We start from the raw sequence: 144,179 nt of genomic DNA, 5'->3' as shown, positions 1-144,179 counted from the left end.
TAAATCGGCCTTAAGGTGTCATGCACCCAAGGGGGCTCTGAATCCGGAGACTTAGTCTGGCCAATCGTGATATCCACAAAGGGCACTCTGAATCCGGAGTCTTAGTCGACTCTAAGGTGTCATGCACCAAAGGGGGCTCCGAATCCGGAGACTTAGTCGGCCCTAAGGTGACATGCACCAAAGGGGGCTCCGAATTCGAAGACTTAGTCGGCCCTAAGGTGTCATGCACCAAAGGGGGCTCCGAATCCGGAGACTTAAACCGGCCCTAAGGTGTCATGCACCCAAGGGGGCTCTGAATCCGGAGACTTAGTTTGGCCAATCGTGATATCCACGAAGGGCGCTCCGAATCTGGAGTCTTAGTCGGCTCTAAGGGGTGTCATGCACCAAAGGGGGCTTCGAATCAGGAGACTTAGTCGGCCCTAAGGTGACATGCACCAAAGGGGGCTCCGAATCCGGAGACTTAAATCGGCCCCAAGGTGTCATGGACCCAAGGGGGCTCTAAATCCGGAGACTTAGTCAGGCTAATCGTGATATCCACGAAGGGCGCTCCGAATCCGGAGTCTTAGTCGGCTCTAAGGTGTCATGCACCAAAGGAGGGCTCCGAATCCGAAGACTTAGTTTGGCCAATCGTGATATGTACGAAGGGCGCTCTGAATCCGGAGTTTTAGTCAGCCCTCAGGTGTCATGCACCAAAGAGGGCTCCAAATCGAGAGACTTAAATCGGCCCTAAGGTCTCATGCACCCAAGGGGGGCTCCAAATCCAGAGACTTAGTTTGGCCGATCGTCATATGCACGAAGGGCGCTCCGAGTCCGAAGTTTTAGTCGGCCATAAGGTGTCATGCACCAAAGGGGGCTCCGAATCCGGAGACTTAAATCGGTCCTAAGGTGTCATGCACCCAAGGGAGCTCTATATCTGGAGACTTAGTTTGGCCAATCATGATATCCACGAAGGGCGCTCCGAATCCGAAGACTTTAATCGGCGCTAAGGTGTCATGCACCAAAGGGGGCTCCGAATCCGGAGACTTTAATCGGCCCTAAGGTGTCATGCACCCAAGAGGGGCTCCGAATCCGGAGACTTAGTTTGGCCAATCGTGATATGCACGAAGGGCGCTCCGAATCCAGAGTTTTAGTCGAACCTGAGGTGTCATGCACCAAAGGGGACTCCGAATCTGGAGACTTTAATCGGCCCTAAGGTGTGATGCACCAAAGGGGGTTCCGAATCCGGAGACTTAGTTTGGCCAATCGTGATATCCGGCGCTCCGAATCCGGAGTCTTAGTCAGCTCTAAGCTGTCATGCACCAAAGGGGGGCTCCGAATCCGGAGACTTAGTTTGGCCAATCGTGATATGCACGAAGGGCGCTCCGAATCCGGAGTCTTTAATCGGCCCTGAGGTGTCATGCACCAAAGGGGGCTCCGAATCCGGAGACTTTAATCGGCCCTCAGGTGTCATGCACCAAAAGGGGGCTCCGAATCTGGAGACTTAGTCGGCCCTAAGGTGTCATGCACCAGAGGTGGCTCCAAATCCGGGACTTAGTTTGGCTAATCATGATATCCACGAAGGGCGCTCCGAATCTGGAGACTTTAATCGGCCCTCAGGTGTCATGCACCAATGGGGGCTCCGAATCCGGAGACTTTAATCGGCCCTCAGGTGTCATGCACCAAAAGGGGGCTCCGAATCTGGAGACTTAGTGGGCCCTAAGGTGTCATGCACCAGAGGTGGCTTCAAATCCGAGACTTAGTTTGGCTAATCATGATATCCACGAAGGGCGCTTCGAATCCGGAGACTTTAATCGGCCCTCAGGTGTCATGCACCAAAGGGGGCTCCGAATCTGGAGACTTTAATCGGCCCTAAGGTGTCATGCACCAAAGGGAGCTCTGAATTCGGAGACTTAGTCGGCCCTAAGGTGTCATGCACCAGAGGGAGCTCCGAATCCGGAGACTTAGTTTGGCCAATCGTGATATCCACGAAGGGCGCTCTGAATCCAGAGACTTTAATCGGCCCTAAGGTGTCATGCACCAAAGGGGGCTCCGAATCCGGAGACTTTAATCGGCCCTAAGGTGTCATCCACCAAAGGGGGCTCCAAATCCGAAGACTTAGTTTGCCCAATCGTGATATCCATGAAGGGCACTCCGAATCCGAAGACTTTAATCGGCCCTAAGGTGCCATGCACCAAAGGGGGCTCTGAATCCGAAGACTTTAATCGGCCCTAAGGTGTCATGCACCAAAGGGGGCTCCGAATCCAGAGACTTAGTCGGCTCTAAGGTGTCATGCACCAGAGGGGGCTCCGAATCCGGAGACTTTAATCGGCCCTAAGGTGTCATGCACCAAAGGGGGCTCCGAATTCGGAGACTTTAATCGGCCCTAAGGTGTCATGCACCAAAGGGGGCTCTGAATCCGGAGACTTAGTCGGCCCTAAGATGTCATGCACCAGAGGGGGCTCCAAATCCGGAGACTTAGTTTGGTCAATCGTGATATCCACGAAGGGCGCTCTGAATCCGGAGGCTTTAGTCGGCCCTAAGGTGTCATGCACCCAAGGGGGCGTTGAGAAATGAATGGAGCCACGAAGAAAAATGGTTTGCATTACAGAAGTAATTATATACAAGTATCAAAGCCCACAGGTCGGATTAGTGATAGGGTTTTCATTAAATCTCTGCTTGTGCCGATTGGGGAGAGCCACGGATCTCTTCAATGCCATGGGCTGTCGGGAAGCGCACAAGCTGATGATAAGTGCTTGGAACGGCCTTCATAATATGTATCCAGGTTCGCCCCATGATGACATTATACGGCAAATGGAGCTTTACGACCAGGAATTCTACTTCGACTGTTCTGGAGCCCGCTCGAACAGGTAGTATGATCTTCCCTAACGGGTATTCAGGATTCATATTAAAGCCGAACAATGGGTGAGGCGCTGGAGACAGATCTGACTCGTTGAGGCTGAGTTTGATGAAAGTTTAGTAATACATAACCTCTGAAGTACTCCCCAGGTCTATGAGAATGCGTTCAATGGTGAACCGATTTATGCGTAATTTAATGACCAACGGATTGATGTGGAAAGCTGTTGTGCCGCTAAGATCAGAGTCATTATAAATAATTGTCAGAGCTTCTTTGGGCTATTCAGTCAGAATACGTTGCTTTTGGGGGATTGGATGCGACTGAATTATGTGCACGGTTAGGGGTGCAGGCAGGTTGTAGATCATATGGATCACGCCAAGTAAAGGTGAGTCTTGCCTCAAGGCCAGTGCCTGGGTTGACTTTCCCTTTCTCACATACTGTTGCAGTCGGCCGTCTTGCACCAGTTCTTCCAGGTGATCTTTTAATGCGTAACAACTTTCCGTTTCGTGGCCATGATCTTTGTGATATTCCCACCGCCTATCCCTCCTTCGCGTGTCGGGCGGTCCCACCATCTTTGACGGCCATTTGAAGAATGGAAGGTGCTGGACTTTGGTCATTATTGCAGCAAATGGTTCTGACAACTCTGTGTACTTCTTGTCGGCACGCCTCGAACGCCTGCTGTCGACTTACACTTGTTCATTCGTCTGGTGGGAGCATTGATCGCTTGATCAGCGAGTATCTCGCCTTTTGTCTCGTTTAGCACGTTGCCGAGGCTCTGGGCTAGGAGGTGGCGCGGAACTTATTGGTTGAGCAATTTCAGGGGGGCTGTTTTGTTGGACATTTGGCCGGATTTTATTCTCAAGGCATCATCTTCCACTTTGCAATACTCTTCAACTTTCTTCATCAACACCCAAACTGTTTTGGAGGGTCTTCTGGTCAAGGAACTGTGAAGAGGACTATCGGGATGTAGTCCCATTTTGAAGACGGTGATGGCCATGGAGTTGTTGCAAGCGTCGTCGATGAGGTTGAAGCACTCCCAATAGCGCGCCGAATACGCTCTGAGCGTTTCTCCTGACTGAATCTGCATAGCCTAGAGAGAGTCGGCCTGTTTCGGTTGCACCTCGTTGGTGATGAACCTGGCCCTGAAGGATTTCTGTAATTGATGGAAGCTTTTGATCGAGGCCGACTCCAACTTGTAATACCACCTGACAGCTAATGGCCCCAGGTTGTTGGGGAATATTCGGCACATGACGGCTTCGTTGTCTGCATGCAATGTCATGGCCTGCTTGTAGTGACGGATATGATCAGTGGGGTCTGATTTTCCATCGTAGAGAGTGAATGAAGGAGCTTTGAACTTCTTGGGCAGGGTCGCCCTTGTAATCCGTCGGACAAAAGGATCGTGCTGGTCCTCTTCGTCTGAACTGCTCCTCCTGCGCTTGTTCCTTGTATGTAGACTCTTTTCGGAGGAGCTGGGAGTTTTGAATCGTCCATTCTTGTTGAGCTCTGTGGTTAATGAGTTGGAGTCGCTATCGGTATCCTTTGGTCGGGCTCAAGGTCGTTGTCCACCGGCCCTCGGGGGTCGTTCGAGATCTTGGCGCATGTGTAGACACCCCATTTTTGACCGTCCTCAAGACTTGGACGTCACCATTTGAATACTCGGTGATCATTCTTGTTTGTGTTCGTCTTGAGTTCCCAGAGGTCTCGGCTACGCGCCTTGCCTCAAGATCTCTCGACTCAACTGTTTTGTGTTTAGCTTTGCACCAAACACTTGTGTTTTTGCTGTGGAGGGCAAGGAATGGCTTGTTGGCCATCCCCACACTCCACTGGCCATGGCTTGAAGCCACCGGCTGTGTTTTGTTTCCATCAGCCAAATGTTTGGCCGACCGGTACTCTAGATGGTCGACTGGCCATCTATTTTGGTCAAATTGCATTTTTGGCTGGCCGACCACTGTTCATCTGCTTTTGCAGATATTTTTATGCCAGCTGTGATAGCTGGCATACACTTTGCTCCCCTCCATACACGTGTATAGAGGGATCTCCCTCTTGACTAGCTTGTATGGAAAGCTTTACAAGAGGGATTGTTTATAAGAGGGAGCCTCTTCTCCCTCCATTAGGGTTGAAAAATGTTTTAGAGCTTTGAGTTTTAAGGTTAGGGTTTGTTCATACTCAATCTCTATATCTCTCCCTCTCTTGAGTGTTTAGTGTGTGTTTGTTCTTACTATTGCACACAAACACCTACCATTACACCTTTCCTTAGTTGCTGAGGCATTACAAGGCTGATCTTGGACTTTTTGAGCTGGTTTTGATCCAAGAAGAGGTCTGGTCTTGTGATCTTGGAAGTGTTCTTCAAGGGTGAGTGTTCTTGCCCTTTATTCTCCATTTTTGCATAGCTTTTTTGACTATCTCGCAACTGTTTTTAGACTTTGCATATAACATATAAAAGTTCTATTTTTACCTGCTTAAAATAGTTGTTTAAGGTTGCTTTGAGCTTTGGGGTTGTTTGACCCCTCTTAGGCCTTGTTTGGCCCTATTTTTGTGCTATTTTGGTGAGCTCTGGGACCACTTTGTTTGGGCCTCCTCACCACTGAAATCCCGTGGTTTAAGGTCCTAAGAAGGAGAGGGCCACCCCCTTTCCTTGTTGTCCTTGAAAAGGGCCATTTTAGCCTCATTAGTGAGCACCTTGTTTAAGTGTATGTTGGCCATGCCTTAATTATTTTTTATGACTATCTTGCCATGATATAGCATTGTCGTGAGTTGGCTTAGGCACACCATGCTTGCTTAGCATACATGTCTTGTAATGTCATGAATTGCCTTAGCATGCCTTGTGCTTTGAGCCTTGTTTCTAGCATGTTTTTGGCTTAGCTTTGTGAAGCTTTTATGCTTGTTTTAGCATGCTAAAGGTCTGTTTTTGGTCATTTGAGTCGTCCATGCTTTGCTTTGTATAGCTACCATGCAAACTCTCTTGTATGTCTTGAGCATTGACCCCTCTAGCATGTCATCCTTGCATCATTTCAGTGGTTTGGCACTACTTATAGCACCATTTCAGTCCTCATGGTATGCTTGTATGCTTGCATTTGATGTCCCTTTAATGCCTTACAAGGTTGTCAACTTATGCTCCATGTGTGGCCACTTTTGTATGCTTGAATGTTCGGACCACTTATATGCCATCTAGGTGTGTCCTTAGCTTTGTTTAGGTCTGCCTCGGACCTGTTTTAAGTTCTTTTAGCTTTGTGGGGCTTGTTTGACTTAGCCATGGTTTAAGCCCCCTTAGGCTTTCCTTGAATCTTGGACCATTATTGCATGTTTAGCTTGTCTTGTTTACCTGGTTTGGCACCTTCATAACATGATTTTCAGAGCTTTATGTGCATGTTATGTGTCCATGTTTATCCTCTTTTAAGTGTGCTTAAAAGTTGTCTCCATATGCTTAAGTGTTTAGGCCTTAACATGTGCATGTTTGTGTGCGTTTTGCCTCTCATTCATTCGTGTGTTGGCCACTGTTTTGGGCCTAGTATAGGGCTGCCCAAATTGGTATAAGTCCATTGTTTGCATGCTCACCTTGTGTGTTGTCATATACTTAGCCTATTGCATGTGTTGTAGGCTTCAATCGCTTTGCATTTGGCATGCATTCTCTTGGCTAAGTTGCCTAACATGTTGTCCATGTTGCACCTTGCATGCTTGTATGGTTAAACTTGCATAGTTATTCCATGTCTTGCATACTTATTTGCTTAGGTTGTGTGCCTATTGCATGCTTACTTGTTTGCATCTCATTTTGCACACTTAGCTCACATGTCTAGGTTGCATATCACTGCATGCATCTTTCACCTCTTGACCAAGTCATGATAGAGGTTGAAAGCCCCTCTATATGTTTCTATGCATTGCATTTCATTTGAAATCAAAATGCACGACTTGGTTCCTTGGGCCATCACGCATTGAAATGCGCGATTGGTGGTTCGAGAATCAAGGAACATACCCCTTTGAGTCACAAACATGATAAGGGATGTGTTGGTGCACACATTTGCTTGAAATGCATTGTCATGCCTTGTTTTTCTCTCTACTGCTGTCAAAACAGTTTTTGCATGAAGCTTTGGCCAGCTGGCCATCCATATTGCCGACCGACCAATTATTGATGGCCGAGAGCTCAGCAAATGATCGATGACCATCCGGACATGGTCGGTGGGGTTTCCACTTGGTCGGTGGTGATCCACAATGTCCATAGAGCATACCTTGGGAGTCGTGCAATTTTCAGAAGAACAGAGCAGGGGAAACAGAGGCAAACTTGTGCATGACAGTGGACTTCCGAGCGAAGCCGAGCACGCATTGCATCGGGTCCTCTCCCTGAGGCTGTTTACTGTTTTATTAGATTAGTTAATTTGCTTAACTAGTTTAATTGGTCTGTAATATTTAATTAGGTTGTAGGTTAGTTAAATCTGTATTATTCTTTCGGTCCCTCCGAGTGATGGAAAATTTGTAATATGTGTGGGTGCGTGTGTGCATGTCATCCAACCCCCACTTCTTTCTCCCTTTTACTTACCTGCTTTGATGGTTAGTACTAGGGCATATTTAATTTAGCATCCTTATGCTATGCATGCATGCATCATTCATCGGTATTGCATGCATCGGGCTCGGCACATCATGCTAATTGCATAATATTTCAAATCTAACTTGAATACGTGCATCAAATGGTTGTATTTCGCATGCCATCCTAGGATCAGCCGAGCCTATCCTGATTGCATTCGATATGCGTTACATTAGGCACTTAACATGGACTTGGATCATACATTGATTGCTAACGAGTTCTTTGTTTTGGCTTTGAGTACACTGTAAGTATTTTGTGTTTTAGCATCTCGCACGAGTGTGAATGTTAACATGACAGCATGCTTACCATGCGGCTAGATGCTTATATGATATGAACTGCCTGAATGCCTGTGGGTGAAGGTTGGATTGCTTGAGTTGGAACAACTCATCAAAATCCGTGTTTTAGCCTACTCACGAGTAGGAAATTTCAAAACATTTTCCAAACAAGCGGATATGCGATGCTTTGTTCCGAATTAGGCGATCTAGTCTATACTTGTTTTGCTGTGCGCATCACATAGTAAATCTAGGCTATTAATCGGAATAAGAACGCATAATGTTTTCAAAACAAGATATCACGATTAGTAGAGGCCGATCTTCGGATCGGGCGAGAGGGGGTGCTCATAGCTGACCTTCTCCAATCGTACCCAAGTTCCTGAGCCGAGGCAACTCTGGTGATGACGGACACGTGGCCTTAGGCAAACGAGTCAGGGTTTCCTAAATTCCCCCATTAAAAAATTATTTAGGTGGCGACTCTGTATCTGGCAAAGTAGTCAATGTTTGGCACTTCTTTCTAAAAATCTATTTTTTAAAACGATTTGCCGAATTTGGACTCTTTGGTTTAGATTAAGAACCGTGACGATTTAAGAGTTCGAACTGTAGTGAGCCCAAAACGAGCAGAACGGGACTCATCCTCCCGGGGCGTTCTAGGACGTCTACAGCATGGCTTCTCTCGATTTTGCGACTTCGAGGGCCAAATCTTGACGGAGACGTTCATTTTCAACGATCATGTTCTCCAGCCTTTGTTCATTCTGCTTTGCTTGTTCGATGATCGCCTGCATTGTCTTGTGCGCTGAGGTCGTTGGTGAGTCGAAGTTCAAGGCGTGTCTTGCAGCGATGGTTTCTTTTCCGAGCATATTTGCTGGAGTGAGGTCATCTCCCTGTGCGGTCTCGTCAATGGCTACCAGAGGATCTTCAGTCACGCCTGCCATGGATGTATTTGAGTATTCCCACAGACGGCGCCAATTGTGGAGAAGTGGTTTGAAAATACTCTTCGGATCCTGGGAGACGCTAGTGATCCTCAGCTAGTCACCTGAAAAGATACAAACACTCCAATCGGGGGTGCCAGAATTAGCACTCCGACGGACAAGTTAGTTCAAACACTCAGGATAGCTTCTTTACTAAGTTTTGTGAAGTGATTCTTACATACCATTCTATAACCGCTGTTCCTGTATTTATACCTGTTCTTTTTTATCCTCGGGGCCAGGGCCTACTTTTTAATCATTGTCCTTTCTTTTATTCGGCCCTAAGGACTTACACTTATTCGGCACATATATTATATTCGGCTCCCCACTCTCGTAGGATATAGCCAATTAATATCAGTCTTCCAATGGTACGCACCATCTGATTTTTCCATGTATTCGGCCCCCACACTAACATCCACACCCAGAAGGATTGATTTCCGACTTTCAAATTGGGTCTCACAGATTGAACCTCGCAATTACGTTGTGCCCACACATCTTCTTGACTGAAACAATTGTTTTTTCACACCATGCCCCTAGTTTAGAAGGTCCTTTCCAAGTGCTTTTGGACAATTCCCCTAGCTGAGACTAAGGTTCATCATTCCAACCACCAGTGTTGGTATTTGTAAAAAGCCCACTGCCTCATCAAGCTTGAACTCACCAAGATCGAGTAAAATTTCCATCTCTTCAAAGATTTTATTCCTTTTGCTCATATCAGAATCAGAAGATTCAAGAATGAACATGATGGGTTTGGGCTCATTGGCGAGTATGATGTGTTGGCTAGGGTAATGGTTTATTGGTGGCAAGCTGTGTATGGGTTTTATGTTATGGAGTGGCAATCTATTATGGTCAGGGAGAGGGTTATTGATAGCTTTAGGATTTTCAGGAGGGGTGATGACCTTATTTTCAATAAAGTCTTGAATTCATGGCGAAGGCAAAAGCAACGGTCAGTATTGTGACCATAATGCTGATGGAATATGCAATATTGGGTAGAGTCATGTTTAGGTGGGAGAGGATTAGAGAGAAGTCGAGGATTGAGCAGTTTGAGATACCCTTTCTCCATCAGTACCTTCAATGCATAGGTTAGGCTCATATGCAGTTGGGCGAAGGTTCGTTTTTGGGAGCAGGGAGCTCTAGTTTTGGAAATACTGGCAAATGGGTTGGTGGGTGTTTACTGGGTATTCATGGGCTTGGGACTAGAATTAGGATAGGTGTTTCTGCTAAAGAATCCATTTTCATTGCTTGCCCCCTGATTTAAAATGCTCTCATCCTAAGTGACAAAAGTGTCATCCACAGTCTTTGCAACAACTTCAAGCACTTACTGCTTGTTCAACCCTTTGACCTTCAAAGTCTTAATAGCCCACCGAAGTTGTGCATAGGGATTAATACTTCTCCCAGCCTTGTTCATGCAACTTTCTTCTGCTTGGCCAAAGGATTGGTTGGCTATATCGAAGCAAGGCCCATTTGTTATTGATCTGTCGCCACCCAAACTTGAGATAGCTTCGAGTTGGCCCTTTTCAACTATAGCTCACCCCAGGATTAGGGAGCTTTCTGACGAGATTGAAACCCTAAATGTTAAATCTACCAGTGTTCCTTGAAGGTATTCAATCATTCCCAACATCTCAGTAATAGTAGGTTCAGCCATTTAGTGCTTTTGGCGTGTCTGAACCAGAGTGGGTGTTTCTATCATGCACAAATCAATGCTTTCTGGAATGAACACCTCAAACTTGGGTAAATGGGTCGGAGTGATATATATACTGGGGTTGAAGGGAGGTGGCAGTTTATAGATGAGGTTAAGGTGATGATAAGTTACTTGGTCATGGATGGGAAGTAGGTTGGTGGTAACATTGGGTTCTTAAGATGGAGCTATCGTCTGGTTGTCAATGAGATTCTGAACCTCATGACGAAGGCGGTAGCAATGATAGGTGCCATGACTACACTGCTGATGAAACACATAATATTTGGTGGGGTTATGTCTAGCACGGAGTGGGTCAGGAAGTGGTTGGGGATCAAGGGGTTTGAGATACCCTCTTTCCATCAGGACTTTTAATGTGCTAGTTAGGCTCATATGAAGAGGGGTGAAAGTTCTACCTTGAGCTCGGGATGCGCTAGCTGTTTGTGGATTAGTATTGCCAAAAGGGTCGGCAGTGGCGACTGTATTGATTTCAGTGGGTTTGCGAATAATGCTCCCGAAAAACACCCTCCTTGTTGGTTTGCTTTCTCTGGGAATAATCCCTTTGTTAAATGCACTCTCACTCTAAACCCCTAATTCATGCAAATTTTTTAAAGTGAATAGTGGAGCGACTATTAACTTTTGTAACACATCAGGCTTAAGGTTCTGCACCACTATCCGTACTTGGTCCCTCCCTCTCAGAAGGCCGATCTTTATTTGTGCTGTCTTTGCTCTTCACCTTGCAACAAATTCCACAAAAGGTTCTTCAAGATTTTGGTGGGTTGCTTCAAGCTCTTGGGTGGTCATTTCAATTTAGGTATTATAAGAATACTCATTGACAAATGCCTCAACCAAATCTTCCTAGTTCTGCTTCACTTTATCCTCCAACTTGGTGTACCAAGTAGCTGCTATACTCGACAGGGTTCTTCCATACAGAGAGAGTTTCTAAGGCTTAATCAGACCCATCAGTTTCAGGACGTCCAAGAAAAGCCAGATATGTACCATAGAATCTCCAAACCCAATGTGTGGCATTTTGAATCTGTTTGGGAGCCTTATGGCAGCCTCCATGTACCTATCCTCAATGTTGGGAATAGAGTTAAGTCCCTGTGTCTTTTAAATTGCTTCTCAAGGTTAGCAATTTTTAACAAGGTTAAGTCGCGATCATTAATATCAGGGGGATAAAGCCCCTCGTTAGGCTGCACTAGGGGTCTGAAAACTCGAGCTTGAGCGAACCCTTCTCAAGGATCTGGGTCATGCAAATCTTCAGTTGGCAGAGATGGATCAAAGTTCGGTTGGGGCCCCAGGACTGGATGTGTAGTAGATGCACAAGATGGGTGTTGCATTTCAGCATTGGTCTCATCCTGTATGGAAATTCCCTAGTTTAGGACCGGTATCATGGCCACAACTTCTTTTGGACTCTATGTCATCATGGGTCTACTGAGTTGGCGATCGGGGAAATGGATGGGTGTAAGCTGAGAGCTGACTAACAAGGATTTTGCCCCAATTATACTTGATGTATCTAAGTTGGATTACTCTAGACGGGTTCGACTGGATTAGGCTTTTTTAGAGTGGGTCTTCTGGCATTGGCTGGATCTTTTCTAAGCTGGCATTTTGGGGATTAGATGGATTAGGCCTTTGCTAAGTGGATTTTTTTCTGGGATTGAATGGAGGATGGGTTATGGCTTTCTGGGTTTTGGATTGGGTTGGGCTGTTGTTGAGTTGGGTACGTCTCCTTTTTTGGCTCAGACAAACCTAGCATTAAAAACAAATGCCCCATTAGATCGGGATACCGGGTATGCTGGTCAAAACAAAACAAGATACAATTTGGCCTCGGTTCTGATCTTGCTAAAAATTCACCCATATCAAACACAAACCCCAGGATTTTGACCCAAATCTAATTCTGATATGATCCTCAAGTTTGAAAGGAATCACCTCAAGCTTAAGACTCTCCCAGGATTACATCACACATTTCCAAAGATTTCACATTTTGCACAAAAGCATTCAAAACACCCTTATGAGAGGTTTACGGTTTCCCTGTCCTAGCTTTGCAGTGATTTATAGCTTTACTATTTTGGAAGAGTATCTTGTTCTATTTTGGAACAGTCACTACGGCTTTACTATATGCAGCTAGGCCGATTGGTCAAAAGGTACCTCGGCAAGATTACCTAATATGCCTCTCACACCTAACACCGAGAAGTGAAAGGAGGATCAAACGGTACAGCAGTAGTCCAGATTCAAGGGTTGTATTCCCAACATAGTAGAGCCCACGTCCGGCCAGCTTTTTGGCAAGCTTTTGGGCAAGCCTCCAGCAAACCGTCCAGGAATAACAGATGGCAAACACAGTGATTTAAGCTCACCAATGCAAATGCAAAGAACAAATAAGTGTAAATAAAATTTCACATCATGAAGTTCGAGTCAAGTTCTATAAGTCCCCAGCGGATTCTCCAGAAACTATAGCTTGACTTTTCGTGGTCCTTTCGGATACGACTAGCCCTATAGTTCGAACTTCCATGGTTCTAAATCTGATTTCACAACTGCAATATATGCAGCTAGGCCGATTGGTCAAAAGGTACCTCAGCAAGATTACCTAATATACCTCTCATACCTAGCATAAAGAAGTGAAAAGAGGATGAAACGGTACAGCAGTAGTCCAGATCCAAGGGTTGTGTTCCCAACATAGCAGAGCCCATGTCCGGTCAGCCTTTTGACAAGCTTTTGGGCAAGCCTCTAGCAAACTGTCCAGGAATAATAGATGGTAAACACAGTGACTTAAGCGCATCAATGCAAATGCAATGCAAAGAACAAATAAGTGTAGAAAAAATTTCACATAGTGAAGTTCGAGTCAAGTTCTCTAAGTCCCCAACAGAGTCTTCAGAATCTGTAGCTCGATTTTTTGTGGTCCTTTCAGATACTACTGTTCGGACTCTCATGGTTTTAAATATGATTTCACAAGTGCAATGTGAAATAGATAAACATAAAAGAGTCCAAATTTGACAAATCTTTTGGGAAATCGATTTTGAATCAAAATGCCAAAAATGGACTGCTTTGCCAGATACAGAGTCGCCACCTAAATATTTTATGAGAAATTTAGAAAACTCGAGACTCGTGCCAATGGCCACTTATCCCTTATCACCAATGTTGCCTCAGGTCGAGAACTTAGGTACGAGAGGGGAAGGTCATGAATTGAGCACCCCACTCGCCCGATCAAAAGGTCGGCCTCTACTACTCATGATGTGATTTTTATTTACATTATATGCTCTTGTTCCGATTATTAGGCTAACTTATTATGTGTTGCACACAAGTATAGACTAATTTTCAAAAATTGGAACATTTGATTTCATGTTTGTTTGAAAAGTGTTTTGAATACATGCCACTTGAAAAAGTGATCTCATACATACATTCATCAAATTATTCCAATTCAAGCAATTAGCCTTCATCCACAGGCATTCAAACAATTTTATCACTTAAGCATTTAGCCTCATGGCAAATATGATAGGCATGGCAACAAGCACACTTATGCGATATGCTAAAGCAATAAATGCTTACCCCAATTCCCGTGGCGAGGCAAAAGAGAGAAAAAAGTTAGAAAAATGCATGGTCCTAACTAATGCAAAATATGCCTAATGCAACACATACAAGATGTAATTAATAGGATTGGCTACTAATATACTATGTGAATCGATTTGATAGCATGCGGTTTAAATACATATTCAACAAAGTAATAAACAACAATACTTGTTAGAATGATGAATCGAGCCTCGATGCATGCAAGACAAGTGGATGCAAACATGGGAAATGCTAAATGAAACATGATGTTCTATTCTATCCATCATAAGTAGATAAATAAAAGGGAGAAAGACGTGGGGTTGGAAGACATACACATTATTACATATTTTGCCCTCACGCAGGAGGATCTGGATAAACGAACTAGCTAATTACTATGAATTAACTAATCTATTACAACCCAAATGAAACAAATTAACTATGCTAGCTAATTATTACAACACCACAAATCAACTAACTACTTTAGCTAATTAATTAAGTACTACACAAAACTAACTAGCTATTCTAACTAATTTAACTAATTAGTTACAAGTCTGCTACTCTAAGTACAACATACTAATATTATAACATCATTTTAATGGATCTCGAGAATCGAGGGGCGGTTCGTGCATGGATGCGGATTTCCACCCGAAAAAGCCCTCGTTTTGCTACCGGAATGACTCTGTTCCACAGTCAAGGGATTGCACTGATTTTTCACCTCAATTTCTGCTCTGTTCTGTAGGAAACAGTGCACTGCCTCGTTCGAAAAAGTGGGCGGCAACCCAGAAGTAGTGGCCAGCCGGCCATTAATAGTGGCCTACCAGCCACTAATGTTGGTTCTTTCCTGTTGGAACAGTGAACAAACAGAGCACAAACAGAGCATTCTCAAGGGATATTTGTCCATCCTACCCTTCATTATCATCAAATAGCTCAAATGAGTGGTAGCCTTGATTCATAAGCCATCAATCGACGCAAATTCATTGAGTGATGACTTATGAACCAAGGGATACAATTTCGATAAATGCATAATAAAATACTCGCAATCCTCTTTCTTATCATGATTTGATAAAGGGAAATGGTTAACCTTGGAAACTTGAACCATTTCATCACTAACAAGTATGAAATGACTCAAGTCTCCATATGTTCAATTAACGTCCGATTGAACACCAAATTATTTTATTATCTTGGTCCATTTTATCCCAATTTTAATTACCTCTTTTAATTACCTTTCCATTCTGTACTTCGTTAGTCCAAAAATGCAGATTAAGTGCTCTAATGGAAAGAAGTGTCAAACAAAGGGTTGTTTTGGGCATGAGAGAGATGTCATGCTGTTGGTAATGAACCTCCGAAGACATTAAACCATTAAGCACAACAATCTCTATCTCAAACTTAAACAAAAAATCGATTTGAAACAACTCTCAAAACAAATAAAATGCCAAGAAAATAGGGAGGTTGCAGAGATGATTAGAGGTGATCAAAAGTATGGAAAGCAAGAAATAAATGCTATCAACTCAAATAGGTTGGTGGCTAAGGCCTAAACCACCAAGCCTATAAGGACCATTACACTACAAGCATACTATACAAAGCTTAAATGAAATAAACAACTCAAAACAGTCCTAAATTAGACAAAAATAATGTTGGAATTGATGTAAAAAAAAAGCTAAAAAAGTGAGCTAAAATAATGGAGCAATTAAGCTAGCATACAAGCATAAGGAGGGATGGCTAACCCCTTCATTTTTGGGACTTCAAAATAACATTTTTAGCCTCTGAAAAATTCTGAAATTCAGTGGTAAAAAGCTTAAAAAAAAGTTGAGGAAATAATGAGAAACACAAGGGCAAAAGCTTAGAGAACAAGGTTCAAGGAAGTGTCGTTAACCTCTCCACCTTTGGTAGCTCTAAACCACAAGTTTCAGCCCCTAAAACAGTGTAAAAACAGTTCAAAATCAGCAAGAAAAGATAGAAAACAAGTAGTGTAAAGATGCTCAAAATTATACCTCTTGAAGCAAGGCAACTGTTTTGTTAACAAACCCACAAGTTCTCACTCTCAAGGACTGAAATTTGGACTCAATAATCTCAGCAAGGAGAGCTCCAATATTGGTTTAGGAAGTGTTTGGGTAAGGTATGTGTGTTCCAAGCTAGAGATAGAGAGAGAATTTCAAGTTTTAGTCCTTTTGAAATTTTTTCTAACCTAAAACCAAGAGGGTTGGCCAAGTATATATAGAAAAACAGCCTCTCAGGTCAGAAATGTCTTTATAGGAACAGCTAGAGCTTTTGGGGGATAGCTGGCAACAAATATCTGCATTTTACACAAGTGGGTAGTAGGCCACTATTAGTGGGCGGCTGGCCACAAAAATCTACTTCTAAGCCCGACTTCAAACGGGGATATCTCCCTCATCCAGACTTGGTTTTAAGTCATTCTTGAGTCTAAATTGAAACCCCAGAAGTCTATTTTCCAATGGGGGAGTCTCATATATAAATTCTAAGTGTATAAAGAGATATGCCTATTTTGTGAAGGTTGCTTATTTCTATCTTAACGAGATTGATGCCTAATTTCAAACGGCCACATCTCCCTCATCCAAACTCGGCTTTAGGAGATTCTTAAGTCTAAATTGAAGCCCCAGAAGTCCACTTTCCCATGGTGGTGGCCTTACAACTAAAGTCTAAGTGTCCAAAAATATATGCCTATTTTAGTGAAGACTGCTTATTTCTATCCTAACGAATTGAAGCCTAACTTCTTTCCCAACTAGTTTTCTTCTATCTCTTCCAATTTCTTTAACTCCAAACCTCTAAATAAATTTTTTTTTAAGATTTTTCAAAGAGTTCACCTCTCTTCCATTTATGTCCACTTTGTCCTTGCTCGGTTTACCGAAGTGCAATATTTTCAATGAAATGCGAGTCTCGAAACATCGTAGAAATATTTGGGAAAATATTTTGGAAAAAAAGGGTTTTAAGGTCTAAAATAGTTTTGGTAAAAAAAAAAAAAAAAAAAAAAAAAAAAAAAAAAAAGAAGGTATAAGGTTGGGATTTAGAAGCTCTTCTTGCTGAAGAAATCGAACGTTTGTACAACATAACTTTCATCATCACGTGATCAACCTGAGGTGCACAAGTCTTAAGCGCGGTTGAGGCCTCCTTCAAATTTAACACGCTGACTCAATTAAACACATCTAGGTTGAGGCCTCCTTCAAATTTCTAGGCTTTCCTGTAATCTCTGTCTACCACGTGAGGAGCAAATCGAGCTAATTCAGTGAACTTAGCCTCATGCTCAGCAACAGACATGTTGCCTTGCTTAAGTTTTTCAAGCTCTGATACTTTTCTGTCTCGAAAGCACTGAGGGAAATATTTCTCATAAAAGATCTCTTTAATGTTGGGATTACCGAAGCCCTCTGAAACAGATCAACAAAATTAAAGGGGTTAGCGAAAGCAGATATGAAAATACAATGTCTATAGAGTTGTGCAGACATATATGAGACGAAAAATTTAAACTTGATATATATATATGTCTGTGTGTGACGTCATAATTACATCAGTCTTACGTCACCCATACACAGATAAGACAAAATGGGACTTAGCCTTATTTATAAAATATATAGAAACTTGTCAAACAAACAAAAGAGAATAGAGTTGGTATTGATTTCGCAAAACTTAAAAGCACTTAGGAACCTCCTCGGAAGGCACAGTGGTTGGCTTGACAAAATAGTACTCCAGGCTAGTAACTTAGGCCTGGTCCCACGCCTGATCACCTACATACATAAATAATATAATGAGCTGGAGCTTAGTGAATAACAACAAAGTAAAGGGGTTTATGAATGATGTCCATCACAAATCCAGAAATCAGAATTCAGATCAGAAACAGATTCATATTCACATACTTATACAGATTTGATAAACAGTTATATGTGGTACATCCATTAGTTAATAGATCAGATTGGTCATAAAGACCCACATGCATAGTCTGTACCAACGACTATAAAGGTCAACATCTTTGTGCACATATAAACATGGTATTGTTACCCCCAGGCGAGAGTCATGTGAACATAGGCCACGGTATTGTTACCCCCGAGAAAGGCCACGTGCATGTTGCCCATGGTATTGTTTCCCCCGGACGAGGGCCACATGAACATAAGCCACGGTATTGTTTCCCCCAAGTGAGGGCCATATAAACTAAGGATTCCACAAATACATTTCATAAATTGGACAATCATTCATCTATACAGAAAATATCATTTCAGAAAATAGAGCTTATCATATCATTTCATTCAGAAAATACTTATAGTCAAACATAGCTTTATAGAGTTGTTACTCATAGATACCTCCAGTAGCAGAATAGATCACGTGGACAGAACAAACAGATTAGGTGGGCGATAACACGTGACCTACACAAACACACGACAGATACATATTAGATACACGTCTCAAAGGTGTTTGAATTATCATTCTTCTTCCTTAGCGTGTGTTTCAAACTCTTATCCTCATTATTGTATGTTAAACATCGCCTAGGAATGTCTTAGATGCAATGAGGATGCAAAAATGCAATTTGAAATACTTAGCGAAATTTTTGAAAACAGGACAGTTCACTCAAGCGCAACTTTTGTTGTTTGAGCGGTCTGTAAAGTATGTAAAGTCTGTAAAAGTACTCGGAGCTCTCATTTTACGCTTGAGCCAACTTTTGGTTGCTTGAGCCAAGGCTGAAAATAAAGAGTGGTCGCTCAAGCACAACTTTTGCCACTCGAGCCAACCCCCAAACTCTGAAAAACTTCTAAGAGCTCCTATTTTACGCTCGAGTGAAGCTTTGGTCGCTCGAGCGGTACGACCTAATTCTGGAATTTTCAGATTTCATCTTCAAGTTCAAAATTCAATTCCAATGTATGAAAACGCATTCTTTTGGGCCAAAACTTGAGAAAAACATTAGTAAACCTGTAAAATCTCATGAATTAAAGATCATTTCGCAAAATCGAAGCCCACAATTAAGTCAATTATGCAAAACCAAACTTGAAACTTGAGATATAACACATGCAAGAATTTACATGCTTGCCTTTCTTCTAAAACATGATCAATGGAGGTAAAATGATGTAAAACATGATGAATGCTCAAAAAAAAGCTAAGATTGGCACATGCATATGTGAATTCTTTAAAACAACTTCAAAATGCCATGACGTGCAGATTTATGCATGGATTGAGCTTAAATTCTTCAATCCTAACTTCATTCTTGTATTAAACCACCAAATTCACTTGAATTCATACTCTTATTGACTCATACTCTTAGCTTATGGGTTGAATTCTTACGTCAATTCTTCAATTAAAGTCTAGAGGGTCAATTCTTTGAATTCCCAAGCTAAATCCTCTAAATTTCCTCCAATTCTCACACTTGATCTCAATTCTCTCTCTCTCTCTCTCTCTCTCTCTCTCCCTTTCCACTTTTCTCTCTTTCCACTTTTTGTTTGTCAAAAAGATGAAGAAAGTGTGTATATAAGAGTGTTTCTAGGCTTGTCTTGGCTTTTATAGGTTGAATTAGTATGATTAATTAAGTATACTTTAAGTTGGTTAACCTAATTCAATTTATTCTAATTATTTGATTCCGAATCAAATTTCAACTAAAGTTACGATAAATTCCTAAAAATTCTAAATCATACGTTGGCCTAACCAATTTCATGTCCGGTGGCCGATAAGGCCTTCAATTCATAGATTCAAATTCAATTACTGATAGATATTCCTACAGCAGAAAGACATAAGCACAATTAACACAAAACACATGCAATTAACTCATAATTTCTTCTTAATTAATTATTAGGCATTCTTAATTAAGAATTATTAGCTAATTATAGATCGGGGTTGTTATAGTGACATACTCCCCGATGTTTCTTTCCACATTCAGTACAGGTTGGTGCCGAATCTCGAGTAGAATTGGAAGTACTTGACGTTCCCAATTTTTGCTTCTTAAATGACGCTAATCCCTTATTTGAATAAGGGCCTTGCCTCTTTCCTCTCCATTAAGATGGTCAGTTATGAACAGCCATATTGGTTCAAGTCATAAAAGCTCGATCTAGCACATCCAAATAACCGGGGCAACTTCAGAACATTTACCCTTTCTTGAATTGCATTTTGGAGCCCTCCTTCAAACTTTCTTTCCTTCTTATAGTCAGTGTTGACCATATGGGTTGCAAATCAGCGAATTGCGCTTCAAATTCGGCTATTGTTTAGTTGCCTTACTTAAGACACTTTTCAATCTCGGATGCATTGCGGCAAATACTTCTCATAGAAGATCTCAAGAAATCGTGTCCAATTAATTCCCTGATTCTCATCTCAAACTAACATCTACCATCCACATTCTTCACCCTTCAAAGTAAAGGCGGCTAACAGGAGTTTTTGTTCTTTAGAGCACGAAAATACCTCAAAAAATTTTTCAATGCCATGTACCCACGCCTCGGCTTTCAAAGGATCTAATCCTCCACAGAACTATGGCGGTTTCATCCTTTTGAATTCCTTTGTTAGAGCAATAGTTCGGTCATCCACTTGATTACCTTGCATTGGAGGTGGTATAGGCATAAGTGGTGGCGGTAGTGGTGGCGGCGGTGGTGGTGGTTGTTGTTGTTGCCTTAAAGTTTTAGCCATATCTTGTATCATTATTTCCATTCTATCAAGTCGAGCTATTGAAGATTTTTCTATTTCATCTACTCTTGTTCTCACCATGATCTATATGAACTCGTATTATAATAAACACAGAACATTTGCATATATATACACATAGGCACAATAATCTCTTATTCACATATTCATAATTTCACATCTTCACATAATCTTAATGCACACAAGCATATACGTATCAAATGAATGCATCCTTAAGTCTTTTCTAGACACCTTAATGTTCAATTGGACAAGTGTGTGAGTTATTAACTCGTATCTGATACTCGCCTCTAGAGGTTCAGATCATAACTAGCCAGTAATCATGAGATTACATACGATCTTAAATAAAGTCTCAAAATATAATTAATTATACGAGGCTTGAAACGAAAGCAAATAAATAAATGATTAATAAATTTGTCAAATGAACTGTGCATAAGTGGCATAAACAAAAACTTATACATTAATAACCCACTTCGTAAAACACATATATAGACATATATGGCTACATACACAAATACTTATGCATGAAGTACCATTCAAATCATACAAAAACCCAAAACTTATATACATATCATGGTCGTACAAGACCAAACGAAAACAAAAGTAAAAGCCTCAAGAAAGAGGCACTCCTCGATTGACTTCACAATAACACGGGAGATCTTCCAGTCAACCTCTAGGGTTGGACATCCTGTTGCTCACCTATATATATATATATATAAGGGAAGGGGGTGAGCTAAAACCCAATGAATAACATCAAAGTAAAGGATTTAATGAATGAGTTTCAATATTAAACATAAAGATTCAGATCGGATTCACATTCACACTTATAACAGATTCAGAGCAGAAACATAGCTTTTAGAGACTCATAGAACCTTTCAAAGGTTTCAGATGTTGGGATACACCTAATTAACAAAAGACATATGTACAGAATAGAACAGAACATAACTTAACAAAACAACCTTGGGTCCAATTCATTATAGTTGTATCAAAACAATATAAAGACCATTTGGTCAATCACATTATAGATTTACAATAAGATGACCCTTTGGTCTAGCACATAATAGATATATCAGACTTAACAAATATACAAAACAACCTTAGGTACATCATACATATTTGTACTTAAACAATTTCATTTACAGACATCGTATTGTTTAGACGGATGAAAAGCTCATTTATATTCACGAAATCATAAGTTTAGAAAAGCTTACCACAATTGAACATTTACAAAATAGATTATATGAAAATATATTTACTAAGATATTACTCATAGTGATTAGATTGGTTGACACTCCTCCGTGGATCAACCTACACATAACACATGAACATACACACATTGAAACATATAACTTAATCGAAGCATTCTATTATATTCAATCTGCTTAAGTCGGTTTCTAGTTTATTAACTCCACCACGAAGCTTATTTCATGCTTAGGAATGCTCGAAAAGGGATGAAGAAGAAAAATATGAACAAAATGCAATTTCCAAAATGTGTTGAAAATAGGGTGTTCACTCGAGTAAACCTTTGGTCAGTCAAGCGGTCTACATGGTCTGCAAAAGTATTGGATGGTCTCAAAGTAGGCTTGAGTGAAGTCTTGATCGCTCAAGAAAAATGCATGAATTAATTGAGTTCGCTCAAGCTAACTATTGGTGGCTTGAGTGGTCTACAAAACTCTGCAAAAGTACTGGATGATATAAATGTGCGCTCGAGTGACAACTTCATTACTTGAGCGATGAGGTTGAATTTTGAATTTTCAAATCTGAATGAAAATGGTCCCAAAGCAAATTCAAAATCAAGGGTCTTGCATGACTTGCTCAAAATCAAGAAAACACTTTAGAAAACTCATATACATGATCATTCATACTTCTATTGCTAAAAATTTCATCAATTTAACAAATTTGAAATCAAAACTCCATGCATGCAAGATTTTCAAACTCTTTCCTTCTTGTTTTTCAAATCGTGAACTTGACTCATAAATTAATAAAGTAAAACCTTCAAAACTTTTAAAATCAATGATGCATGTGCAATTCCACTCCCAAATTCTACAAAGATGATAGAATTCATGGTCAAAATGATGAAACATGACATAATTATGCATACATGTATGTCTAACTCAATTCTCATAATCTTTAAGCAAATTCTTCAAATTACATGCAATTGATCTCAAATATTTCATGAATACATTAGATGGATGGATTATCTATATGAATTAGGCTTCAATTTCACACCTAGAGTCTTTAACTTGATGAATTCTTGCAAAATCTTAAGCTTCTCCTTTCAATACTACAAAATCAAGCCTCTCTCTCTCTCTCTCTCTGCTTCTTCAGCACAAGTGATACAAAAATGAGTTCATTCCCTTCTTATGGCTTATATATATAAATATATGTTGGATTAGTTTAAAGTGTTAATTAAACATTATGTTAATTAATTAAGACTTAAATAAAACTTATTTTTGTGAAACTAAATCAAATTTTAATTAAACTTCACAAAAGGCTCTAAATATCATATCGAACAAATTAAACTCGCCAATTTTCAATTTATGAACTCATCTAGACTTCAATTTCTGATTCAGAACAGAATTCATAACAGATACTTCACAGATCAGACAGATACATACAAATTAAACACAAAGCACATAATTAAAATTCAAATTCCATATAATTAAATAAATGCAATTATGATATGCATGTTGTGGTTATCAAATAAATGTTATATTTTGACGGAATCACTTTTCTTTCCATGTTCACTTTATAGTTGGTGTGGTAGAATTAGCAATATGTCAAATCTTGTACCAAAGTTAACACACGGTATAACAATGTTAAAATTTGGCAGCTTGAATGACACGGCATTGAAATTATGGTTTTTAACCAAACTATTATATTATAGTAATAGTAGCTCAAATGTCAGTTGCATTGGAGATACTCTTAGCATCCCTCTATTTTTCTTCTCATTTTGCTAACCAACCGAAAAAATAAATAAATAAAAAAATTTCACTTTACTTTTTTTGAAAATATTTTCCTTTCTTTGTTTACTTAATATAATTCAAAATCTAAGCAAAGTATTTTTATTTATTTATTTTGGGTGACGGGAAATAAGCAATGGACATCATGTTGATGTGGTCCTAGTAGTGTGGCCAAGGTACAAGGTGGATATAAAAATTTAGTATTACCATCATATTGATAATATGGTATTATTAATCTAATAATAAATTTATATATGAGGAGTGATACCAATGATGTGGTTTAGTAATTAGTCTTCTGAAGGCCTTATGTAGCCCATCATTTTAAACGATTCAACACAACTCTCAAACTCTCAAATTTCAACTTAATTTTTTAGAACTGGCTCTTAAGGTTTTTTAAATCTAAAATTATATACGTGTGTGTATTTTCTTTTATTATTAATGACATGATTAATAATGATGATTTAAAAGAGGCAAAAGTTATTATTACCAAGCTTGAAAAGTTGGTAAAAAACTGGCTTTTAACTTTTTACCAAGTTTTTTAGCTTTTTGGAAAGTGATTTGGGAAGTTGGTAAAAAGTTGACTTTTTGCTTTTTAGTTTAATATTTATTTATGGTGTCAAATCAAATTAAAATGACCAAAATATCCTTATCCAACATAAGAAATTTATTTTTTTATTTTTTTGTCATAGGGCCTAATTTGTAATTTCACACCTGCGTTTTTGGCTCTTCCCAAACCAAATTTGTTGCGTTTTTGGCCACTTGCGTTTTTGGAAAATGATAAAAAAAAAGTGACTTTTTTTTGCCCTTCCCAAAACGGCACTTATTATGAATCATGTTTTAACCTAATTTTAAAACTAAGTTTAGCCGTACACTAGTTTTTTAAAAATGTGATCAAGTCAAAGACACTAGGGTAAATTATACTTATTTTCTCTAAGATTTTTTGACAATTATAAGGATTTCTCTTATAATTTCAATAATTGCATTAAGGGGGATGTACTAATAAATCCCAAATTAATAACTTATACACTGTTTAGTCCTAAAAGTTTTCTTATAGACTGAAAGGTCCCATTACAATGTTTCAAATATTAGATTAATGTTTCAAACATTAGATTTCGAACATCAGATTAATGTTTCGAACATTAGATTGATGTGCAAATGGGACTAAATGGAGCAGAAGAAAACTTTTAGGACTAAATAGTTCAACTTTTCAAAAACTAGGACTTATGAGTAAATTTTCCTTGCATTAATCTTCATTACTTTTGAAGTTATTATCAAGATTTTCTCACTGTTACCTTCTGTTAGGTTATGTAACGGAATTTCCTAATGTCGTGCTAATGTCATACTAATATCATAAGTTATAATATAAAAAGATGACGAAATTATCCATTAGTTACCTTATCTATTCAAATAAAAAATTTCACTCACATCTCCTGAGATTTTACATATATATTATCAAAGGCCCATACATATTTTAGTATTATTTAATAAAAATCTTAAATTGCATGCAATATTAAATAAAACCCTTAAATTAATGGAAAAAAAAAACTTAATTTTCATTAATAAAATACTTAAAAATAAATAGTCTCTAAAATTAATATTAGATAACATCCTAATAATGTAATATAAAACTTATTCCACAATACATAAACAACGTAAAATTTATCGTTTTAAGTAATGCATTTATTATTTGAATTTTTTTAAAGTTGAAACAAATGGATTTATTTTTTTTCTTGTAATTTGCATTACTTATTTAATCATATGTAAAAAATTATTATTTTATCTTTCCTCAATCATATATTATTTTCAAATTTTAATTTTTATCTTTGAGTTATTAAATTTGTAGTCAATACATATTTTAAAAAATGCATGTTAATATTTCTTACATGATTAAAAAAAATTAAAAAAATAAATATAGGAGAAAAAAAACTAATTGCCTCACAATAAATTGAAATTAGTTGATACTGAATGAAAGATTAAGAAATTATTTGAGAATAAAATTCAAAAAATTTGTCATTTCTTACACATAAAATTAAAATTAATCTTTATTTGAATAGAGAAATTATTTGAGAATAATGAAATACTCTTAATTTGGTATTTATGATGCTTAAAATCTATTTATCCATCTTTATTTGTCTCATTTAAACTATTTTTATTAAATTAAATCTTAAAATTAATTTCTCACCTTCATTAATGGTTAAATTTTTATTTGATTTTTTGTTTATAAAAGTTCAAAAACTTCTTGTGGAAAAAAATATAGTCAAGAAATTCCATTTATATTTTGAAAAAATTCTGAAAAATGAATAATAATTTCACATATATTTAATAGGGTAAATTAAATTTAGTGCATTTAAGGTTAAGATTAATGTTGATAATGAATGAGCTTGGTTTAGTTGCCAAAAATCTCAAGGGAGGTAAGATTTTTTTACTTCTATATTTATTTTTTAATTTTTTTAATCATGTAAAAAATATTAACTTGCGTTTTTTTTTTTTTAATATACATTGACTATTAATGACTCAAAGATAAGGATTAAAATTTAAAAATAATATATGATTGAGAGAAGATAAAATAATAATTTTTTTACATATGAATAAATAAGTAATGCAAATTGTCAGGAAAAATATAAATCCATTTATTTCAACTTTACAAAAAAATTCAAATAATAAATGCATTACTTAAAATGATAAATTTTATGTTGTTTATGTAGTATGAAATAAGTCTTATATTAAATTATTAGGATGCTATCTAACATTAATTTTTTTAAGTTTTTTTCCATTAAATTTTTTAATAATGTCTTAACAATTTAAGAATTTTATTTAACATTGAATAAATTTTAAGAATTTTATTAAGTAATGCTAAAATATGTATGAGTCTTTGATAATATATATGCAAAATCTCAGAAGAGATAAATGTAATTTACCCAAGTTGATACTGAATGAGACTTCTTAGTTTATGGGTATTTTCGTTTTTTTCAATTACAAATCAAAGATAATATAGTCATTTTCACACCAAAGTAAAGTCGTTTGTATTAACTTAGTAGATTGGGAAAATATTGATAATAGTTTCAAAAGTAAAGAAAATTAGTGTAATTATTGAAATCACAGAAAAAAAAAATTCCTATAATTATCAGAAACCTCATAGAAGTAAATGTAAATTACCCAAGAAACTATATGTGAAAACCACCTTTATATTTTTGGTTTACTTGTAAATTGCGTTCAATGCACCCAAAAAAATAAATAAATAACTTGTTTATTTTTTATTGTTATTTGCACTCTTTTAATTTCTTCGGTGAAAGATTTCATTTTCAAAGAGCAGCCGATGCATCATTAGAAAGAAGAGAAAGCATCTATTTATATATTTTCCTCTGTTCAAAAAAATAAAAATAAATAAATAAATAAAATAAAAATAAAAAACTTAATATAATGTGATTTGCAATGTCAAGTAATGGTCATTTTCTAACAATTTTAAAACAAGAAGTCATTGAAAAATCAGCTTTTTCCAAAACTTGAAAATTGGTAATACAATAAAACCATATGTGCACGATGTTGGATCAACAATGATAAGGGCAATATTCGCCTGCAGTAGCAAGATTAAAATACCGTTGATATTTGCCTAACTTTTAGATTGGTAAATTACACTAATCTTCATTTGAAAAAAATATAATAAACTTTACAAATTTGACATAATTATATTAGATAAAAGTTAATTCAACTAACACTTATACTGTATTTGGTTAGAAGATTTGGGAAGGAATTTGAAAATAGAAACAAAAATATAGATGAAATGTGAATAAAATATACCTCCATTTCACATAATTTCATACATATTTTCCTTTTCTTTTTTCAAATCCCTTCGTAAATTCTCACACTAAACACGACATTAATCTCATCTTCATCATCCTGAAAAAAAAAAAAAAGAAAAAAAAATATTCTCATCTTCATTAGCAATTCGTTAGTTATATGAATAAAAAAAAATGATGTTATCACATCTTTTATAATGAAATATAAATTTTATTTTTATATTTTTATATTTTTATATTTTCATACTATTTACGTTAGTTTAAGTTAATTTAATCATATTAAAGGAGATGCTAATATAATTATATTAAAATTATAAAATTTATTATATTTTTTGGAACCGTAAAGCGATCAATGTAATTCACCTTTTTAAGATTTAGCGTTGATTTCTGATTTCTCATGACCAGTCACAACATTAACAAGAGAATTAATTTTGTGTTTGTAGTTAGGTTTGAATTTGAAGTTGCTTATTAACGGCAACCAAAGCATTATTAATCATAAAATAAATAAATATTAGAACAGCCTAGTGGTTGCTCACCTGCCCTGACCCCACAGGTAGGGGTTAACTCACAATTAGCTGAGCTTCCCCAACCAAAAAATGAGAAAAACTTGTCAACTTGGCAACAACAAGTACCCAATTAAGACTCAAACTCTTGGAACATGTCTGAATTGGGGGAAAGGCGACTGTCCACATTCCTGCAACAAGAAAAGTTCAACAAATTAATAAATCAAAATTTTATTTATTTATTTATTTACTGATATGATGGTTATCACATTATTAAAGTGGATATTATTTTCAAAATTTTATTTATTTATTTACTGATATGATACTTATCACATTATTAACGTGGGTATTATTTTAGATGTCAATTTTTTTAAGTATGACGTGCCAATAAAGAGGAAAAGTTTATAATATTTGTTAGTTTAAATAGCGTAATTGCTCATTTGTGAACATGCAATCATTCTTGGAACATATTTGAATCGGACTGTAAACCTTGAAGATTATTACTAAGATTTTGTCTTCAAAATTTCTCTCTTCCTATTTTTAATGCACTCTCACTCACATAGTAACTTCTTAAGACTCGTATATTTTGAGATTCATAACATGTCTTGTGGTTGGAAGGCCAATTGGAGGCAGGAGGATAGAGATTTTAGGAATAGAGAATCCTAATCCAACCTATCACCCAAATAATTTTGAGATTTGTTAAAACCCACTTGGTCGTGTTTTCATTATTATTATCTTTTGGAAACTTTCAAGAAAATAACTAATGTTTTAAGAAACATTCAAAAGTTAATTTTTGTTTTCAAAAACACAAAAAACATAAATGAAAAAAAAATGATTTAGTATTTGTACAAGCATGAAATAACCTTCACTCGTATAATCCTATTGATCAAGCTTGTGTTCCTCCAAACGTCGTCGTAACACATGAAGTCACAAACGTGAACTAACCAGCGAGTGTATGCCGGAAACCCCTCCGATGCCTAAATTAGCAAATAGACTAAAGAAGGAAAAGCTCTGTGAATTTGGGAATATGAATTGCCATACCTGGATAAGAGTTTGGCTTTAACTTTTGTAGACTCCACACAGCACAATCCTAGTAGAACTTTAACTCTACTTAGTAAAGTCCTCCTAGGAATCCCATTTCTAAGGATAATGCTTATCCTTTGACACCCTTCCCACTACAAACCAAGTGTGATGGTTCAACTCTTAGCTCGGTCAATGCACCTAACCGAGCTATTGTTACTACGCACGCCACTGACAACACCGAACAACTCTCACTGTTGTCCTAGGCCTACACAACACGTCGCGACTATCCTTCTGCTATAGCTCGGCTAATGCTAGGCTTTCCTTAATCCAAGCAACTGTCTTTGATCGACCCACCGTCTACTCGGCCTACTACCGAGTTAATTCTTCCACTTTGCTCAGCCTAAACCACATGGCCTCTTCTACTTAGCTCGGCCCAATTTGGCTACACAAATTACCATCTTAATTGCCCCTTAATTCCATCTGCCTCGCATGATTAGGATTATCCTATCAAGCCGAGCTACGCTACTCTAGTTCGGTCGTCACTCTTTCAATCCAACGCGGTCTAATCAGCCATACATCACGTTCTCCCACTACACTGACACGATGTCCTCTCTGGGACACGTGGCCAGCTACTATTGTGTCAGTGCGCTGACACAACCGTCATGCACTTGGCCAAAAATTTGAAGCGTCCCACCACTTCGCCTTATGCACATATATATACACTGCAAACGATATTTTAACCTCCACTGTTCATCTTTTACTATTTGCTATTCTAAAAACCAGAGCCCCAATCTCCAAGCTCCCTCCATTTCTGCCGTAATCAGTCGATGACAGAGTACTATCGGTTGGAACCTGACTCGTTCCTCGAATCCGTAAGTTCTCGAGCTCTTCAGTGTTTTTGGTATTTTTCAATCAGTGACACCACTATTCATGTTTATGACTAGCATTTTAGACAAAAATGAATTCTAGAACTAGGATTTCATCTGCCAAGATGAACACCGAACGCCTGGGACTAAAACCAGTCAAGAACTGCAATTTTGATCCAAAACCACATTAGAACCGAGCAAACATCCTATTTGCAATGCCCTTAGTGAAACCTACTGAACTAAGATTTAGCTCGACATCACAGCCAGGCTACAACCATGCCCACTAGCTAGGACCGAGCTAAAACCTTGCTCCTTGCCATGGTCGAGTTAAAACCTTGTACACACCTTGAACCAAGTTAGCTCTTTGCACGCGGGTAAGGCCGACATAACACCTCCAGTTTAGTGACCGAGCTAAAACACTTGCACTCTGTTCCTCCCATGTGACCTACTTAAAAGCTTTAATCATTCCAGTCTACACTGCTATCTTAGCTTGGTCAATCACTTGAGCATAACACAATTCTTTTTTGATTATGCAAACTCAATTAGGCTTTGTCAGGCACACAATCACAATTGCCCCCTGGCGACGTCATTCAGCCAAACACACTCCAGTTTGTCGTCGTGCTGTGAAGCCGAGCAAAACTACTAAGTTCTAAACTTAACACACCACGCCCATAGGCAAATATCGTTTCTTAGTTAGCTCTCCCGGCACCATAGCTGAATTTTGCAGAGAGTACAACATCCCCAATGACGTGCATCTGTCTTTAGCCGAACAAGATACAATCTCTTAGGGTAAAAATTGGGTTTGCCCTTTTACTATGATATCCATTGTTGAAGGAGGGCTGTGCTTCCTGGTCCAGCCACTAATTTGCAAGTTCCTTAGGTAGACTAGGCTTTGGCCAACACAACTTTTTACCAACTCTTACCGAATCATCAACGGTACAATCGAGCTAACCATCGCCTAGGTCTTAATCTAAGACTAGGCGAGCTATTCCACCAATATTCTTTTGGTCAATGCGACGCCGGCTAGCACTACTACCTGAAGCTAAAAAAGGGTCGAAAGAAAATCATCAAGAGAACACTGGATAAAGACTTGCACGACGATGACTTTCTCTGGGTCTCCAGAAATTATGAGGACCAAGAGGCCCTGATACCGAGCTACGACATTAACTGCAATAAAGAGACGATCGGTATAAGTAGAACGGTTTTACTTCTTTAATTTTAGTGAATTTGATGCCCAACGTCGAGCTAACCGTTCTCTTATTTTGCAGATATGAACCTTCTAAAGGACAAGTATGCATATGTGAACCAAGATGCTCTTCACACTACGCTGAGATACCACCAAAGGGATTGGACCGATCTGCTCAATTTTGAACCACCTACCGTTACAACGGCAAACGAAAGAGCAAAGTAATAGACTTTCTCTTAGAGCCATCACCTAAACTAGATCCCAGCCTACCTGAGATCAAGTTAATTCCCTTGATCGAGGAGCAAGACATGGCAAAAAAAAGAGCGGTGCGAGCCCTCTTCACCAAGTAGACCCCACGGTGCATGCCGATGTCCCAACCAAACAGCACCCTGCCAAACAGAAGAGGTCGGTTATGGTTGCCCTGCCCACAACTAGGGCTTTCTCGTCTCAGCCCAGCAAAAGGGCCCTTACCACATCCACCAAGCAACGTTTGGTGGATGAAGAAGACTCCAAGAAACATACCACCGATCTATTTGACCGCGAAATGCCTTTGGGTGGAAAGCGAAATGAGCAAGACACCTCATCTCCCTTCTCAGCGTGGGCACCAGCTTTGACCTACAAGGGCCAAGCTGTGACTACTGCAGACTCGGCCTGTGCTGATAAGGACCACAATTTGGCTTTCAATCTAGGTAAGAGACTCTGCCTTCCTGCCGACATCCCGATGCATGAGCAGATGACCGAGCTGAAGGCAATCCAGTTGGCAACAAAGTCCTTTGTTTTTAGTAAGTGCCCCACTTTTACTTTTTTTCTTTTCCCACAATCCTTTTGTTCGGTCTTTCTAACCTCTAATTTGCTTTGTTGGCCATGCGAAAGAATTAAGTAGCACATTAGCGCATGCTTGACTTGAGGAGGGCTACCAAAGTAGCCATTGTAGACAATGCTACCAAAGATGCCAAGCTAACTGAGCTGAAGGCAAAATTAGTCGAGGTAGGCACCGAGCAGGACCAACTGATCGAGCAAGTGCACACGGTTGAGGAGGATAAACTGAAAGCTTTGGCTGACAAAAATAACAAATATTTACGTAAGCTCAAGAAGCTCAAGGATGCCAAAGAAGCCGAAATCAAATTGTTACAGAAGAAGATGGAGGATGCCGAGGACCGAGGCTATGCCGAAGGCGAGCAAGCTTATGTCCAACAATGTGAGGCCGCCAAAGATATATTCTTCAAGTGCGGTTGGAAGGTTGCAACAGAGAAACTTGGTCAGGCACCTGATTCGGAGGCCTTTTTGAATTCACCTTCTCACTTTATCCCAATCTACATGGCGGTGTATGCCAACGTCGTGTAATAAAAACTACTAGAGGTGGATGAGGAAGACACAACCACCGACGTTCCTATCTTGGATGCTGCTGACCCAACCCGCCAGCCAACTCCTACAATTTAGCTACAAGTGCTAAGCCAGACTCGGCCGAGTGTCATCATAAAAGAAGAAGCCGCCGATCTATCCATTGGAGATAGTGCTGATGCCGCACTAGATCTAGATGGAATCGGCACCTTGACCGAGCTAGATGATCTTGTGATGTGACTGAGATGTATTGTTTCGATTTTGCTTTTGCTTTTCTTTCTTTTTCTTCTTTTGCTATGTAACGGGGCTATGTTCCCCACTTTTGTAATTGACTTTCGCATTATTGAAAATTACAACTTTTGCACGCTTGGTGCATTTTGGTATTTCGATCAAGTTTGAATGTCTACTTTGCCGAGATAACCAGCTCAGTTAACGAATTGAAAAAGTTGGTCAATCCTACCAACCCGCTTTGTTGTGCTAATCAGCTAGTCAAAGATTTCAAAAAAGAGTTGGTCAATCATGCCAATCCACTTTGCCGAGCCAACCAGCCAGTCAAAGATTTCAAAGAAGAGTTGGTCAATCGTGCTAAGCCACTTTGCCGAGCCAACCAGCTAGGAAAAAATTCCAAAAAAGAGTTGACCAATCATGCTAACCCACTTTGCCAAGCTAACCATCTAGGTAAAAATTCCAAAAAAGAGTTAGTCAATCCTGCTAACGCACTTTGCCAAGCTAACCAGCAGGGCAAAGATTCCAAAGGAATTTGTCAATCTTGCCAACCCACTATGCTGAGCTAACTAGCCGGGCAAAGATTTCAAAGGAGTTGGTCAATCCTACCAATCCACTTTGCCAAGCTAAATTAGTCGAGCAAAGACTTCGGATTTTAAACTAAAGCAGTACAAGCATAGTTAAACTACAACAAGATAAAAGTCTGAATAGAAAATTGTATTTATTTCATTAATGCCGACCAAAAAGAAAAAATTACGATAGTTGAAACTAAAAATAGTATAACTTCAAATTGGCCATATTCCATGGCCTTGGGATATCTTTGTCATCCATATCTTCCAAGTGGTAAGTTCCTTTCCCTGCTAACCCCACCACCTTGTATGGTCCCTCTTAGTTAGGTCCCAATTTGCCATCATCAGGTACCAAAGTGTTCCCCATGACTTTGTGCATAACCCAATCTCTGACTTTGAATTGCCTTGAATGTATTGTCTTGTTATATTTCCTAGACAGTTTTTGCTGGTATGAGGTAATGTGAATTAGTGCTCTCTCTCTTCATTCTTTCACGAGGTCAAGTTCCAAGATTATTGCCTCCCCGTTCAAGTCAAGGTCAAAATTCTCACTTTTGATGGTGGGAAGGTTGAGTTGGTTTTTTGTGCTCCTCAGAGGGGTTTAGCCTCCTCGGACGTGATTGCCCTACAGTTCAGACTCCCGTGATTCTGAATCTGGTTTCACAAGTGCAATGTGAAACAAAAAAATGAATGAGAGTCCAAATCCGACAAATCTTAGAAAATCCATTAATCATCAGAGATGCCAAAAATGGACTGTATTGTCAGATTTCAGAGTCGCCATCTAAATAGTCTTGAAAAATTTTAGAAACCTGTGACTCATGCCAAAGGTCACTTGTCTGTCATAACCAAAGTTGTCTCGGCTCAGGAACTTAGGTATGAGAAGGGAAGGTCATGAATTGAGCACCTCACTCACCCGATCAAAGATCGGCCTCCATTAAGTCATGATGTGAATTTTATGGACATTATATGTTCATGTTTTGATCATTAATATATTAACATTACTATGTGAAGCAAACAAGTATAGACCACGTCACTTACCTTGGAATGATTTGATTTCATGCTTTCTTGAAAAGTGTTTTTGAATATATGCAACTCAAAGGAAAAATGAGCTCATATGTACAATAATCAAAGTCATTCCAACTTAAGCGAAATAGCCTTCATCCATAGGCATTCATAGAGATATTTCAATTAAGTGAGTAGCCTCATGGTAGTATGCTTGACATGGAAACACAAACACATATGCAATATGCCAAAGCAAAAATGCTTACCTAGTACTCAAATGAGGCAAGCCTAAGAAAAGAAGATAGTTAGCAAAATGTATGATCCGAACAATGCACATGACTAATGCGACACATACAAAATGCAACTATTAAATTCGGCTACTAATATGACATGTGAAGCAACTCAAAGCATGAGGTAACGTACATAATCATTTAGGAAGTAGTAAAAACACTATATATGATAAGATGAAATTTAATACGTGCTAAAAATGTATGTGAGGCATGGGAATGAAGGAAACAAAAATGTGATGCTTTGTACAACTATGGTAAGCATGTAAATAAAAGAAAGGAAGAAATGGGGGTTGGAAGACATACATCAAATGTTACAAATTTTCCCTTGCACAAGAGGGTCTGAATGTCCTAATTAACTAATTATTACAAACACAAATGAGTTAGCTAATTAACTAATTATTACAAAATGCGAATCTCAAAAGTGACTAATCTAAGGAATTGAATGAGCGGCGGGGAATCGCATGCGTACAAGCAAAACATCCTTCGGAAACCTTTTTGCTTGCTGGCAGCAATTGCCCTATTCGCAGTCAGAAAATAGTTCTGTTTTGATGTCAGGATCTGCTCTGCTTATCTGAAATACTACCACTGCCGTACAAAAATGGTGGCTGGCCGGCCTCATGGACTGGTCGATCGTACAAAATTATGGCTGGCCGGCCACTATTTCTAGGGAAACACCTGCTGCGACAGAACTGAAACAGAGCAAAATAGAAGATTTCCAAAGGATGTTCATCCTTCCTACTCTCTCCTGTCATGAAGATTTTCAAGGAGAGAGTAGGTTTGCTTCATGAATCATCAATTATCGCAAATTTGATGCACGATGATCTTAGAAGCAATAGAAAAAGGCTTTACTAAACATAACGACTTTACTAAACACAACGAAAAACAAGATTATTCTACTTACCTCTTTCCTATCATGAAGTTACTTCAAGGAAGAGATGCACATACTTCAAGGTGTACAACAATAGTATGAAAGCAAGAAATTTATCGCTAGTTAAGCAAACTTGTGGCGGGGTGGCTAAGTCTAAGTTCTAATCCTCCCATGACCACAAGGTTCCAAGATATATAGGGAAAGCTATAACAAAGTAAAACGATCAACTTAAACGGATTGGTCGCTATATCCTAAACACGCCAAATCTGTGAGGACTTCCAACAATACAACTATAGTATTCAAAGCATAAATTAACACATTAAATAGCCCACAAATAACACAAGACAGTGCTGAAAATCAGTTTTATGAGGTGGAAAAAGTGAGTAAAAATGGAAGAAAACCAAGAGGTTTCATCTAGAAAACAAGCCTAATGAAGGATGGTTAACCCCTCCACTTTTTGTAACTCTAAATCACATATTTCAGCCTCAAAATACTCTGAAAAATAGTATGTAAAGACAAGAAAAAGAGACTGAAAAGGTGATGAAAAAGGTTCATTGAAATGTTGCTCTTGTGTTCTTGAGGCCAAAGGGCATGACCTTATAACAATACAACGCTCTTGGTGTTGTAATGGATATGATCTCCCAGTCCGGTTCATACATAACGATCTGATGATATCCACGATACGCATCAAGAAAGCTAAGTCGATTGTGACCTGCAGTTAGGTCTACAAGTTGCTAAATCCTTGGTAGAGAAAAGTTATCCTTTGGGCACGCTTTGTTGACTGTTTTGTAGTCCACATAAATGCGCCATTTGCCATTCTTCTTGGGTACTGCCACTGTGTTCAAAATCTACTTTAGGTAATGGACCTATCCGATTACCCTTGTTTCTAGCAGATTCCCCACCTCTTTAGCTACTATTTCAGTATGGTGTAAAGCCGATCTGTGAGTTCTCTGTATAACCGGTCTGGTGATAGGGTTGACATTGAGCTATTGACAGATGAAGTTTAGATCAATGCCATGTATATCATATGGCGCCCAAGCAAACACTTCGAGATTGGAGACTAAAAAATCCATGATCTCATTCCTTTCAGTGCTAAACAAAGATGAACCGATCAAAAAGAATTTCTCTAGGTCATTCTCACCAATCCTCACTTCTACTAGATCTTCCACAGTCTTTTGTCCAGTTGTCTTCCCAACGTTTGCAAATATCTCACTATTTTCTGGTTCTCTACCATCTGCACGAATCTTTTGGCAACACGGCTGCCATTCACCATCACGAAGCACTGTTTGGACATAATTTGGTCACCCAAGACCTCCTTAATTGCCCGGCTTCATTTGGAAACCAAATTACCTGATGGTAGGTTGACGCTACCACTCGCATGGCGTGCCTCCATGCTCTCCCCAAAATGATGTTGTAAGTGGGTGGGACTTTCAAAATCCAAAACTCCACTTGCTTGACCATCGAGCTAGCTTTGACTGGCAAAATAATCTTGTCCACCGGTCACTCAAGCATAGAGTTAAACCTTACCAGGGGCGAAAGTGGTTGTCACTAAGTCTTTATTTTCAAACTTCAATTGTTTAAAGGTCTCATAGTACATTGTCTCTCATGAACTTCCCTGGCCAATCAAGATCCTTTTGAGGGCATTCCATTCTTTCTATACACGTACTCTCTCTCTCTAGATATATATATATATATATACATTCTTTCACTATCCCTTCTTTCTAAGTCACTTACTTTAGTATTAGACGGGTTTTGTAATGCCCTAACCCTTCACATGTCATCGATATTGTCTGCTTTAGGCCATGGCCGCACGAATTTGTTCTTTCTAGTGAGTCATCCATCCCAAAACTACTCCAGCCTAAATACGCTTAACTGGAAAGTTTTGCTAGAGATTTCACCACTCAGGAAAAAAAGGCCTTGATGCTATATAGGGGTCCAGATTTTTACTTTTATAGCCTAGGAACTCTCCCTCCATTCTTGATGTGGGACACCAAGACCTTACAATCTACCCTCTTTAAGGCTGCATGTCTCCATGCAGTAGCTTGCCAGCTCACAAGCCCGCTCACATGCAACGAGAGACACCAGGGACCCACACTCGGTTCTCTAAAGAGTCAGCTCTGATACCATTTGTAATGCCCCAACCCTTCACATGTCATCGATATTATCTACTTTGGGCCACGGCCACACAGATTTGTTCTTCCCAGTGGGTCACCCATCTCAGAACTACTCTAGCCTAAGCACGTTTAACTGGGAAGTTCTGCTAGCGATTTTACCACTCGAGAAAAGGCCTCGATACTATATAAGGGTCTAGGATTTTACTTTTATAGTCTAGGAACTCCCCGTCCATTCCCGATTTAGGACACCGGGAACTTACAATCCACCCCCTTTAAGGCTGCACGTCCTCGTGCAGTAGCCAATCCACCCCCTTAACGCTGCATGTCCTCTTGCAGTAGCTAATCCACCCCCTTAAGGCTGCACGTCCCCGTGTAGTAGCCTGCCAGCTCACAAGCCTGCCCACATGCACCGAGAGACGCCAGGGGCCCACACTCGGTACTCTAAAGAGTCGGCTCTGATACCATTTGTAACGCCCCACTACTTGTTGGGCCAAGTAACCTGTGGGTCGACCAAAAATATCCAAAAGCTTAAGACCAAGTTACTTAGTAGCAATGTAGTAGTGCATTTGGGCGGGGCTTGTGAATTGGCAGGTTACTGCACCAGGACGTGCAACCTTAATGGGGGTGGAATGTAAGGTCCTAGTGTCCCACATCGGGAATGGAAAAGAGAGTTCCTAGACTATAAAAGTAAAAACCTAAACCCTTATATAGTATCGAGGCCTTTTCCCGGGTGGTGAATTCCTATTAAAACTCCCCAATTAAGCGTGCTTAGGCTGGAGTAGTTCTGGGATGGATGACACACTGGGAAGAACAAATTCATGCGGCCGTGGCCCAAAGCGGACAATATCGGTGACATGTGAAGGGTTGTGACGTTACAAAACCCTTTTAATACTAAAGTCAGGGACTTAGAAAGAAGGATTAGTGAAAGAATGTATATATATATATATATATATATCTAGAGAAAGAGAGAGAGAGAGAGAGAGAGAGAGAGAGAGAGAACGTGTATAGAGAGAATGGAATGTCCTCTAGAAGAGGACTATGGTTGCCTTATATTGGCGACACATGCCTTGCTCTCCAAGAGTTGTTTTTGATAGTCTCCTTTATGGTCCCATTTTATCTTGTTGGCAACTTTGCTTGAATAAGAAAGAATGACGATGAGCTTGCTACACGTGCAAGCCTACAAGGTGTGGTATCTTTTCCTAACCTGATAAGAATGGAGGATCAAGGTGATATGTCCTCCGTCATATGGCTTTGAATCAAGTGCAAAGCTTATTGCTTCATCTAATCTTGCTCAGTCCAGGGTCATCCATTTGCTTAGCTAGGTTCGAATGGTGGAACCAAACTTAGTTCCTTTGGCTTGGTGTATTTAGAGTACGTTGTTGCTCGGCTCACTTTGGAGTGGCCGATTGAGTTCGACACAAACCTCTATTCATCTCAATTTGAAGTGACCAATTGGGTTAAGCCCAAACCTTTGTTCGGCTCACTTCAGAGTGGCCAATTGGGTTTGGTCTAAACATCTATTCAACTCACTTCAAAGTGGTCGATTGGGTTCGGTTCAAACTTTTGTTTAGTTCGATTTGGAGTGGCTAATTGAGCTCATTCCAAGCTTTTGTTTAGCCCACATCAAAATGTGTAAATGAGATGGGCCTATTAGGGAGCTCGACCTAGCCCGAGTTGCGCCTTAGTTGCATTATTCATCTTCTAGGAGTGCATACATCATCGACTTTTATTATTCTTCTGCATCATATTATTTATTATCATTAATTTATAAAAAATGAAAAATGAATTTGTTGATATATTTTCAAAGGGTGCTGTTGGGCCCGTGGAGGCCCACCACGGGTCTCTTTTTGATAATATGAACCGTTCAATGTGTAGAAATCGTCGAGTATTATATGCCTGTAAAAAATCACGTTGATCGGATATCCATAGCTATGTGATCAAAACAGTTTTTTGTCAACCGTTAATTTGTTCACCGTCCAATTTTTTTAATACGAAACTGATTTGATCACATAGCTATCAATATCCGATCAACGTGATTTTTTACAGACATATAGTACTCGACGAGTTTTACACATTGAACGGTTCAGATTATCAAAACGAGACCTGTGGTGGGCCCCCATGGGCCCAACAGCACGGTCCAGTCCGATCCCGGACTGGACAGAAGCCATACCCATTTTCAAAACGTGTGAACAAAATATAGATTGTAGTTGGTCCAAAATAATGGATCCCATATCCGAAAAAATGTATTGTCCCTACCCAATTTTTAGGCCCTACTATTTTAAACCGAAAGAAATTTGTATTTTGCTCACAGTTCCAAATTGTGTGAACAAATCAAACTCCAAAAATGCAACACATTATCGATTTTTTTATAACTATTTTACATCAGCTTCTATATAGATTGTTATGATTTTCTCTCTTGTTTGGAGATAAAGAATTAATGAAAGTAATAGTATTTTTGTTATATAATCCAATGAAATAAAATGGTGAAAAAAAACATATGATATATAGCCATCCTCTTAATTCCTTAATAATTTTCTCAAAACAAGGAAACCAATATATTGATCCGGAGTGATACAAAATGGTGACAACAAAATCTATCATATACAAAATTTGTCATATAACAAAATAAAATTTGCCTAGAACTCTCATCCCTTCAAAGTATGTACTGAAATGTTCCATGAGTTTTTTTATAGACAAGTCTCATTAAATCTGAAATGGTTCACCGTAAGGTCATTTCACTATTTTATTTAGAGATACTAAGTAGCGGTATGCGCTATTTGTATACTATTATTTTATTAAATTTTTGTCAAATATGTCATTCCTAACAAAGTATGTATCAAAATGTTCCATGAATTTTTTTTAGACAATTAAGTCCCATTGAATTCGAAAAGGTATACCGTGAGATCCTTTCATTGTATTTTCTAGAGATTTCAAATGTGAATATGCTTCATTTGTGCATTATTGTCTTATTAAATTTTTGTCAAATGTATCATTCTTTTTAAAATGTGATAATTGGACATTTGTGCACTATTGTTTTATTAAGTTTTTGCCAAATATGTCATTTTTAAAATATGACAATGAAATATTATTCTAATGTGTGTATTATTGTCTTATTAAACTTTCGCCAAATGTGTCCTTTTTTAAATGTGACAGTGGGATATTTGTGCACTTCTATCTTAATAAACTTTTGTCAAATGTGTTATTCCTAAAATATGACAATGGGATATTATTCTAATGTATCTACTAGTATCTTATTAAACTTTCGCCAATTGTGTCTTTCTTCTTAAAATATGATAATAAGATATTTGTGCACTATTGTCCTATTAAACTGTTGCTAAATGTATCATTATTAAAATGTGATAATGGGACGTCATTTTAATGTGTGTACTACTGTCTTATTATAATTCTAAATGTGAGTATGTTTCAATTGAGAGATTTTAATTTGAGATAGGACTTATAGTTTCTTAAAAATATTTATAGGATTAAATGTTCCATAAAATTATATGAGATTTACTAGTAAATGTCCCAAGAGGGATGAGAAATTATTCAATACTCTTGGAGCAAGTTCAGATGGTGCTTCAAATGAAGAGTTATTGGACTAAATTATGAAACTTATCAATTTTATATATAAGTTTTAAGAGATAAAATATTTAGTGTCACCCTATAAATAGAACAGGACATTACCCCAGTATCATTGAATAATTTGTCCAAGAGTGATACCACCTAAATATTTCACTTTTTATGTGACTTTTCATATAATATAATGGATTATAACTTTGATTAAATGTGGTAGGCCCACGTGCACACATGAATAATGATACACCAACAAGGGTTGGTTTAGTTGGTAAGGCTCCTTCCCTTCGCCTATTTGGCTTAGGTTCGAGTCCCGCTGCCGGCAGTCCTTTGTTGGTGGGTAATATTGCGTAACGTTTTTCCTGGCCCTGGAGTGGGGTAGCCTCCCCTCCTCCTAAACTTTTTTTTGAATAAAAAAAAAAAACACATGAATAATGATACAATGACTATGTATATGAATGACCCCACTCATCGAATCAATGTAATTATGGCAAATAAAATAATTAAACATAACTATTATAAGAATAATATTATATGTATTAATTAATATACTAATTAATGTATCAATTGATGATGCAGTATAATTTAATTATTTTTTGATATTTGTAATTTGTGTAATGAGCGGGCTCAATAATAATGTCATAACTAGTGTCGGTACACTAGTTAGAATACTAATTGATGCTGTAGCACTACCGCTATTATAATATTAGTTGTGCTACATGCATTAATTGGTATATGAATTAACATACCAATATATGTTATGATATTTTTTAATAATGATTGAGACCTTCATTTTTTGGAGACCCCCACAACTCCTTTTGATCTCCACCATTGATGATGTGGGCCCCATACATACATGTAGGGGTGTGCATAATACCGCCGAAACCGCCGAAACCGCACCGAACCGCACCGCCAAGGCAAATTCGTTATTATTTGCCAATCGAACCGCTGGTTTTTGGTAAGAAAAATGGCAAATTCTAGTTACACTTTTATCAATCCGCCGGTTTATATTTTTCTTCCAAACCGCACCGACCCGCACCGCTATTAAATGATGTTTTATAAGATTCTAAAAATTCTTTTTTACTTAAGTTTGCTTGTTGTTCTATACCTTAGAATATAGTATTACATTACTGCTCGAGGGGAATTCAAGATGTCAGTAACCCAAAATAAAGTTGGATTCCAATTCACTTTTCATTTTTTTTTTTTTTTTTTTTTTTTTTTTTTTTTTTTTTCTGGCCATGTTGCAAACTTGCATCAGCTCACTTTTCAATCTAAATACTTTTCAACAGTAAACATTTTCAATAAATTGTAAACCCTGAATGATATAATTTAATGTATTGTATTTGATCATTGTAGCTTCCACAGATTCTTGTAATGAACTGATGGCATAGTCGTTGGTATTATCATGTTATTGCTACACTTGCTGCATCAGAAGAAAGTTTCGCAAGATGCTTAACATTACGATATCTCTCGTCTTTTTTTTACTCTTTGATTTAAGTTTTGTAATTTGAATTATATTTTTTATAAACCGCCAATCCGCCCGAACCGCCAAGGCAAATCCGCCATTATTTGCCAACCGAATCGCTGGTTTTTGATAAGGAAAATGGCAAATTCTAGTGACACTTTTATCAATCCGCCACCCGCCATACGGTTTCTATTTTTCTCTCAAACCGCACCGACCCACACCGCGCACACCCCTACATACATGAGTGTGTCTCATACATACATTAATGGTAGAGATCCAAAAAGAGAAGTGGGAGTTTTCAAAAAATAGGGATCTCAAGCATTTTTCATTATTACTGACCTATTCATTATATAAATTATAAATACTTAAAATCTTTAAAATTATGTCACATTATTTGTTAATACAATAATTAATATATTAATTGATATATATATATATATATATATATATAATATTGTTCTTATAATATTAATCATGAAATTAAAAAGTAAAATAAATGCAATCATAAATAGCATTATAGTGATGATACAGCCATTTAGTAGTTGTTTATTATTATTTTTCTGGTGTATATATGACAAATTTGGTAGTGGAGTTTATTCTTCCTATATGGGTTTATTCGTTATTAATTAATGATAGAATGGATTCGTCTCAGAAGTAAGTTTTTTGGTTTTTTAATTATTTTAATTATTTTAATATGGGATTAAAAAGTTTTATTTAAAAAGAACTTTTGATTTTTTTAATTTTTTTAATTAAAAGATATATAATAATTATAAATTAAATGTAATATTTTATTTTATCAAACTAAAAAACTTATTTTTTTTCTTTTTATGATTATTTTAGGCATAAAAACCCAACCCCTCCCTTACCAAACGAGCCCATGTATCACACTACTAATAAGGTGATATCACCATTGTTCTCTTATTCGACCAATAAAATGATGACAAATCAAATAATAAAGTCAATAAGATATAACAACACATGTTCAAAGAAAAAATAAAATAAAAGGTAAATTACAACAATAATCCTTATATTTTATTTTTTGTGTCATTTTAGTCTCTATATTTTTAATTGACTCAATTTTAATGTTTAATTTTAGATTTTGTGTCAATTTGGTTTAATTAATAATATCGTTTGTATTTTTTAAGAAAAACTGTCACTAAATTAGTTAAGGTTAACTTACTGAGTTTGGTAAGTATATAATTTTGTCTTTAAAAATATGACACATGCCATTTATGCTCATATTTTTCATAAAGAAATGTTACGAGTTATAATCAATTAAATTAAATTGAGACAAAATCATAAATTTAAGGTTAAAATTGATTAAAATAATAAACATTATAATGACACAACGATTAAAGTATAATACTACCAATAATTTGTCCAAAAATAAAATAGAAGTATAACAACAATATCATTATAACATTGCTTATAAAATAAAATAAAAAAGTAAAATAAAGAGTAATGCTATATGTATCAATTAGTACACTAAATAATGTATCAATTGATGATGTGACATAATTTAAGATGTTTTTAATATTTATAATTTATATAATGAGTAAAGTTAATAATAATATCATAATTAATATTAATATATTAATTAATATATTAATTGGTGTATGTAATACTACTCTAAAATAAATGGTGTTATAGCATTTTTGATAATAAAACTAACAGCGGTGCTAGAGGCCTCGAATTTGCCTCGACAACATAAATTTTATTTTTTTTATTTTTTTATTTTTTTAAGGGTGGTTTATGTTTTGAAATGTGTCAAAAAATTAGACATTTCACACTAACTTATCGTATAAAATTATATGAAATTAATAAAATTTAACCAACAGACTAACTGATTAGTAAATTTTATCACTCAATTAGTCCAACTTAATTGACTGATCAGTTAAGCTGCTGGTTAAGTTTTGTTAATTTCATATAATTTTGTACGATGAGTTAGTGCGAAATGTTTAATTTTTTGGCACACCCTTACATATAATCACATTTTTAAAAGAAATACCAAACCAATATAGTCCAACAAATAAAATAAAATAAAATAAACCAACATAGCCCTACAAATATAAGAAAAGAAAAAAAAAACTCAGCCAATGTAGTTTGATAAGGCGAGTGAGTTGAGTTAGACTTTATCAAACCATACAGACTGAGTTAATGCGAAATGTCTAATACACATTACCACCCTTGCAAAAAAGAAACGAAAAAGAAAAATAGAAAAAAAAATTAAAAAAAAAAACCAAACACAAATAAAAAAAAAAAAAAAAAAGAATTTGGAGGCAATTTCGAGCCTCAAATTCGAGGCCTCAAGCATTAATCTAAAACTAATGGTAGAAGAGACCAAATTGAATGCCGCCTCCACCTCATCATGACAACTTTTGAGACAAAGAAGTTATTGATAACCTAACAAATGCCCCCATGTGGCCTCAACTGTATACTGTACTCCTCCTACGCATTCAACCAAATGTTGAGTCTTTATTTAAATGATGTTGTTGGTGCCAGTTTCTCTCTCCTAAACAATCGGACTGAGAGAAAACTCTCTTCTCTGCTTCAGCATCTGGGTTTTGATTGATTTTCCATACAATGAATGACAATAATAATTATAGCAATGAAGGGTCTGTTTGGAGGGGAAGAAAAAGAGAGATGGATCAAAATGCGGGGTTGAGCATAGACCGTACCAACAACAACAGCAAAAACAGAAAAAGCAAAAGCAAGAAAAACAAGGCTCTTCATGGGATCAGAAACAAGACTACAAAGAGATACGATCTGGTGAGGTTTGAGGAATTGCCTGAGTACATGAAGGACAATGAGTACATTCTCAATTACTACAGATCCGATTGGCCTCTCAAAGAGGCTCTTTTTAGTATATTCCGATGGCATAATGAGACGCTCAATGTTTGGACGTAAGTTTTTGCTTTTGATCTTTTTCATTTTTCTTTACTCAAATTATGTTTGTTTAAATTTTAATTGCATCGATTTTATCTTTTAATTTTTCACATCCTGCCAATTTCATTTAATTGACAATAATACTCTTTTAAAAACTGGACTAAATTATAAAATAAAATAATCATTTTACTCTCATCAAAATGATTGAAAAGTTTGCTGTCTACTATGAATGATTCATCTGGTCTGTGATTTTTCTTATCAATGGGAGTAATTTTGATACAATGTATCTAGACTTTTCTGGGTTTATTGTCTCTCTCTTTCTTTTTCTTTTTTGGATTCTCTCATATTATTATTGGTAAATATTTGTTTTGATATTACAGGCATTTAATTGGTTTTGCCCTGTTCTTGGGGTTGACAGTTGCTAATTTGATGCATGTATCTCAAGTGGCAGGGTTCTTTGGTATATTTACCAGGTATTTCCCATATATATCTTCAAGAATTCAATTCTCTCTTTATTTTAGTTTGATTTTGTTTTATGTTTGGATCATGGGTGAATTATAAGAGAAATATATATATTTCGTTAACATTTCATCAATTTTTTCTATTTTTCTTTTAAAATCCTTACTCAAATCCATAATTTAAACAAAATTTTAATATGAATAAAAAATAAAACCACCTTTCTGGCTCCCAGTAGTTTGTTTCTTCTCTATTATAAGAAATAAATAGAGAAGGATATATTTAATTTTTTTTTATTATGTATTATGGCATAATGAAACTTTAAAATTTGAAATAAAACCCACTTCTATTATAATTTGATAATATAGTAAGAAATTTGTAAAATTTCTTTGTTTGTATATGAAACAATAATTTGAGAGAGTGATAGAGAATAGAGAGAGAAATACTGAATTGTTCAGTTGTTGTATATCTGTGTAATTACAAGGAGATTTACACCTCTCTTTTATAGAGAGGAAGAGGGACATTGGGTGCCGTTGCACCGAAAGCATAAAGAGAGAGAGAGGGAACAACAATTATGAAAGCAGCATAAACATAATAATGGACTACAATGATGACTAACACTATTAATATACAATATGAATATACAATATACTAACATCCCCCCGCAAACTCAAGGAGGGAAAGCATCAACCAAGTTGAGTTTGGAAACAAGATCATGAAAGCGGCCAGGAGGATGAGCTTTAGTGAAGATATCAGCGGGTTGATCGACTGAAGCAATAGGAAGAAGATGAACAGTACCACAGGTAACATGCTGGCGAATGAAGTGACAATCAATCTCAATATGTTTGGTGCGATCATGAAAAACATCATTGTGAGCAATCTGAATGGCACTCTGATTGTCACAATAGAGAGGGGTAGGACCAGAGGAAGAAACACCCATATCAGTAAGGAGCCAGCGAAGCCAGAGAAGTTCCTGAGTAGTATCAGCAAGAGCTCGGTATTCAGCTTCGGTACTAGAGCGGGCAGTGAGGGATTGTTTTTTGCTACGCCAAGCAAGAAGAGAATCCCCTAAGAAGAAGCAGAAACCGGTGGTAGAGCGTCGATCCGTAGGATCCCCAGCCCAATCAGCATCGGAAAAGGCACGCAGTTCAAGAGAGGAGGAAACAGAGAAGTGAAGGCCATGGAACAGAGTGCCTTTGAGGTAGCGAAGGATGCGGAGTAGAGCAGTATAGTGGGGAGTGCGGGGAGCCGACATGTACTGACTGACAATGTGAACAGCATAGGCAATGTCAGGACGAGTGACTGTGAGGTAGACAAGACTGCCGACGAGCTGGCGATAAAGAGTAGCATCAGAGAGAAGAGTCCCATCGAGAGGAGTGAGACGAATCTGAGGATCAACTGGAGTAGAGGTAGTTTTGCAATCATTAAGACCAGCACGAGCCAGAAGATCGGATGTATATTTGGCCTGGGACAAATAGGAACCAGTAGAGTCATGAGAGACTTCAAGGCCTAAGAAGTAGTTAAGAGTACCAAGGTCCTTCATTTCAAACTGTCGGTGGAGAAACTGTTTGAGGTGGAGAATACCAGCTTCATCATTACCAGTGATAATCATATCATCCACATATAGAAGAAGAAGAGTGGTACCATGAGAAGTAGATCGTATAAAAAGAGCTGAGTCATAGGAGCTAGAGGTGAACCCGAAGTCATGAATGGTAGAACTGAACGTAGCAAACCAAGCACGAGGCGCCTGCTTGAGTCCATAGAGAGCACGCTGTAGTTTGCAGACCTGATGAGGTTGAAAAGTGGACCCAGGTGGAGGTTGCATGTAGACCTCCTCAAGAAGATGACCATTGAGGAAAGCATTTTTGACATCCATCTGAAAGAGCCCCCAGTGGCGAGCAGCAGCAACGGCAAGTAAACTGCGAACAGAGGTAAGTCGAGCAACAGGAGAGAATGTCTCCTCATAATCAATACCATATTCCTGGTTGAAACCCTTGGCAACAAGACGAGCTTTGTAGCGTTCAATAGAGCCATCAGAATGTGTTTTGATTTTGTAAACCCATTTGCAGCCAATTGCAGTCTTGCCAGGAGGAAGATCAACAAGATCCCAAGTATGAGCTTTGTCCAAGGCCTGGAGTTCATCAGTCATAGCTTGCTGCCAAAGAGGATTAGTACAAGCCTCACGATAGGAGGTAGGTTCATAAGTAGAGAAGGCAGCAGATCCAACAATATAATCACGAAGATGGAGAGGAGGTTGAGTTACCCGGCGTGGTCGACCCGTAGGAGGATCGGTGGGAGGAAGAACCGGTGGAGAAGGAGGTGTGGCAATAAGAGGTAGACCTTCAGAGGGAGCAGGCTGGACAGAATCAGGAGTCAGCAAGGGCGTCTCGATGAATGAAGACCCTGTATCAAAATCAGCAGAGAAAAGATCGATGGAAGGATTAGTAAACAGTACAGAAGTGGAAAGTGTGGGTAGGTGAAATGAGGAGAGCGAGGAAAACATTTGGTGTTCCCAGAAAACGACATGGCGAGAGATACGAAGACGTTTAGAGATAGGATCCCAACAGCGAAAGCCTTTATGTTCAATTCCATATCCAAGAAAGCAACAAAGACGAGAACGAGGTTCAAGTTTGGTGTGTTCATGAGATTGAAGAAGAACAAAGCAGGCAGAGCCAAAAACCCGGAGATTGGCGTAAGGAGGAGGAGTGCCATGCAGACGTTCAAAGGGAGTTTGATTAAGGATGACAGGGGTAGGAGCACAGTTGATAGTGTAAACAGCAGTGAGGGCAGCTTCCCCCCAAAAGTTTTCAGGACAGGAAGAAGACAGAAGGAGAGCACGAGTAGTGTCAAGGATATGCCTATGTTTCCGTTCAGCGCGGCCATTTTGCTGGGACGTGCCAGCACAAGAACGATGAGGCAGTGTACCATGATGCTGAAGAAAGGAAAGGAAATCTGAATCCCGATATTCCATGGCATTGTCAGAGCGAAAAATTTTGATGACTTTAGAGAATTGGGTGTGGACCATTTGGGCAAAGCGATAATAAATGTGTTTAAGTTCAGACCGATGTTTCATGAGAAAAAGCCAAGTAAATCGGGAAAAATCATCAATAAAGACAACAAAATAACGAGATCCCCCCATAGTAGGAGTAGGGGAGGGTCCCCAAATATCCGAATGTATAAGATCAAAAGGTGCAAGGGAAACAGAAGTACTTTTATTAAATGATAAAGCAGGTTGTTTAGCAAGTTGACAGGGTATACAATCGAAATGATCGGGAATTACATGACCCAACTGTCCACTAGAAACCAAAGACTTTAAGCGATTAACAGAAATATGCCCTAAGCGACAATGCCAAAGATGAAAGGGAGATAATGAGGAAGTAGAGGTAGGAGCAGCGATCTGAGGAGAGGTAGGAACATGAAGGTGAATGAGTTCATAGAGACGTCCATGCTTACGGCCGATCCCAATAGTCTGCCCCGTCTGAGGGTCCTGTACCAAACAATCAGTAGCAGAAAATGTGACAGTTAGACCAAGTTCACATAATTGACCAATGGAAATAAGATTTAAAGTGAGAGCAGGGATATGATAAACTTGAGGTAGAGATAAAGAAGAGGTGGAAACAGTACCAACATGACGGACAGACATGAGGGAACCATCAGCAGTATGAATGGAGGGAAAAGGAGGAGATGAGGAGGAGGAAGAAAAGATAGTAGAACTGGAGGTCATATGATTACAACAGGCAGAGTCAAAATACCAAGAAGAGTTACCTGGGATTACAGACAAAGCAGTAGGAGGAGGTGTACCAGATGAGGAGAGAAGTTGTTTGAGCATGGCCTCTACATCTGTCGGAGAAAAGCGAGATGTAGACGGAGCAGGTGACTCAGAGAACTCCGCAGAGGCAGAAGCATCAGTGTGATGAGACTGATTCCCGGAAGCAGCAGCAACAGTGTGATGAGACTGATTCCCGGAACGATGAAAGTTTCCCCGGGAAGAGCCACCGCGAGAGGAGTGGCTGTTGGAGGATGATCGGGAAGGATTGCGATAACAATCCTGTTGTAGATGACCAGGACCAAGTTTGTTGCAGTAGCGGCAGGATCTGACGGGACAGTTGACCAGGAGATGGGTTGAAGAAAGGCCCCGATTCTGACAATAGAGGCAAGCAGTGGGCCGCTGGGTAAATGATGGCCGGGACGGAGGAGTGGCAAGAACAGAGTCCACATGATGAGTTTGAAGTGTACCAAGACGAGTCTCCTCTGAGAGCAACTCCGAAATTGCTTGTTCAAGAGTGGGCAATGGATGGCGATGAAGCAGAGAGGCACGTACGGGCTCAAAGGAGGAAGTAAGAGCCATGAGAAAGTGCACCAATCTTTGCTGGTTGCGATAGATAGTAAATAAAACAGCATCTTCGTGGTTATGCCAAGTTGGTTCCGAAAGAGCAAGCTGATCCCAAACAGAGTACATTTGAGAAAGGAAGTCATTAATGGACTGAGTGGATTCTTGGCGCATGCGATGAAGTTGGTTCTGAAGTTGATATTGATGGGCAAGACCAGTAGTCTGGTATCGTTCTTTCAAAAAATTCCATATGTCCTTTGCAGGAGTATTTACAGAGTCAAGCTGAAAGCGACCAAACTGAAGACTGATAGAGGTAATAGATGTATTACGAAACCAGGTAATGATTTGGTAATTTTTACTGTCCCATTCCTCAAGTTGGTCTTCATATGTAGCAGTATGAGCAGTAGTTTCAGTAGTGACACTGTCTTTAACCGGTTTAGTCACATCCCCGGTGACAATTCGCCAGAGCTTCTTGCCTTTGAGGAAGGAAGACATGGCTTGGGCCCACAGAACATAGTTGGAACCATTCAAAATAACGGAAATGGGATGGGAGGCATCAGGACGATCCATAATACGAGTTGAGTAGGATTTAAAGCAAGAGGAATAGACCTGTAGGAGCAAAATTAGGTAAAACAGAGTGTACCAGTGAGTCCGGAAGGTCGAAAATAGCCAGGAAAGGTATGCTGGACAGAGATGATGTCAGCAATGATGTCAGCGGCGCACGTTAGCAGGCTGCAAGAAGGAGCACGTTAGCAGGAAGCGGCAGCGCACGATAGCGGACAGGCGCAGGCGCGGCGCACGGTAGCCGTTTTGGCGCACGCGGGTGCACTTTAGTGAAGCGGCGCACGAAAGGCGCACAGTAGCAGGCGCGGCGTACGGGAGTGGTAGGGCTGACGTCAGCCGCGGTTGTGTGGGCGCGTGGAGGCGCGTGGCGGAAGCAAGGTGCAACAGATGGCGCGTGCGGGCGCGTGTGAGAGTGGTGACGGAGGTGGTGACGCGCCGAAGACAAAGGTGGCGCGTGAGGGCGCGTGGAGCGTGTTCTGAGGACGGGCTTGGTGCCGTTGGAATCGTGAGGAAATTCCGAGCGGTTTGATGTATGCCACTGTGTACGGGACTAAACACCAAAATTGAAAATTGCCAGAAATGCAACACTGGGCTCTGATACCATGAAACAATAATTTGAGAGAGTGATAGAGAATAGAGAGAGAAATACTGAATTGTTCAGTTGTTGTATATCTGTGTAATTACAAGGAGATTTACACCTCTCTTTTATAGAGAGGAAGAGGGACATTGGGTGCCGTTGCACCGAAAGCATAAAGAGAGAGAGAGGGAACAACAATTATGAAAGCAGCATAAACATAATAATGGACTACAATGATGACTAACACTATTAATATACAATATGAATATACAATATACTAACAGTATAGAATACTCAAAAACTATTTAGCATTTACATTATTTACGTTTAATTTGCCCAAAAAATTAGAAGAAGAAAAATTAGCATATCCTTTACATTTATTTTCCCCTTTTTTTGACAGCAAATTTGGGTCCAAAGATGAGGGGAAAAAAATTAATTTTGACAAATTTAATTTAGATATTAAAGTCTCGTTTGGCAAATGATTTTTTCAGTCAAAAAGCAAAAAATTCATTAAAAAAATCAAAAAGCCAACAATCCATACCAAAAAGTCAAAGATTCTTTTTTTTCTCTATTTTTTTCACATTTTTTCGTAAAAAGTTAAAAAATCATTCCAAATATATTAATTTTTTTATATCATATTTTAGTCAAAAAAATTAAAAAATTACTAAAAAAAATTGGTTTGCAAACGAGGCCTAATGTGCATTCTCTTCCTTTTTCATATTTGGGTAGAAACCATCCTACAGCGAGGTCTTCTTCATGGCAATTAATAACCACGCAAGGATATTTTTACTAAATTGATTAATTGAGAAATTATATCCTCATGTGCCTGTAGTGAGTTTTAAGGAATGTATGATAAATAGCTAGTGAAATTACTAATATAGACTTGTCATCCTTGCGCATTTTCCTTTCTAGATTTTTATCTTTTATTTATTTTTTAAGTTTTAATTTTTAATTTTATACCAACGAGTAACACACACTCACCCTCAAAAGACACAAATCTTTTCAAAGATTTTTGTCAGCCCAATTATATTCAACAAGAGAAACGACAATCCTCATGTGCCTGTACTGAGTTTTCTCTAACAATTAATTCATAGAAAATGAGTGAGAGTACTAATTAGTGCTATTATTAATGACGTAGTAGTGGGTCTCATCATGAATGATTTGATGTTTTAATTTTGGTGTTGTATTTTTTTTCTTTTTTTATTGAGTGCCATGTCATTAGTGATCATTTTAGAGTTCCAAAATTAGTAGTCTGTATGATTGTTGTTAATTCAATTCACATTGGAACGGTCAAACAAAAGGGTCACCTGGCATTATAAACAAAGCGTCACATAAAGACAAAAATATTCACTTTGATTTTAATTTTTAAAATTCACTTTTTAATTTTTTTTTTTTTTCATATTTTTTTATTAGCATTAAATTTTTTTTAATATTTTAAGCAATTTAAAAAAAAAATTAGACACACTTAATATAAATATACTTAAAAAGTATAATTTTTGTGAAATTTTTTTTTTTAAATACATTCACTAAATGTCAAAAATACAATAATGCACCAATAAATCCCAAATTAATAACTTATACACTGTTTAGTCTTAAAAGTTTTCTTATAGATTGAAAGGTCCCATTATAATGTTTCAAACATCAAATTAATGTTTCGAACATTAGATTTCAAACATCAGATTAATGTTTTGAACATTAGATTTCGAACATCAGATTAATGTTTCGAACATTAGATTGATGTGCAAATGGGACTAAATGGAGCATAAGAAAACTTTTAGGACTAAATGGTTCAACTTTTCAGAAACTAGGACTTATGGGTAAATTTTTCATATATATATATATATATATATATGAAAATTCAATATATTTTTGATATTTTTATGTATTTATTTTATTTAAAAATATTTTTTTTACAAATATTTTACTTTTTGATACATTTAAGTAAGTACATCTCAAAAAGTAAAAAATTTGCTTAAAATTATAAAAATATTCACTAAAAATAAAAAAATATGAAAAACAAAAAATTAAATCCAAAAAATTGAAACCAAACACATGTATTGTTGTTTCAATTCTTATTTTGTAGGGGACTAAACGTAATTTTTGTTCTCAAAGTCTACTTCATGTGTTATTTTAATCTTTAATTTTAGGTAAATAACACTTTGTCATTTTTATATTTGGTCATTTTTTTATTTTGACTCTTAAAATTTGTTTGTTCCCATTTTAATGCTTTACCTTTCAAATTTTTTCCACTATACTCCTAAAGTTAATTTCTATTAAAAATTATATCGAAAATGTTACAATAACTATCCCATAAAATAAAAAATATATTGTTATATTGAAGTTTAAATTTATGTTAAAGGTGTGAGCTATATAGAATAAAAAAAATTATGCTACGTGGCAGTTAATGTATTATTTTCTATCTAATTTTCAAAATAGATTAACTTTAAGAGAATAAAGTGGACAAAACTTGAAATATGAAGGGACAAAATAGGAAAAAATAAATAAAAGCCAAAGTAAAAATATGACTAAATATAAAGAGGATAAAATGTAATTTATCTTTAATTTTAGTTATGTTAATTTAATCTTTAATGTTTTAATAAATGTGTTAAAAGTGATCCACATATCTGACGTGACGACTTCCATGTTCACCGTTAGCATCACGAGTATTTTTAAACAGAACATTGCAATTTACATCTTAGGAAAAAAAAAAAAAAAAAAAAACAGAGACTAAATACACTTTTTGACCCCATGTGTAGACGAACAGAAAACTTAACTATTGATCTAACCTTTGAGGTTGTCTTAATCAGAGAAGTAATTATGAAATCAGAGAAGTAATTATGATTGAAGGAATTGGGGCAAAATCCTCAGAAAAGTGGGCCACTAGAAGGCCAAACCAGATTCGACCCGCTGGATCCAAATAGACCTTCCACAACAAAGTACCTAAGGGAACCTGTAGAGGTACTACCTGGTGCGGTCTAGTAGCTCAGGTAACCCACCTCAGTGCAGCCATTCCACTAGAAGGTCATTGTAGTGCCGCCTTTGAGACTACTTGAAGTACATTTGCTAAGGGAAAAGTAGTCGAGGTACTACCAATTGCGGCCTAGTAGTTGAGGTGACCTACCTCAGCACCGACATTCTCCTAGAAGGTCATTGCGGCACCGGCTTTGGGATAGTACTTGAAGTACACTTACTGAGGGAGGAGTAGCCGAAGTGACTGTAGCCTCAGCAACCACGTTCTGAAGCAAGACTTTCCAAAGGGATAGCAGTCTTTGATGAATGCCTTCCTTCTGCAAACAGGGACTAACTTTGGCGTTGATAGTAGTCCCCAAAACATTACTAGCTCGGCGTTGATAGCCGACCCCGAAGTTCACTAATTCGGTGCTGATAACAGGTCCAAAAACTTACTAGTTAGAGTAGATAACAAGCTCCCAAGATACTAATATACCACGGCGATCCTGTAAAGATGAGGGCAGGGCAGCTTGAAAGAAAGGGACTCTCTTTCCATTACTTAGGTCATGGACCTACCTCGGTCGCAATGGCAGGACCAAAGAAGCCCTCTTAGGCTTGGTATCAAGGCACAGCACAGCTGATAGCAGGCTTATCAGTGGCCTTTACCTTGAGAAGTTGGGGAGTTTGTGGTTAGGTAGCTAAGGGTAGAGGAGTCACTGAGGTAGACACAAGTATGGCTAATAGCAGGTCAAAAGTCTTGAGAATGCATATATTAGGAAACTGAACTGAGAAGGCGGGTGTCGGAGTAAGTACCACCACAGAAGGTACCACCGAAGTAGGTGCACCTTTTGTGGTCTGTACCAAAAACGACACTTGCTGAGGTTTGTACTAGACAATGGCACTTGCTGAGTTTTGCACAAAAGAGGTACTTGCTGAGGTTTTGTGCTAAACAGATAGTATAGTAGTAGTTGTTGAGGTTTGTACGAAAAGGAACATGCAGAGGGAAACGTGTCTACCAAAGCCTCGTGGTTCAGGAAATGGAATATTTCATACGTCCTCTTAGACACATGTCATCACCTTATTTGGCCACTTGGTACTCTTAGTACTAAAGAAAAGCATATAAATAGACCCACTTTCCCAAGGTTTGAGAACTCAAGAATAAGACCAAAAGGAGAGAACTCTTGAGGGATTTGGGAAGGTGTTGCCCATTTCTCCACTGCTATATTCTTCTCTTGAACCACTTGCTCTACCTTCAACCGACTACACATTTTCCAACCTTCCTAAATTATTGATCCATTAAAATAGTTTTGCCTCTCTAAATGATATTATTATTACTGTTCATTTTGAACCCCCTACATTGTGGCGACTCCGTTGGAGAGGCAGCTTTGTTGATGGTCAATACTCATAACGGTTTACACACTACACGCAAAAAAATGGCAGAAGACGAGGTTCACCAGCAACCATAGCAGCAAGGGTGTCAAGTAGAGCAGCACATGCTAAGGTCCACGAGAGTAGTGTTGTAGCCGAGGCTATATAGTCTCTTTAGGATACTTAGAGGGAGATCTTAGCTGCCTTGCAGACTTTTATCAACGTTGTTTTGATGTTGGCACCCAAACCAGCTCCGATGCAACTTCCTTCACCTTTAGCAGTTCCAAATACTGAGGTCAACTAGTTCCCTAGAAACAAGGCTCTGATCTAGGTGCCTAACTTTTCGGTGATCCCACAGGTGAACAACACGGTTGTAGGTTCTGCTACTTAGGGACAGACAGGTTCCTTCTAGCCAAACCACTTCGTCACTACAAACGACGCTTAGGCTATGCTCAAGAAAGAGCGTAGCAAGAAGCAACTATCATCACTCCCAAATCTAGATATTAAACCTTTATACCCTCAAGAGATACTGGCCATGCCTTATCCAGTTGGGTATACAGTGCCTAAGTTCGTGAAGTTCAACAAGAAGTAAGACAACACAAGAAAGTATGTTGTTTGCTTCAATGAGACCCTCAACATTTACGGTATGGACCACCCTCTGCGTCTTCAGGAGTTCTCCAAATAACTCACCGAGAGGGCTTACAACTGGTATGTGAACTTGGCGCCTAACTCGATCAAGAGTTGGGAGGATATGGTGAATAAGTTCTACATCAAGTTCTTCAAGGTCGAAGAGAAAGTCACTTCTCTCACGCTTGGCCGAGATACTCAAAGGGAAGTCGAAGACATCCTAGACTATAGCAAACGGTTTCAAGACAAAGCCATCGAATGCCACGAACTAGTGGATGAGACTCGCCTAGTTAGCATATGTGTAGAGGGTGCCATACGAGATTACAAGCTCTTTTTGGTAAACTGTGGTTTGCCTACATTTTCAGCTCTGATTAAGGTAGCTTGTAACCTTAGCATGCCTAATCCACTGCCCAGGCCTCGCGAAATTGAAGAAGTCCCAAGGGCTAATAAAGTTGTCGAGGTAAAGTTGCTGCAGTGGGAACACATTCAAGATAAAGTGTTAGCAAGTAGTGGGCGTAAGAGAAGCAGCAACTCATCAGGCCCTTCGCCAAACATTGTTAAAGTTGGTGAGGGTCGTAAGATAGTGAATTACCTTTAACAGTCTTGGCAGCAAAAGTTCATACCTAGGGAGGATGGCTTTGAGACAAGTGAAAGGAAGATGTATCTGAAAAAGAGCTGGTTAAGGCATACATAATGGCTACAGAATATATACAACATGGACCAAAACCGCAGCAAGAGGTATTAGGTGAGGTCAACCTTAGCGACTTGTCATGGTAGAACATATCTGCGTTCATCAGCAATAGAATGGCACTAGTGTTGACACCCCATTTTTTACTAGCCTTAAGACTTGGGTGCTCTTTTTTGAGTTCCCGATGATGAAGACGAGAGGTGTTAATCCTTATAAGTTCTACGACAAGAAGTCTAAGCATCAACCTTTAAACCCTCCAACGACTTATTTTGGACAAAATGTTTTTTGACCAAAATGGAAACCTTCTTCGAAACGAGAAACGACTGTTAGTGGTACAACTCCAGACGTTGTTGCAATGTTCTGGGGCTCATATTGTCAAAGTCAAAGCGTTGTATTTTTTCAAACAAACAGAGCAAAGAATATAGTGGAAGTGAATGAGAATGATGAAATCCTCTAAAATACCTCTTTCTTCCTTTAATTTAGGCTAACCTAATCTTGTTGATATGACGATGTGCCCACTATCTAGCCAGGCACCAAATGATGGCCGGCCATAAAAGCACTTAACCGATCACCATGAAGCTTGGCTGGTTGAATGTTCCGGGTACAGAGCATTTTCGGGAATTTCATCTTATTTTGCTTACCTACTACAAATATTTGATATATTTGTGACCTGAGCTCTATACATAGAGCTCGCCAGCTTTTTTCAAAAGGTTGAAAAAACTTGCCCAAGCCATAGTAAGGCTTAAAGAGCTCTCTCTCTTCCTTCCCTTGCCTCCCACCTACCACCTTCAACTTTAACATTGAATTCTCCATTAAAGTTTGATCCTAAGCTCTAGACAAATGACTTTTGGACATTGAAGAACACATTTAAGAGTTTTTGAGGGATTTTAGAGGGAGTTTGTATTCAAGAGAACTCATCCTCTTTAAGAGGTGATATTATCACACTTTTAATCATCTTTCTCTCTTTGTTTCTTTAATTCATGCTTTACTTTCAATTATGTAACTGTTGTAAGTCCTCATGGATGTGGAGGGAATAGCCATAGCAACCTATCTATTGAGTTGATAGCCTTTTCTTTGTTTTCTTGCTTTTCTTAGCTTTAACTATCTAGTTCATATGAATTTTAGATCATTGTAGATGTGTTTGGGAGTAGTTTTGGCCATCCATTCACAAGTTCAATAAGTAGTGTAAGAAATAATGTATAGAGAAAGAGAGGGAATAAATTGTATGTATTATTATTGATTGATATATTGATATCTATTACAATGATTCATGATTCCTATCTATAGAAGAGGGTGAGTGTGTAGTAGGTAAGGAGTAGGTGAAGTGGAGGTGGTAGTGGTGTAGTGGGTTAGGTTTAGTGGAGTAGGTGAGGTGGTAGTGGTGTAGTGGGTTAGGTTTAGTGGAGTAGGTTTAAGTGGGTGAAGTAGGTGGAGAGTAGGTGGTTTTTAACAGCCCCCCGCAAACTCAAGGGGGATAGGAACTAACCAACTTGAGTTTGGAGAGAGTAACAAAACAAGAAAATACATAAAAATAAAAGAGGATAAGAGACACTGTATGGTCGTGTCAGACCATTGGTGAAGACACTGGATGGTGGTGTCATAACGTTGTAGAGGACACTGTATGGGGGTGTCATAACCATGTAGAGGACACTGTATGGTGGTGTCATAACGGTGTAGAGGACACTGGATGGCGGTGTCAGACCGATGTAGAAGACAGTTTATGGGGTCATGTCGGACCGTTGTAGAAAAACAGTTTATGGGGTCATGTCGGACCGTTTGTAGAAGACAATGTTGTGACAGTTTACGGAGTCTTGCTGGACCCTTGTAGAAACTAACCGGAATCAATGTCGGGACAGTTTACAGAGTCTTGTCGGACCCTTGTAGAAACTAACCGGAATCTATGTCGGGACAGTTTACAGAGTCTTGTCGGACCCATAAAGGAACTAACCGGAATCAATGTCGGGACAGTTTACAGAGTCTTGTCGGACCCTTGAAAAAGTTACACCCTCAAAAGGTGTGCCCAATTTTGTCAAAAGGCGTGCCATCAAAAGGCGTGCCCAATTCATCAAAAGGTGTGCCGGACATGATGGCGAGGCACGTGGGCGCCTTGGCTTGCGTGCCCGGTTGTCGGCTGGTGGCAAGAGGCGCGCGATGCGCGTGGCTGCCATGGCTATTTAACCAAGGTTGATGCTGAGGCTGAGGCAGAGAAAAGCTGCGAAAACCCTCTGAAAAAAACTTCGTTGTGCTGAGAGAGAGAGTCTGAAAAACTCTTCGTTGTGCTGAGAGAGAGAGTCTGTAACACTCTGAGAGAGAGAGTCTGTAACACTCTGTTGCCTAGAAAATGGCTTCATCGTCTTCCCGCGGGCTGCTCACCCTCTTTCCCGACCTCAACGAGTCAACAAGAGAGACAACTGGTGCGGTGGCACTGGAACCTCAACCAAGCGCCCCGGAGTTTACTCCGTTGAACTTTCCGATGCGGTCTGTGGAGCAAAGAATGGCAGTGCAGTCGGATGTGGAGGCCAACCAGTATACTTTAAAGACATGTGTGGAAAGCATGACGGCGGTCACAAATTTGTCGAACCGGCTGCAGAGTAGGACAAATGAGGTGCAGCATTTAAATTCCCAGCTGGCTCTGCTCCAACGCATGTATAAGGATGCGCGAGCAGAGATCAGTGTGCTGAAAGCAGAAAATAAGGAGCTGAAGCGGAAGGCCACCGTGATGTTCCGATTTGGAGGGCCGCCATATGCTGCAGTGGAGGAGCAGGGAGTAGTGATCATGCCCAGTGGAGTGGGAAACACGGAGGCAACACCGGCAAGGGCCGCCCAAGACGGTGGCAAGAAGAAAAGACCGGCAGAATAGGCGAGAAGAAAAATCCCACTGTTCCGATTTGTGTTGGTTGTGTTTTGTTTTGTTTTGTGTTTTTTTATTTTTATTTTTTTTATTTATTTTTATTTTTTTTTTATGGTGTAAAATGCTGATCGGGGTTGATCCCCGGCATGAAGAAATGACAAGTTTGTAAAATGTTGTTTTTTTTTTTTTTTGTTTTTTTTTTTTTTTTTTGGGAGTGTTTTGTTGAAAAAATAAAAATAAAATGAAAGAAAACAAGGGAGAAAGAAAATAGATAAAAAATATTTATAGATGGATTATATGAAAAACATCAGTGCGATTGTTTCAAAATAAAGTGGGGTATTTAAAAAAGAGGAAAAGTGACTTGGAAAAAATAAATAAAAATAAGTGATTTTTGAAATCAAATGGAGGAGAGAGAGGGACAAACCCATGTGATAAAGTGGAGAGAGAGTCGGTGAGTGGGGTGCAAAAGGTGAAGGAGAAATGATGGATTGAAAATGGTTTGGGTCAAAAGTGGACACTGTTAGTGGGGAACATGAGTGCATTGATTATTTGATATAATAATAATAATAATAAAAATAAAAAGTTAGAACAGTTGGAGAGAATGAGTGGAGTATGGTAAGGGTTTCATCCAAAGCCAAAATTCCTGCAGCGAATCACTTCGCAAATCCTAGCATGAGCTTTTTCTCTTTCCAAGCTTATTCATGAATTTCCTGGTGATTTCAAGAGCCTCTGGTGGCATTGTGGCAGAGAACACCCCAACCTGGATTTTGGGTGGCAGCAACTGAGAACACATCATAGATCTGATTTTTAAAAACCTCGTGACAACATTTCATCAGCTTCATCCAAGACAAACATTTTGATGTAAATAGGGCGAAGTGATTGTCTCCGCAACATGTCAAACACACGACCAGGAGTACCAACAACAACATGAACCCCACTGGAGAGAATGCGCTGATCTTCGCGCACACTAGTCCCTCCAACACAAGCATGAACCTTCACACTTTGCTGGGCAAGTTCAAGAGTGGGTGGAAGAACCAAAGCTTGGCACTCAACCAAGCTATAATCTAGCTGCTGCAGAATTCCAGTTCCAGACTGTCTCGTCATATGAGGTGAAGAATTCTTCTCCATCAGCCTCACACATGACTACAGTTGCACAAATCTTTGTTGATTTTATCAGCGGAATAGGTTGAGGTCCGGCGGGCGGCTAAGGTGAGGTTGCCGCCCGCCGGGGAAGCGAAAATACTAGGTTTTAAACCAGCTCTGATACCATGTAAGAAATAATGTATAGAGAAAGAGAGGGAATAAATTGTATGTATTATTATTGATTGATATATTGATATCTATTACAATGATTCATGATTCCTATATATAGAAGAGGGTGAGTGTGTAGTAGGTAAGGAGTAGGTGAAGTGGAGGTGGTAGTGGTGTAGTGGGTTAGGTTTAGTGGAGTAGGTGAGGTGGTAGTGGTGTAGTGGGTTAGGTTTAGTGGAGTAGGTTTAAGTGGGTGAAGTAGGTGGAGAGTAGGTGGTTTTTAACAAGTAGTGTAGCTTTTCTTATTATTACACCTCTTATCTTCACCTATTCTCTCTCTTAGGTGTGTTAATCTATGTGTTTCAACTCCTTACTCAATAACAATGAGTGTCAGGGGTTCTTCCATGGGATTGCTTGGGTGATCCATGGGATTTGATGCAGGCAAGTCGCGTCTTTCCCTTTTCCCTGAGTATTTTTTAAATAAAACAAGAGGTTTTGGATCAAAGGAAGTTGAAACCTCTCTTCTTAATCATTTGCGAACATAGAAAGGGGTGTAACCCATTCTTGTTCTATAACTAGATAAGGAGCTTTCAATAAATTCGATGAATCACTTGTTTTAATTGGCAAAGCTTCTACCAAGAAATGATTTGCATTAATCTACGCTCTCCATTTAGTAGCACGGATTTGGATATTAATTTACCCTTATTCACAAAGAGAAGATGTAGCTTCTTATCCATTTCTTGGGCTTGAATTTATTCTTGATTTTGATCAATTTAATTTGTTTCTTTAGCAAAATATCTGTTGTATATATCTATTTATGTTATTGTTGAGGGCTATGGTGCATCCACCTTCTCTCAAAGTCATCCCTGTCAACACAAGAGATGGAAGATGTGATAACCCCCCCCCCCCAAAAAAAAAAAAGTCTCCTTTTGGTCTTTGTCTTGAAATCCTACATTGACCTAATCTCCAACCGGAGGAGGAATTCGGCAGGCCACTTTATACTTCGGCCAACTCACTTTATGTCTGGCCAGTCATTCCCCCTCCCCCCTCCCCTCCCAAGAACAGAACAGACGGCTTCTGGGGAATGCTCCCCTGGGCAGTTCTGGAACCCCTAGATCATTTCTTTTTTTTATTTAGTATGATTTTTTAGATTCAACAGTAGTTAGACTGAATCAATTCATTGTAATAATCTCTTTCCCTCTTTCTTATTCAAATTGTTGTAATAATCTTCTAACCCCACGTCTTTCTAACCCTTTTAATTACCTGCTTTAGGTACTACATCATGTCTTCTTTATCATGACTATGTATATATTGCATCCATTTTTTATGCATATGGGTCTGGATCATCCGCATTTGTGGGTTCTAATATCTTCAAAGATGAATATGTGCATAAATCTATCTCTTGAGATGATATTTATACTGCATCTTAGTATCTGGACTCCTAGTTGCATGTTATGTATGTATTGCATTAGTAATTTACATATAAGATCATGCATATCTCTATGTATCTGTTTATGTGTTGGGACTTGCCTTGGAATATTAGGTGAGCATTTTTAAGCTTTAACATATTGCATGTGTATGTTCCTTATCATATTTGTTGCTATACTATGAGACTAAGTGCTTAAATGAGATATCTGCTTGAATGCCAGTGGGTAGAGGCTGTGTTATTTATTTTGAAGTGTAGATTATTCATATGATGTGGATTTTATCCAAGAAAACCTTTTTTTTTAAAAAAACATGAAGTCAGAGCATAACTAAAATTAACGACACAGTCCATACTTGATTGCTTCACATTATAATGTTAGCATTATTAATAATCAGAACATAAGCATATAATGTTTATAAAGCTCATATCATGGTTTAGTAGAGGTCGATCTTTTGATCGAATGAGTGAGGGTGCGCAAATCATGACCTTTCCCCTTTATTCCTAAGGTTTTGAACTGAGGGATTTCTAGTTATGACGGACAGTGGCCTTTGGCATGAGTCATGGGTTTTCTAATTTTCTGAAAAGATTAGGTAGCGACTCTGAGATCTCGTGATGTAGTCCATTTTGGCATATTTTGTAATAAATGAATTTTCTATAAAAAGTTGCTAGATTTGGACTCTCATTTTCAGTTTCACATTGCACTAGTGAGACTAGATCAGGAGATTGAGAGTCAGAACTGTTGGGTATGCTTGGTAACCCCAAAAGAATCCCATAACTACTAAGGTAGACTTGATGACACCCTTGAAGCAGTATAGTGATGTCTTTTCTTGGACATACGACGAGAAGCATTGCCCTAACCCATTCCTCGTCACCTATCACCTCAACACCTTTTCTAACTCCAAGCCGGTAAAGCAACATGTTAGGATGTATCATCCTAACCTGGAGGCCCTGAAGAAATTCTTAGGCAAAGTGTCTTGCCTTAGCAAGTTCATTCCAGCCCTTGCTGAAATAACCTTCTTTGGTACATTGCTGAAAGGGACTCACAAATTAAGGAGGCGCTAAAGACATTCCTAGGTAATGTGTCTTACCTCAATAGGTTCATTCCAACCATTGCTGAAATAGCCTTATACTTTGGTACACTGCCGAAAAGGAATCATCAGTTCAAGAAGCTCTGAGAAAATTCCAAAGCAAACTGTCTTACCTAATGAAGTTCATTCCAGCCCTTACTGAATTAACATTCTCCTTTGTTACACTACTGAAAGGGAATCATGAGTTTGAATGGCTACAAGACCACCAGTAGGCCTTTGATATAGTAAAGAGAGCACTTTCCTTGCCACTTACTATGATTGCCTCGCAACTTGGGAAACCTCTGCTACTATACTTTACGTCTACATCTCAATCCATTAGAACCTTATTTGTTCAAGATTGAGAGGCATTGCCTAGAAACGGCGGTATTATTTTGGTACTTTCAAACCAAGTTGTGACCAGGAGTGATCCAGAGCATAATACTTGCTAACCTCGAAGACTATCTAGAGTTAAGTTATTGGTGAAATTGCTTTGAAGAATTTTTTTCCTTCCCGATACATTGGCTACATTGGGAGCAAAGGTGGATATCCTTGAAGATAGTATAGTTATCACCATCGAGAAAAGAACAAAACCGGCGGCCATAACCAATGAGTGGATGCAATGATCAGGGAGCAACTAACTCCCAAGTTTTCACCAAAATGGAAAGGCCCCTATGAAGTTGCCGAGGCAAGCAGCATTGGGTATTACAAGTTAGTGATGGTGGCAGATGAGTTCAGAACTGGCTGTAAATGCTAAAGTTTTGTCTATCTTTTCTTAAACTATTTAAAGCATTGTAAAGAAAACAGCGGAATGAAAATCAAAAGTATTACCAAAACATTCATACTTTTCATATAAGTCGAACTTCCAGAATATGATTGTAGTGTTTGAAAAGAAGTTACAACAAAGAAATGAAAAGCAAAAACTACATCATATCAAACCCTTCAACAAAGGGTTTATCAGACCAACATCCTAAGGCAGTCGAGTAGTGAGGGCAAAGTCCTTCTCGAACCGAGCTAGGTTCATGCGGTGCTGCTCCAGTGTACACTTGTAGTCCTTAATGGACTCTTCCAAAGAGGCAATGACAGCAATGTTGTCAATATGATCTAGTAACCCATACCCCTCTTCAAGCCTAGTCTTCATCCATGCCATGTTCAAGCTGTTCACCTCGAAGCTACTGAGGTTCAGCTCTAAAGTCTCCACAAACTTCCCTGAAGTTATCAATACTCTCTTAGCAGCGAGGTCATGAATGAAGCCAACAAGAGACTCCAACAACACTATTTGCACTATTGGATCTAGGACATTAAGGGCACTGAAAGCTTCAGGATGCAACGCCTGAACGCAAACATGCGGGTAACCTCAGTAGATACCTAATAGCTCAAGAAGGGGGACCCTCCCAGAAGGCACAAAAGACTTTACGACAATACCACCAGTCTGAGTCACATGGGGCAGACTTGTAGTATGCCTAACTATCTATGGCCATCTATTATGTCTTCAGTGCCCTCAGTAACTCACGTCTTAGCAACTCTAGTCTATGGGACCAATGGAGATTCAGCGGAATGGGATGAACCCCCAGAGGCAACCTCCACTGGAGGAGAGGCTCTAGGCCAAGTGATACATTCATTCCATGGTCATTTCTATGGCTCTCAGGAACGAAGTCATTATCACCAATAGAGGAGTGGTTAGAGTGTACAGATGAATTTTGAACAAGGGCAGGGCTAATAGGGTCTGGAACCTCTAGGTTTGGAATACCCTTAGTAGCTATCTTATCACCACAACTTGGTTGTCAGCTGTAACTTGGCATCCATCACCCTTAATAGGGAACTTGCCATAATCTCCTTCCATAACTTGGCTCTCGCCAACATTTCCGTCCTTAGTGTCTAAAAGCACCAGCTTGTGACTTTTCGGCCGAGGGATCAATGAGGCAATAGGGTCCTTATCATCCTTAGAATCTGAAGAGAGCCCAACAATTGTCAATGGGTTACCTAGTCTTGAAGAATGAATGACAGTGACATTGCCTCCTCTAAAACAAAGAAGCCCATCACCAGGTTCCTCCTATGGCAAGGTAAGGTCGTCAACAAGATCATTCATATTTAGACCAACAAAGAGGTCTTGTGACAAAAGTTCAGATGATACCTCAAGGAAGCGAGTAGGGTATAGGTCAGCAAGTTCAGAGGTTGTAGAGGTAATGAGGTTAGAAGTTTTAGGAATAATAGTTGCAGCCTCTAAGCTCATAGCCAACTCCGTCAGGAGAGCCAAGCTTGGAAGGGCAATACTGAGGCCAACCGTGATATTTTCAACTTCCGTAACAACTTGGGTTCTCGCAACCTCAGCATGAGGAACCAGTGGAAACTGGGCAGGAGAAAAACCCCCAGAAGCAACCTCCACATTAAGCGATTCTAGCCCAAGAGATACGTTCGCCCCATGATCATCTCTAGAGGCCTCAAGGGTGTAGTCTTCACCATCACTTCCTAATACCTCTGCATTTTCATTAGGGTGCTCCTCATGACCACCACTATCACCCCTTCGATGCCAGAAGTCACTATTCTTTGAGTTTTGGGCCGATGAACCAACTAGCCAGTGGGTACATCATCACCATCATCGAGTCTGAAAAAAGCCCTGCAATATTGGATGGGCCACCCAAATCGGAGGGAGGAATAGCAGACACGTTGTCCCTCTTTGAGATGAACATGCCCTAGACAAAGAAAGACGCACTTATGCAACTAAAGTCAAAGGAGTACTAAGTGAAGAAAAATTACTCTAAGTGTTATAGTTCCTTGCGAAGTCTCTTCCTAGATAGCGATGCATGAGCCTCAGAAGGTGCAACAGCCATCGTTACTTGAACTACTCTCATACAGGAACTAGTTATATGGGAAAATTGAATGTCCACTGATTAAACTGCCAAGGTTATTTATTGGTGAGGTTCACTTGAAGCCTAACATTATGTACGTGCAAAAAACACACATTCTCTATGTGCACATGGGGTAAATGTAGAGGGACAAAAATCCTAAGTATTGATCTAACCTCTAAGGCCATCGTAATTAGACAAGTAATTATGATTAAAAAAAATTAGGGCAAAACCCTAAGAAAAATTAGCCAACCAGAAGGCCAAACTAGGTCCGATTCGCTGGATCTAAATAGACTTTCCACGACAAAGCACCTAAGGGAACCTGCAAAGGCAGTACCTACTACGGTATAGTAGCTCAAGCAACCCACCTTAGCGCCGCCATTCCACTAGAAGGTCATTGCAGTGCTACCTTTGAGACTAGAGAAGTACACTTGCCGAGGGAAGAGTAGCCGAGGTACTATCGGCTGTGGTCTAGTAGTTGAAGTGACCTACCTCAGTGCCGTCATTCCACTTGAAGGTCATTGCGGCGTCACCTTTGAGACAGTACTTGAAGTAAACTTGCCGAGGAAAGAGTAGCCGAAGTGACTGCAGCCTCAGCAACCACATTTTGAAGTAAGACTCCCCAAGGAGATAGCAGCCTTTTTGAGGAAGGCCTCTCCCTTGTAAACAGGGACGAATGTTTAGCATTGATAGCAGACCCCAAAGTATTAATAGCTCGGTGCTAATAACAGGCCCCAAAGCTCACTAACTTGGCGCTGATAGCAAGCCCCAAAGCTTACTGGTTGGAGCTGATAGTAGAGCCCCGAGATATTAGTATACCAAGGCGACCTCGGTCACACTATTAGGACCAAGGAATTCCCATTGGGCTTGGTACCAAGGCACGACATAGCTCAGCTAATAGTAGGACTAGCTGTGGCCTTTGCATTGAGAAGCTGAGGAGTTTGTGGTTAGATGGCTAAGGGTAGAAGATTCACTAAGGTAGACACAAGTATGGTTGATAGTAGGCTATGAGTCTTGAGAATGCATGTATTGAGAAGGCAGGTGCTGCAACAAGTACCGCCATGGAAGGTACCACCGAAGTAGGTGCCCTTTTCGCGGTCCGTACCAAAAACGACACCTGTTGAGGTTCATACTAAATAGTGGCACTTGTTGAGGTTCACACCAAAAGGGTACTTACTAAGATTTTGTGCCAAACTGATAGTACAGTGGTAGTTGCTAAGGTTCATATCGGAAAGACACATGCAGAGGGACATGTGTCTACCAAAGCCTGGTGGTTCAGGAAATGGAATATTCCATGTGATCTCTTGGACACATGGCATCAACCTATTTGGCCACTTGGTACTCTTAATACCAAGGAAAAGCCCATAAATAAACCCACTTTCCCAAGGTTTGAAAACTCAAGAATAGGACCAAGAGGATAGCACTCTTGGTAGAACTCTTGAGGAGAACTTCGAGGGATTTAGGAAGGTGCTGCCCATTTGTCCACTGCCATATTCTTCTCTAGAACCATTTGCTCTACCCTCACCCGACTACTCATTCTCCAACCTTCCCAAATTATTGACCAATTAACATAGTTTTGCCTCTCTAAGTGATATTATTATTGTTCATTTTGGACCCTCTACAATATGTATTTGGCGTCATTTTGGTATCTAGTATTCTAATTATATCAAATTTGTCCCCAATATATAGTATACTAGGTACGAGTTTTTGTGCTCCGTGTATGATGAGCCTATAGTCCCTTAAAATATTGGAATATTTTGGAAATAAAAATAATAAAAAAAAGCTTAACGAAAATAAGAAGAGAGAGAGAGAGAGTTCTATTGGTGATAGGGGTGGAGGAGTGGAGGGGCAGCGGGGATTTGTACACTAGGAATAGGGGTAGAGAGTTGAGGTGGAGGGTGGTGTTAAGGAAAATGGGCAGAGAGAGATGGAACCAAATGTTCACAAAAAAAAAAAAAAAATTGCCAAAGAGGGTCTTAGTCCTTGTTTTGTTAAGGTGCATTTTTTGTTCAAGAAATATCTTGTTTCTCATAGGAATATTGACGTGTCAAACATAGCGAGTACTTAAACATACATTTAGTACATTAGGGATTAGATGGAAATAATTGAAATATTTGGGGATCAAAAAGATATCAAGCAAATAGTTTTGGTACCAAAAGTATATTTGGCCATTTTTTTTGTTTTGGTGCATTGTTTTGTTCCAAAAGTATCTTTGATTCTAATGATGACCACATTGGCACAAATTTGGTATATTAGAGACTAACTAAATCGACACAATTTAAATGTTGAGGATTGAAATGACATAGAACACATATTTTAGGCATAAAAAATGTGTTTATCGTATTTATTTTGTATGAGAGATTTCAACATCATGTTTGTATCTGGTCCCTTTTTCACGTGTTGATACATTTTGGGATAGAAATTTGCATTTGGGGTCCAAGTAAGGTCTGCATCAGATGGCTTCTGTGCACTTTTAAGAAAAGTTTAGAGCATATAGAAAAATTTGCTTATCATGAGTGTTTTTGGAAAGAAACCTTTTAGATATACTTCATCAAGTAAATGAATGAACATTCTTGGGAATCAAAATCATTGCAATGAAACATGGTGAATGTTATAATTTTATAAAGTCATGTTATCAATTGAGATTGTTACATTACTAAGTGACAACCCATAGTTTTACTACTACTCAATCTGTATAGACTTCAATCCTTCAACGCTAAGTTATGTTCCAATACTAGATCTCTCTACTTTACATTACCGTCCATTTTATGCTTCCTTTTTCTAATTCGTTTTGTAGTTAACCTATAAACCCATAATCTCCTTTTGCAATGAAATGTGTTGTTCCATAAGTTAAACAGATTTCAATCTTGAGCTCAAATTGCTAAGTGTTCCTCACTAGGGTGCTAATGACAGCCTATTGGGAGGAAAAACTCAAAGAAGACAAAGTCTCAAAATGATTTTGGACATCGGCCAATGTTTATTGGGATTTTGGATATGGGCCATTGTGTATTGGGTTTTTGGCCTCCTGATACTAATACACTCTAATATATCAATGGGAAAAAGAATCACATACATATTGGTCGATTTGCAATTCATTTGGTTTCATAGTTGATTCACAACTAATATGGGTGGTTCGCGACTAACACAATCAATTTGACTGCTATAGAACTCTTTCTAATAGTTGATGATGTTAAAAAAATCATGATTATGTCATTCAATTCCTCATATCACTAAAGTGCAATTCATACCGATTTGAATGACATAATCATGACACTTCAATGACATAATCTGAACTCACTTTCAACATATTTTTATGAGTTTTTACGCATTTCAATGCACTTTTTGCACGTTTTTAAAACTCTAATAATAGCTCTTTGAGTGGTCATTAACATTTTCCTTCTTTAGTATGCCATTATCATAATGTGCATTTATGTTTAGCATTATTGTTGCAGGCCTTTTCTTATGAGTGCAGATGCAAATGTATCTCACAATTCAAAGGATTTCTTTTCAGTAAGTCAAATTCAAGTCCCTTCTGAACACACATATATTGATGCTTACTTTGTTTACAAGTACAAGTAATTATTTGTTAACACTTAGTATTCATGACTTTAATTATTAGCAAATACATATCGAGATTTTACACTTCTAATACTGATATTTACTAATATATCGGCTGATATTATCCAATATCAGACAATATGTAACTATATCACTGACACCAATTTGTATTTTAATACCATTATTTAAAATAATGTTGGCATTGTTATAGGGGCCAACAAAACTCAACTTGAACCAGCCACTAGACATGGAGATGACATCCTCAAACATGGCAGCAACACGGTGGCCATTCTTCGTCTTCTTAGGCGGCTCAATGTTCTGCCTCCTCTCAAGCAGCACTTGCCACCTCTTTGCTTGTCACTCCCACCACCTAAACCTCCTATTGTTGAGAGTGGACTATGTTGGTATAGCAATCATGATCATCACCTCCTTTTTCCCCCCAATTTACTACATCTTCCAATGTGAACACCTTTGGCAAGTCATATACCTTAGTGGAATCACAATAATGGGCATTTTTACCATTATAACCCTACTTTCGCCTACTTTTTCAACTGGTAAATTTCGACCCTTCCGTGCCTTGCTCTTTGTGACTATGGGGTTATTTGGGCTCATACCTGCGATCCATGCTGTTGTTTTGAATTGGAGTGAGCCTAGGCGCAATGCAACCCTAGCTTATGAAATGGCCATGGCACTATTTTATTTGGTAGGGACCATTTTTTATGTTACTAGGGTTCCGGAGAGGTGGAGGCCTGGATGGTTTGATCTAGCTGGGCATAGTCATCAAATATTTCATGTTTTTGTGATATTCGGTGCATTGGCTCATTATGGTGCTGCACTTGTATTTTTAGAATTTCGTGGCAAAGTAGGTTGTGAAAGAAATTAAGTGATGATATGTTAATTTATATTAGTTTCAGCAGGGATTAATGTTTGATTGTTAGGGATTGGAGTGTTTCTTCATTTGTTGTATGTAGCTCAAGGAATAGGAGATGAAGGAATTGTTTTATTTTTATTGATTATGTTGAATTATGAAGTAAGTAGGATCATTTGAAATGCAACATCATACTAAATATGGGAAACATGAAAGTAATATTAAGATCTCAATATATTTTGAAAATTGTTTTGTTTTGTGTACAAAATAGATTGTATTGGAGAAAATAAGTACGTAAAGTTACTATGTTGTCTCAAAATATCATGTGATATTTGTTTATGAGGTGCTAAGAACAAATAAGAAATCGCAAAACACACTATGTAAGTTAATCTTTGTCTTTCAACTACTAACAAAGCTAAGTTTTGTGGTAAATTTTTTTGCTATGTCATTAGTTGAGTAGTATCACATGACATTCCAAAACAACTTAATAAGAAATATATTGGTGCTAATTGATTCATTAAATAAAGAAGTTTTTTAGCCTTTTTTTGAGCTTGATGGCTAATTAATGTAGGAATAAAATTACAGAAATATAATACTAGTGTATTGTATTTTCTGTGTAGCTCACATGACATCCAAAATATATCTTAACCACACAATACACGCATCCAAAATATAATTTTACCACACACAATACACATTTTGTGTATTTTTTTTTTGTCTAATTTAGGTGCATTTAGCATTATTTGTAAAATTTTTAGAACTTGTGGACCAATGTTTACTTCTTTTTTGTCCAATACTATGAACCTTCTATTTTAACTATATGATTGTTTTGGAATTTCATTTTTTAAGATTCTTATTGAAAATTGAGAGACAAAAACTTTGAGAACCAATAATATTGCTTAATGAACTATTTTTGGGTTGGGATCACTATGTCCCAAGTTTCAACCCTAGATTATACTATATTCCCAATTAAAAATGTGGATTTTTGTGTAGAAATTATAAATCAAGTCCAAACTAAAACCAAATAAAAAAATATAAGAAAAGAACAAGTCATGCGATATTTTCTTTCCCCAATACAAAAATATAAGAGTTTTTTACTAGCCAGTGTTAATAATTCAATCTATTACCCATTAGGTCTTGAGTTTCTGTCTTATGCATGCATACGTCCTGTTATATTTTTTTTATCTCGATTTTGCTCCTTTGTTGTTATACTTTGTGCATTTGGTTTGAATTTTGTAGTTCTGTTTGATTTTTGAGAGCAGGACTTCAAATCTAGAATTGGTTCATGAGTGAACGAAAATTGATTTTTGGCTTGGAGATCATCGGTGAGTTGTGTTCAAATTTGTTTGTGATTTGGAGGTGAGTTACAGTCTATTCAAATATGTTCGAATCTCTTCGATTTTTGCATTTTGGTTTGTGATTTTGTTAGGTATTTGGTTCGTGTGATATATATATATATATATATGCAAATTTGTGATTTTGTTTTGGTATTGTAATGTTCGTTTGTTTGTGAATTTATTGATTTGTTGATTTTGGAAATTGTTTTGTTATTTGTTGATTTGTAGCAATTCATTGTAAGAACAATATATCATTGTGTGACATCTATATAAATGGATATGTATACAGAGTTATATAATTTTTGTTTGAGTTAGTGATTTTGATTTGGTTTGTGATATTACTGTTATGACGTTGTTGTTTTTGTGATTGAATGTGTTTTGATCATGATATTGAAAGTATTGAGATATGTATATGTGATGAATATTGGATTTTTTTGTTGCAAAATTGTTTTGGTTGAACACAGTTGCCGATTTGTTATTTTCTATAGTAATAAATTTATCAGTGAGTATGAGAATAGGAGATGAAAAAGTCATATAGTGGTCTAATTGTGTAGGTAGGGGTGCTATTTTAACTCATCATAAAATTTAGAAGATAAGAATAGTGCCCTCAATATACTTATTGGAAAATCCTTTATGCAATGCTAAATCCAGCCATTGAATTTTTTAGATTCATGTGAAACTGAGAATGGGATGATATGTAAGATTAAAATGATTTTGTGATTTTGGGAAAAACTTTTGGCAAAGATGAACTTTCAACATAGGAGACGAGTAGTTACACGAGCATCACCCATAAGATTTTCTTGGTCGTGTTGTTTCAGATCTACAATATATGTGTCTTGCAATACAAGTTTTCATTGGACATGTGCATAATACAAAATTGGATTGTGTTATATTTGGTAGTGCATGTTATAAAACACATGGGCCAAGGCTTCAAAGCTTTGGGAAGTCAAGCATGAAAATGTGAGATTGAGTCTGTAGGCAGTCAATTTATGCAAATAATGGTGAGTTTGTTCTACATAGGTCCACACCTCCCATTATGGTGGAATCAACATTGGTAATCACCTTTTTGCCATTATCGTAGATATATAATCGATACATTTGTTAATTGATATAGCTTATAGACTAAAGGTGAGAGCAATGGAAAATCTTCTTTGTCCCCATATGATAAGTTTATATCAAAATTGAGTAACAAATATAAACTACGATAGACGATTCATTCATAAAAATGTCCACAGTTTGCTAATTTTTGTCCATAAGAGGCTCTAATTTTATTTATTTATGTTATTATTGGATTGTGTTGCTTTTCCATCCTGTGGTTTATTTTGGTAACCATATTGTTTAATATATAATTTCGGCGTTACAATTGAAGGTATTCATGTTTTTGGATGTGTTGGAGTTTGTGACGCCCCAAAAATTGGGAACATCAAGGAATATAATAACAAATAATTACAGGGTTTTTCTAAGGTTACTTGTGTAGGAAATGTCACTAATGAGTCCTTGGTTAATAACTAAGTAAGACCTTAGGAAAACTCAGAGGAGTCAAAATAGTCTCCCTTCTAAGTCCAATCTCCTTAGATAGCAAAACTACCTATTTGACAGATCTTTAATAAGGCATTAACACAATATCTACATGAGTTGACTAAATATGATAATAGGCTACAAAAGATATATGTAGATATATATGCAAATATTTACAAGATCATATCTTAATTGTGATAAGAGTTTTAATACTTACATTTCCAAAACATGATTACAAATTCCTAATCGTATAGGATAGCCATATGTCTTCAAATGTTTTTACTTCATCGATGCCTACATAAATTTTGTCAAAACACCTGGCATGAAACACCATGAGCTTGGAATGCCCAATAAACGTATACACCCCCATCCATTTTTCTCAATTCAATACACAATCACAATTATAACAAAACAACAAATGAAGCATGATATTAAAGTCAATAACAAAGGATGGCAAGGTCAGATGTTAGTAATCTAGAAATCTCCCAAAGAGATTTCATCCTCCCAACCATAAGAATTGGACTCAGATTATTCAGTATGCCCCATTTTTTGCTTATTTGCAAAACTTACTTCGTATGCCTACAACAGTTACCTACCGCATAGTGCCAACAGAGGACCTCAAAAGAGATGGTAAAAATATATAACCTCCTCCAACCTTATCCGTCATAAGTACCTTGGGTCCAAATATAATCGATCCATTCAAGGGTTTTGAAACAATCACTTGCGCAAGATTTAACCTTCAGTTAGGGAATACGTCCTATCAATCCATTGTCATCTCATCATTATTCAAGTGATCGAAAACCTAATACCACCGCATTTAGTCTTCCCTAAAGTTAGATGTTTTTAAGTTAAGGTTAGAACAAGATATTGAGACAATAATTTCTACACAAGTACGAGCATCATCAAAGCATCATGGTAAATAAATATAGGCACAACAAAGTAAATATCATGCTAAGGCCAAACAAGAGATAAGAAGCACATTCATGAAATTAAAAGTATGAAATCATCAACAAATATAATTTCCAAATTAGATGCATTTTAAAGATCACAATTAAAGAGACATTTTTAGATTTTTTCCAAACTTGGCCTTCACATGGCTTGTAGATAATTTTATCTATTTTCGGAACATTTTTCAAAAGTGGAATAACTTTCCTAGATTTTTAGTTATTTAAGAAAAACTCCAACGCTATCCAAATTCATCGACTATTACGAAAATCGGATTTTCTCTCAACTCGCTCCCATGAAAGTTAACACTAAAAGGAATGTTTTTACATAAAAATGAGTTTAAGGAGATTTTTCTGTATTTTTTCTAAAATTTTCTATAAATATAGGATCTTTAAGCACAAAGCTTGAAATAAAAGAGGGTAACCATGGATAATCTTTCACTTCTATTGTGATGAAGACATGCTAAGTAACATATCATAAACTCAGAATTTTAGATTCAAGGTGTGCCTTTGGAATTCATGTGAGATAGGTATAGAAAAAGATAGTTTTGCATTTATTAAGAGAAAACACAAGTGTAGAACAGGGCTCAACTCTATTCATTTTTAACACAAGAACACCATTAAAACACTTCTGAAAATAATATTGAAAACTTCTAAGAACATGTATTTGAAAGAGGAAACAAAAGGAAGGGTGGTAATGTAGCTTACTTGGTGCCTAGGTGAGATGATTTGCACAATTTTCCTTTCCTTTCTTTTCCTCCACCACCAAGCTCTTTCTCCCTTTCTTTCCTCTCTCCCAGCCGTGTGTTTTGAGTGCATTGTTTTTTAGATGATGATGTGTTTTGATTGTATTGAGTGTGTGTTTTTGTTCAAAATGTGGAGAGTGGTGGTGTTTTTATAGAAGAAATGGTGTGAATTGTCTAAAATGCCCTGGTTCCAATTCAATTGGATATTTTTTATTTAGTTAGGATGAAATTGAATAGTAGAGGATTAGGAACCTTAATTATGTACTTAATCATGATCTAGTTAGGCTTTTCTCTTAATTAAATTACCCTAGTTACAAGTACAATGCATATATACATATATATATATATATATATATAATTAGTACCAAAAGGAAAAATTCTCTCCATGATTTTAAGGATTTTTTTTCTCAGAAGTACCTATAATTGTAGCCTAGGAAGGGGGGAGGGGGTGGCTGGCCATTGATGGTGACCCTAGCAAGATTTTCTTTTTTATTTGTGTGTACAATTTGATATTTATTTATAGATATTTTGTGTACAATTCATTAAATAAGTTCAAAGGTACAAACATATATATATATATATATATATGTATGTATGTAATGGTACTAACTTGGGGTCAATTTTTAATTCAAGTAAAATGTAGGGGTTGAGGCCTTAATTTATGAATTGGAACAATTATTTAAGTGTCGTATTTAGTTAAATTAGGACTTGGGAATTCAATTCTGTTAAAGTTTTTTCGTTTCGAATTAAACGGCGAATCGGAATGAGAACCAGAAACCTAGGGTTTTGAGTAATAAATTTATAATTACGAGGTTAATTAATTATCATTAGGGCTTTTGGAAATGATTCCTGAGTTCCTGGGTTTAATCAGGGTTTGTGAGTTTTCGGTTGGCGCGTGTTTTCGACTTTATAGTCAAAATTGAAAACAAATAAGAAATCGAGGGTCTTTATTGAAATAATTCAAAAGTAATGGTCTAAATAAAATTACAAAGGTCAAGGGCCTCAGAGTTAAATAATTAATATTAGAGTGCAGAAATGCTTACTAAGCTATCGGGGTCAATTAGGGTTTGTACGAATTCTTTCGCGATGCTTCTTCTGTTCTAGGATTAAATTTGGGAATAAAAGATGAACTAAGTCAAAAGTCAGGGACTTAATAGGATTTACAAAAGTTAGGGGCCTCACAACCTATCCCCCTTAAGTAAATTTTGTCTTTGGATTTTCAGCCATTCTTCATGCTTCAAAATGTTGTGAGTGTTTTGTCTGATTGCATCCTTGTGCTCCAAGATAGATTCTACCAACTTATTTTTAATTATCCAAATCATCTTCTTCTCTTAAGTTCTTCTCCCTTCTGTCTAGAGCCACAATTGGTCTTGTTCTAATAATAGCATTTTGAATCGAATTTCTTCCCAATTAATGACGTAAGGAGATGCGTCCATCTTCTGTGGTTCTCAAAAATTTTAAACTGCTCATCATATAGGTAATGACGTTGCTACTTTAGTGTGAAGGCTCGTGTTGCCAATCTCCTAATGTAGTGATCCCAGTTTTACCATTTTCCTGAGTATGTCAGAGATTGAGTTGCCCGGTCAGCTCGCGGGGGTCCAGGGGGCAGCCCCCTTTGGCGGGTCCAAGGGCAGCACCCTAGCGGGGATCGAGCTGCCTGGTCAGCTTGCGGGGTCTAGGAGACAACGCCCTTTGGCGGGTCCTAGGGCAGCGCCTTGGCGGGGTTGAGAGGCAGCGCCCTTGAAGCAAAAATGCAAAATGCATTAGAAGTTGCTTGTCTGCTCGAGCGACCGTTTATGCGCTCAAGCAGAGAATGTTTGGTTTCAGAAGTTGGTACAAAAGTACTGGAAAAGTGTATTTGATGCTCGAGCGGGCTTTCCACGCTCGAGTGGACCATGTTATATCAGTTCATGAATTTGATAGTTCAGATCACTTTTGTATATCTCTCTCTCTCTAAAAACCCTTTCCTCTCCCTTCTCTCTACATTTCCCTATGCCAAATTGGATCAAAACCTTGATTTCTGAAGATCCATTAGAGTTCTACCATAAGTTCTTCATCAAAGTTGGTTAACTTCTCGAGGGCTTTGTTGTGTGTGGTGAAGATCGAGTTTCGACATCGTTGATTTTGGGGGTTTCATCTCATTTCTTCTTCAAAACTTGAGGTAGGGATTTTCTTAGAGTTATATATATATTTTTGCAAGATCTATATGATTTTTGAAATCATTTTTCGATGGCTTTGAAAATTGATTGTTGATTTAAGAAGTTGAGCGATTTCGAAAGTGGGTTTGTCTCTTGTTCTTTTAAAATGATCTTATGGGTTTTGATCTTCGTTGATTGAAGAAAAGATGATTTTGGAAAGTTTTCTTTCAAAAGATTTGAGTTGTATAGTTTTGGTGAGAAAACCTAGAATTTGGAGATTTTTTTTTTTAAAAGAGACTGAAAATCCATGAATGATATTGTTATATTTATTTTGTGTGTCAAAATAAATGGATGTTTGGAAAATTTCTTATTTATATTCATATAAATGATGAATTTTAGGGAATATAAGAATTGCTGTTGATTTTGGAAATTATTGTTCAAAACGTTGAAATAGTCTTGAAAATAAGTAAATGTCGAGGATACTTGAGAAAAGGGGATTGTGTTATTCCTTGGATGATGAATTGGAATAAAAGTATTTATATTCATCTTGTGAAATTGACATATCAATTCATTTGATTATATTAAACTTTAAAAGTTGATTTGAAAACTTGCATTGAGAAAAGAATGTTGAAAAACAAGTTTTCATGGAATGGTTTTGGGGTAAATACGTTGGGAAGTCTTGATAGGCGGTGTAGATGATATTGAATAAGTTGGCCTGAGAGTCCAGGGTGAAAGACTGAAAACCCGAGCCTTCCGGTTAATACCGGTAAAAATGATAATTTAGTAGTACTTGTATAGTCTATTTGCAGACATCGACCTAGAGATTACCAGAGTCGTATTTACTACCCTTGAAATAAATTATTAAGTTTTTAACAATTGAAATTGCATGATATCATTGAGCATAATGGTTTTCAAAAGATGAAAATGTGATTTATCTTCAAAAAGGGTATAGCATGGCATGTGCATTTCATCTCTTGAGACTTTTATAAAATGTATATACTTTGTTAAGAATTTCTTACTGGGCTTTATGCTCACCCTACGGGATTTTTGTGCAGGAAAAGATATGGTGATCCCACCCAATTAGGGATGTGGAAGTATGTGTGTTGGGAGTACAATGCTCTCATTTTGCTGTGACTCTATGTGCAAGCCAAGGGCTATGTTTGTGTGGGTTTGAATAACCGTTTTGTGTAACCAGGCTCAAGCCTTGGAAAATTGTAAACTCTTGGGGATATTTATTTGTTTATTTACTTGTTGTTGGATTAATGTATTGTTGCATGAAGAACTATTGTATCATGTAATGTAAGTTTGGAGATTTATATTCGGTTTTCCTTGAAAGAGCCATGATTGTTGTCTTATCATTTGGGCTAGAAATTTGGGCATTACACCTAATGTGGTGTTTACATTCTTGTTAAGAATTAACCTCATTGACCCTCCGGCAAGTGGCTAATGTCCATCTTTCCGAGTTGGGAAGGTTGGTTTGTCCCCCTTAAACAAGAATTACGTCCAATTAGATGTGTAAATCATCCCCTTCTTCTGGCAGTCATTGATCAAAGTTTCTTGTTCAAATAATGAATATATTTCTAAGGTGAAGTTAGTGTCAGATATCTTCTTAGAAATCAAAAATCAAATGCACTAAGATTTTCTAAGGGCTGCTTATAAGTTCTTATGAAAGAACACAGTAAATAAAACGATTGTTTAAGTGTTAAGAAACTAATATTTGATTAATTAAAGAGGATTTACATCATTCACGCTTTGATTACATAAGGGCATTCCAAAAAAAAAAAAAAAAAACAAAAAACTCTAACTACTATCCTAGTTATACTTTTCCTAGGTTAGCCATGGCTCGTATTGTGGTTCTTTGAGTCCATATGCGACGTATTGCTCGTACTCTGGATGTGGCGTGGTGAGATTTTCTTCTTGTATTGCGAATACTCTGCCGGTTGATGTAACGCCCTCAAAATTAACCCATTATATATCATTGACATTCATTATTTAAAGAAGACAATTTATTAATTCATTCATCAGAGTATTACAAAATAAAGCATTACATGTATCATCGAATAAAATGCCCTACAGGCTTACATCTTTCCAAGCCAACACTTGGATACAAAAATATGAGTTCTAACTCAATACAAGAAAAGCCCTAGGCTTGAATGTTTACATGTACTAATAATTAAAGACAATTAACTAAAAGTAGTCTTCTTCAATCCAGAAGCCAAACCCTCCTAAGCTAAGTCCTTGGAGGTAATTTATCACCTGAACCTGAAAATGATGTTCCCATAAAGGGTGAGCCACAGCCCAGTAGAAATATACTAAACCACATATAAGCAATGAATAAAGCAATAGCATTCAACAGATGGTTAACCAAGATAATCAATTACTTCATTTTACAGTCTCATGACACTATTGTCTAAGATACGTTTTACTTTCCAATTTTATCAACATGGCTCAGAACCTGGCCAAACTTACAACAGTGAATCACATATATCATATTCACATCCTTCCAATATCAACAAACAAATGAGACTCAAGCTCAAATCAAACACTTCATACTTCCAGATTGATACACATTTTAGTGCTGTATCAATAAAAACACTTCTATATAAATAAGCACACATAAAAGTGATGCTAATGGAGTCCATCCCCTATCTCCTCCCAAACAAAATCCGGTTTAGAGGTCCATCCCCTATCTTCTCCTAAACCGTGGAGTACATCCCCTATCTCCTCCCACACACAAAACAATGTATGCAAATGCAATGCTTAATCAATACACGTATTTTCTGTATCAATGCCATAGTCAAAATTAATGACTTAACCAATGTGATTAGTTTCAGTTATTCCTAATCCACATGCAATGTCTACAACAATCACGACTATCCTCCACCGATAGCCCAAAACAGTTATTTCTAAACTGAAAATAACTATGTCAACAATTCAATAGACAAATAATTCAAATTAACCAACTACGCCATTTAATCAATGAATTTCCCCAATTCCATGAATTAAACCATCTTTTCCCAACTCCATGAATTAATTATACAAATTAATTTAATAATACAACTAAGGTTTTTCCCATAATTTACCAAAGTATCCCCAACATATCAAAATACCAAAACTTAGAACAAAACTTATAAAATGGAGTAGGAAATCCCTACCTTACAGAAAACAACCCAAATGGTGAAGACAGAGATGAGTGCCCAAATACCAAAGTGCTCCAAATTGCCAAATGTTCAGATTAAATGGAAGCCCTCGACCCACTCTATCTTTTTAATGAAGGATCTAGGGTAGAAACACTCCCTAAGTGGATCAAATCTAAGAGAGAAGGTGAGTAGGGAGAGAGAGAAGTCGGACCTAGGGTTTGGAATAAAAAAGAAGATGAAAAGGACTGATCAAAACCCGCTGCTGTAAATATATACTGGACAGGCTCGCTCGAGCGAAGCCTTTGTCGCTCGAGCGACCAGACACAGAAAAGCTACGCTCGAGCCAAGGAAACCTTGCTCGAGCCAACAACCCAAAAGCTCGCTCGAGCGAAAGAAAGCTCGATCGAGCGAAGAACTCAAAACCTCAGGTCTGTAAACAGACTCACGCTCGAGCGAAGGAACCATCGCTCGAGCGAAGAACAAACTAACTCGCTCGAGCAAAGAAAATCTCGCTCGAGCCAAGAATGCAGAGCTACAGGTCAAAACTGGACGCCATCTCTCGCTCGAGCGACCAACTCCTCGCTCGAGCGAAGAACCAAAATCCTGGACAGCAACACTTGGTTTCTAAACCCAACCAACCTGAAACAAACCTGCCCAACACATCCTATAATTCCAAATGAGAAAATAAAGGACAACAACAACAATTATTCAATGACAGAATCTACGGAACCTAAGTCCGGATACAATAATCAGATGGGAAAAGACCGGGGTCGCTATAACCTCCCCCCCTTAAAAGAATTTCGTCCCCGAAATTAAGCATAAATTTTTTTTTTTTTTTTGAAAACAGGTTTTTCTCAATTCCCAAAAGAAATATTATAGAACAATAATAAACAAGTTGACCCATTACTGGTCACTTCAACTCTTTATCAAGAGACACCTCACAATATATATAAACAACACATATTTCAGCCTGCATCACTATTATGCATTATTCCTTTCAATATTAGCACTTTCCATATCATATTCAATTGCACGATATATACAACACATTTAACAATGCAATCAACATATGCAATGTTACACTAAACTTCTATAGTGAAACAAGTTTCAAAATGCACCCATTTACCAAAACATACTCAATGTTTCACAATCTTAAGACATATGTAAAGCTCTTAAGTTCAACAATATTACAAAATCTAAACACAAGATTACAAATTAATAAACATGTCCGGATATTTGTCGCGGACTTCCAATTCACGTTCCCAAGTGGCTTCCTCCACTCCATGATGTTTCCACAAAACTTTTACCAAAGGGATGGTCTTGCCTCGCAAAACTTGATCCCGCCTATCCAAGACCCGAACCGGTCTCTCCTCATACGAGACATCCTCATCAACCACTAAATCGGTCCAATCCAACACATGTGATGGATCTGGCTCATACTTCCGAAGCATACTCACATGAAACACGTCATGTACTCCGGACAACTGCGGCGGCAAAGCTAAACGATAAGCAGCCTCGCCAATCCTCTCAAGGATCTCAAACGGACCAATGAACCGAGGGGACAACTTCCCACTCTTCCCAAACCTCATCAAACCCCGTCTAGGTGATATCTTCAGAAAGACATGATCACCCAACTCAAACACCAAAGGTCTCCTCCTACGGTCGGCATACGATTTCTGACGACTCTGTGCTGTAACAAGCCTCTTACGGATAAGCTCAACTTTCTCCGTCGTTTTCCTCACCAACTCCGGACCCAACAGAGGTGCATCACCCACCTCAGCCCAACAAACAGGAGATCTACACGGTCGGCCATACAAGGCCTCAAACGGTGCCATACCGATACTCGACTGGAAGCTGTTGTTGTAGGCAAACTCCACCAACGGCAAGTGCCTCTCCCACGACCCACTAAAGTCTAGAACACAACCCCGTAGCATATCCTCAAGGATCTGAATAGTACGCTCGGACTGCCCATCAGTCTGAGGATGGTAAGCCGTGCTAAAGGTCAACCTAGTGCCTAAGGCACTCTGCAAACTCTGCCACAACCTGGCAGTAAAACGAGGATCTCTATCTGAGACGATCGTCACTGGAACCCCGTGTAACCTCACTATGTCCCGAATATACAAGTCGGCAAGATGATCTACCGAATCTCTCACGCGCATAGGAATAAAGTGCGCCGACTTAGTCAACCGGTCTACAACCACCCAAATAGCATCACTACCCCGCTGAGTCCTCGGAAGACCCACAACGAAGTCCATAGTGACGTGTTCCCACTTCCACTCAGCAATAGGCAAGGGTTGCAACAAACCCGCTGGCCTCTGATGTTCAGCCTTCACTTGCTGACAAGTAAGGCACTTAGATACGAAAGCTGCCACATCTCTCTTCATACCCCGCCACCAGAACTGACGACCCAAATCCCGGTACAGCTTAGTGCCTCCTGGATGCACCGCAAGGCGTGAATGATGAAACTCTCGGAGTACCTCCTCTCGGCAAGACTCCGGCACAAACGGACGGTCTCGGTATCTCACACTCAGGTCGGAATACATCGTCAAACCCTTCTCAACTTTCCCACCGGAAATCTTCTCACGGAGAGATTCTACCTCAAGGTCACCTCTCTGAGCCTCTAACACTCGAGTCACAAGTGTAGGCCGTGCAACAACAGAAAACAAGGCCGCAGCCTCAACGGATTCGCCCAGAAGTAAATCAAACTCCCCAAGTGCACCCAACATCTCCCATTCTCGGATGGCTATACTAGCTATGTCACCAATAGGTTTCCTGCTAAGGGCATCGGCCACCACATTGGCCTTTCCCGGATGATAATGCTATTCAAAATCATAATCCTCTATGAACTCCATCCACCTCCTCTGCCTCAAGTTCAAATCTTTCTGTGTAAACAAATATTTCAGACTCTTATGATCCGAGAATACCTCGAATTTCTCACCATAAAGATAATGCCTCCAAATCTTCAAGGCAAATATCACAGCTGCTAACTCTAGATCATGCGTAGGGTAATTCTGCTCGTGAATCTTCAACTGACGTGAACCATAGGCAACTACTTTCCCTTCTTGCATTAATACACAACCCAGACCCTCTCGTGAGGCGTCACAATAGACTGCATAACCCAACCCTCTCTCTGGAATAATCAATACTGGAGCGGTAGTCAGTCTAACTTTCAACTCCTGAAACGACTTTTCACAAGTCTCACTCCATACAAATTTGACTCCCTTCCGAGTCAGTCTAGTCAACGGTGATGCTAACCTGGAGAAATCTTTCACAAACCGACGGTAATACCCAGCTAATCCCTGAAAACTGCGGATCTCAAATACACTCTTAGGCTGTGCCCAATCCTGCACTGCCTCTACCTTGGATGTATCAACAGACACTCCTTCACCGGATACCACATGGCCTAAGAATTTGACTTCTCTCAGCCAGAACTCACACTTCCCAAACTTGGCATACAGCCTATGGGCTCTAAGTAACTCAAGCACCACCCTCAAGTGTGCCTCGTGCTCCTCCTCAGAAGGCGAATAGATAAGGATGTCGTCCACAAAAATGACTACAAACCGATCCAAGAATTCCCGGAAGATCCGGTTCATCAAGTCCATAAAGACTGCCGGTGCATTGGTGAGCCCGAATGGCATCACCAAAAACTCATAATGGCCATACCGCGTACGGAATGCCGTCTTCGGAATATCCTCTTCCCTGACCCTCAACTGGTGGTAACCCGATCTCAAGTCTATCTTAGAGAAACAACGGGAACCCTTCAACTGGTCAAACAGGTCATCGATACGAGGCATAGGGTACTTATTCTTAACCGTAGCCCGATTCAATTTCCGATAATCTATACAAAGTCTCAAAGCACCACCTTTCTTTTTAACAAAGAGGGCCGGTGCTCCCCACGGCGAAACACTAGGGCGTATAAAACCCTTGTCTAGTAACTCCTAGAGTTGGATCTTCAACTCAACTAACTTGGCTGGGGCAAAACGATAAGGTGCCATGGAAATCGGCGCCGTGTCGGGCACTAGGTCAATAGAGAACTCAATCTCCCGATGCGGTGGCAAACCTACAAGATCCTCGGGAAAGACATCCGAGTACTCACAAACCACCCTTGGCAACACAATTTGAGTCTCATTATCCTCACTAATCAAAAGGTTAGCTAGTAGCCCACTAAGCTCACTCCTTCCTCGCCGAACATACCCCGGTGGCAACACATCACCAACCCGGTCCCCCAGAAAATGAAAATACTCTCCGCTCACGGTACAACAAGTGACCCTCTAGCGGTAGCAATCAATAACTGCCCGGTATGACGATAACCAGTCCATACCCAAAATAACATCGAAACCCCTCATAGGCATAACGACAAAAGAAAATGGGATTCTATGATAATCAACCTCTATATCACAACCCCTAACACCTTGTTTCAAAATCAATTCACCCCCAAGAGGTGACACTACACATATAGGAGATGCTAACTGTGCTAACTCCAATTCCAAAACAGATGCAAATGCAGCAGACACAAAGGAATGAGATGCACCCGTATCAATCAAAACATTAGCAACCGAGTTGCAAAACAAGAAGGTACCTCTCACAACTGATGGATTCGGTACAAGATCCTACGCGGTAACAGCGTACACGCGCCCAGACGACCTCTGATCAACCTGCTCACCCCTAGGAGCATAAGATTGCGGCACTGTCTGGGACGATGAAGCCCCCTGATTAGCCCTCGAGGCCTGACCCGACTGAGCTGGCTGCTGACCCTGAATCGGCCTCAAACCAGATGCACCAGGTGTGCCACCCAACTGTGGGCAATACCTCTTCATGTGCCCTGGCTGACCACACTGATAACACGAGAGTGGCTGACCTCTACCCTGACTCTGGCTCTGAGATCGAGCCGAAGATGATGCTGCTCTCTGCACTCCTCCCCTCTGAGGACAAACTGGAGACTTGTGGCCCAGTTGGCCACACTTGAAACAGGTAATGTCTCCCTGACTGCCTTTCCCCGAACTAGCACTCGGTACAGGAAAAGTCGATCTCAAAAAGCTACCCTGAGACTGCTGGGGATTAAAACCCTTCTGTCTCCTACCATCACTCTGACTATCCTGACTCCTCTTGGAGCCCTTCTGCCATTCCTCCTCCTCCTGCATCATGATCTCCATATGGGCTGCAGCATTAACCATACGCCCATAATCCCGAATCATAGTTCCCCCAACTCTCAGCTTGAGGCCACGCCTCAACTTCTTCTCAAACTCAATACAGCGGCGTTCCTCAGACGCCACCAACTCAGGTGCAAACCTGGACAAGCTAGTAAATGCAGCCTCAAACTCGGCCACTGAAGAACTCGCCTGCTTAAGCTGACAAAACTGGTCCCGCAGCTTCTCCCTGACTGCTGGAGATAAGAACTTCTCCTGGAAAGCATTAACAAAAGCCTCCCACGTACCTCCTATACGCCCCTTAATAAATTTCCACCACTGACCTGCATCCCCCTTCAACTGGAAAGATGCCAAGGTCACTTTCAACCCCTCGTCTTCGATGCCAAGCATCTCAAACGTCTTCGTTGTCTGTTCGAGCCACTCATCTGCCTTAAGCGGCTCTTTAGGATCACCCACAAATTCATCCGGATTAGACCGGAAGAACTCCCTCTTCAGAAAGGAAGGTCCCGCATCAGCAGCAACAACCTGAGCTTGATTCTCAGCTCTGAGAATGCCTACTGACTCCCTGAATGCTCCTGCTATCTCTCGAGCTAAAGCGCCCATAGCCTGCTGGCCTACTAGCTCGGCCACATTGGCCTGGCCAATTCCCTCTTGAACTGCCGGAATCTCCTCTGGCACAGGCACCTCCTGCCTACCCGGCCTACCACGCCTACCGCGTCCTCGTCCTCGTCCTGACATCCTAATAAAGGAAACAAAGACATTAGCACATTAATAAATGTGCCGAAGCTAAACACTCGCGTCCTAATGCAATGGACAACAATAATTCATTCCACGTAAGCACATAATCACATAAGCACCTACGAATTTCATTCCCGGATAATGATAGTCCCAATGCGTTACTATAGTTCCGGTTGGAAGCAGCAGTGATCAAGTGCCTTTCCAACAAGACTACAAGAAACTCAAGGGTCCAATCAACATCCTAGAAACTACATTCCATACCCACATAATCACATAAACATGTTATCACATAAGCATATAACATTACACTAAGCCTCTATCAAACGAGACGAACCCAATGTGATACTAATCACTTCCCACGTACCCAAAGTATTCAAACCCGGTACGCTCTGATACCAAGCTGTAACGCCCTCAAAATTAACCCATTATATATCATTGACATTCATTATTTAAAGAAGACAATTTATTAATTCATTCATCAGAGTATTACAAAATAAAGCATTACATGTATCATCGAATAAAATGCCCTACAGGCTTACATCTTTCCAAGCCAACACTTGGATACAAAAATATGAGTTCTAACTCAATACAAGAAAAGCCCTAGGCTTGAATGTTTACATGTACTAATAATTAAAGACAATTAACTAAAAGTAGTCTTCTTCAATCCAGAAGCCAAACCCTCCTAAGCTAAGTCCTTGGAGGTAATTTATCACCTGAACCTGAAAATGATGTTCCCATAAAGGGTGAGCCACAGCCCAGTAGAAATATACTAAACCACATATAAGCAATGAATAAAGCAATAGCATTCAACAGATGGTTAACCAAGATAATCAATTACTTCATTTTACAGTCTCATGACACTATTGTCTAAGATACGTTTTACTTTCCAATTTTATCAACATGGCTCAGAACCTGGCCAAACTTACAACAGTGAATCACATATATCATATTCACATCCTTCCAATATCAACAAACAAATGAGACTCAAGCTCAAATCAAACACTTCATACTTCCAGATTGATACACATTTTAGTGCTGTATCAATAAAAACACTTCTATATAAATAAGCACACATAAAAGTGATGCTAATGGAGTCCATCCCCTATCTCCTCCCAAACAAAATCCGGTTTAGAGGTCCATCCCCTATCTTCCCCTAAACCGTGGAGTACATCCCCTATCTCCTCCCACACACAAAACAATGTATGCAAATGCAATGCTTAATCAATACACGTATTTTCTGTATCAATGCCATAGTCAAAATTAATGACTTAATCAATGTGATTAGTTTCAGTTATTCCTAATCCACATGCAATGTCTACAACAATCACGACTATCCTCCACCGATAGCCCAAAACAGTTATTTCTAAACTGAAAATAACTATGTCAACAATTCAATAGACAAATAATTCAAATTAACCAACTACGCCATTTAATCAATGAATTTCCCCAATTCCATGAATTAAACCATCTTTTCCCAACTCCATGAATTAATTATACAAATTAATTTAATAATACAACTAAGGTTTTTCCCATAATTTACCAAAGTATCCCCAACATATCAAAATACCAAAACTTAGAACAAAACTTATAAAATGGAGTAGGAAATCCCTACCTTACAGAAAACAACCCAAATGGTGAAGACAGAGATGAGTGCCCAAATACCAAAGTGCTCCAAATTGCCAAATGTTCAGATTAAATGGAAGCCCTCGACCCACTCTATCTTTTTAATGAAGGATCTAGGGTAGAAACACTCCCTAAGTGGATCAAATCTAAGAGAGAAGGTGAGTAGGGAGAGAGAGAAGTCGGACCTAGGGTTTGGAATCAAAAAGAAGATGAAAAGGACTGATCAAAACCTGCTGCTGTAAATATATACTGGACAGGCTCGCTCGAGCGAAGCCTTTGTCGCTCGAGCGACCAGACACAGAAAAGCTACGCTCGAGCCAAGGAAACCTTGCTCGAGCCAACAACCCAAAAGCTCGCTCGAGCGAAAGAAAGCTCAATCGAGCGAAGAACTCAAAACCTCAGGTCTGTAAACAGACTCACGCTCGAGCGAAGGAACCATCGCTCGAGCGAAGAACAAACTAACTCGCTCGAGCAAAGAAAATCTCGCTCGAGCCAAGAATGCAGAGCTACAGGTCAAAACTGGACGCCATCTCTCGCTCGAGCGACCAACTCCTCGCTCGAGCGAAGAACCAAAATCCTGGACAGCAACACTTGGTTTCTAAACCCAACCAACCTGAAACAAACCTGCCCAACACATCCTATAATTCCAAATGAGAAAATAAAGGACAACAACAACAATTATTCAATGACAGAATCTACGGAACCTAAGTCCGGATACAATAATCAGATGGGAAAAGACCGGGGTCGCTATAGTTGACCTCTTGTTAGTGACCTTTCTAGAGTCCCGATTGCTCTCCATCTTATAATTTTGTTGCCTAACAGTTACCCATAGTTCTTGCCCACCGTAGCATGCGCATTTGCACCTAAGTGCTCTCCTTGATTTCCAACCAGCTAGGGACACTCAAACCTCTTGTGTCCCATCTATTGACAATGATAACACTGAATTGGCCACACTAGTCCTTCCTGAAAACTTTCCTTCAGATTTTGTTGTTGTGGCTATTGTGGTGCTACTTGGAATAAGGCTTTTGTGTTGTGTTTCCCTTATGGTTTCTCCGGGGTCCCACAAACGATGAACTCTCTTTTCTCTTTCTAGATCCTTTTAGCGTCAGCCACTTCACATTCAGAGCATACATATGAAGCCGTTGTGGTAAGCCTCTTTGTTTGATCATAGGGTCTAGGCTCCACTCGAACTTTCTTGTCTTTTCTTCATCATCCGCTACGTATTGAGTAGCATAGTAGGCCAACTCCTCAAATTTTGCAGCATACTGCGCTACAGTTATGTTCCCTTGCTCTAGCTTTTAGAATTCTAGGACCTATTCTTGCTTGATGGTGCTAGGGAAATACTTTCTAAAAAATAGTTCCTTGAATTGCTCCCAAGTGGTGGCAATAGTATCGCGGGTACTTTCATCAGTGCCCACCAATGATCGACTTCGTCATCCAACTCATATACAACTAGGGCAATCCAGTCAACATGTTTGGTGATTCCTATTGTGTCTAGCATCATTTCAATCTAGCAGAGCCAATTCTTTGTTACACTTAGGTCGGGGTACTCCAGTGAAATTCAATGGCCTCTATTTTCTAAATTCAGAAAGAAGATGGGTTTTGTTTTTCTGTCTATTCTCTCTTAACTGTCCTAATTCTTCTAGAATCTGATGTCCCAAATGGTTAGGGATCTCGGCTCCAGTAGGCATAGGTCCATTTTCAGGGTGTTGATTCCTTGGCATATCATTTCTAGTGCGTTGATACTCACATGCTTGGGTGTTATTGCTTGTTTCCGTGTAGTTATTAGCATGTGTATCCACCATCTTGTTCATAGTTTGGTGAGGCATAGGTTGTTCTAATTATGAAGGTGAATCCTTAAGTGTAATTTAACTAATCTGAAAGTTAAAGTTTAATCATCCTAGGTTGTTTGAAACAATAAAATCAAGTAGTAATCAATAGTTATAGGAAAACACACAACACAACTTTATATACACAATTATATATATAGGCAAAATAATAACTACAAGAGTTTTAAAACTGTTAATGGAAAGAATGCGAAGTGGAGATGGAGAATATGAAGTGGTTATAGTAATAGCATCAATTAACACAATGAATAACCGAAACATATGTGAACAATGACATTACGGTTTCAAACTTTAGGGTAGTCAAGTTTATGGAAGTAGTGACTAAACTAGATATCTAACCTGAAACTACGTTGGCCATATGTATTTCAAACAGAATATCTAACATTCGTCACTGAGTAAAGAAAACATACAATTTACAAGAACCCTTGTACTATATAGAATAATAAAGGCTCAAAGGCTGTCAATTTTACAAATGGTAGTATATAAAATAGGACTATGTCGTGACTTAATCTTGGAAAAGAATGACATCGAACAAAGGTTATGAATATGAGATGAGGGTATGATGATCGATAGAAGACTCATAGAACTAACAATACCCTTACTTCTATGTTGTATCAAATGCGCAACATGATGCCCTATTCAGAGTTAAAACCACTTGGCTTTGTAGGTGATCGTCAAATCATGATGCAATGATTCAGAATCTGAAATACGTCCTCACGAGTCAATGTTGCTATGCCCAGAATTCAAAGAAACGTCCTAAGGTAAGTCAAAAAAATTTCAAGTTTTTGGTGTCTTTTAGTTGATTGGATAGATAATTTTACAATAATATAATATAGTCGGGCAAGATTGAATCTAATTGTAGGCCGAAATGCGTGGGAAAGGGTTGAATCTAAGCTTTGATACCAAATTATGATGCCCCAAGAACATCAAGGAATAGATTAACAAATAATTATAGGGTTTTTCTAAGGTTACAAGTGTAGGAAACGTCACTAATGAGTCTTTAGTCAATAATCAAGTAAGATCTTAGGAAAAATCGGTGGAGTCAAATTGGCCTCTCTTCTAAATCCAATCTCCTTAGATAGCAAATTTGACAAATCTTTAACAAGGTATTAACACAAGGTCTACATGAGTTGAAGGAATATGAGGATAGGCTACAAAAGATATATGTAGATATATAGGTAAAGTAATAGTTACAACATCACATCTTAATTACAATAAAAGTTTTAACACTTACAATCTCAAAACATGATTACAAATCTTCTAGGATAGCCATATGTCTTCAAATGTTTTTGCTTCGCCAACGTTCACGTAAATTTTTCAAACACCTGGCATGAAATGCTATGAGTTTTGAATGCCCAATAAATGAGCATACACTCTATCCTTTTTTCCTAATTCAATACACAATCGCAATTATAACAAACAATTAATGAAGCATGATATTCAAGTCAATAACAAGCGATTGCAATGTTAGATGTTAGTAATCTAGAAATTTCCCAAAGAGATTTCATCATCTCAACTGCAAGAATTGGACTTGGATTATTTGGTATGCCCTATTGTAGATGCGCCCGAACGTCCCGGGAAAATATCCCGTTTTGTTCATTGGGCTCACTACAGTTCGGACTCAATGTCACGGTTCTTAATCAGATCTCACAAAGTGCAATGCGAGATTGATAAATCACCAAAGAGTCCAAATCCGGCAAATCGTTTTGAAAAACTGATTTTTTAGAAAGAAGTGCCAAACATGGACTGCTTTGCCAGATACAGAGTCGCCACCTAAATATTTTATTTTGGAGAAATTTAGGAAACCCTGACTCGTGCCTAAGGCCATGCGTCCGTCATCATCAAAGTTGCCTCGGCTCGGGAACTTGGGTACGATTGGGGAAGGCCATGCAATGAGCACCCCCGTTCACTCGATCAAAGATCGGCCACTACTAAACATGATATCTTGTTTTTGAAAACACATGCGTTCTTATTCCAGTTTATTAGCCTAGAATTACTATGTGATGCGCACAACAAAACATGTATAGACTAGATCGCCTAATTTGGAACAAAGCATTGCATATCCGTTTGTTTGGAAAATGGTTTGAAGTTTGCTACTTGCAAGTAGGCTAAAATGCAGATTTCAATGAATTGTCCCAATTCAAGTAATCCAACCTTCACCCACGGGCATTCAGGCAATTAATCACGTAAGCAAATAGCCTCATGGCAAGCATGCTATCATGGCAGTCACTCATACACATGCAAGGATGCTAAAGCATAAACACTTACCGAGTACTTCAAGCAAAAACAGAAACCAGTTAGTAATTAATGCATGATCCTAGTTCATGTTAAGGTGGCTAATGCAACACATGCAAAATGCAACTAAGATAGGCTCGGCTATTCTAAAATGGCATATGAGATGCTACAGATAACATATATTCAACTCGGAATTGAAATACAATGCAGTTAGTATGATGCGCCGAGCCTGGTGCATGCAAGACAGATGAATGAATGCAAACATGCGAAGCATAAGGATGCTAATTGAAGCATGCCCTAAAACTAGCCATCGAAAACAAGTAAGTAAAAGGGAGAAAGACGTGGGGTTGGAAAGACATGCATCACACACATGCACACTTATTACAAAATTCGCCCTCTCGACGGAGGGTCTGAATAACAAGCTAACTAGCTAATCTAATTAAACTAGTTATTACACAACAAAATGAATAACAAGCTACATCTAATTATTACACAACTCTAATTAATTAACAAATTAACTAAGTAAGCAATTAAACAAACATGTAAAGTATGTGAAGTGGGCTGCCTCAGCTCCGCCGCGGATGATGAAGGATGCATGCATGCTCGAGTTGCCTTGTTCGGAAATCCCTCGCGACACCACGACTTACCTTTGTTTGCAATTGATCTCAGAAACTTGCACAAAGCTCCATAGAGATGAAACTCCACCCTGGGAATCTGTGGGAAGGCTGCCGACCAGCTACCGACCACCTTTTGTGGTGGAAACCAAAAAAAGTGGTCGGCCTGCCAGTAAATCTGGTCGGCCGACCAGTTTCCTCTCCTGGTTTCTGGTTTTCTGCAACAAAGGGAAAGGGAGAGGCACGACAAAGTATCCGCGACATATGTGTGCACGACTACTCTCCCCATCATTGCATAAGCTTAAGGGAGTATAGTCCTTGACCCTCGGGCTACCAATCACGCATCTCGATGCATGATGGCTGAGAAGTCGAAATGCACGACTCAATGTGAAATGAATGCACACATAAGCACCTAAAGCCAACAACTCCGTCATGGGAAGTCAAGAGTGTCGGTGATCGGGAATTGAGGCGCGTTTCATCACTTTGAGTATGAAACGCTCCTCGTTTCCCGTGTTTGGGCTAACCCCTATCCCAAACACAATGCAACAATCAAGGCATGCACTATGCGGCTCAAGCACGCAAACATGCAATGCAACCTAAGCATACAAATATGCAAGGGACATGATCCCGTACACAATGCCAATATGGAATGCAACATGAACAACCTAACAAGGCTAATGGCATGCACAATGCACAATGCACAATGCTAATGCGCGCATACTCAATGCAAGACAACATAAGCATGCAACAATATGACACAATGCGACTAGTATACACAATGCGAATGTCAAATAGCATACTCAATGCGACGATCTACATGGCATGCGCAATGCTAAGGACAATATGACATACTCAATGCAATATGATCTATAATGGCATACTCAATGCAAAATGGACTACATGGCATATACTCAATGCAAGATGGACTTAAACCAGAATGGATGGGCCTCGGCCACACCCAAATCAGTGGCCAATGATGATGAAATCAAGGCACAAAATACAAAGCATGTATGCACAATGCATTGGCCAATACAAGAGGCCCAAGAGCACAACTCTCAAGAGTGCTCAAAGAGTGACAAATGTGCAAGTGTAAAGACACTAAGTGCACTGAAATTAAGTAAGAAATGATGCCAAATCATTCAAACAAAGCAAGTAGTGCATGCAAGGGTCCTAAGGCATGAGAGCTATCAAAGAGGACTACACATGAGGCATGCAACGCATGGCAAATATGCATGAACTAAGCATGGACAGAGTTGGAATAGGTCTTAACAAAGACCAAAATATGCTAAGATGAGGGCCCAAAGTCCTAGGCATGCAAGCATACACACTAAGGAATGAACTAGGCAACAATGCATAACCATCAAAGGCAATCAAAATATGAATGAAGTGAGAACATGGCAAGTCTATATGTTCTAAAATGTGATGTTAAGTGATGTTAAATCAAGTACACAACACAAATAAAGCATGCAATGGTGCTCAAAGCTTGAGGCAAGCAAGAGCAATTACACTACAGGTACACAAAACATGAAGTGTGTGATTAAGGCAACCAAAAAAAGTCCTAGTACATGTTAATATGAGACTAAAACATGCATGGATGGAAGCTGAAATGTGCTAGCATGAGGGGCATGAGGCATAATGCATACAAGGCAAATAAGGTGGATTACATTACACCTATTAGGACCAAGCATGGGATGACTCCACCAACAAAAATCAGAGTTTTATAATGGCAAAATAACCCCAAATAAGCACTGAAATGATGGCTCGCAAGCAAAGGCATGAATGCATACACAATGGCTCATGTTAAGGCATAAAGGGGGAACCCTCCAACGCATTGATTGAGTGACAAATGCAAGTGCACGACCATGAAACATGGACTGAAATAGTATAACTAAAGATGCCAAATCATTGAAATGAGCCAAGTAATGCATGCTAGTGGACCCGATGCACAAAGCAAACAAGCTAGGTTGAACCAAAGCTATACAAAGCAAGTCATGGATGACCAAGAAAGCCAAAATCAGACCTTAAACATGGAAAAACATGAACAAATTCTTCTTGAAGTCAAGCCAAAAGCATGCTAAAAAGACACGTGCCCACATGATGCATGTTATGCTATTTCATGGGATTGCATGGCAAGTGTATGGAGCATGCAAAGGCCAACCAAACCAAACCAAAAAAGAGTCATGACATGGTAAAACATCACCAAAAACATGCTGAAATGGGAAGAAAACAAGCTAGAATGACATCTCAAGGCATGAAGCATATAAAGCTAGTTTAAGGGATTTACACTACAAGTGTGCATGGCAAGCATCATTCGACCAAGAGGCCTCAAAAGAGAGCTAAGGAAGACCAAAATATGAACAAAATCAGTTTAGATTATGGCCAAAATATGCTAGAATAGAGAGCCAAAACATCATGCATTTCAAGCTAGTAAACAATGATTTACACTACAAGCATATGAAGCATATGAGAGGCTACCAAACCAGCCAAAAACAGAATCATGGCATGCCAAATGATGGCCAAAAACCCACTGAGACATGACCAATACATGCAAGAATGAGGTGCTACTTTGATAAGCCATGAAAGGGATTATTCTACACATGTAAGAGGCAAACACAAGGTGACCAAACCAGCCAGAGACAGAGTCTAGGCAGGTCCCAAAAGTCACCAAAAAGGGCCTAAACTAAGCCTTGGAAGTATTAAAGTATGTGCTCCTTTGAAAGGCCAAAACTGCAAACAAACAAGGCCAAAAGAGGGAGGGCCTCCCCTCTCTGATTTAGGCCCTCAAAACCACATGCCAACCACTAAAAATCCACTAGATTTTAGTGGCTAAAAGGCCAAGTGAAGATCAACACAAAGGTCTCATGGCATGGCACAAAACAAGGCTAAATAGAGCATGCAAGAGGGTAGATGACCCTCAACACCAAAAGAGCCTTAAACAAACATGAAAAATGCTTAAATATTAAGCTTTTTTCAGTTGACAACAAAGCCTAAATATGCATGCAAGTATGGCTAAGAGAATGATCAAGATAGAGCTTAAAAAGAGGGAAAATGAGTTACCCTTGAAGCTCAGTAAAACCAGCAAGTTTTGGGACCAAAAACCAACTCTTCAACCTCTGAAAATACCCTCTAAAAACCTCAGATCAATGGTGGAGGTGTATGGCTATGAGGTGTGGTGCAATAGGTCAAGAACAATACACACTTTTTGGCTCAAAAAGGAGAGATATAGAGGGAGATATACGTTTTTGCCTTAAGGAAAATTTCCCCAACCTCAGACAAGAGAGGGAGCCTTTCCTCTTATAGAGCAACAAGCACCAAGCTTGTTGAAGAAGCTTGAAGCTAGATGCAATCCCTCCATACACGTGTATGGAGGATGCAATTTGTGCACTCCAACTGGCACAGCTGGCATCCACAACACCTGTAGAATATGCAGGAAGGCCGCCGACCAATTAAAGCGGTCGGCCCGCCACTTTTTCTGGTCGGCCAGCTACTTTTTCTGGTCGGTCGGAAAAAAAAGTGGTCTCTAAGGGTAATTGGTGGTCTCCACACTGAAAGAAAGCCAGTGGTGTGGTGGGAGACCAGCAAATGTGGCCCAAAGACCAAGGAGACCAGTTTCCCAACCAGAAAACCGATTGGCGGGGAGAAAAGTGGTCTCTAAGGATAAAAGCTGGTTTCCAGGGGTAATTGGTGGTGGTGTGGTGGGAGACTAGCAAATGTGGCCTAAAGACCAAGGAGACCAGTTTCCCGACCAGAAAACCGGCTGGCGGGGAGAAAAGTGGTCTCCAAGGAGAAAAAGCTGGTTTCCTGGGGTGATTAGTGGTCTCCACACTGAAAGAAAGCTAGTGGTATGGTGGGAGACCAGCAAATGTGGCCCAAAGACCAAGGAGACCAGTTTCTCGACTCGAAAATCGACTGGCGGGGAGAAAAGTGGTCTCCAAGGAGAAAAAGTGGTCTCCCACCCTTGTGCCACTTCCCAAACAAGGAAAGCAAGGTTTGTACCGAAGACAAACCAAAATGGATGCAAAACAAGAGTTCGGGAGGCAAGACGCGCTGCCGGGGGCCTCGAAAACTGGCTGTTGAGCACAAAAAGTGGCGTATGACCACAAAAGTGGTCTCCCGGACCACAGTGTCCCTCTAGACAGAGGAAAAAATTTTTGTTCCAAAAAACGTGCCAAACAGAGAATGTTATGCGGTCCCGAACCGAGGTGCCCGGTCGACGGCTCTGAAAATCGAAAACTAGTCTCCAAACGGGAACAGTGGCCTACGACCACGAAAAGTAGTCTACGACCACTGAGAGATGGTCTACTAGACCTCTCCCTCCCTCCGGGAAGAGAAAACAAGACTTAGTCCACAAACCGAGTCAAAGTACAAAGAGTCCTGAGGTCCGGAGGCGAGGCTCTCAGCCAAGAACTCCGAAACCCCGAAACGAGCACAACATGCGCAATCACGGAGCGCTCAATCGGTGACGTCTGAGTCTTAAGGTCGGTCAAAAATGGGGTGTCCACAGTTTTCCCTCTTTGACAGAACTGAAAAGTCATAAGTGACGGGAGTGAATGTCAAAGCCTAGAGACAACCCATTTTTGACAAGGCCGAAGACTTGGACAAACAAACAAAATACAGATAAATGGTTGAACCTGTAGGCTGCCTACATATCCCTTTGCAAGGAATTAAACCTGTGTAGTTCAGGGGCAGGATGAAAAATGATATGCAGAAAGATTTTGATAATTGGGTTTATATGCTACACGAAGCCGGTTTGAAAATTGGACTTATACGCTACGTGAAGCCGGTTTGAGAATTGGACTTATACGCTACGCGAAGCCGGTTTAAGAATTGGACTTATACGCTACGCGAAGCCGGTTTGATAATTGGACTTATACGCTACGCGAAGCCGGTTTGATAATTGGACTTATACGATGCAGTGCAATGTAGTAGCTAAAATGCAATGTAGTAACTAGGAAGTGAAGGTACCTTACAGGGGCAATTGGCAATGACTAACCTTAGCAATGTCCTACCTCATACTGATGTGGGAATCTTCCCCTTCCTCTCGGTTGAACCACATGTACTACTTTTCTCCCTGGCTATGGTCGCAGCTTTCCCTATTCTCCAACAAGGTGACAGACTAGGTTGGTTCAGTATCCAGAATTGAGGCGCATACACATGCTATCTCAATCTATGGGGCTGCCATACAGATTTCAAGCCGAGGATATACCCCTAGGTATTTAAACTATACTTTAGTCTCGGAAATCCCGAACCTTTGCGTTCTAGGCATGAGTCATTCGAACTCTAGTTTCCATCGTCTCAGTTGGTCTCCTAGGAACTCACTACGAACACAAGCAGGTGGCTATACCAGACCACTGGAAGTCGTTCGGGCACGACAAACACCAAAGGAATTGCATCTTTAGAGGATTTAAGGTCTCCTAGACCAGAAAGTGCACAAGAAAATGCGAATGATGCCAAAAACAATGTGCACAAGATAGTACGACACAGAGGGAATGCACAAAACAGTGCTATACAGGTGCACAAGACAGTGCGATGTAAGTGTGTGCACAAGACAATGCTAAGACAAAGGATGCGCAAGACAACGTGAGCAATGCAATGTACTAACAAGTGTAGGTAAGATGCGCATGAAAGCGCAAACAATGCAATGCACTAACAAGTGCAGGTAAGATGCGCATGAAAGCGCGAACACGTTCAACGCAAAAGATACAAGCATTTTCTCTGCAAGATGAGAGCCTGTAATGAAACGCACAGGATAGTGCGATGCGCAAGAAAGCGCGAGTGTAAAACTGCACAAAACAGTGCGATGCGTAGGAAAGCGCGAGTGATAAACTGCACAAAACAGTGCGATGCGCAAGAAAGTGCGAGTGATAAACTGCACAAAACAATGCGATGCGCAAGAAAGTGCAAGTGTAAACTGCACAAAATAGTGCAATGCACAAAATAGCGCGATAAAATGCATGCACCATGCAAAACTTGGCACACAGCTTACGACATAGCATTCCATTCATTTGGCACACAGCTCACAACACAACACTTTGTTTGTTTGGCACGTAGCTCAAAACACAATATTTTGTTCATTCGGCGTGCAGCTCGAAACACAACACTCCGTTTATTTGGGCACACAACTCTTTTGGGCACACAGCTCATTCGGGTACATAGCTCATTTCAGCCACGCAGCTCATTTTGAGCACACAGCTCATTTTGGGCACACAGCACATTTCAGGCATACAGCACGTTTTGGGCACGCAGCACATCCCGGGCACACAGCAGATCTCGGGCACACAGCTTATCTTGGGGGCACACAGCTCATTTTTCGAGCACACAGCTCATTTCGGGCACACGGCTCATTTTAGGACACGCAGCACATTTCAGGCACACAGCTCATTTCAGGCACAGAGTTCATCTTGGGGGCACACAGCTCATTTTCCGAGCACACAGCTCATTTCGGGCATGCGGCTCATTTTTTGGGCACACGGCTCATTTCGGGCACATAACTCATTTTTTGAGCACGCAGCTCATTTCAGGCACACGGCTTATTCTGAACGCACAGTTCATTTCGGGTGCACAACACATTTTGGGGCTAATAGCACATTTGGGGGCACGCAGCTCATTCTGAACACACATTTCATTTCAGGCGCACAGCTCCTTTCGGACATATGGCTCATTTTTGGGGCACACGGCTCGTTTGGGGCACACGGCTTATTCTGAACACACAGTTCACTTCGGGCACACAGCACATTTTGGGGCACACAACACATTTTGGGCACGCAGCTCATTCTGAACACAAAGTTCATTTCGGGCACACAGCTTCTTTCGGGCACACAGCTCATTCGGGCACCCAGCTCATTTTTCGAGCACACAGCTCAGTTTGGGCACACGGCTCGTTTAGGACACACGCCTTATTCTGAACGCACAGTTCATTTCGGGTGCACAACACATTTTGGGGCTCACAGCACATTTAGGACACGCAGATCATTCTGAACACACAGTTCATTTCGGGCACACAGCTCCTTTAGGGCACACGGCTCGTTTGGGGCACATGACTTATTCTGAACACACAGTTCACTTCGGGCACACAACGCATTTTGGGGCTCACAGCACATTTGGGGCATGCAACTCATTCTGAACACACAGTTCATTTCGAGCACACAGCTCCTTTCGGGCACACAACTCGTTTGGGGCACACAACTCGTTTGGGGCACACAACTTATTCTAAACACACAGTTCACTTCGAGCACTCAGTGCATTTTGGGGCTCACAGCACATTTGGGGCACGCAGCTCATTTTGAACACACAGTTCATTTCGGGCACATAGCTCCTTCCGGGCACATGGCTCATTTTTCGGGCACACGGCTCATTCAGGCACCCAGCTCAGTTCGGGCACACGGCTCGTTTGGGGCACATGGCTTATTCTGAACGCATAGTTCATTTCGGGAGCACAACACATTTTGGGGCTCACAGCACATTTGGGGCACGCAGCTCATTCTGAACACACAGTTCATTTCGGGCACACAGCTCCTTTCGGGCACACGGCTCATTTGGGGCACATGGCTCATTCGGGCACACAACTCATTTTTCGAGCACACAGCTCATTTGGGGCACATGACTCATTTGGGGCACACGGCTTATTCTGAATGCACAGTTTATTTCGGGCGCACAACACATTTTTGGGCACAAGGCTCATTTTTTCAATTTTGAACACCCAGCTCAGCGTTTTTTCATTCTGAACACACAGCTCATTCACTTTACTTTGAACACGCAGCTCACATATTTCAATTCTGAACACGCAGCTCATACATTTTCATTTGCACGCAGCTCATTCTTAATTCTGAATACGCAGCTCATAAATTTTCATTTCTGAACACACAGCTCATTCACTTCATTTTGAACACGCAGCTCACACATTCCACTTTGAACACGCAGCTCACACATTTCAATTTTGAACACGCAGCTCATAACACAACACTGCTTGATCTGAACACACGGCTCATAACACAGTATTCTTTTAATTTTGAACACACAGCTCATTTTGAACATACAGGATGCGATGATGGAACTTGCAGAAGTTGAAACAAACTAAGATGCCCGACATTTTCCCATTTTTCTTTTGTCTCGAAGTCTGGAACCTGTATAGCTTCAGATAGGTCCTGGTTTTACTGTTCTCACATGACCTGGGTTGAACCCTGCAGTTTTTGAAAGAACAAAATCTTGTTTTGCACAAATATGGAGAACGGCACGGCACTCTAAGCACGAAACGATTTTTTGAAATTGAGAGTGAGAATAAGTTCTCAACTGGCTATTGAGCCTACGACTGAACACAGCACACCATGACTCAACAACAAAGAGAAAGACAAGGTAAGACAACCTAAACACATCTATAGAAACCCGAAACGACTCAAAACAAGAATCGAGACAAACAAAATGACTGACACGACACACAGACGTGTTCCAATGGCAAGAGACGTCTCAGTGCACGAGGAGCCAGCTTCTTCGGGTGTTATTCCCCACCTTTTCTTATTTGTGATTCTCACATCACTCGGTCCTTAAGCTCAGTTTTTCTCTCAAAACCGTTTCCTCACTTTTCCTCTCAGCGCACATCTCTCTATTCTTTAATCTCTCATTTTTCATCCCTCCCTAGGGTGGTTGATGGATAAACAGGAAGTTGCGGGCTCTTGCCCCTAGCATTCTACTAGATTCTCTTCTTTTGCTCACAACAGTGAACTTTCCCGTAGAGGGATTGCGCTACAATTGGGTGTGTAGCAAATCTGCAGCTGACATCGGCTGACGATGTTCTGCTGGGGAGTTTGGACATGTCCAAATGAGGGAGTGGAATATCTTAATCCATTCCAGTTCATGCTTCGCACTTGGCTTGATACTTCGTTGCTTGGAGGATGTTAAGAGCTTTCAGTCCTTTGTTGTTAGCTTCAGTTATGCCCTTTTCTGGCAGGTAGGGTGCCCTTTCTGGCAAGTAGAGTGCCCTTTCTGGCAAGTAGAGTGCCCTTTTCTGGCAAGTATGTTGACAGCGGGGAAAGGACAGAACACCTGACTCAACTGTGCCCCTAGTTCACTATTTTGACCATTTTTTTGTTTTTGCTTTCTACTAAAACAAATTTGACCAATATGAGGGTTAGATTAACACACTTGTTTGATTTTTCTGATTTGAAATCATGCAAGTTAGGTTATGTGCACTGAAAATTTTCCTTTTTTGGGTCCAAGAAATGGTCCAGTTTTGGAAAAGTGGAATAATTTTTGAGAGAATTAGTCAACCTTAGTAAAAATTCTCAAAACTATTTTTGCAAACGGCCACTGCTCAACGAGCATGGAACCTACTCTCGAGATGCACAACCTTAGATCCGAAGGAGAATTGCCCCTTGTCTGAACGACACTGCATGGCAACGAAAAGTTGCCTCTTGTTTGAATGGCACCGCAGCGCGCTGTATGGCAACGAAAAGTTGCCCCTTGTTTGAATAGCACCGCAGCACATTGTAACTACTTGTCAAGGTGACGATCGCAACCGAGCTCTCAGATACAGAGAAGACAACGATGATCAGAACCATTACATGGACACAGTCGATTTGGAAGTGTTTGTGGCTGGACTTCAAAATGAAGTTACCTACGTATCCCAAACATGGAAATCAAGCCCTACGTAGTTCAGGGTAAGGTACACTCGGGTATTAACCGCTCCTTTTGTGCTCTAACTTTTGCCAAGACCGCCCTTCCGGATTTTCAACCTTGCGAGCTATGTTCTTCTTTTCTTTTCAATTCTTTTCATTTATTTTCTACTTTTTTTCTTTTTCATCTTTTCCTTTCATTTTCTTCATTCTTCTTTTTCTTTTTTGTTTCATTCTTTGCATTTTTCTTTTTTTTTTGTTCTTTTTGTTCTTTTTCTTGCTCTAACTTTTGCCTGGGTCGCCCTTTCGGGTTTTCGGCCCAGCAAGCCTCTCGAGGGTAAAAGTGTAGCTTTGTCCATATCAAATGGCTTTGAGATCCTGAAGTCATCTGAATCCAGGAGAGTGGCTGTCGTTCGCCGATGATATTGGAGTCCATCCAATGGGGGCTGAATTTGCCCCTAGTGTTGTGGATAGGAACTCGGTTGTTCTTCAACAAAACTTTCTTCTTTCCTCCCCTCTGGGATTTGGCATTCTTGCCGATCTTCATTGATTTGCGGAATGATCCATCTTCGGCTCTTCGAGCGCAACGGACATTTTTGCCCCTAGTTCTAGGGGTACTTCTGATCTAGCTTTGCAAGCTTCTTTTGATGACATCTGATCTTCTCAATCTGACTTTCTTACCGCTAATTCATGGGCTGCTTCAAGTCTGGCCACACAGGCCTCCTTCAATGGTTGACCATTGAACACTTTGAATTAAATTCAAGGTTTGAAAGCAAAGGGGGTGAGTCTCGAGGCTGAGAGCGATTCCAGACTGCGCAATCTCAAGAGCGATTCCACACAGGTCTTCGCAGGACGACGCAAAACATATATTTTTTTTGAAATCTTTTATGAAAGCGACCAATCACTCGCGCTGAAGACAATGTAGAACCAATCTGGATCAAGTCAAGATCCTTCTCAGTACTCACGTTAACAAACATGATCTCATTCATTAAGGGCTTAGCATGCCTCTCTTTCTCTCAACTAATCAAATTTTTGCAAATCCCGAGGAATTCCTTCCTCTTCGTTTTCAATACATTGTTCAAAAAGTTTTGAAAAAACTTAGGTCAATGCAGTGACTTAAAGGCACAGGAGGAGTAGGTGAAAATGTACTGCCGTTTCGTTCAAATCTGGTGGCATAACTGGTGTAGACACCCCATTTTTTGACCGTCCTCAAGACTTGGACGTCATCGTTTGAACACTCAATGATCATCCATGTTTGTGTTCATTTTAAGTTCCCGAAAGTCTCGGCCGTGCGCCTTGCCTCAGGATCTCTCAACTTGACTATTTTGTGCTTGGTTGTGGACCAAACACTTGTGGTTTTGCTTCTGAGGGAAGAGGATGGCTTGTTGGCCATTTCCTTAAACCACCGGCCAAGGCTTGAAGCCACCGACCCCTTTTTTCCTGCCATCGGCCAAGAGTGTTGGCCGATCGTCACTATATTTAGTCGATCAGCCATTGTGTTGGCCGATCGATGTTCTGTCTTTTCCCCATTATCAACATACTTTCCAGAAAGGGCAACGTATCTGCCAGAAAAGGGGCACAACAGAAACTAACAGCAAAATGCCGAAAGTTCTCTCACCCTCCAAGCAGCGAGGTATCAAGCTAAGTGCGAAGCACGAACTGGAATGGAGCAGGATATTCCATTCCCTTATTAGGACAGATCTAATCACGTCCAAACTCCCCAGTAGAGCATCGTCAACCAATGTCAATTGCAGATCTGCTGCACATCCAGCCGCATCACAACCCCTCTGCGGGGAAGTTCACTGTTGTGAGCAGAAGAAAGAGAATCTAGTAGAATGCTAGGGGCAAGAGCCCGCAACTTCTTGTTTATCCATCAACCACCCAGGGAAGGGATAAAAAATGAGAGATTGAAGAATAGAGAGATGTGCGCTGAGAGAAAAAGTGAGGAAAAGGGCTTTTTTAGAAAAAAAAAAAACAGAGCCTGAGGGCCGAGTCATGTGAGAATCACAAATGAGAAAGGGTGGGAAACAATACCCAGAGAAATAGGCTCCCTGTGCACGTCTGAGTGTCGTGTCTTTTTGTTTTATCTCGATTCTTGTTTTGAGTCGTTTCGAGTGTTACTTGATGTGTTTAGGTTGTTTACCTTTTGTTTTCCGTTGTTGAGTCATAGTGCGCTGTGTTCAGTCATAGGCTCAATACCCTGGTCAAGAACTCATCTCTCAATTTCAAAAATAAAATCGTTTTGCGCTCTGAGTGCCGTGCCGTTCTCCACTTCTGTACAAAACAAGATTCATTTTTTCATAAAACCGCAGGGTTCAACCCAGGTCATGCGCGAACAGTAAAACCAGGACCTATCTGAAGCTATATAGGTTCCAGACTGCAAAGCAAAAGAAAAGAGGAAAATGTCGGGTATCTGAGTTTGTTTTAACTTCAGTAAGTTCTGAGATTGCATTCCGTGTGTACCTCTTTAGGTCTTGCCAATGCTCCGAAGTATGAGTGTGCCTCTACCTCAAGCTCAAGATCAAGTCTGCTTCAAGCCAGAATGGCGATCAAAAGTGCTCTCCCTGAGTACTATTCCGTGCCAGAGGCATCTTGGCTGTGTTCGGAATGAGTTCCTAGGAGACCAACTGCGACGGTGGAAACTAGAGTTTGAATGGCTGTTGCCTAGAACCCAAAGGTTCGGGATTTCCGAGACTAAAGTCTGGTCTAAATACCCAGAGGCATGTCCCCAGCTTGAAATCTGTATGGAAGCCCTATAGGTTGAGATAGCGTATGCGCGCCTCAATTCTAGATACTGAACCAACCTAGTCTGTCACCCCATTGGAGAATAGGGAAAGTTGTGAATATGGTCAGGCAGAAAAGTGGCATCCAAAGTATTGTACGTGAAAAAGTCTTGTCAGCATTTCAGAGCCTTTATATTGTGAGCTGAAGGTAAGTGTTTGAAGAACACAAGGGGAGATCCCCGTCAGAGTAGAGCGGTTCATCGCCACTCACCCCATGAGGTGCTTTCTAAAGTGCCGCTATGCTTGTTTATTGCATTCCTTAAACATCATGCATTGTATTGCACTGTACCTACCAAATTTCTTTCTCATACATGCACGATATTGTATGTACGGTTTATTTAAAGTCGGCGTAGTCGGGCGATATTGGATGTACGGTTCATTCAAAGAAGTTCCATTTAAGATCATTCACTAAGTGTATCAATCACACTGCATTCACTTTAGTGTATCCATCACACTTCATTTACTTCATTTACTTTAGTGTATCCCTCACACTTCATTTACTTCATTTGCTTTAGTGTATCCATTACACTTTATTTACATTAGTGTATCTATCATACTCTGTTCACTTAGTGTATTTATCACACTTTGTGTTCATTTTTAGTGTATCTATCATAATCTGTTCATTTAGTGCATCTATCACACTTTGTGTTCATTTTTAGTGTATCTATTATACTGTAGACGTCCCCGAACGTTCCGGGAGAAATCCCGTTTTGTTCATTGGGCTCACTACAGCACGGATTCAAATGTCACGATTCTGAATCTAATTCCACAAAGTGATATGCGAGACTGATAAATCACCAAAGAGTCCGAATCCGGCAAATCGTTTTGAAAAATAGATTTTTAGAAAGAAGTGCCAAACATAGACTACTTTTCCAGATACAGAGTCGCCACCTAAATATTTTGTTTTGGGAGAATTTAGGAAACCCTGACTCGTGCCTAAGGCCACGTGTCTGTCATCACCAAAGTTGCCTCGGCTCGGGAACTTGGGTACAATTGGGAAAGGTCATTTCATGAGCACCCCACTCGCTCGATTGAAGATCGGCCACTACTAAGCATGATATCGAGTTTTTGAAAACACATGTGCTCTTTTTCCGGTTTATTAGCCTAGAATTACTATGTGATGCACACAGCATACAAGTATAGACTGGATTGCCTAAGTTGGAACAAATCATCGCATATCCGTTTGTTTGGAAAATGGTTTGAAGTTTGCTACTCGCAAGTAGGCTAAAACACAGATTTCAATGAATTGTCCCAACTCAAGTAATCCAACCTTCACCAACAGGCATTCAGGAAGTTATGTCACATAAGCACATATCCTCATGGTAAGCATGCTATCATGGCAGTCACTCACACGCATGCAAGGATGCTAAAGCATAAACACTTACCGAGTACTCCGAGCCAAAGAAAGAAGCTAATTAGAAATCATGCATGAATCCTAACTATGCTAAGAATGCCTAATGCAACACATGCAAAAATGCAACTACAATATGCTTGGCTATTCTAAGATGGCATATAAGATGCAACAATCGATACATGTATTCAACTTGGAATTGAAAGACGATGCAGTTAGTATGATGCGCCGAGCCCGGTGCATGCAAAACAGATGAATGGATGCAAACATACGAGCATAAGGATGCTAATTGAAACGTGCCCTAAAACTAACCATCATAAGCTGGTAAATAAAAGGGAGAAAGACGTGGGGTTGGAAGACATGCATCACACACACGCACACTTATTACAGCATTGCCCTTTCTCGGAGGGTCCGAATAAATAATACAGAATCGAATTAACTAATTATTACACAACACTAGCTAATTAACAACTTAACTAAACTAGCATGCAAACTATGTAAAATGGGCTGCCTCAGCTCTGCTTTGAATGATAAAGGATGCATGCATGCTCTAGTCGCCTTGTCGGGAAATCCATTGCGATGCCCCAGCTCGCCTTTGTTTGCACTTGATTTCAGAAACTTGCACAAAGCTCCAAGGGGATAAAACTCTACCCTAGGAATCTAGAGGGAGGCTACCGACCAGCAATAGGCATTGGAGACCACCTACCGACCACCCTTGGTGGTGAAAACCAGAAAAGGTGGTCGGCCTGCCAGAAAACCTGGTCGGCCGACCAGTTTCTTCTCCTGGTTTCTACATTTTCCTTGAAGCTCAGCAAAACCAGCAGCTTTTGAGACAAAAAACCAGACCTTTAACCTCTGAAAATGACCTCCAAGGACCTGAAAGCAATGGTGGAAGTGTATGGCTATGAGGTGTAGTGCAATAGACCAAGAACAATGCACTTTTGAACCCAAAATGTAGAGATATAGAGAGGGATATATATTTTGCCTTAAACAAAATTTTTGGAACCTTTTGCAAGGAAGAGGAGGGCCTCTCCTATAGAGGAGCAAAGGTTCAAGCTTCCTCTAGAAGCTAGAGCAATGGTTCAAGCTTCCTCAAGAAGCTAGAGCAAAGGTTCAAGCATCCTCAAGAAGCTAAAACAAGGTTCAAGCTTCCTCAAGAAGCTAGAGCAAAGGTTCAAGCTTCCTCAAGAAGTTAAAACAAGGTTCAAGCTTCCTCAAGAAGCTAGAGCAAAGGTTCAAGCTTCGTCAAGAAGCTAAAACAAGGGTGCAAATCCTCCATACACGTATGGAGGATACAGTTTGTGGCTTCCGGCTGGCACAGCTGGCAACAACTCACAGAGACAAAATTGGAGGGAACAGACCGACCAGTTCAGGTGGTCGACTGACCACTTCCTTTGGTCGGCCAACCAACTCAGAAGGTTTAACTCAATGAAAGGTGGTCGGTAGCCCCATTTGATGGTCTCCACATTGAATGCAAGCTAGTGGTATGGTGGGAGACCAGCAATTGTGGCGCAAAAATCAAGGAGACTAGCTTCTTGACAAGAAAATCGGCTGGCGGGAGAAAAGTGGTCTCCAAGGAGAAAGGGTGGTCTTCCACCTTTGTACCACCTCCGAAACAATGAAAACAAGGTCCATGCCAAAAATGAACTAGGACGGATGCAAAACGAGGGTTCGGCGGTCAAAACGCGCAGCCGGGTGCCCAAAAAACAGGCTGTTAAGCATCGAAAGTGGCGTACAACCACAAAGGTGGTCTCCCGGGCCACAGTGTCCCTCTAGAGAGAGAAAGCAAGGTGTGTGCCAAAAACCATGCCAAACGGAGAAAGTTAAGCGGTCCCGAACCGAGGCGCACGACCGACGGCTTCGAAAATCAGAAACTAGTCTCCAAACGGGAAAAGTGGCCTACGACCACTGAGAGATGGTCTATGAGACCTCTCCCTCCCTTCGAGAAGAGAAAACAAGAGCTGGTTCACAAACTGAGGCAAAGCACAAAAGGTTCAGAGGCTCGGAGGCAAGGCTCTCAGCCAAATTCTGAAACTTCTGAATGAGCACAACATGCGCAATCGCCGAGCGCTCAATCGATGACTTCTGAGTCTTAAGGTCAGTCAAAAATGGGGTGTCTATGGTTGCCCCTCTTTGACAGAACTTGAAAGTCATAAGTGACGGGAGTGAATGTCAAAGCCCAGAGACGACCCATTTTTGACAAGGCCGAAGACTTAGGCAAGCAAGCGAGATAAGCAAGAGATGTGCCCGCAGGCAGGGGCAAAATGCAAAATGACATGCACAAAGTCGAACATAACTCATGATTTTGCAAAGCGAGCTGTAATGAAGCAAATAAATAAATGCAACAGTTTTAAGCAAGAATGCCATGCAAATCAAACTACATTTCATGCAGTAAGAATGTAAGAGAATTATGCAATTCTCACGAACATGTGCGATAGATACATAAAGGTGAACGAAGTGTGACCGATACACTAAAGGTGAACACAAAGTGTGATAGATGCACTATGTGAACAAGGTATGATAGATACACTAAAAGTGAACACAAAGTGTGATAGATGCACTATGTGAACAGAGTATGATGGATACACAAAAGGTGAACACAAAGTATGATAGATGCACTATGTGAACAGGTGTGATGGATACATAAAAGGTGAACACAAAGTGTGATAGATGCACTATGTGAACATGTGTGTTGGATACACAAAAGTAAATGAAGTGTGATGGATACACAAAAGGCGAACACAAAGTGTGATAAATGCACTATGTGAACAGAGTATGATAGATACACTAAAAATGAACACCAAGTGTGATAGATGCACTATGTGAACAGAGTATGATAGATACACTAAAAATGAACACAAAGTGTGATAGATGCACTATGTGAACAGAGTATGATAGATACACTAAAGGTGAACACAAAGTGTGATAGATGCACTATGTGAACAAAGTATGATAGATACACTAAAAGTGAACACAAAGTGTGATAGATGCACTATGTGAACAGGTGTGATGGATACACAAAAGGTGAACACAAAGTGTGATAGATGCACTATGTGAACAGGGTATGATAGATACATTAAAGGTGAACACAAAGTGTGATAGATGCACTATGTGAACAGAGTATGATAGATACACTAAAAGTGAACACAAAGTGTGATAGATGCACTATGTGAACAGGGTACGATAGATACACTAAAAGTGAACACAAAGTGTGATAGATGCACTATGTAAACAGAGTATAATGGATACACAAAAGGTGAATACAAAGTGTGATAGATGCACTATGTGAACAGGTGTGATGGATACACAAAAGGTGAACACAAAGTGTGATAGATGCACTATGTGAACGGGGTGTGATAGATACACTAAAAGTGAACACAAAGTGTGATAGATGCACTATGTGAACAGAGTATGATAGATACACTAAAAGTGAACACAAAGTGTGATAGATGCACTATGTGAACATGTGTGATGGATACACAAAAGGTGAACACAAAGTGTGATAGATGCACTATGTGAACAGGGTATGATAGATACACTAAAAGTGAACACAAAGTGTGATAGATGCACTATGTGAACAGAGTATGATGGATACACAAAAGGTCAACACAAAGTGTGATAGATGCACTATGTGAACAGGTGTGATAGATGCACTATGTGAACAAGTGTGATGGATACACAAAAGTAAATAAAGTGTGATGGATACACAAAAGGTGAACACAAGGTGTGATGGATGCACTATGTGAACAGGTGTGATGGATACACAAAAGTAAATGAAGTGTGATGGATACACTTAGTTGAATGACCTTAAACGAAACTTCTTTGAATGAACCGTACATACAATATCGCCTGGTTGTGCCAGTTTCAAATGAACCATACATACAATATCGTGCATGAATGAGAAAGAAGCTTGATAGGTACAATGCAATACATTGCATGATGTTTAAGGAATGCAATAAATAGACCTAGCGGCGCTTTAGACAGCACGTCATGGGGTGAGTGGCGATGAACTGCCCTACTCTGACGGGGATCTCCCTTCGTGCTCTTCGAACACTTACCTTCAACTCACAATACAAAGGCTCTGATACTGACAAGGGTTCTTCACGTAGAACACTTTGGATGCTGCCTTTCTTCCTGATCATATTCACAACTTTCCCTATTCTCCAACGGGGTGACAGACTAGGTTGGTTCAGTATCCAGAATTGAGGTGCATACACGCTATCTCGACCTATGGGGTTTCTATACAGATTTCTAGCCGAGGACACGCCTCTGGGTATTTAAACCAGACTTTAGTCTCGGAAATCCCGAACCTTTGCGCTCTAGGCAACAGCCATTCGAACTCTAGTTTCCACCGTCGCAGTTGGTCTCTTAGGAACTCATTGCGAACATAGCCAAGAAGCCTCTGGCAAGGAATGGTACTCAGGGAGAGCACTTTTGATCACCATTTTGGCTTGAAGCAGACTTGATCTTGAGCTTGAGGTAGGGGCACACTCATACTTCGGAGCATTTGGTAAGACCTGAAGAGGTACACACAGAATGTAATCTCAGAACTTACTGAAGTTGAAACAAACTCAGATACCCGACATTTTCCTCTTTTCTTTTGCTTTGCAGTCTGGAACCTATATAGATTCAGATAGGTCCTGGTTTTACTGTTTGCGTATGACCTGGGTTGAACCCTGGGGTTTTATGAAAGAACGAATCTTGTTTCGCATGGATGTAGAGAACAGCACGGCACTCGGAGCGCAAAATGATTTTATTTTTGAAATTGAGAGATGAGTTCTTGACCGGGGTATTGAGCCTACGACTGAACACAGCGCACTACGACTCAACAACGAAAAACAAAAGATAAACAACCTAAACACATCGAGTAACACTAGAAACGACTCAAAAAAAGAATCAAGATAAAACAAAAAGACACGACACTCAGACGTGCACAGGGAGCCTGTTTCTCTGGGTATTGTTTCCCATCCTTTCTCATTTGTGATTCTCACAACACTCGGCCCTCAGGCTCTGTTTTTTTTTTTTTTTTGAAAAAGCCCTTTTTCTCACTTTTTCTCTCAGCGCACATCTCTCTATTCTTCAATCTCTCATTTTTTATCCCTCCCCTGGGTGGTTGATGGATAAACAAGAAGTTACGGGCTCTTGCCCCTAGCATTCTGCTAGATTCTCTTTCTTTAGCTCACAACAGTGAACTTCCCCACAGAGGGGTTGTGATGCGGTTGGATGTGCAGCAGATCTACAATCGACATTGGTTGACGATGCTCTACTGGGGAGTTTTGACGTGATTAGATCTGTCTAGATGAGGGAATGAAATATCCTACTCTATTCCAGTTCGTGCTTCGCACTTAGCTTGATACCTCACTGTTTGGAGGATGAGAGAACTTTTGGCATTTTGCTGTTAGTTTCTGTTGTGCCCTTTTCTGGCAGATACGGTGCCCTTTCTGGCAAGTATGTTGACAATGGGGAAAAGACAGAACACCTGACTTAACTTTGCCCCTAGTTCATTATCTTGACCATTTTTTGTTTTTGACGCTCTGCTAAAACAATTTTGACCAACATGAGAGTTAGATTAACATGCTTGTTTGATTTTCTGATTTAAAATCCTGCAAGTTAGGTTATGAGCACTGCAAATTTTTCATTTTTGGGTCTAAGAAAATGGTCCATTTTTGGAAAAAAGGAATAATTTTCGGGAGAATTAGTCAACCTCAGTAAAAATTCTCAAAAACTATTTTTTGCAAATGGCCACTGCTTGACCAACGTGGAATTGACTCTTGAGATGCACAACCTCAGATCCAAAAACAATAGAAAATTGCCCCTTGTCTGTAGGACACTGCTCGGCAACAGAAAGTTGCCCCTTGTTTGAATAGCACCGCAGCACACTGTATGGCAACGGAAAGTTGCCCCTAGTCTGAATAGCGCCGCAGCACATGGCAACCAGTCCTCACAGTGACAATTACAAACGAATTCTCGGATACAGAGAAGACAAAGATGACCAGAACCATCACACGGACACAATCGAATTTGAAGTGTTTTACGGCTAGACTTCAGAATGAAGTTGCCTACGTATCCCAAAGATGGGAATCAAGCCTTACGTAGTTCGGGGTTAAGGTACACTCGTGTATTAACGCTCACCTTTTATGCTGTAACTTTTGCCAAGGCCACCCTTTCGGGTTTTCAACCTTGCGAGCTATGTTCTTCTTTTCTTTTCTACTTTTTCTTTTTCATCGTTTCCTTTCATTTTCTTCATTTTTCTTTTTTTTCATTCTTTGCATTTTTCTTTTCTTTTTTTTTTGTTCTTTTTGTTCTTTTTCTTGCTCTAACTTTTGTCTGGGTCGCCCTTCCAAGTTTTCGGCCCAACGAGCCTCCCAAGGGTAAACATGTAGCTCTGTCCATGTCAAATGGTTTTGAGATCCTAAAGTCATTTGAATCCAGGAGAATGGCTGTTGTTCGCTGATGATGCAGGAGTCTATCCAATGGGGGGTTGAATTTGCCCCTAGTGTTGTGGATAGGAACTCGGTTATCCTTCAGCAATACATTCTTCTTTCCTCCCTTCTGGGATTTGGCATTCTTGCTGATGTTTGTTAGCTTGAGAAACATGCTAATTTTTTTGGCTCTTCGAGCACCTTTGACATTTTTGCCCTTAGTTCAAGGGCTGCTTTTGATCTAGCTTCGCAAGCTTCCGTTGATCACATTTGATATTCTCACCCCTAGTTCATGGGTTGCTTCTGATCCGGCCACACGAGCCTTACATTGTGGTTGACCGTTGAACATTCTGAATTAAGGTTCAAGGTTTGGAAGCAAAAGGGGTTGAGTCTCGAGGCTGAGAGCGATCCTAAGCTGTACAATCTCAAGAACGATTCCACACAGGTCTTCGTAGAACCACGCAAAACATTTTTTGAAAGCTTGTAAGAAAGTGACTAATCGCTCGCGTCGAAGACAATGCAAAACCAATCTGGATCAAGCCAGGATCCTTCTCAGTACTCAGATTAACAAACATGATCTCAATTGTTAAGGGCTTAGCATGCCTCTCTTTCTCTCAATTGATCAAATTTTTTGCAAATCTCGAGGAATTCCTTCCTCTTTGTTTTCATCACGATGTTCAAAAAGTTTTGAAAAGCTCAGGTTAATGTAATGACTTAAAGGCGCAGAAAAACAGGTGAAAAGTACTGCCGTTTCATTCAAGTTTGCTGGCACAACAGGCTCAAAGCAGAAACGAGTACAAAAGCATGAAAAACCACTGCTGTCTCATTCAGATCTGTTGGCCTAACTGGCTCCAAGGCAGAAAGAGACTCAAAAGAAAGCAAAAAGTCAAACACAAAACAAGCAAGTGATGTCCGAGGTAACACCCTCGAAATCACCCGATTCCAACAAAACATGACTGACTCGGTACAACAAGACAAACCCAACTGACTCAGTACAAAAAGACTGACTAGATACAAAACAACAAAACTGACCCAATACCTAAGTCAGAAAGTGAAAAAACTAGTATTCACAAATGCTTAAAACAGTGCGTGCCATACGCCACATCTGGAGTAAACTGAGTGCTGCCCGCAGGTGGTTCATCCCCTAATCACATATTCGTGCTATCCCCCAAGTTCACTGATCCAGTGGCGATAGACTTTGCTGAGCTGGTGCGACGATGACCTTGTTGTCAAATAGATCTTGTACATCATGGCGAAGGCGAAAGCAACTATCAGTGTCATGACCAGTTTGTTGATGGTAGGCACAGTACTTAGTCTGGTCATGCTTTGGAGGGATAGGATCAGGTAAAGGCCGTTGTTCCAACGGTTTCAGATGTCCTTTCCGGAGTAAGACCTCTAGAGCTTTTGACAAAGGCATATAAAGTGGGGTAAAAACCCTCTTGACTCGAGGTGGATATTTGGTTTTTTGTGAGCTACTTTCGGACGCACCTGTGAATGGGGTAGCTGTTTTTAATATGGTGGTGGTGACCATGCCCACTTCAGAAGATCTTGCAGCTGCATCACCATTGGTGGTCGCATTCGAACTGCGGGAAAACGCCCTCCTGGCTGCTCCTTTTCCTGGTCAATGAGGCCCTACTTCATAGTGTTCTCGATCTGTACCCCAAGCTCATGCAAGTCAGTAAAGGTAGGGAAGGGTAAGACTATCATCTTTTGCATTAGCCTGGGTTGGAGGTTGCGCACAACCATCCTGATCTGGTCTTTTTCGGAAAGCCTTGTAGTTATCATTGAGGCCTTTGCTCTCCATCTCACCACAAACTCTGAGAAACTCTCCTTTGGCTCTTGGCGGGTGACTTCGAGATCACGAGTTGTCACCTCAATCTGTGTGTTATAAGAGTATTAAGCGATGAAGGCCTCATCCATCTCTTTCCAGTTCTGTTTCACAGAGTTCTCCAATTTTGCATACTAGACTGCGGCTATCCCAGACATGGTTCGGCCGAAGAGAGACAACTTCTAGGCTGGGGTCAAACCCATTGGCCTCAAGATATCGGAAAACAGGTAGAGGTGCACCATTGGGTCTTCAGAACCATCGAAGCGGTTGATAAGTGGCATCTTAAAACGGTCTGGCAGCGTCACGGCTGCATCAGTATACCCATCCTCAATGTCCGGAATGGACTTCACACCTTGAGATTTCTTGAACATCTTTTCAAGCTTGCTCACTTTTAATGCCGTGGGGTGCACCTCGAACTCGAAAGGGGAATCCGGTAGATTGATAGGAGTGGGTGCCTTGGATAGTTGAGGCGGAATCGGGGGCAGAGGTGGCCCCGTTGGGATGTCTGTATCCTCATGGACATTCTGGACATTCGCCATCTCCCTTGGTATTGGGACTCTTGGTATAGAAGGAGCCTGGTGTGAAGCAGATGCTCCGATTTACTGTTGTAGCCTGGCGATTAACTTTTCCTGTTGAGCCATGACCTCGGCCTGGCATGCAGCCACTTCAGCTTGATGGGCAGCATCCTGCTGCATGGCTTTCATACTTTCTTGAAGTTGACGCATCATTTCCTCCGTTCCGACTATAAAGTGTGGATTTAACTGAACAAATGTGTATGCCCTTTCTGAGGTGGAAGCAAATATCTCAGCCCAACTGTGCGCAGACGAGGTGGATAATGACTGTGAAACTGGGGACTGTTGAACTGGTGATCTGTGCCTGACTGGCCCCTTTTACCCTGCCTCTGGCAAAGGAACACTAATTGCCCTTGAACTGAATCTCTGACCTGACAAAGTCTATCAGCACAAGTCCAATGTACACGGGGGATATCGAAGCCTTCTGAAGCTATGGTTCCCAGACTACCTTGCAAAAGAAGAAAACAGACAGGATCTCAGCCTGATTTCACCAAAACAGATATGAGCATAGCTGAATAACTGTATTTGACCACTGATCACTGTTCCCCAAATTACTGCCCCAAAATTGAATATGATACCCGTAGATATAACTAATTCTTAAATACCGATGCCTGCAGGCTTGATACCCAGACTTGCAAACTGATTGTATTCCTGTAGAGACACACTCTAAAAGCACATAGCAAGCAAGTGAGAACCAAAAACACCCATATGGAGAGGTAGGGTTTCCCTGTCCTATTTTGTCAGGAGCTAGGGTTTCACTACGCACACAGCGGTTTCAAACAACCTACAATCGGGTAAGCAACCTGTCCTAGCTTGGAATGGTCACTATGGATTCCGAATATGCACTGGGTCGAATGGTCAAAAAGGTTGCCTCGGTAAAACCGGGGTTTGTATTCCCATCGTGGCAAAGCCCATAACCGGTCAGCCTTATGGCACGCTTCTCAAAGCGAGCCTCTGACAAACCATTCAGGAATAGCATATGGCAAACACGGTGTCCTAGGCGTACCAATGCAAATGCAATGCAAAGAAACACATAAGTGTAATCAAAACAAGATATTGTGAGTTCGAGTCAAGTTCTTTAAATCTCCAGCAAAGTCGCCAGAAACTGTAGACGTCCCCGAACGTCCCAGGAGAAATCCTATTTTGTTCATTAGGCTCACTACAGCTCGGACTTAAATGTCACGGTTCTGAATCTAATTTTGCAAAGTGCAATTTGAGACCGATAAATCACCAAAGAGTCCGAATCCGGCAAATCGTTTTGAAAAACAGATTTTTAGAAAGAAGTGCCAAACATGGACTGCTTTGCCAGATATAGAGTCGCCACCTAAATATTTTGTTTTGGGGGAATTTGGGAAACCCTAACTCGTGCCTAAGGCCACGTGTCGGTCATCACTAAAGTTGCATCGGCTCGGGAACTTGGGTACGATTGGGGAAGGTCATTTCATGAGCACCCCCGCTCGCCCGATCGAAGATCGGCCACTACTAAGCATGATATCGAGTTTTTGAAAACACATGTGCTCTTTTTCCGGTTTATTAGCCTAGAATTACTATGTGATGCGCACAGCATACAAGTATAGACTGGATTGCCTAAGTTGGAACAAAGCATCGTATATCCGTTTGTTTGGAAAATGGTTTGAAGTTTGCTACTCGCAAGCAGGCTAAAACATGGATTTCAATGAATTGTTCAAAGAGTCCGAATCTGGCAAATCGTTTTGAAAAATAGATTTTAGAAAGAAGTGCCAAACATGGACTGTTTTGCCAGATACAGAGTCGCCACCTAAATATTTTGTTTTGGGAAAATTTAGGAAACCCTAACTCGTGCCTAAGGCCACGTGTTCGTCATCACTAAAATTGCATCGGCCCGGGAACTTGGGTACGATTGGGGAAGGTCATTTCAAGAGCACCCCCGCTCGCCCGATGGAAGATCGGCCACTACTAAGCATGATATCGAGTTTTTGAAAACACATGTGCTCTTTTCTGGTTTATTAGCCTAGAATTACTATGTGATGCGCACAGCATACAAGTATAGACTGGATTGCCTAAGTTGGAACAAAGCATCGTATATCCGTTTGTTTGGAAAATGGTTTGAAGTTTGCTACTCGCAAGCAGGCTAAAACACGGATTTCAATGAATTGTTTGAACTCAAGTAATCCAACCTTCACCCACAGGCATTCAGGCAGTTATGTCACATAAGCACATAGCCTCATGGTAAGCATGCTATCATGCCAGTCACTCACACGCATGCAAGGATGCTAAAGCACAAACACTTACCGAGTACTCCGAGCCAAAGAAAGAAGCTAATTAGAAATCATGCATGAATCCTAACTATGCTAAGAATGCCTAATGTAACACATGCAAAAATGCAACTACAATAGGCTCGACTATTCTAAGATGGCATATGAGATGCAACAATCGATGCATGTATTCAACTTGGAATTGAAAGACGATGCAGTTAGTATGACGCGCCGAGCCCGGTGCATGCAAAATAGATGAATGGATGCAAACATACGAGTATAAGGATGCTAATTGAAACGTGCCCTAAAACTAACCATCATAAGCTGGTAAATAAAAGGGAGAAAGACGTAGGGTTAGAAGACATGCATCACACACACACACACACTTATTACAACATTGCCCTCTCTCGGAGGGTCCGAATAAATAATACAGAATCGAATTAACTAATTATTACACAACACTAGCTAATTAACAAATTTACCAAACTAGCATGCAAACTATGTAAAATGGGCTGCCTCAGCTCTGCCTTGAATGATAAACGATGCATGCATGCTCGAGTCGCCTTGTCGGGAAATCCATCGTGATGCCCCGGCTCACCTTTGTTTGCACTTGATTTCAGAACCTTGCACAAAGATCCAAGGAGATAAAACTCTCCCCTGGGAATCTAGGGGGAGGCTGCCGACCAGCTATAGGCATTGGAGACCACCTACCGACCACCCTTGGTGGTGAAAACCAGAAAAAGTGGTTGGCCTGCCTGAAAATCGGGTCGGCCGACTAGTTTCTTCTCCTAGTTTCTACATTTTCCTTGAAGCTCTGCAAAACCAGCAACTTTTGAGACCAAAATCCAAACCTTTAACCTCTGAAAATGACCTCCAAGGACCTGAAAGCAATGGTGGAGGTGTATGACTATGAGGTGTAGTGCAATAGGCCAAGAACAATGCACTTTTGAACCCAAAATGTAGAGATATAGAGAGGGATATATATTTTGCCTTAATCAAAATTTTTGGAAGCTTTTGCAAGGAAGAGGAGGGCCTCTCTTATAGAGGAGCAAAGGTTCAAGCTTCCTCTAGAAGCTAGAGCAAAGGTTCAAGCTTCCTCAAGAAACTAAAATGAGGTTCAAGCTTCCTCAAGAAGCTAGAGCAAAGGTTTAAGCTTCCTCAAGAAGCTAAAATAAGGGTGCAAATCCTCCATACACGTGTATGAAGGATACAGGTTGTGCCTTCCAGCTGGTACAGTTGGCAACAACTCATAGAGACAAAACTAGAGGGAGCAGACTGACCAGTTCAGGTGGTCGGCCGACCACTTTCCCTGGTTAGCTGACCAGTTCAAAAGGTTCAACTAAATGAAAGGTGGTCGGCAGCCCTATTTGATGGTCTCCACATTGAATGCAAGCTAGTGGTATGGTGGAAGACCAACAATTATGGCCCAAAAATCAAGGAGACTAGCTTCTTGACAAGAAAATTGGCTGGCGGGAGAAAAGTGGTCTCCAAGGAGAAAAGGTGGTCCCCGATACTTGTACCACCTCCCAAACAATGAAAACAAGGTCCATGCCAAAAATGAACCAAGACGGATGCAAAATGAGGGTTCGGGGATCAAAACACGCAGCCGGGTGCCTCGAAAACAGGCTGGTAAGCATCGAAAGTGGCGTGCGACCACAAAGGTGGTCTCCCGAGCCACAGTGTCCCTCAAGAGAGAGGAAGCAAGGTGTGTGCCAAAAATCGTGCCAAATGGATAAAGTTAAGCGGTCCCGAACTGAGGCACACGGTCGACGGCTCCGAAAACCGAAAACAGGTCTCCAAACAGGAAAAGTGGCCTATGACCACGAAAAGTAGCCTACGGCCACTGAGAGATGGTCTACGAGACCTCTCCCTCCCTTTGGAAAGAGAAAACAAGACCTGGTTTGCAAATCGAGGCAAAGCACAAAAGGTTCTGAGGCTAGGAGGCAAGGCTCTCAGCCAAATTCTGAAACTTCAGAACGAGCCCAACATGCGCAATCACCGAGCGCTCAATTGATGACTGACGTCTGAGTCTTAAGGTTGGTCAAAAATGGGTTGTCTACACATACTCTGTTCACTTAGTGCATCTATCACACTTCATGTTCACCTTTTAGTGTATCTATCGTACTTTGTTCACATAGTGCATCTATCACACTTTGTGTTCATTTTTAGTGTATCTATCATACTTTGTTCACTAAGTGCATCTATCACACTTTGTGTTCATTTTTAGTGTATCTATCATACTTTGTTCACATAGTGCATCCATCACACTTTGTGTTCATTTTTAGTGTATCTATCATACTTTATTCACATAGTGCATCTATCACACTTTGTGTTCATTTTTAGTGTATCTATCGTACTTTGTTCACTAAGTGCATCTATCACACTTTATGTTCACCTTTTGTGTATCCATCACACATTCACTTAGTGCATCTATCACACTTTGTGTTCATCTTTAGTGTATCTATCATACTTTGTTCACATAGTGCATCTATCACACTTTGTGTTCATCTTTAGTGTATCTATCATACTTTGTTCACTAACTGCATCTATCACACTTTGTGTTCACCTTTCGTGTATCCATCACACTTGTCCACTTAGTGCATCTATCACACTGTGTTCACCTTTTGTGTATCTATCGTACTTTGTTCACTTAGTGCATCTATCACATTTTGTGTATCCATCGCACTTGTTCACTTAGTGCATCTATCACACTGTGTTCACCTTTTATGTATCTATCGTACTTTGTTCACTTAGTGCATCTATCACATTTTGTGTTCACCTTTTGTGTATCCATCACACTCTGTTCACTAAGTGCATCTATCACACTTTATGTTCACCTTTTGTGTATCCATTACACTTTGTTCACTTAGTGCATCTATCAAACTTTGTATATTTATCACACACTCACATTGTGTATCCATCACACGTTTACTTTGTATATCTATCACACTTCGTTTGTTTCGTGTATCCATCACACATTCACTTTAGTGTATCTATTGCACATACTTACTCACTCCGTGTATCTATCACACTTCGTTCACCTTTATGTATCTATCGCACATGTTCGTGAGAATTGCATAATTTTCTTACATCCTTTCTGCATGTAATGTAGTTTGGTTTAAATTTGCCTGCTTAAACTGTTGCATTTATTGTGTATATTTGCTTCATTACAGCTTTCTTTGCATGATCATAAGTTATATTCGGCACCGTGCATGTCATTTGCATTTTGCCCCTGCCTTCGGGCACGTATCTTGTTATCTTGCATGCTTTGTCTAAGTCTTCGGCCTTGTCAAAAATGGGTCGTCTCTGGGCTTTGACATTCACTCCCGTCCTTGTTATGACTTTCGAGTTCTGTCAAAGAGGGGCAACTGTAGACACCCCATTTTTGACCGTCCTCAAGACTTGGACGTCATCATTTAAACACTTGATGATCATCCCTGTTTGTGTTCGTTTTTAGTTCCCGGAAGTCTCGGCCGCGCGCCTTGCCTCAAGATCTCTCAACTTGACTATTTTGTGCTTGGTTGTGGACCAAACACATGTGGTTTTGCTTCTGAAGGAAGAGGATGGCTTGTTGGCCATTTCCTCAACCCACCGGCCAAGGCTTGAAGCCACCGGCCCCTTTTTTCCTGCCATCGGCCAAGAGTGTTGGCCGATCGGCACTATATTTAGTTGACCGGCCATTGTGTTGGTCGATCGGCATTTTTTGCTGGCCGAACCCTGTTCATCTGCTTTATGCAGATATTTTGTGTCAGCTGGCACCCACAATTAACCCCCTCCATACACGTATGGAGGGATTTGCCTCTTGTTTAGCTTCTCTTAGAAGCTTTAGAATTTGAGCATCTATAAAGAGGGAACCCCTCCTCCATTCTCCAGGGTTCAGAAAATCTGTTCTTGAGAGAATAGATATACCCTTGTATCTATATTTCTTGTTTTAGCTTTGTTTTGTGTCCAAAAGTGTAGTATTGTCTTACTATTGTACACAAACACACACTAGAACACCATCCTTGGTTGCTGAGGTGCTAGGAGGTTGATTTCAGTGTTCTTGGGTTGGTTTAAACTCAGAAAACCTGCTGGAGCTTTGTTCTTGAAGAGGTTCCACAAGGGTGAGCTTCTTGCCTATAGATACCCCTTTCTTGCTTAAGCTTTTAGCCTATCTTGCATCTGTTTTTAAGCTTAACTTATAACTGATAAAAGTTCTATTTTTAAGCGCTTAAAATAGTTGTTTAAGATCACTTTGGTGTTTGGGGTTGTTTACCCCCTCTTAGGCCTTGTTTGGCCTCATTTTTTGTGCCCTTTTTGTGAGCTTCGGGACCACCTTGTGTTGGCCTTCTCACCACTGAAATCCAGAGGGATTTCAGTGGTGGGGATGATGTTTTGAGGTCCTAAGAAGGAGAGGGCCATCCCCTCTCCTTGTTGTCTTCAATACTTGTCATATTTACCTCATATATGAGCACCTTTGTTAAGTTCATGTTGGCCATGTCTTAGCTGGTATTTGGTGTTCTTTTGCCATGATTTATCTCTATCCAAAGTTGGTTTAGTGGTTTATTGCATGCACCATATACTTGTCTTGTAATCCCCTGATTTGCCTTAACATGCACCATGTTGTAACATGTATTTCTAGCATGATTTTGGCTCGACTTCAAGAAGATGTTATCCATGTTTTGGTATGCTTGAGGTCTGATTTTGGTTGTATTGGTCATCCATGATTTGCTTTGCATAGCTACCATGCAATCTAGCTTGTAGGCTTCGAGTGTTGAATCCTCTAGCATGCTCTACTTGGATCATTTCAGTGGTTTAGCATCATTAGTAATGCTATTTCAGTCCATATAGTATGTTTGAATACTTGCACTTGTCGCTTCTTTGATGCTTTAAAAGGGTTTGTGTTTTGTGCCTCTTGAATGTGTCATTGCGTATGCCACCATGCTTAGGCCATTGGGGTGCCATCTAAGTAGGTTTTTGGGCTCATTTTGGCATCTCATAACTCTGTTTTTGGTTGCTTTAATCATGCCATGTTTGGTTATGTTAGGTGTAGTGTAACACCTCTTTAGTAACCTCGAACGTCTCATGCATTTGTCCCTTTGTTTTAGCTTGTTTTGGCTTTGGTCATTGTATGTTTTAGGCTCACTTTGGCATGATTTACGACTGTTTTGGGTCATACTTGCCATATGCTTTTTGTTTTCTGTAGCTTTGGTTCAAGTCCCTTTACTAGTCATAAGCTCTAAACCTCATGTGTGCTTCACTTGTGTAGTTTGGTTGACTCGGCATCATCCCTTGCATGTTTCAGAGCTTAATGTGCTTGTCACATATCCATGTTTGTCTCTTATAAGTGTCCTTAAAAGCTGCCCTTTTGATGCTTAAGTGTTGGACCATTTATACATGCATGTTTGTATGTGCATTTGTCCTCATTTTCTTAATACTTTGGCCACTGATTTGGACCTATTTGAGTGCTATCCATATTAGTTTGAGTCCATTGTTTGCATGTTGTTGCATGCTCGCCTTGCGTGTTGTTGCGTACTTGGCCTATTGCATGTTGTCACATGCTTGAGTTATATTGCATTTGGCATGCTTTTCTTTGTTAAGTTGCTTTGCATGTTTCCATGCTAGTCCCTTCACATGTTGTTGCATGTTTGTCATTAGCATTGTTATTACATGCCTTGCATGCTTATTTGTGTAGGTTGTAAGCCTATTGCACATTGCTTGTTTGCATGCTCATATTGCATCCGCTTGCTTCCATGCCTAGGTTGTATAGCATTAAGCGTGCATTCCTTGCCTCTTGATCAACCATGATAGAGGTTGGGGCCCCTTATGTGTTTTGTGCATTTCATTCCATATTGAATTGCACACTTGGCACCTTTGGCCATCACGCATTGAAATACGCGATTGATGGCCCGAGGGTCGAGGGCCATACTCCCTTGAGTTTGTAGCATGATAGGGAGAGTGGCCGTGCACACATTGTCTTGTAAATGCCTTGCCATGCATTGTCTATCCTCTGTTGTAGCCAAAATAGGATTTTGCAGGAAGACATGGCCGGTCGGCCATCCTCAATGCCAGTCGACCATCAATATCCAGCCGATGGCCCTACAAATGGTCGATAACCATTATTCAAAGGCCAGTGGGCCTAACTTCTGGCCGGTGACATCCCACAGTGCTCAGGGAGTGGTTCAGAAACATAATTGGGACTTATGCAGTCTTTAGAGGAGAAAAATAGTGTAAACAGAGGCAACATGTGGCATGGCAACGGATTTCCGAGCGAGGCGATCGAGCATGCATGATTCAATCATTCTGAGGCGGAGCTGCGGCGACCTCCTTTTGTAATTAATTTGTTAATTAATTAAGGGGTTTGCAATAATTAATTAGCTAGGATAGTTGATTAATTATTCGGTTTGTATTATTCTTTTGGACCCTCCGTCGAGAGGGCGAATCTCGTAATAAGTGTGCGTGCGTCTGTGCATGTCTTCCAACCTCCATTTCTTTCTCCTTTTTACTTACTTGTTTTTGTTGGTTAGTTTTAGGGCATGTTTCAATTAGCATACTTATAATAGCATGTTTGCATACATTCATTCATATTGCACGCACAGGGCTCGGCACATCATACTGATTGCATAGTATTTCAATTCTAACTTGAATACGTGCATCGATTGTTGCATCTCATATGCAATTTTAGATTAGCCGAGCCTATTCTAGTTGCATTTTGCCTGCGATGCATTAGCCATCTTAACATGGACTTGGATCATACATTTGATTACTAACATGTTCTCTGTTTTGGCTCGGAGTATACTGTGAGTGTTATGCTTTAGCATCTTGCATGTATGTGAGTGTTGCCATGAAAGCATGCTTGCCATGAGGTTAATTGCTTATATGATATAACTGCTTGAATGCCTGTGGGTGAAGGTTGGATTGCTTGAATTGGAATAATTCGTTAAAATTCGTGTTTTAGCCTACTTGCAAGTAGCAAACCTCAAACCATTTCCAAACAAACGGATATGCAATGCTTTGTTCCAAATTAGGCGATCTAGTCTATACTTGTTTTGCTGTGCGCATCATGTAGTAAAGATTAGCTAATAACCGGAATAAGAATGCATGTGTTTTTAAAAACTCGATATCATGCTTAGTACGGGCCGATCTTCGGATCGGGCGAGTGGGGCTGCTCATAGATGACCTTCTCCAATCGTACCCAAGTTCCCGAGCCGAGGCAACTTTGGTGATGACGGACACGTGGCCTTAGGCAATGAGTCAGGATTTTCTAAATTTCCCAAAATAAAATATTTAGGTGGCGACTCTGTATCTGGCAAAGCAGTCCATGTTTGGCACTTCTTTCTTAAAAATCAGTTTTCCAAAATAATTTGCCGGATTTGGACTCTTTGGTGATTTATCAATCTCATATCGCACGTTGTGAGATCAGATTAAGAACCGTAACACAAATGAGTCCGAACTGTGGAAGAGCATAAAGTCCTCGGGGCGCGTCCACAGTTTCTGGCGACTCCGCTGGGGAAGTTGGAGAACTTGACTCCAACTCATGATATCTTGTTTTGATTACACTTATGTATTTCTTTGCATTGCATTTGCATTGGTGCGCCTAGGACACCGTGTTTGCCGTATGCTATTCCTGAGCGGTTTGCCGGAGGCATGCTTTGAGAAGCGTGCCATAAGGCTGACTGGTTGCAGGCTCTGCCATGACGGCAACACAAACCCCGGTTTTACCGGGGCACCCTCTTTGACCATTCGACCTAGTGCATATCGGAATCCATAGTGACAATTCCAATCTAGGACAGGTTGCTTACTCGATTATAGGTTGTGTGAAACCGCTGTGTGCATGGTGAAACCCTAGTTCTTGACGAAACTAGGACAGGGAAACCCTACCCCAACATAGGGGTGTATTGGCTCTCATCTACTGGTTATGTGCTTTTAGAGTGTATCTCTATAGGGTATGCACGTATCGGTCTGCAAGTGTGGGTATCAGGCCTGCGGGCATCAATATCAGTATTTTGAGAATCAGTTATATCTGCAGGTATCAGATTCAGATTTGGGGCAGTGATTTTGGGGAATAGTGATCAGTAGTATAGTACAATCATTCAGCTATGCCTATGTCAGTTCTGATGAAATTGGGCTGAAATGCTGCATGTTTTCTCTTTCAGTTCAGGGATTAAGTTCAGAATAGCTAGTGTTCTCCTTCGCTGAGGCAAGGCAGACTTCTGATCCGTCAATCACCGGTCACATCACCTCCGTTTAGTTCAGCGGACTTATGATGACACAAAATTTAGAGGAAATTGTGGTTATGGCAGCCGCGTTAAACCAAGGAATCATCTTGCAGGGCGAAACCAGCGTCGAAGTGCCACACCCACTCAGGTCACCTGCTACGTATCCGATTTGGGAACCCCAATTCTTCCAAGCTCGTTAGCACACCACTTTTGAGTTGATAGGAATGATTGGTGATTTTCAGAGATCTGTGGCTAACCTAGCCTACGGGATGTCGACTCCGCCACGAACCACATCATATGCCGGGAACTTCATGCTGGAGGAGCCTCCGCTACTAGGGCGAATTGTAATTGAGCTCAGCCAACCTGAAGCTGTCTCAAGCTCCGACAACGACAAGGCTCCACCCTGATCAAGTAACCCAAACCTTCCACCAAGCTGAGGCCAGTGGAAAGAATAAGATGAAGGAAGACACCGATCCTTATGAACAACTTCTGTGGGCTATTGAGGCTTTGAAAGCCGCAGGACTGAATAAATAGCAGGTGCTCGCTGTTGCTGTAAAAATTATGGATGATATCTTCCCTACTCAGACCGAGAGCAGTTCAAGCGAAGGGGAAAATCGAGATAGGGACCGTCGTACCAGAACCGTTCCTCCCAACCCTAATCCTGCACCTGGAAAAGAGCAGAAAGCCAAAGCAGCACCTGCTGACCCCTTCGCTAGTGCATCCAGCAAAAGTTCACAAACTTCGAAGTATCTGCCCCGAGGGCGCAGGGTATTCCATGCCCTCTACATGCCTTTGTCCAAGGCGCTTTAGATCCTTGCCGAAAAGGGACATCTCAAACCCCTCGAGCCTCGGCCTCTCCCTAGTCGCCTTCCAGCTGGTCATGACGCTACCCAGTATTGCGCGTACCATCAACAGACTGGTCACGCCACCGACAATTGTTTCTGACTTCGCCATGAAGTGCAGGATTTGTTTGACAACGAGGTCATCCTCCTGCTGAGCTCAACGAAGTCTACCATCACTGGGTTGATGGATTTCGAGGATAATGTAAGTATGTGATCAAGGGTTGGACCACTTGCGAGCGGCGCTCGGTTTATTTCAGATGTGGCGTTCGGCACGCACTATTTTGAGCATTTGCGAATGCTAAATCTTGTACTATCTGACTTGGGTATTGAGTCAGTTTTTGCTTTGTTGTTTTGAGTCTGTCTCTTTGTTTTGAGTCAGTCTTTTGTTTGGGGTCTGTCTTATTATATCGAGTCAGTCCTGTTGTATAGGAGTCAAATGATTCCAGGGTTGTTACCTCGGACATCATTATTTTGTTTTATGATTGTCTTTTCCCTTTCTTTTGAGTCTGTTTCTGCTGCGAAGACAGTTGCAACCAAGAAATCTAAACGAAACAGCTGTGGCTGCCGTGTTTTTGTGCATGTCGCTATTTTGAGCCTGTTGTGCCAACAAGTTTGAATGAAACAGCAGTGCTTTTCACCTGCTTTGTTTTTTTGTGCCTTGAAATCATTGCATTGACCTAAGTTTTTTTTTCAAAATTTTTCAACACTATGGTGAAAATGAAGAGGAAGGAATTCCTCGGGTTTTGCAAAAATTGATCAATTGAGAGAAAGAGAGGCATGCTAAGTCCTTAATGATTGAGATCATGTTTGTTAATGTGAGTACTGAGAAGGATCCTAGCTTGATCTAGACTGGTTCTACACTATCTTCAGCGCGAGCGATTAGTCGCTTTCTTAAAAGATTTCAAAAAATATTTTGCGCGATCCTACGAAGACCTATGTGGAATCGCTCTTGAGATTGTGCAGCTTAGGATCGCTCTCAGCCTCGAGACTCGACCCCTTTTGCCTTCAAACCTTGAACTGTGATTCAGAATGTTCAACGGTCAACCACAATGTGAGGCCCGTGTGGCCAGATTTGAAGCAGCCCATGAACTAGGGGCAAGAAAGTCAGAACGAGAAAATCAGATGTCATCAAAAGAAGCTTGCAAAGCTAGATCAGAAGCACCCCTCGAACTAGGGGCACCAAAAAATATTAGACATGCTCGAAGAGCCAAAGATGGATCATTCTGCAAACCAATGAAGATTGGCAAGAAAGCCAAATCCCAAAAGGGAGGAAAGAAGAAAGTATTGCTGAAGGACAACCAAGTTCCTATCCACAACACTAGGGGCAAATTCAGCCCCCATTGGATGGACTTCTACATTATCAGCGAACAACAACCATTCTCCTAGATTCAGATGACTTCGAGATCTCAAATCAATCAACATGGACAAAGCTACACTTTTACCCTTGAGAGGCTCGCTGGGTCGAAAACCCAGAAGGGCGACCAAGGCAAAAGTTAGAGCAAGAAAAAATGCAAAGAAAGAAGAAAAATGAAGAAAATGAAAAGAAAAAAAGAAAAAGAAAAACAAAGCTCGCAAGGTTGAAAACCTAGAAATGGCGGCCTTGGCAAAAGTTAGAGCGCAAAAGGAGAGGTTAATACCCGAGTGTACCTTAATCAGAACTATGTAAGGCTTGATTCCCATATTTGGGATATGTAGGCAACTTCATCCTGAAGTCCAGCCACAAACACTTCCAAATCAAGTGTGTCCATGTAATGGTTTTGATCATCTTTTCCTTCTCTGTATCTGAGAGTTCGATTATAATCGTCACCTTGAGAACTGGGTACGGTATGCTGCGGTACTATTCAAACAAGGGGCAACTTTCCGTTGCCACGCCGTGCCATTTAGACAAGGGACAATTTTCTTTTGTTTTAGATTTGAGGTTGTGCATCTCAAGCGTAGGTTCTGTGCTCGTTGAGCAGTGGCAGTTTGCAAAAATAGTTTTTGAGAATTTTTGCTAAGGTTGACTAATTCTTTGGAAAATTATTCCGTTTTTCCAAAACTGGACCATTTTCTTAGACCCAAAAAGGAAAATTTTCAGTGCTCATAACCTAACTTGCATGATTTTAAATCAGAAAATCGAACAAGCATGTTAATCTAACTCTCATGTTGGTCAAAATTGTTTTAGCAGAACGTCAAAAACAAAAAAATGGTCAAAATAATGAACTAGGGGCAAAGTTAAGTCAGGTGTTCTATCTGTTCCCCATTGTCAACATACTTGCCAGAAAGGGCACCGTATCTGCCAGAAAAGGGGCCTAACAGAAACTAATAGCAAAATGCCGAAAGTTCTCTCATCCTCCAAGCAGCGAGGTATCAAGTTAAGTGCGAAGCATGAACTGGAATGGAGCAGGATATTCCATTGCCTCATTTGGACAGATCTAATCACGTCCAAACTCCCCAGTAGAGCATCGTCAACCAATGTCAATTGCAGATCTACTGCACATCCAGCCGCATCACAACCCCTCTGTGGGGAAGTTCACTGTTGTAAGCAGAAGAAAGAGAATCTAGCAGAATGCTAGGGGCAAGAGCCTGCAACTTCTTGTTTATCCATCAACTACCCAGGAGAGGGATAAAAAATGAGAGATTGAAAAATAGAGAGATGTGCGCAGAGAGAAAAAGTGAGGAAAATGGCTTTTTTAGAAAAAAAAAACAGAGCCTGAGGGCCGAGTGATGTGAGAATCACAAATGAGAAAGGGTGGGAAACAATACCCAGAGAAACAGGCTCCCTGTGCACGTCTGAGTGTCGTGTCTTTTTTGTTTTATCTCGATTCTTGTTTTGAGTCGTTTCGAGTGTTACTTGATGTGTTTAGGTTGTTTACCTTTTGTTTTCCGTTGTTGAGTCATAGTGCGCTGTGTTCAGTCGTAGGCTCAATACCCTGGTCAAGAACTCATCTCTCAATTTCAAAAATAAAATCGTTTTGCGCTTTGAGTGCCGTGCCGTTCTCCACTTCTGTACAAAACAAGATTCGTTTTTTCATAAAACCGCAGGGTTCAACCCAGGTCATGCGCGAACAGTAAAACCAGGACCTATCTGAAGCTATATAGGTTCCAGACTGCAAAGCAAAAGAAAAGAGGAAAAGGTCGGGTATCTGAGTTTGTTTTAACTTCAGTAAGTTCTGAGATTGCATTCCGTGTGTACCTCTTTAGGTCTTGCCAATGCTCCGAAGTATGAGTGTGCCTCTACCTCAAGCTCAAGATCAAGTCTGCTTCAAGCCAGAATGGCGATCAAAAGTGCTCTCCCTGAGTACCATTCCCTGCCAGAGGCATCTTGGCTGTGTTCGCAATGAGTTCCTAGGAGACCAACTACAACGGTGGAAACTAGAGTTCGAATGGCTGTTGCCTAGGACGCAAAGGTTCGGGATTTCCGAGACTAAAGTCTAGTCTAAATACCCAGAGGCGTGTCCCCAGCTTGAAATCTGTATGGAAGCCCTATAGGTTGAGATAGCGTATGCGCGCCTCAATTCTGGATACTAAACCAACCTAGTCTGTCACCCCGTTGGAGAATAGGGAAAGTTGTGAATATGGTCAGGCAGAAAAGTGCCATCCAAAGTATTCTACGTGAAGAATTCTTGTCAGCATTTCAGAGCCTTTATACTGTGAGTTGAAGGTAAGTGTTTGAAGAACACAAGGGGAAATCCCCGTCAGAGAAGAGCGGTTTATCGCCACTCGCCCCATGAGGTGCTTTCTAAAGTGCTGCTATGCTTGTTTATTGCATTCCTTAAACATTATGCATTGTATTGCACTGTACCTACCAAATTTCTTTCTCATACATGCACGATATTGTATGTACGGTTTATTTGAAGTCGGCGCAGCCGGGCAATATTGGATGTACGGTTCATTCAAAGAAGTTCAGTTTAAGATTATTCACTTAGTGTATCAATCACACTTCATTCAAAGAAGTTCTGTTTAAGAAGTTCCGTCATGAACGGCCAGTAATCCTAGATTACCTTCGGCCTGAAAGATAGAATTTCAAAATATTTAAAATCATATCCGGATCTAAAGCAGAAGCAAAACAAAAACAATAATGTCCATTGAGCTTGTTCCTACATGATACAGTTATAATTTATTTACATGTACAAATCTTATATATCTTACACACATATACATTTAAGACTCAACAAAATACCAAACTTTGAGAAAGCTAAGGGGCTGATTTTCATGGCTCTACTCGAGCCTAACTTGCTCCATTCAGGAAAGGCTGGGACTCCGAGACTCTCTTTATCCTTGTTGCTCTGTTTTCTCACCTACATATACATATAAATAGTGAGCTAAAGCCGAGCGAGTAATAACAGAATAAAGAGGTTAAACGAATGAAGTTCAACGATAGTACAAAAAACCTGTCTTACAATTTCGAAACGAATCTTAAATCATTTTCAAAATAAGGCATTTGCCATATTATATCAAATTTATAACAAAACATTTTCCATATCAAATCTCATATCAAAACATATATTTCTTTTTATGAAACAATCCATTTCAATAGGCAAAGCAATTCGATTAGCCATCATATCAATCCTTTGCAGTAGTAGAAACTATTGTTCGATAGTATTTTAAATACAATTCCGATTTCAATTCAATTCTCAATGATCCATGTTATCCTAATAGCAATACTCATTCAATGACAATTTATGTGGTACATCCAATAAAGTAACAATATTTCAATAACAATGGACCACAAGGGTCATACAATGGACCACAATGGGTCAATCAATTATCCAATGGACCACAATGGATCTTACACTAGAGATCTTTGTGTTTCAATCAATCCAATAGCGTTGGTATTGTTTCCCCTAGGCAAAGGCCTATAATCAATGGCCGTGGTATAATTTCCCCCAAGCAAGGGCCTCACTAAAGGATGCTACGAATACATTTCGAAAGTGAACTTCATTTATCATTACAAAATAAATTTTCAATAAACCATTCAATCAATCACATAACAATTTCGAAAATAGTAATCATCTCGAAAATAAATATAATTTGAATATATCTTTATGAAGTTGCTACTCACAGTGGACGAAGTTGATATAAGGCCTCGGATGTCCACTTATACAAATCGCATAACAAAAACACAATAGAAGCACCATTCAATATTCATTTCATTTTAATTCAACTCTCTTTATGCATTTCTAGCTTATTCCATGACTATGCGAGTCCAATTGGTGCCTAAGAATACTTAGAATGTCATAAGGATGTAGGTAGGCACTTAGAAGAGTTAGCCAAAATTGCTGAAAATAGGGTCTTCGCTCCAGCGCACCTTTGGTCGCTCTAGCGGTTTGCAAAGCTCTGTAAAAATACTGGGAACTCATAATGTTCGCTCGAGCCATCATTTGGTCACTCGAGCGATCTGTAAAAATTCTGGGTTTTCAAAGTTAAAAAGTTAAGCTTCCAGATTCCAATTCAATACTTGGTGTCTTGCACAACTTTGTTAAAACCATATAATCTCTTTTAACAATCAAGAAAAGATGATTGATTTCTAACCATTTGCATCCAACTCTTTTAATTCAAGATTAAACTCCAAATTTCTATAAACTTGTCTTTACAAAACTTTTCCTTTTTCTCTTCAGAATGTGAAATCAATTCTTTAAATCTTCTTGAATTTCATGATGCATGTGCAATTAAAATTCTAATTTATGCAAGACAACAAAAATCAAACCCACAAAATTCTTAATTCAAATTTAATTTCTACAATTTGAATTTAATTCAATTCCTTTACCCTTTTACAATTTTTTTTTAAAATTATATGAAATTGATTCTTAACTCTTTTCTATTTTCCTTTAAATCATGAAATTGGAGTTATGAAACTTTGATTGTATATAATTAAGATCAAAACCAAATAATTTTAATTAAAATAGCTCTAATTTGGATTATTATTAATTTTCTTCATATCAAACCCAAATTCAAATCCATAAACCTTTTAAACATGAATTAAAATCTCAAAACCTTGAAATCCTACGATACATGTTTAGTTAGAGTATTAAACTTGTAGAATTTGCCCATACATGTAACAATGATGCTTAATTTCATGCAAGACTACATCATCAAACCCAAAATATTAAATTTCCATAACCATGAACCTACCTTAATTTCTTCATCTTTGTTTTCTAATTTCTTCCAAATTATATGAAATTAAACCCAAACTCATCTTTAATTCAAGTGTAATACATGGATTCTACAAAATTCAAGCTTGAAATCCTTACCTTCAATCTTCATTTTGGTGTATTCTTGACAACTTCTTCACTTCTCCTAGCTCCCTTAGTTTTTCTTCAAAATTTCCAGTAAGTTCTAAAGAATTGAACTCTCTCTCTCTCTCTCTCTCTCTCTCTCTCACACACACACACACACTTGGCTGTTCTTGTTCTAGCAAAAAACAAAAACATAGATGATATATAGCTTCAGTGTACTACACCCATTTCTTTATTCCACTTTATTTTCCTTTTCCTTTTTTTTTATTTTTATTTTATATATATATATATATGAAAATGGTGGGGCACTTGTCCATCTTAAATTAATCCATGTGGTGATGTATATTAGGATTAGTTTAGCATACTAATTATACATTAGCTTAATTAATCACTTCTTAATCTTAATCAGTCCAATTGACTTCCATTAAGGCCCTATTTATTATATTTAAATTATAAGTCTGAATTAGATTTTTAATCAAACTCCAAAAAGGTTCCAAATATTAAATTAAACCTATTTCCATTATCAATTTTGATTTCTCACATCAGCAAAGCCTTCAATTTCTGAGCAAACTTAAAATCTCCATCAATAAATTACATATTCAATTCAACACTTCATAAATGAATTTAATTCATAATAATCTCAATTTTCAATCTTCATAACTTGATCAACTCCAATTCGGACCCAATTAATAAAATCTCAATTTTACTAAACTGAATTGAATATTTAATTAAACTCCCATATGGTCTGATACTCGAAATTAAAATATTTCAATTTGTCAATTTCACCTTCTTAAGCCGACTTTTAATTTCTAATTCCAAAATAGCTCTTTTATAAAACTATATACGAATCAACCCCAATATTGTTCATCAATTCCACAATTAAATCAGAATAATAATTACTTAAAATCTAAATCACCTTGCTTAATTAAAAGTAAAATATTTTATGTGGCGGGGTCGTCACACTTCGGTTATTTTCTTTTCTTTGTGGTAACTTCCTTTCAATCACTATGATCATGCTCTGGAAGTTCAACTTTTTTAATGAAAAGTATGGATGTTTTGGTAGTATTTATGAAAATCATTCCACTATTTTCTTTTGCTTGAACAACTCAATACAGAAAGGAAAGTACACAAATCTCTTGACATAAACAAATTTTGTCAAATAACAAAGTCTGAGCAACAAAATAGAATACATCTACTCAAATTTTTACTAAGTATGAACAACTTTTCTCATAACAAGCCCGGAGAACTAATCGAAAATAAATACTTTAACTACTCTAATTGAACAAAAGGCTAAGGAAAGTACTCCTTTATATACTTAGCATTCACATGACTAGTCTTGAATCCATCGCAAACCCTCACCAACTTGTAATAACCGCTGCTACTTGCCTCGGTCACATTGTAAGGGCCTTCCCATTTAGGTGAGAACTTAGGGATTAGTTGCACCCACATGATTACATCAACTGTCTTCCAGACAAGATCCGCTCCCTTGAATTCTTTATTCTATATAGATTAGTTATAAACACGGGTTATAGATTTGTGGTATTTTTCCATAACTCACGAGGCTCGACCCCTTCTTTTTCAGCCACTTCTATGTCAATTTCCCTTGAATCTGGAACTTAGTGTGCTGATAAGGCCATTCTTGCCGAGGGTACTACTAACTAAACTGGCAAAACTACTTCAGATCTACACACCAAGGAGAACGGGGTTGCTTGAGTCAATTTTCTCTTGGATGTTCTGTGATAACCCTATCACGTAAAATATATATATATATATATAATTTTGAAATGTGCTTATGTGCCTTGTGATTAATTTGTGTATTTGTTTGATTTGTGAAATATTGGTTATGATTTTTGTATTGAATCTGAAATTGAAAGCCTTAATGACGTCAAAAACTGAAATTGATGAGTTAAATCAGCATAGCATAATTTTTAGAACCTTTTGGACAGTTTGATTAAAATTTGATTTAGTTTGTAAATTAAGTTTTGTTTAATTAAACTTAAGTCCTAATTAGTAAGCCTAATCCTTAATTAGCATCCTAAGCTAATCACATGTATATATATGAGTTATGAAGAGGTAAATTAATGGTGAATAATGACTTGGACCCCCTTTTTTCCCCACCCCCTTGACCCCCTCTTCACCTGATTGGCCACTCTCTTTTTTTTTTCCTTCTTCTCCAATCACCACCCGCCACGTGTGTGTGAGGGTGGTGATTAGAGGGGGTCTCAATCATCACCCATTAATGGTTTTGGGCTCAAATCTGTTGGAGAACATTTTAGTGAAAGAGAGAGAGAGAGAGAGAGAGAGAGAGAGAGAGAGAGAGAAAGAAAGAGTTCAATTTTAGAGAGAGAAAAGGCTTGAGCATGAAGAATTTGTTAGAAGACTGAAGAACTAAGGAGAGGATCTCAAGTTTTTGCTAGAACAAGCCTAATTCAAGGCTCTAAGTATTGAATTCAACCTTAATTCATGAATTTAAGTCACCTATCATATGAATTCAAGAAGAATTTGAGATTAAACACAAGAAATAGCTTAAGATGATCAAATTGAAGATAAAACATACAGGCATGTATCAACATGAAGAGTTTCATCATTTTAATTATGATTTTTGCTATGTATGTTGAAATTTGAAGTTGTATCATACATGCATCCTTGATTTGAAGAGTTTTATTGCTTAATTTCATGTTTTGAGAGTTATAAAAAAGAATTTGAAAATGATTTCTGCATACATGAAGATTTGAGTTCAATTTTGAAGATATCATGAAGTTTTGAGTTGAGGGTTTGAAATTGGTTACATAATCATGTTTTTCTAAGTGTTTGCAAGATTATGTACAAGCCATGCAAGGTTTTACACTTTAGACTTAAGTCTTGAAGCTCAAAATTCTAATTTCAAAACCTAGATTTCGACCGCATTACTCGAGCAGTGAAGTTACCTCTCGAGCACATTTTTCATGCATCCCGTAGTTTCGCAAAAGTTTGCAGACCGCTCGAGCGACCAACAGTCTGCTCGAGCAACCTCAGTATATTCTACATTTAGCTGGAGTGACTGTTGAGCCTAGATTTTGTGCATCCAGTACCTTTGCAGATCGAGTAGTTCACTCTAGTGACCAATTGTGTGCACGAGCAAACTGCCCTGTTCCAACATAACTTTAAAAAATTGAATTATGTTCATATTTGCATTTCCATTTCTTTCGAGCATTCTTAGGCATAAAGTAAGCCTCATGAATGAATTAATAAGCTAGAAAGGACTTAAAGGAATTGGTTAAGAAAGAAATGATTCGTTTAAGCAATGTACATCAATGTGTGTATGTGTTATGTGTTGTGTAGGTTGATTCACGAAGACGTGACAACAATCTAATCACTATAAGTAATATCTTAGTAAATATATCTTCATATATGCTATTTCTAAATGTTTCCATTGAGGTAAGTTTTTATGAACTTATGATTTTGTAATTATGAATGAGTTTCTATCTATTCGTTCAACATGATATCAGTTAATAGGATTGATTAAGTACAAATATGTGAAATGGACCCAAGTGTGTATCTAATAAGATAGACCCAAGATCATTCTGATCATCTGAAAAGTCTGAGATATCTGTTATATGTTGACGAAATGGTCATTATACAGTTGTAAGCAATTGAACCCAAGGTTGTTCTATCAAGTTATGATTTGTTCTACTTTGTACATCTGTTTATGTTGGACCAGAGGTCATTCTGTTATGTAAGGAAGTGACATGAAAACGATTATCTTTAAGTAATAGAACTCATTCACGTAACCACTTTACTTTAATATTATTCAATAGCTCTAGCTCACTCTTATATATATTTATATAGGTGAGTAGTGGAATGTTCAGCCTTAGAGATGTTTGAAGATTACCTTGTGTTTTGTGAAGTCAGCCAACGAGTGCCTCTCAGATGAGCCTTTTGTCTTTTGTTTTTGTTGGCCATGCTTGACTATCTTTTGTTTCCAAGAGCTTAAGTTTGTAAGTTGATGAATTGTACTCTCATGTATAAGTCTTGAGCATGCAGTTTGAAATTAATGTATAATCAATGTTTGTATGGATGTGAGTTATAAATGTACAAGATGTTTTTGTTTGTGCCATATATGCATAGCTTGTTGGACAATTTTATTATTCTGCTTCCGCTTCTGGCCCCTTATACCTAATTATGTTTTGAATTTTTGTCTGAGGCCGTAGGTAATCTCATGATTACTGGCCGGTTATGATGCTAACCTCTAAGGGTGGGTTTGGGTCATGACATGTTTTGTATGCCCAAAGTGTTGTGGAAATTTGTTCAGAATACATGCCCTCAGCCTCATCTATCATCGTACTCCAAATCTGTATAAGGGTCTTGTTAGTTGCTTCGACTTGTCTATTCCCTTGGTAGTAGTAAGTAGTGGACTTGTGATGCCTAATCTAATAACATGCCAATTCACAAAAGGAATTATGTTGTCAAATAGTATCACGTTAGGTATGCCGAACCTACAAATGATATTTTCTTGAATGAAGTTGGCCACTCCCCTACCATTATCTTTTTATGGGTATGGCTTCCACCCACTTGGTACTGACTTGTGTTGCTACAAGTATCCATCGGTGACCTTTCGACTTTTGAGCAATTGGTCTAATCAAATCAAACGCCCAAGTATGGAATGGATATTGCATCTTGATGTTGTGCAGTTTAACTATCAGTGCATGTATTAAGTTTCCAAGTTTCTAACATGATTGGCATCTCTTCACATATATCTTGGTATCTTCTTTCATCGTTAGCCAATAATAGCCAAGGTGAATAAGATGCTCATACAATCGTTGTTCCCTTTGATGTTCCACTTTGTAAGCTTCCTTTAGTACTTCGTTGGCTTCATCCTTGGCCAGACACATGAGGGGTGTCCCTTCAAAACTTCTACGGTTCAATTTCCGTTGATTTAAAAGAAGTGAGTGGCTCACCTCTTAACTTTGATGGCATCAACGTGGTTTTCAGGAAGTATATCATTGAGGAAGTCTATGTATGGCTGCCTCCATTCCTCACTACTCAGGAAATGAGCTTCTTCTTTCTTGGGATAGAATTGGCATTTTTTGTATTGCCTTTGCAAGTCAGTGCTTTCTTTTTCCCAGTAGTAACCCTGTCTTTATATGCGTCTATATGGGCTGATGTCTCCATCTCCGCAAGACCTGGCATGAATCTGCTGAAGTCTGTAAGTTGGCTCTTGTTTGTTGACACACCTTGCTAACAGATTACTTGGGCCATGGAAGTATAACTGTCACTTGAGGACTATAAATGGTGCGAGTTCTATTTCCTTGAGAACCCCTTTGCCTATTTTCAATTGCTGAATTATGTGCTCTTTCCATCCCTCAACATCTTGTTCTATGTATCCCTCAGTTACTATTGCAGGTGTTGTCCACTTTTCAATGACAATGGTTATACTATCTTCAAGGATATCTAGCTTTTCCCCCAATGTAGACAAGGCATTGGGAAAGCGATTATGTATATGAGAGGTGTGCTGGATTTGAATATCATCAAACTAGGTAAAGAGCCTCTGGTCTATGTTGTGGTATGGTTTATGAGTGGCTCCTTCAAGGGGAAGTTACTTAGTGTCTGTTTTACCGCTAGCTTGAAATCACCCCAAAATCTTCAATTGCTGAAGGCCTTTCTTTTATGCCGCAATCCCAATATTATTGCCTCATATTCAGCCTCATTGTTTGAGCACTCAAAGTCTACCTTGTAGGATAGATGCAGCTTCTCACCATCCTGACTAGTTAAGCATGTGTCAACCTCCACTACTGAAGCATAAGCCTGGCCAGGTAGAGTTACCACAGCTAGGCTCATGTTCTCCAGATGGAAATTTCGCGAACAAGCCCGTAAGTTCTTGACTCTTAATGGCCCTCGGCATGATGCACGTGATGTCATATTCTGCCAATGCCAATAGCCATCTCCCATTCTCCCAATAAGTGTCAGTTTGCTTAGCAAGTAGTGAGCTGGGTCACTCTTGGTGACAACCTATATCGAATGTGCCAAAAAATAGTATGGTAACTTCAACAAGGTAAAGATTAGACCGAGACAATGCCTTTCAATTGGGGCATACCATAGTTTTGTACCATTAACCTTTCTACTAATGTAATACACTAGTTTTTTTGGCACCGCCTATGTCTTGTACCAACAGGGTGCTGATAGATCGAGAGGTGGAGGCAAGATGTAATAGTAACGGCTTTCCAGGTTGTGGGGAAATCATAGTATGTAATGAGGTAAGTGCCCTATTCATTGCTTCAAAAGCTTGTTGGTGGTCCTGCAACCATTCGAACTTATGATCTCCTTTTAGTAGTGCCCCGAAGGGAGAGGTTGTTGTTGGTCCTACAACCATTCAAACTTATGATCCCCTTTTAGTAGTGCCCGTAAGGGAGAGGTTATCGGTGGTCCTGTAACCATTCAAACTTAGGTTTAGAAGTGTTTAGAGAGAGAAAAGGATGAAAAAGTGATTAAAAGAGGCTTATCTCTGATCTGATACATGCACTGACTACTCGAGCGACCAAAGCACCGCTCGAGTGACCAAAACACTACCCAAGCGCACAATGACTCCCTCCCCGAAGTTCAAACCTACAAAAGACTACTTGAGTGAAGATCACCCTACTTCCAAAATTTTTATATACCTGCAAAAATACTGAGAGATCTCAAAGACTGCTCCAATGACCAAAGCACTGCTCAAGCGAATAAGAAATGAAATGGACATCAAAAGATATTGGTGCTGAGAAGCTTTCGCTGTCTTAACTCGCGAAATGGTGAAATGCTGAGAAATTGGATACTAAGTCCAAAAGTAAGCTAACAGACGTCATCAATAAGAGTGGGAAGCCTTTAGTTTCGTAGATGAGACTATCGTCCAGAAAGAAATTGAGGCCCATAAGGAGCCGGCTCTAGAAATAGCTAGCTCTATGATTGATTCCGCCGACCACAAGTAGAGGGGCTCAAAAAGCCCCGCCAAGTCAGACGAACCGGAAGAGAAAAAGGTATGCGTCTCTCCTATGTTGGACATCACATAACCCTTGGTGATCCGTTAAATGGTGAAGGATGCAAATGTGCCGATGAGTGCTTCGATGCTCAAGGAGTCCCCTATTGTCTTGAGCTTGGCCAAAGCCATCATGTTTCCAACAGATAAAGAAGTACTACATGCAAAAGATAATGTTATGGCCACTGCTATGGCAGCTCAATCGGCAATCTTGGTAAGCCTTTTTCCAAATTTTGGTTATTTGTAGATTTGTAACTTGACTCTAATGCGATGTTTTTGTAGGTTGTCGAGAAAATTGCTGACATTGGTTGCTAGCACCGCCAAGCAATGAACCTGATCAAACAACGCAAGAAGCAAGTTTCGTTTGAAGAGAAGAAAGTTTCGTTTGAAGAGAAGAAAGTTAAGATAATGGTTGCTGACCATACAGTTGCAACTGAGAGATCTACAGTCGAGCAAACTAAAGCCAAAGTCAAGCGCACTAGGGTTGATAATGCTAAGAAGCTTCAGCTTCTTGTTGAAGAAAGAGTGACAACTGTTGAAGCGATGTACATGGCGGCCGAGGAGGATCTTCAAAAGGTGAGGACTCAACTCACTAAGGTGCAGCAAGCGATAACTAATGCTTTCAAGAAGGGAGAAGAGTTGGCTACGAACAATTACGTCGATGAAACGCTGAGGTTTGAGAACAGAGGGTTCAAACACAGATAGACAAAGGCCCTTGTAGCAGCCAAGGTTACTTTGGACGTGCAGATCCTATTCGAAAATGAAGATGTGGAGCAGTGTTTCAGAAATACTCTTTGGATCTAGTAGGACGCTCGTGATCCTCAGTTAGTCACCTGAAAAGGAATGAATACTCCGCTCGGGGGTGCCGGAATTAACACTGCGATGGATAAGTTAGTGTATATTGTCTTGGTTGCTTATATCTCAAGCTAAACTTATTTGTTCTCACTAGCCTCTTTTGGCTAATGCTCCTCTTATTTATAGTCGTCCTCGATGTTGATGGTTGGGCCCACCTTTCGTCTAATGAACAATCACTAATTCGACTATCTCTTCATATTTAGCCCAATCTACAACTGATACAGAGGCCGATCTGGATATTGGGCCTCTGTCCCTCGGGGCTGGAACCGTATTGTACACAATCTAGTTTCCTTCTTTAACATATTCGGCTATCCTATGTAATAATTTACTCGGCTTCCACAATTGCCCCCTGAACATCCTACTAACGTCAGTTAGACGGCATGTTTGGTTTTGGACTTAGAGGGTCAAAAAATACGGCGGTTTCCCTTTTTCCAACACAAACGTCGGAACGCCTACTCTTTTTAGGCATGATTACAATTTCCCGTCCCTTTGTACGCTTCATTCATTTAATACGATTTGAAACCGTGTTGTCTCTTCGTTTGTATGCTTTTTCGAATGCACAAGGTTTCTCGTTGGTTGTCAATTCAGCTTCCTCACTTCACGCCCTCTGCAACTTCTTTCCATTCTTCATTGCCCTCATTTCTTGTAAGTTCATCTCTCTTCCATTTTGACTCATTTTCCTTGTTTGTTTACTATTCAGAGTGTCCGTTTTACCTTTTATGATGGCAAAATATCTGAGAGCCCTTTTTTTGGTGGAGCGAGTCTCTGGTTTCTGTCGTCATTTCTCCATTCCTGATGACGTCCATCTGTCACTCTTGGCAGAGAACGTGATTGACACAGAGAGGAATGACGAAAGTAAAATCGTCTTTCCTCTCCTGTTAATTGTTGAGGGGGAGTCTGTTTCCCCCTTCATCCACTTTTGAGGGCTGTCCTTCACCATTGGGGTTTAATCCCTTCTCAACCGAACGTGAATTTTTTCGGAATAATAATGAGGATTGTAGAACTAAACTGACGCCTCAGGCTTGACCTTGGAATCCCTACCATTCAGCATTGTTATGCCTTGGCCAAATCCACTGGTCCGCAGGGGCACTATTTTCTCAGGGCCAAGGACACCGACCATCAACTGGTGACAATGCTTGCCAGCTTTGGTAAGCGTGTTGATGATGTCATGGTCGTTGTTCATGGCAACTGGGAATTCGGCGAGGGCAAAGATCGTCAAGATCCAGTGCCTAGGCGAAGAGGTGAACCGGGTTACTGTTTAATCCCTCACGCGTTTTTATTAAATATTTACTTTGTTCAACTTCTACGTACTTACCATTTTATTCGTGTAGGAAATGGCTTGAAAAAAGTTCTCATTTCGACCGACGAAGTTGTACTCGCGTAGATCAAAACTGCACTCCAGTTCTTCAGCCATCCGAATCTTCAGAAGTAAGGGAGGGCAGGCCACATTCTTTTGAGATACGAGCTGACCTACACTACCTTCTCGGTCGCAGATAATATTCCAATTCCGAGGTGTGAACAGCACCTTACGACACTTATTTTTCCCAGCTTTAAGAACCTTAGGCGGGTTGGTTTTCAAGCATCAGACTTAGAGCCAGCGGACGAACAAATAGCCGAAAGGGTCGCTAAGCAGTCGAACCAACCACCCCAGGACAGATCTAATGGATCAGAGGAAGAGGTCGATGCGACACTAAATTTGGCTTTCAAAGAAGCCGACCTTAATCCTCCATCCACTTCTGGCCAAGCGGACGTGCCCTTCGAAGACATTTTCACCAACTTGGGGGACGTACCTCGCTCATATACTGATGGCATGGCTGGTGAGTCGCTCACTCAGATGGCCAGGCAGAAAAATGCCGAGAGGATGGCTGCCCGTAGAAGAGCCGAGGCCGAGAGAAGTGAACCTCCGCCCCCTCTATCCGATGCTAGGGCAGAAACTCCACCTGCCCCCGTTGAGGAGGTGATTTAGACTGATGTGGCCGAGACGGAGCTTGTTATTGATCAACAAGACCTGATTGAGCAAAGGGGGAAAAACGATTCTCCAAAGAAGAAGCCAGATATTCGGAAGAACTAGTGGATAAATGGCCACGATTGGAGGAGTCAGACTTGGTCGTGCCGTTCATAATATAACCAAGGATAAGGAACACGCCGGTTGTATCCGATACGTCGGTTGCAAAAGACCCAGCTGTGGCCTTGAGCTTGGCCTCCTCCATTTCTCTGTCGGTTGATAAAGCAACCTTTAGGGCAGAGCATGATCTACTGTCCATCGCATTAGTCGCTCAATCGGCGATATTGGTACGTGATTCTTAATTGTAATTTTGTAGGGATAACCAAAAGGAAATTTTATATTGGCTTACCGATTTCTTGTTTTGTACGCGGCGAGTAGGGTAACTTAGATTGGCCGTCGCCAACACGACACTATCGAACAGATCGACTTTCTCACGGTCGAGGTGCAAAACGAGAAGGGAAAGGCAGCAGAGGCCTCTCTCAGAGCTGAATCTGAGGCCCTAAAAGCGACAGTAGAAAGAGCATGGACCGATGCCGAAGCAGATAAGGTCGAGACTACTGACCGACTGAGATTGGTTGCCAAGGAGAAGGTGAATGCCAGCAAAGAAGTGCTCAAATTGGCCAACGAGGCCATTGCCAAGCTGGAGGTCGATTTGGATGAGTCGAAAAGGGCGATAGCAAACGCCGAATCTGAGATCTCCAAGTCATTCCAAGCTAGCAAGGATGCGGCCTTGGAGAGTTCTGTAGAAGAGATACCGAAGTTCAAAAATAGGGGGTTCAAACATGGCTAGCTCGAAGCCGTAGCTGCCGCTAACGTGGTATCAGAGCAGCCGATTCCGTAGGAGCAGGTAGACGTTGAGCCGCAAGAGTCTAACCTTGAAAACTAATCTAGGGTTAAAAGTATTTTTCATTTTGTTTTTGTAGATTTTGTCAGGTTCTGTTAGAGTTTTGTCAGAAGCTAATATAGGGTAGTTTTCATTTGTAAAATGACTTCTGTTTGTACTTAATTTATGAATGAAAATTGCCTTTGCTTTTCAGCTTATTAAATGTGCGTGTTAATAGCCAAGTTGTAACGCAACTATTAAATTAATTTGGCGCTAAATTAACTCCTTAGCTTCCAGCCTATCCTTTTGGCATAAAGGATTAATGTTGGGCCGAATAGATTAGTTAATCTGCCCTTGCCCTAGTAGATCAGTGAACGTGGCCAACAATGATTGACCATTCATGGATTGGCTGGGGCAACTTATCTTTTCTGCACAAAGGATTGATATTAGGCAATAAGTTTTAACATAACTATTAACTTGATTCGATGCTAAATTAACTGCTTAGCTTCCAGCCTATCCTTTTGGCATAAAGGATTAATGTTAGGCCAAAAAGATTAGTTAATCTGCCCTTGCCCCAGTGGATTAGTGAACGTGGCCAATGATGATCGGCCATTCATGGATTAGTTGGGGCAGCCGATCTTTTCGGCACAAAGGATTGATATTAGGCAATACGTTTTAACGCAACTATTAAATTGATTCGGTGCTAAACTAACTGCTTAGCTTCCAGCCTATCATTTTGGTAGAAAAGATTAATGTTGGGCCGAATAGATTAGTTAATCTGCCCTTGCCCCAGTGGATCAGTGAACGTGGCCAACGATAATCGGCCATTCATGGATTGGCTGGGGTAGCCTA

General features: G+C 39.9%; 1 protein-coding gene across 1 annotated transcript; it reads left to right on the top strand.

Moving 5' to 3' along the window:
* Nucleotides 1-44,617: 44,617 nt before the first annotated feature.
* Nucleotides 44,618-70,819, top strand: LOC114321496 (heptahelical transmembrane protein 1). The gene is made up of 4 exons (XM_028268656.2): nt 44,618-45,167; nt 45,531-45,623; nt 69,600-69,657; nt 69,917-70,819. The coding sequence occupies exons 1-4, from the start codon at nt 44,848-44,850 to the stop codon at nt 70,586-70,588; spliced, it is 1,143 nt and encodes a 380-aa protein (XP_028124457.2). The 5' UTR covers nt 44,618-44,847; the 3' UTR covers nt 70,589-70,819.
* The last annotated feature ends 73,360 nt before the right edge of the window (nt 70,820-144,179 follow it).

Source organism: Camellia sinensis, chromosome 13, assembly GCF_055761805.1.
Source record: "Camellia sinensis isolate YWXY chromosome 13, ASM5576180v1, whole genome shotgun sequence".
Taxonomy (NCBI): domain Eukaryota; kingdom Viridiplantae; phylum Streptophyta; class Magnoliopsida; order Ericales; family Theaceae; genus Camellia; species Camellia sinensis.
Note: the sequence above shows the minus strand (reverse complement) of the source record. Positions and strands in the feature narration are given on the sequence as shown.

What these genes read in the sequence shown, in the direction of transcription:
- LOC114321496 (XM_028268656.2), top strand. Translation starts at nt 44,848, where the DNA reads ATGAATGACAATAATAATTATAGCAATGAAGGGTCTGTTTGGAGGGGA. An exon ending in GAGACGCTCAATGTTTGGAC is followed by an intron (nt 45,168 to 45,530) that starts GTAAGTTTTTGC and finishes TTGATATTACAG; the next exon opens with GCATTTAATTGGTTTTGCCC. An exon ending in ATTCAAAGGATTTCTTTTCA is followed by an intron (nt 69,658 to 69,916) that starts GTAAGTCAAATT and finishes GCATTGTTATAG; the next exon opens with GGGCCAACAAAACTCAACTT.